Raw genomic sequence first — 144179 nt, 5'->3', positions numbered from 1 at the left:
ACTCAGGAATCACGGGCTCAAATCGCTCTGGGGTACATCAGACAAGTTCACCGGCAGGGGGCTTCGGTGGATTTAACTGGTGGGCCGGAAAACTAGTACGAGCCCCAGAGCTGCTTGTATTAGGGTGGGCCACAGGGTCCTTAGCATGGCAGTCCCCTTGCTCCGCCTGGCTGGCGTCTCCGCAGCCTTGGGGGCTCATCATCATCGCTAGATGATGAGTAAGACGCGGATGACAACAGGAAAGTGGGCAATAGAAAACGTAGGCTACAGCAGCATCTCCAAAAAAGTTACCTCTTTTTTCAGAACTCCATGGCACGGTGTACAAAAACATGTAAGGTTTCGGCTACATCTAGCCTTTGTCAAGCATACAATACAAGTGATAATGCCCACATATAAATAGTTAAAAACATGCACTCCCACAAAGTTATTTACCCAATCAAAAAACAGAATTAATGAAGGAAATCTAATCAAAGCCAATAATAGACGGATCGCACTGCAGTACCTATTTAACATAATGTATATACGCCTCTTTGACTCACCTGTATGAGCTTCCCATAATCGCGGCTGTGCAAACCTCAGCGTGCCTGTCGAATAACTGCGCATGTCCATACACGTAATTGTCCGTGACAGTGCGAGGGCAGCTCAACTCTCGCGGGCTTAGCTATGATCCCGCCACTCCTGGAGATCACAATTGGAATAAACCAGCGGCGTCATCAACCAATGGAAGGCGCTCACACCGACAACTTCATAGCCGACGTGCACGTCACGTGAGCGATAATCTTGATCACATGACCGCTGTTTATATACGCATTATTAATAGCCACGCTGTGATGCTGTCGCAAACTGTCACCGCCCGGGACATGCGCATCTTCACGAGAGGGACCACGAAGTATATTGGAGGTCCAGGTTTGGGAACACAAAGGCTCTTGGCCCCACGTAGAAATGGAACTTTTCCTTGTTTATCCTGTTGCAATTGTGGTAACATTCTAAAAGGGGATCACTTTTTTCATCCTTATAGTGGCAAGAAGTATAAGATTAATGGCTACTTCACATGTAGATCCCGAGATGTCATTTACGTCATACAATGTCCTTGTAGTCTCATATATGTTGGTGAGACTACGATGGAGATTCGTGAACGGATCAACAAACATAAAAGTACAATTCGCAAGGCTAACTTGGATAAACCAGTAGCCAAACATTTCGTGGAGGCTGGACACTCTGTCAATCAATTGCGCTTCAGGGTGATAGACAGTGTGGGTGCTTTACGTAGGGGTGGAGACAGAGACGCTGCTCTTAGGAAGAAATAACTCAAATGGATATATACCCTAAGGTCCCTGCAACCTTATGGACTCAATTTGGAGTTCAATGTTGCAGGAATCAGTTAGGCTCTCATCCGTTACAAGTATTGATATGTTTTTACATGGGATGTTTATATACACCCCCTGGCTAATCACTGTATTGATTGAGGTACATCTATGTAATGATTCGTATGCCCTATTATTGTGGGGCATTTTTTAATGTAGGATTAGTGTGCCAATCATCATTACATTTCATAACATTTTGATCGTCCCTCCTCATGATAGTGGGCGAGCACTTAATATACTTCGTGGTCCCTCTCGTAAAGATGCGCATGTCCCGGGCGGTGACAGTTTGCGACAGCATCACAGCGTGGCTATTAATAATGCGTATATAATCAGCGGTCATGTGATCGAGATTATCGCTCACGTGACGTGCACGTCGGCTATGATGTCGTCGGTGCGGGCGCCTTCCATTGGTTGATGATGCCGCTGGTTTATTCCAATTGTGATCTCCAGGAGAGGCGGGATCACAGCTAAGCCCGCGAGAGTTGATTTGCCATCGCACTGTCACGGACAATTACGTGTATGGACATGCACAGTTACTCGACAGGCACGCTGAGGTTTGCACAGCCGCGATTATGGGAAGCTCATACAGGTGAGTCAGAGGGGCGTATATACAGTACAGACCAAAAGTTTGGACACACCTTCTCATTCAAAGAGTTTTCTTTATTTTCATGACTATGAAGGCATCAAAACTATGAATTAACACATGTGGAGTTGTATACATAACAAACAAGTGTGAAACAAATATGTCATATTCTAGGTTCTTCAAAGTAGCCACCTTTTGCTTTGATTACTGCTTTGCACACTCTTGGCATTCTCTTGATGAGCTTCAAGAGGTAGTCCCCTGAAATGATCTTCCAACAGTCTTGATGGAGTTCCCCGAGATGCTTAGCACTTGTTGGCCCTTTTGCCTTCACTCTGCGGTCCAGCTCACCCCAAACCATCTCTATTGGGTTCAGGTCCAGTGACTGTGGAGGCCAGGTCATCTGGCGCAGCACCCCATCACTCTCCTTCATGGTCAAATAGCCCTTACTTTCAAACTTTTCCCAATTCTTCGGCTGACTGACTGACCTTCATTTCTTAACCCCTTAAGGACTCAGCCCTATTTCACCTTAAGGACTTGGCCATTTTTTGCAAATCTGACCAGTGTCACTTTAAGTGCTGATAACTTTAAAACGCTTTGAGGGCAGGACGTTCTGGTCCACAGACGTTCTGTTCCGCATCCTTTTTTGCAGATACACAATTTGCGGACTGCAAAAACGGCTACGGCCATGTGGATGAGCCCTCTGTGTGCGGTCAGCAATTTTCATCAGTGATTGTGCGCGAAAACCAGGAGTGGAGCCTACACAGAGATAAGGTATAAGGGAAAGATCTGCACCTGTTCTGTATTTTTGACCTGCATTTGGTTTTGGTTCAAAATCACTGATAGAAATCACTGATCAAACAATGACTGTGTGAAAACAGTAATACAATGAAAAATAACACCTCTATATCCACCATTCACCATTCTCTCCTTTTAAAATTACCTCTGCACAGGTCACATGCCTAAAAAACTCTCCCACAGACGTCAATGCACATCCCCTGTCTATTGTGTCTATGGACCATGTGGCTGCTGTAAAGCATATCTCTGAAAGCTGTTAACCACTCAAGCAAGATGGCCGCCCCCATAATCATGCCAGAAAATACAATTTGTAAAAATCTACAATCAGAAAATAAAAACAGTTTACTAAAAAGGATATGAGTCACTATCTGGTTTTATTTAGGAAAGAAAAAGGTATGTAAAACATTCCCTTTAAATGCTTTTTGCCTTCCATGAAGACAAGAATGCTTCCCTCGATACAGACATTCCATGCATACTTTATGTAGCTCATGGGAGCTTATCTGCCACTTTTTTCACCTTGGATTGGGTGCAAGTATTAAAGCGAGAGTGTAGTCTGCCAGCTGAAAAGTAAAAGTATGATATAAGCGAGAGAAGCAGCTGTGGAGGATGTACTGCAGTCACACGTCCCAACAGAAAGACGTCAAGGTCATTGACCTTTGTTGTGTGAAAAACAGATTTCGCAGACACACAAAGCTCTGTAGGACACTAAATATTATAGAAGCATACCTCCCAACTTTTTGGACAGTCAAGGCTCATGGAATTGTGAAGGTAACCTTAGATCATATGCGCAGGGTTACACCAGAGCAGGGGGTACTTGCAAATTGTTTGCTGTTTAATGCTTGTCATGTTATTTAGCCTTCTAACAGTCGCGTTAAAATTGGAAAAACTCTCCCAAAAATATAACTTTTTTAATTGTAGATTTTTTATATGTGTTCGCAGTAAATCCTGGGGGACACTATTGCATTTTTACCCCCTTAGTGACATAAATTCATTTTAGCCTTAAAGGGAACCTGTCACCTCAAAAACGCATATACCGTATAATATAATATGTTAATAATCATATGTTTGCTCCATAGATTCAAAAAATTATGTTTTTCACCCTTTGTGTTCCAGCAGTCATAACTTAAAAAAAAAAAAATTTGGCGGGATTAGTTGTAGGTTTTTTAGGAACCATTTTGGGGTATATCATGTATTAAATAACTTTTATTTTATTTTTAGGGGGAAAGATAAAAAAACAACAATTTTTACATTATTTCGTGGTATTTATTTACGGTGTTCACTCTGTGGTAAAAATAACATAATTTTATTATGTGGGTCCATACAGTGATGATATTTCCACTAGTGATTGTGAGCTAAAACCAGGAGTTGAGCCTACACAAAGGTAAAGTATAAGGGCTCGTTCACACGAACGTTTTTTGCGTTCCGTATACTGGCCGTTTTTTGAGTTCCGTATACGGTCCATATACGGAACCATTCATTTCAATGGTTCCGCAAAAAAATGGAATGTACTCCATATGCATTCCGTTTCCGTTCCGTTGAAAGATAGAACATGTCCAATTATTGCCCGCAAATCACGTTCCGTGGCTCCATTCAAGTCAATAGGTCCGCCAAAAAAACGGAACACATACAGAATGCACTCCGTATGTCTTCCGTATCCGTTCCGTTTTTGCGGAACCATCTATTGAAAATTTTATGCCCAGCCCAATTTTTTCTATGTAATTACTGTATACTGTATATGCCATACGGAAAAACAGGACCGGAAACACTACTGAAATAAAAAACTGAAAAAACGGATCCTTTAAAAACGGCCCGCAAAACACTGAAAAAGCCATACGGTTGTGTGAACGAGCCCTAAGGGAAAGATTTACACCTGTTCTGTATTTTTGACCTGCATTCGGTTTTGGTTTAAAATTACTGATAGAAATCACTGATCAAACACTAACTGCGTGAAAGCAGTAAGGCTAGGGCTACACGATGACATGTGGGCACAACTACACTGCAACATGTGTCGCACCAATGTCGCGCGACAATTTTTATAATGATAGTCTATGGTGTCGCACTGCGACATGCTGCGACTGTGATGCAACAGTCGCAGAAAAATCCATCTTGGATGGATTTTTTGCTCTTGTCGTTTCGCAGTCGCAGCATGTTGCATGTCGCAGTGTGACACCAGAGACTATCATTATAAAAATTGTCGCACAACATGGGTGCAAATGTCGCGTCACATGTAGCCCTAGCCTAATACAATGGAAAATAACACCTCTATATCCACCATTCACCATTCTCTCTGTTTAAAATGACCTCTGCACAGGTCACATGCCTAAAAAAACTCTCCCACAGACGTCAATGAACATCCCTTATGGACCATGTGGCTGCTGTAAAGCATATCTCTGAAAGCTTGTGGAATTTATATACGGTGTTCACTGTGTGGTAAATTATTATGTGGGTCCGTACAGTGATGATAATGCTGCATTTCTATATATTTTTATTATTTTGTCTTTCCTCCTGCAGCCTGTCAGCTCTGCAACTGCTCCCTCATTCTCCTCCAGACTGAAGGGGAGTGGGGGCGGCTGATTTAGCTGTTCATATCCCTGGTTTTGTAGCAGCTAGAGATATGGGCTTTGGATTGTTTGAAAGCTGGCATTCCAAGCTTTCAGATCAGAATAACCACAATATGTTCAGTACAGGGGAAAATATCACTGTTAGAAATCGGTCTGTAGTGAATAAAGCTAAAAGTAAATGTAAAAGCAGGTTTTACCCGCGATTATTACCGACTTGATTTCTAACAGTGATTTCTCCTCTGTTGTTTGGACTAATGCTGTCATTTTGGAATGTCAGCTTTCAAACAAGACCAGTTGAATGCTTCTAGCTGCTATCATTCAAGAGATATCAGCAGCTAAAGCAGCCCCCCTTCCACTTTCTGCCCGAGCTCAGCTGCGGCAGAACAATTAAAGGGATTCTGTCATCAGATTTAACCCCTCTAACCTAAACATATGCTCATGTCCAGAAGAATCCTAAGCTGGCCTTATTAAACCTCACTGTGGCTCTATTTGCCCAAAAAACAGGTTTTTATAATCTGTCAATCACTTACTTAAGGTGCCTAAGGGGAGGTCTGTTAATACAGGGTGCCCGGCTGTACCCCTCGCCATCCGGTGCCCAGCGCCGCCTTCCCTGTCTTTAGCGCCGCCTTCCCTGTCTTCAGCGCCGCCTTCTACAGCGTCTCTCTGCCAGATCCCGCGCCTGCGCACTAGGCTCCGGAGGATTGCGGAGGCGGCGCTGGACTGTAGAAGGCAGCGCTGAAGACAGGGAAGGTGCCGCTGGGCACCGGACGGCGAGGGGTGCGGCCGGGCACCCTGTATTAACAGACCTCCCCTTGGGCACCTTAAGTAAGTGATTGACAGGTTATAAAAAACAGTTTTTTGGGCAAATAGAGCCACAGTGAGGTTTAATAAGGCCAGCTTAGGATTCTTCTTATTAGTCTGGACATGAGCATATGTTTAGGTTAGAGGGTTAAATCTGATGACAGAATCCCTTTAAGTACTTTTCCTACTGCTCAAGCTAAGCTCCAGCAGAACAGTAAGAGTTTATGCACACGACCGTTGTTGTTTTGCGGTCCGTTTTTCATGGATCCGTTGTTCCGTATCTGAGAGGTTTTTTTCTCTGATTTAAGTCCTCTTCCGTTCTGTTATTCCACAAAACATATCTGTATGGTTTCCATATGCGATCCGTTTTTTGCGAATCGGAAACAGTAACTTATTAATCACCAAACACATGCGCAATATGGGCTGGGCATAGCATTTCTACAGTAAGGATCCGCAAAAAACAGATGAAATACGGATGACATACGCATGTGTTCCGTGTGCATTTTGTATTTTTTGCGGACCCGTTGACTTGAATGGGGCCTCAGACCGTGATTTGCGGACAATAATAGGACATGCACTCCTTTTTTGCGGAACTGAAATACGGAAACAGAATGCACACGGAGTACCTTCCGTTGTTTTTTGCGCACCCATTGAAGTAAATGGTTCCGCATACGGTCCGCAAAAAAAATGGAACGGAAGCGAAAAGAAAATACGTTCGCGTGCATGAGCCCTTAGGTGGTTAAAGGGGTTGTCTCACTTCATTAAATGGCATTTATCATGTAGAGAAAGTAAATGCAAGGCACTTACTAATGTATTGTGATTGTCCATATTGCCTCCTTTGCTGGCTGGATTCATTTTTCCATCACAATATTCAATGCTCCTATCCAGAGGTTACACCACCCTGCAGTGGTCGGGCTTGCACACTATTAGAAAAAAACACTGGCCTATTTGCACTGCCACAGTCCCAGCCACCCGAGAGGCTGGCACTTTTTTCCTATAGTCTGCAATCACGACAACTGCCGCTGGATTGCAGGGTTGTCGTAACCCTTGGAAATGAGCAGTGTATAAAGTAATTGAAATATGAATCCAGCCAGCAAAGGAGGCAATATGGCCAATCACAATACATTAGTAAGTGCCTTGTATTAACTTTATCTACATGATAAATGTCATTTACTGAAGGGAGACAACCCCTTTAATGTCATTTTAGGCTCTAATGTCTATGTATATTTTTTTTCATATATTTTTTTTTTACAATCATAAATTGCTTGATGAGGGAAAAGAGTTTTTTTTTACACCTGAAACTACAAGACCTTTGGGGACATTTAACATAATTTTTTTAATTGCAGATTTTTCCTATAACTGGGGCTGACATATTAGCCCAAGTAAGGCCGGGTTCACATCACTGTTTATTTTTCCGTTATTCTGATCTATCAGAACAGAAAAAAAAGAAAATTATTCCTGTATTTTAAGCATCCGTTATGCTAATTTATGCACATTTGGCATTGATTTTAGCCATTTACGTTTGAGATCTGTTATTTTAGATGGAAAAAAGTCTAAAATAGCGGATTTCGGACAGAAATGGCTAAAACTGATGCCAAATGTGCATAAATGAGCATAACGGATGCTTAAAATACAGGATTCATTTTCTTTATTTTTCTGTTATTCTGACGGATCAGAAGAATGGAAAAATAAGCGGTAATGTGAACCCGGCCTTACAGAGGTAATACAGCCTTCAGAGAGGTTGTACATCGTTAAACATTGCTGTACAACCTCACTGCAGAGCTGGTCTAGGTCCGCTAAGACCCAGCAGAGCAGCTTGTGAAGACGCACAGCCCTCGGAGTGTACATGACTGCTGAGACTGGATCAGGAGGTAGCATTGTGCTTAATAATGTCTATACGTTAGGGAAGGGGATGGTGAAAACCTGTCCCTGCCTTCTATATGGTGAGCCCTGCTGTGACTGCAGCCCCCCCCCCCCCCCCCCCCCCCGCTCCAGCAACTGCATGATCAGCATGTAGCTGCAATCTCTGCAATGATGTTTTAAGATGTAATTTCAGAGATACAGTATGTCCTGACCGCCCAGGCGTATATGTTGCTTTAACCTCTGGTTAAAACTTTGAGCGGCTGCAGCAGGACTTGAGTGCTCCAACTGGCCTGAAAATGTATGTATGAGACTCTGAGGTCTCCTGGGACTTATCATTTTTCTCTCGTTTCTGACTTTTAAAAAAAATGTATTTTTTTTCTCTTTCTTTATCTATCTCTCCAAAATTCACCCAAATTAAATCACCAAAAATTCAGATTCGGATCCACCATTTGTGTCAAATCCTATTGATTTAGAATCACTCTACTCATCTCTGTTCATGAGCATTGGGCTTCCCTCCGCGCTCCTGTAGATGATTAACAGATTTCTTCCTGTACTGTGTATAGAGGGCACTCAGGTCTCGTTTCAGCTGTTTAACACTGATTTTAAGGAAAGTACTGAAACAAAAGTAAGTTACCCTCGGCCTCAGCGGTAATCACTCATTTATCCCATTCTAAAGATCATTTCACCGCATACAAGCAATCCCTCCTCATATTCAAATCCTCACTCGCTGATGCAAAACAGGCCTACTTCTCATCTCTCATATCTTCCCTGGTTCACAGCCCTAAACTTTTTAACACTTTTAACTCCCTTCTCCGTCCCCCGGCGCCCCCACCCTCTCCTCTCATCTCAGCTGAGGACTTTGCCAAATACTTCAAACAAAAGATAGTCAACATCAGAGAAAGCTTCAGTACACAGTCCCCACGGACCCTCTACACAACTGCTCGGTCCTCTTCTCCCAAAACCTGCTTCTCCACCATTACAGAAGAAAAACTCTCCACTCTACTCTCCAGATCTTATCTGACCACCTGTGCACTTGACCCAATCCCATCCCACCTCATCCCGAACCTCACCACAGTGTTTATCCCAGCCCTAACTCATCTCTTCAACCTATCACTAACCTCTGGTGTCTTTCCCTCTGCTTTTAAACATGCTACCATTACACGCATCTTTAAAAAGCCTTCACTTGACCCATCTGCTTTGTCCAGTTATCACCCCATATCACTTCTTCCGTATGCCTCAAAGCTACTTGAACAACAGGTCTATTCAGAACTGTCCTCTCACCTCTCCTCCTGCTCCCTCTTTGACTGCCTACAATCTGGCTTCCGACCCCACCACTCGACTGAGACTCCCCGTACCAAAGTCACCAATGACCTACTAACAGCCAAAACCAAGAAACAATACTCTGTCCTCCTTCTCCTTGACCTGTCCTCTGCCTTCGACACTGTTGACCACTCCCTTCTGTTTCAAACTCTCTCTTCTATTGGCATCACTGACCTGGCCCTCTCCTGGATCACATCATACCTCACACAATGGACATTTTGTGTCTCCCACTCCATCACCACCTCTTCGTCTCATTCCCTCTCTGTTGGTGTCCCGCAAGGCTCTGTCCTAGGACCCCTGCTCTTCTCTATCTACACTTTTGGCCTGGGACAGCTCATAGAGTCCCATGGCTTTCAGTATCACTCTTATGCTGACGACACGCAAATCTACCTCTCTGGTCCAGACATCCCCACCTTACTATCAAGAATCCCACAATGTCTATCTTCTATATCATCCTTCTTCGCCTTTCGCTTTCTAAAAACTAACATGGATAAAACAGTATTCATCATCTTTCCCCATCTTGCTCAACCCGCCCAACAGACCTATCTATCACGATCAATGGCTGCACACTATCCCCGGTCAACCAAGTCCGCTGCCTTGGAGAGACCTTGGATTCTGCCCTTTCCTTCCGACCGCACATCCAAGCCCTTTCCACCACCTGCCGCCTCCAATTTAAAAACATCTCCAGCTTTCCTTAACTTTGAATCTGCGAAAATGCTTGTACATGCCCTCCTCATCTCCCGCCTAGACTACTGCAACACTCTCCTCTGTGGCCTTCCATCTAGCACTCTCGCACCCCTCCAATCTATCCTCAACTCTGCTGCCCGACTATTTCCCCTTTCACCCTATTACTCCTCTGCCTCTCCCCTCTGCCAATCCCTTCACTGGCTCCCCATCGCCCAGCGAATTCACTTCAAAGTACTAACAAATACATACAAGGCCGTCCATAACCTGTCCCCTCCCTACATCTCTGAGCTACTTTCCCGATACATCCCCACACGCACTCTCCGATCCTCACAAGACCTCCTTCTCTCCTCTCCTCTTATCACCTCTTCCCACAATCGCCTCCAAGATTTCTCCCGCGCATCCCCCATACTCTGGAACTCGCTACCCCAATATATCAGACTCTCACCTACAGTGGAATCCTTCAAAAGAAACCTGAAAACCCACCTCTTCAGACAAGCCTACAACCAGTGACCCTGCTGCCTCTATACCGCCATGACAACCTTCACCCGCACCTACTGTGTCCTTCTTCCATACTGTTGTAGAAAAATTAATAGTTGTAATCAGCTCGCATCAAAGTTTGTGTAAGGAAAAAGGTAAATCCCTCTTCCCTTAGCCGCAGTCAGACACAGACCCAGGTGTTACCACCATGATTGAAAATTCTGAGCAACTCCTCCTCCTCCCTGCTCAGCCTGTACCTTTTATTTACTCACAAAAGGTGTAAAAGGGGCTGGCCCAAGACAAGGATACAGGAAGTGATAACATACAGGAAGTGATGACATATCAAAGGACAGGGAGGGGCAATCAATGTGGTCGGACAGACAATGCACACACCCCATCCCTGTATAAGGAAGGATGAGTCATGTCCATTGTCTGACCAGCCAGGTGGCCGCCCACCCCCCATCACTGTCAGCATGGACCTCATTCAATACTGCTCAGAAGTGATCAGTATCTAATAAAGATCATTCTACTGGTTCTTATAGGTTTGAGATTATCTGCAAGACATTGCTACGGCTATTGTCAGTATATGGTACGAGTATACCGACAAGGCAGATATGCATGTCTTAAAAGCAGATATGTATCCAGAAAGGGATAGCGAAGCCGCAGCAGAGGTATAATATGTATCTCTCGTTATGCAGACTTCACTTCTCTAATGTGTATAGACATTAAAAGGGAAAAAGCCCAGTGCTTGCACTTAGTGCTCACAAACCAGCAAACGCCCCCCTACACACTGAGAACACGTCTCCAAGCCCATGAGAAGGTTTTCATACTGACGGTTTTACCACTGGTCCCGATTCAGCCAAACTACCCTCTGCTAGAGTGTTCTCTGGCTAAATCCGATACAGGGAGACAGATGACAATCTATAAAAACAAACACACATCCTAAAGTAAAATGTTCGCATAATAAAATTTCCACAAAAATACCATACAGATTGTAAGCCCTCACGGGCAGGGCCCTCTCTCCTTCAGTACCAGTTTGTAACTCGTCTTGTTTATGATTAGTGCAATTGTCTGTATTATGTATGTACACCTCTTCTCATATGTACAGCGCTATGGAATGAATGGTGCTTTAACCCCTTAGGGACGCATGACGTACCGGTACGGCATGTTTCCCGAGTCCTTAAGGACCCATGACGTACCGGTACGTCATGTGTTGTTCCGATCACTGCCGCCCGGCCGGCTGTGATCGGAACACGGTGCCTGCTCAAATCATTGAGCAGGCACCTCGGCTAAATGCGCGGGGGGGTCCCGTGACCCCCCCATGTCCGCGATCGCAACAAAGCGCAGGTCAATTCAGACCTGCGGTTTGTTGCGATTTCTGCAGTTTCTGATCAGGAACTTTAGTGTGGCAAAAATATATATTTATCACCCCCCTGCACCTCTGAATGATTTTAGCCCGGTGGGAGGTGCAGGGGGGTTGCGGGCGGTGCGGGCGGTGCGGGAGGCGGGCGGTGCGGCAGGCGGGATCGCGATCCCCCGCCCGCCTCCCATTGAATAATCGTTGGTGTACAGCGTGCGGACCGCTGTATGGAAAAGGTTAACAGCTCAGGGAGCTCCCTCCCTCTCCGATCGGGGGGCTGCTGTGCCTTTGCAGCCCCCCGATGGAGAGGGAGAGAGCTCCCAGACAGCCCCCCGACAGCCCCCCGACAGCCCTGTCCTCACCCTTCCCCGTCTGCGAAGTTGTCCTGCTGTCCATGGTGCTGAACAGATCTGTGCTGAAGGCATAGATCTGTTCAGTGTAAGTAAAATACAGTGCAGTACCCTATATAGAGTACTGTACTGTATTATACAGACATCAGACCCACTGGATCTTCAAGAACCAAGTGGGTCTGGGTAAAAAAAAAGTGAAAAAAAGTGAAAAAAAAAGTAAAAATAAAAAAACACATTTATCACTGATTAAAAATGAAAAAAATTAAATTCCCTACACATGTTTGGTATCGCCGCATCCGTAACGACCTGATCTATAAAACGGTCATGTTACTTTACCCGAACGGTGAACGCCATAAAAAAACTATGCTGAAATTGAAATTTTGCCCACCTTACTTCCCAAAAAAAGGTAATAAAAGTGATCAAAAAAGTCGCATGTACTCCAAAATTGTAACAATCAAACCGTCATCTCATTCCGCAAAAAATGAGACCCTACTTAAGATAATCGCACAAAAACTGAAAAATCTATGGCTCTTAGACTATGGAAACACTAAAACATCATTTTTTTTGTTTCAAAAATGAAATCATTGTGTAGAACTTACATAAATGAAAAAAATTTATACATATTAGGTATCACCGCGTCCGTATCGACCGACTCTATAAAAATATCACATGATCTAACCCCTCAGGTGACCACCGTAAAAAAATAAAAACGGTGTAAAAAAAGCCATTTTTTGTCATCGTACGTCACAAAAAGTGTAATAGCAAGCGATCAAAAAGTCATATGCACCCCAAAATAGTGCAAATCAAACCATCATCTCATCCCGCAAAAAATGAGACCCTACTTAAGATAATCGCCCAAAAACTGAAAAAACTATGGCTCTTAGACTATGGAGACACTAAAACTTTTTTTTTGTTTTAAAAATGAAATCATTGGATAAAACTTACATAAATTAAAAGAATTGTATACATATTAGGTATCGCCGTGTCCGTGACAACCTGCTCTATGAAATTACCATATGATCTAACCTGTCAGATGAATGTTGTAAATAACAAAAAAAATAACTGTGCCAAAAAAAGCTATTTCTTGTTACCTTGCCGCACAAAAAGTGTAATATAGAGCAACCAAAAATCATATGTACCCTAAACTAGTACCAACAAAACTGCCACCCTATCCCGTAGTTTCTAAAATGGGGTCACTTTTCTGGAGTTTCTACTCTAGGGGTGCATCAGGGGGGCTTCAAATGGGACATGGTGTCCAAAAAACCAGTCCAGCAAAACCTGCCTTCCAAAAACCGTATGGCATTCCTTTCCTTCTGCACCCTGCCGTGTGACCGTACAGCATTTTACGATCACATATGGGGTGTTTCTGTAAACTACAGAATCAGGGCCATAAATAATGAGTTTTGTTTGGCTGTTAACCCTTGCTTTGTAACTGGAAAAAAATATTAAAATGGAAAATCTGCCAAAAAAGTGAAATTTTGAAATTGTATCTCTATTTTCCATTAAATCTTGTGCAACGCCTAAAGGGTTAACAAAGTTTGTAAAATCAGTTTTGAATACCTTGAGGGGTGTAGTTTCTTAGATGGGGTCACTTTATGGAGTTTTTACTCTAGGGGTGCATTAGGGGGGCTTCAAATGGGACATGGTGTCAAAAAACCAGTCCAGCAAAATCTGGCTTCCAAAAGCCATACGGCGCACCTTTCCCTCTACGCCCTACTGTGTGCCCGTACAGTAGTTTACGGCCACATATGGGGTGTTTCTGTAAACGGCAGAGTCAGGGCAATAAAGATACAGTCTTGTTTGGCTGTTAACCCTTGCTTTGTTAGTGGAAAAAATGGGTTAAAATGGAAAATTAGGCAAAACAATGAAATTCTCAAATTTCATCCCCATTTGCCAATAACTCTTGTGCAACACCTAAAGGGTTAACGAAGTTTGTAAAATCAGTTTTGAATACCTTGAGGGGTGTAGTTTATAGAATGGGGTAATTTTGGGGCGGTTTCTATTATGTAAGCCTCGCAAAGTGACTTCAGACCTCTAGTGGTCCCTAAAAATTGGGTTTTTGTAAATTTCTGAAAAATTTCAAGATTTGCTTCTAAACTTCTAAGCCTTGCAAGATCCCCAAAAAATAAAATATCATTCCCAAAATGCTACAAACATGAAGTAGACATATGGGGAATGTAAAGTCATCACAATTTTTGGGGGTATTACTATGTATTACAGAAGTAGAGAAACTGAAACTTTGAAATTTGCAAATTTTTCAAAAGTTTTGGTAAATATGGTATTTTTTTATGCAAAAAAAATTAACTTTTTTGACCCAATTTTAGCAGTGTCACGAAGTACAATATGTGACGAAAAAACAATCTCAGAACGGCCTGGATAAGTCAAAGCGTTTTAAAGTTATCAGCACTTAAAGTGACACTGGTCAGATTTGCAAAAAATGGCCAAGTCCTTAAGGTGAAATAGGGCTGAGTCCTTGAGGGGTTGATAATAAATAATAAAAATAATTTCTGTTGCCCTATCTAAGTTTTCCAATTTAATCTAAATAAAGCTTAACCACTGTGAGGATGTATTAACATGTTGTGGTCATATCAGTTTGTTTTTTTTACCATGAGTCAAATGCAATGTGTAATTGCACCCTGGTAGGAAAGTTCTGTAATGTTCTAACATATAATGGGGGAAATGTATCAAAACTGGATTTACTACTAATAAACTACAATGGAATGGTGGAGGAGTTGCCTAAAAGTTTACTAACATTACTTCTTTCATATTCAAAGGAGACCCCATTGCACCATTTTGGATAATGCCCCTTTGTGTTTCAATTTCTTAGTATTTTCAATATATCTGTTTGCTGCCTGTGATTGGCAACACTCTTGATTGCTTTCAGTGGCTGATACATGGTTTAATTGAGTCCGCCAGACCTGGAGTCACTTTTGTGTTCTTCTAAGGCCTTGTTCACATTTCCATGTCACGTAAAGCGTACGTGTTTCATCCGTGAAGAAGTCCGAGAAGGATCCGTGGTTGGTCCATGTGTCAGTTTTTACCATCCATGTGTCATTCGTAATTCACTGACGTTGCTCAGCTGAAAATTAATTTCCAAAGAATCTAATATTAGTCATCAGTGAAAAACGGATGCAACACGGACACAGCGCGGATGTGCGTCAGTGATTTTCACGGACCCATAGAATTTAATGGGCGTGCTTGGTCCGCATCACAGGTCAAAGTAGTGCATGTCCCCATGATTTTTTTTACTGACCCACGGTCAGTAAAAAAATACTGAAATGTGAACATTTTTAAATCAATGGGTGCATGTGCTGTCCGCAGAAAATGCGAACAGCACAAGTCAGTGAAAAACGGAAATGTGAACAAGGCCTAAGATTCAGGAATGCCCAACCTGCGGCCCTCCATGCCTGGACAGCTAATAGGGCATGCTGGGAGTTGTAGTTTTGCAACAGCTGGAGGGTTGTAGGTTGAGCATCCTTTTTCTAAGTGAACTTGGATCATAAAACCCTATGGTGATTTCAAGTCAGTGGGATGTGCAGGTAATGTAGTTGTAATATGGAGTCGGACCTTAAAATGTAACCACATTGAGGCGATTCGAAACTGGTGGGATGTTGAGAACTGCCCGAAGTAGAAAAATGAATACCCAAATGTGCTTTTTTTTTTTTTTTTTTTTAAAGTAGCAAAAATGTTACTAAACAAGGATGAAAGGGATCTGAGATAAGGAGATTTATTTATTTAGCGTACAATAGTGGGAATGTGACTGTGTCTCCTGCACAGTGACCTCTGACATCTCAGTCTTGTGATGAGGTCTAATCCTGGGTTACTTCATGTCATGTGACTCTCGGCATCACAAGATACTCACTTGAAGTGATTCATTCCAGACAGGATTCACAGTAATCTAACTACAGGATAAAAAAAACTGTGCCCTAGGGGTTTCTGAATATGCCTGAAAAAATGTAACAGTTTATTTGCATTCAGAAAAATCCGATGGGGTCCCTACACTCACAAATGCACTGGCCTTTTTTGGGGCCAGAATAAAAATGCCAGAATAACCACACGAGTTTCTTTTTTGTGTTTTTTTTTTTACTTTTTTGGGATGTTTTTTTTCACCCAGATTTATGAATCCTATAGATGGCATAAAATTAAAGGGGTTTTCCAGGATTAGTTTTAACCCCTTTGGGACACAGCCTTATTTCCCCTTAAGGCCCCTTTCACACGGGCGAGTATTCTGCGCGGATGCGATGCGTGAGGTGAACGCATTGCACCCGCACTGAATACCGACCCATTCATTTCTATGGGGCTGTTCACATGAGCGGTGATTTTCACGCATCACTTGTGCGTTGTGTGAAAATCGCAGCATGCTCTATATTCTGCGTTTTTCACAAAACGCAGGCCCCATAGAAGTGAATGGGGTTGTGTGAAAATCGCAAGCATCCGCAAGCAAGTGCGGATGCGGTGCGATTTTCACGCATGGTTGCTAGGTGACTGTCTATTCACTGTATTATTTTCCCTTATAACATGGTTATAAGGGAAAATAATAGCATTCTGAATACAGAATGCAAAGTAAAATAGGGCTGGAGGGGTTAAAAAAAAATAAAAAAATTAACTCACCTTCTCCTTTTGTTCGCGTAGTTCCCGGTCTCTTCTTTACTTCTTTAATGATGAGCTATGGGCTAAAGGACCTTTGGTGACGTCAGATCACATGGTGATGGACCATGTGATTGGAGCATGTGATCTGACGTCACCAAAGGTCCTTTAGCCCATAGCTCATCATTAAAGAGGTAAAGAAGAGACCGGGAACTACGCGAAAAAGAGGAGAAGGTAAGTAAATTTTATTTTATTTTTTTAACCCCTCCAGCCCTATTTTACTTTGCATTCTGTATTCAGAATGCTATTATTTTACCTTATAACCATGTTATAAGGGAAAATAATAACATCTACACAACACCTAACCCAAGCCCGAACTTCTGTGAAGAAGTTCGGGTTTGGGTACCAAACATGCGCGATTTTTCTCACGCGAGTGAAAAACGCATTACAATGTTTTGCACTCGCGCGGAAAAATCAAGGGTGTTCCCGCAACGCACCCGCACATTTTCCCGCAACGCCCGTGTGAAAGAGGCCTAAGGACCAAGCCATTTTTTGCAAATCTGACCAGTGTCACTTTAAGTGGTGATAACTTTAAAATGCTTTGACTTATCCAGGCCATTCTGAGACAGTTTTTTCATCACATATTGTACTTCATGACACTAGTAAAATGAAGTCAAAAAAATAATTTTTATTTATAAAAAAATACCAAATTTACCAAAGAATTAAAAAAAATTGCAAATTTCCAAGTTTCAATTTCTCTACTTCTATAATACATAGTAATACCTCCAAAAATAGTTATTACTTTACATTCCCCATATGTCTACATTATGTTTGGATCATTTTGGGAATGATATTTTATTTTTTGGGGATGTTACAAGGCTTAGAAGTTTAGAAGCAAATCTTTAAATTTTTCAGAAATTTTCAAAAACCAAATTTTTAGGGACCAGTTCAGGTCTGAAGTCACTTTGCGAGGCTTACATAATAGAAACCACCCAAAAATGACCCGATTCTAGAAACTACACCCCTCAAGGTATTCAAAACTGATTTTTCAAACTTTGTTAACCCTTTAGGTGTTCCACAAGAATTAATGGAATATAGAGATCCAATTTCAAAATTTCACTTTTTTGGCAGATTTTCCATTTTAATAATTTTTTTCCAGTTACAAAGCAAGGGTTAACAGCCAAAGCAAACTCAATATTTATGGCCCTGATTCTGTAGTTTACAGAAACACCCCATATGTGGTCGTAAACCGCTGTACAGGCACACGGCAGGGCGCAGAAGGAAAGGAATGCCATACGGTTTTTGGAAGGCAGGTTTTGCTTGACACCATGTCCCTTTTGAAGCCCCCCTGATGCACCCCTAGAGTAGAAACTCCATAAGAGTGACCCCATCTAAGAAACTACACCCCTCAAGGTATTCAAAACAGATTTTACAAACGTTGTTAACCCTTTAGGTGTTCCACAAGAATTAATGGAAAATAGAGATACAATTGAAAATTTCACTTTTTTGGCAGATTTTCCATTTTAATAATTTTTTTCCAGTTACAAAGCAAGGGTTAACAGCAGGACCGTTGCAAGGATTTTTGCCGCCCTAGGCAAGATAAAAATTGCCGCCCCCCCCCCTATCAGATGATCTGCCCATATCATGACATCACATATGTTCCACCCCTTTCTCAGCATTTAAATGAAAAGAACTGCTATGTTTCCCTTAGGGTTAATCAAGCTTCTTGTAGCCGCTAGAGGTTCTTCTACGAGTCTCACTGTGAAAATTACAGTGGAAAGATGCGGAACATAGTTTTGAATGCGTGCGCATGCGCATTCGCAGCTGAGAGGAGGATCGGGGAGAAGAGTTCCCAGTGCCGGCGCTGGAGAAAGGTAAGTGGCTGAAGGGGTTTTAACCCCTTCAGCCCAGTGGGAGGGGGACACGAGAGTGCCCCACTCCTAACAACTATATAGTGCCAGGAAAATGAGTTTGTTTTCCTGGCACTATAGTGCTCCTTTAACACCAGTAATGCACGGTGTCTTTTCTCTGCAGGAATAGACACCAGTATAACTACATTAAACTGTAGTGGTTCTGGCACTATAGTGTCCTTTTAATGTGAGGTAAATTCGTTTCCAATGTAGTATTAATAACTAAACAATTAAATAATAAACATATTGCATTGTCTACTTACCACCAGGACAATAAGATGATCTGGTCTCTGGCTGTAGTCTGGCTCTTGGTCTGGCTCTGGGGACTCCCTTGTCACTCTCTTCTCCCCCCTCCCTCCCTTGTCACTGCTATTCCCCCCCTCCCTTGTCACTCTTATCCCCCCTCCCTTGCCACTCTCTTTCTCACCCCGCCCCTTGTCACTCTCTCCCCCTCCCTTGTCACTCTCATTCCCCCCTCCCTTGTCACTCTCATTCCCCCCCTCCCTTGTCACTCTCTCCCCCCTCCCTTGTCACTCTCTTCTCCCCCCCTCCCTTGTCACTCTCTTCTCCCCCTCCCTTGTCACTCTTATCCCCCCTCCCTTGTCACTTTTATCCCCGCTCCCTTGTCACTCTCTTTCTCACCCCGCCCCTTGTCACTCTCTCCCCCTCCCTTGTCACTCTCATTCCCCCCTCCCTTGTCACTCTCATTCCCCCCTCCCTTGTCACTCTCACCCCCCCTCCCTTGTCACTATCTTCCCCCCCTCCCTCCCTTGTCACTGCCCCCCTCCCTCCCTTGTCACTGCCCCCCTCCCTCCCTTGTCACTCTCTCCCCCCTCCCTTGTCACTCTCTTCTCCCCCCTCCCTTGTCACTCTCTTCTCCCCCCTCCCTCCCTTCTCACTCTTATCCCCCCCTCCCTTGTCACTCTCTTTCTCACCCCGCCCCTTGTCACTCTCTCCCCCTCCCTTGTCACTCTCATTCCCCCCTCCCTTGTCACTCTCATTCCCCCCCCTTGTCACTCTCATTCCCCCCCTCCCTTGTCACTCTCATTCCCCCCTCCCTTGTCACTCTCATCCCCCTCCCTTGTCACTGTTATTCCCCCCTCCCTTGTCACTCTCATTCCCCCCACTCCCTTGTCACTCTCATTCCCCCCACCTCTAGTGTAGCGTGGCCGAGCTCTGTTCGGTCCGCGGTACAGGAGCATTTGTTTCCTGTACCCGGCCGGACTGAAAGGAAGTGCACACTAAGTGAGCACTTCCTGTCAGTCCGGCCGGGTACAGGAAACAAAAGCTCCTGTACCACGGACCAAACAGAGCTCGGCCACGCTACATTAGAGGCACTTCCCTCCTGTCAGTCCCTCTCTTCAGGCTGCGCCCAGGCGGTGCACAATTATAGACGCGCCAGCCTGGGCAGTGCGGCAGCCTCCCGGTGCGGGGGAGGGCCCGCCACCGTACTTTAAAAAAAAACTTGCGGCAGGACCCACTTAACCAACGCTTTTTTTTTTAAACCCTGCTAAATTTTAAACCCTGCTAAATTGCGCCCTAGCCGGCTGCCTAGGTTGCCTTACAGGTGGCGCCGGCCCTGGTTAGCAGCCAAACCAAACTCAATATTTATGGCCCTGATTCTGTAGTTTACAGAAACACCCCATATGTGGTCGTAAACTGCTGTACAGGCACACGGCAGGGCGCAGAAGGAAAGGAATGCCATACAGTTTTTGTAAGGCAGGTTTTGCTGGACTGTTTTTTTTGACACCATGTCCCATTTGAAGCCCCCCTGATGCACCCCTAGAGTAGAAACTCCATAAAAGAAAGAAATAGCTGTTTTGGCACCGTTTTTATTTTTTGTTATTTACAACATTCATCTGACAGATTAGATCATGTGATATTTTTATAGACCAGGTTGTTACGGATGCGGCGATGCCTAATATGTATACTTTTTTTTTGCGGGAAGACATGACGGTTTTATTGGCACTATTTTGGGGTGCGTGTGACTTTTTGATCGCTTGCTATTACACTTTTTGTGATGTAAGGTGACAAAAAATAGCTTTTTTTACACCGTTTTTATTTTAATTTTTTTACGGTATTCACCTGAGGGGTTAGGTCATGTGATATTTTTATAGAGCAAGTTATTACGGACGCTGCCATACCTAATATGTATACTTTTTTATTTTATTTATGTAAGTTTTACACAATGATTTCATTTTTGAAGCAAAAAAAATCATGTTTTAGTATTTCCATAGTCTGAGAGCCATAATTTTTTCAGTTTTTCGGCGATTACCTTGGGTAGGGTATGCTTTTTGCGAGATGAGATGACGGTTTTATTGGCACTATTTTGGGGTGCGTGTGACATTTTGTTCGCTTGCTGTTGTACTTTTTGTGATGTAAGGTGACAACAAAATTGTTTATTTAGCACAGTTTTAATTTTTTATTTTTTACGGTGTTCATCTGAGGGGTTAGGTCCTGTGATAGGTTAATAGAGTCGGTCGATACGGACGCGGCGATACTAATATGTATACTTTTCCCCCCCCCCCTATTTTTTTACCAATTTTTTTTTTACTTTATTTGGGGAAAATGACGTTTTTGTTTATTTTTACTTGAAACTTTGGGGGGAAAACTTTATTTTTTAAACTTTTTTTTCACCTTATTTTTTGTCCCACTTTGGGACTTGAACTTTTGGGCGTCTAATCCCTTTACAATGCATTCCAATACTTCTGTATTGGAATGCATTGGCTGTATGAGTAATACAGTGAGTATTATTCATACAGCTTCCGGCCTGTGAGATCCAGGGGGCTGGATCTCACAGGCTGGTCACCGGAAGGCAGCGCGATGCCTTCCTTAGGCATCGCGCTGCCTTCCATGCCATCGGGTCCCCCCTACAGCCGCATGGGGACCGGATGGCACAGCCCGCCGCCGCTGCAACCGCAGGTAAAAGCCACAAACCGCAGGTCTGAATTGACCTGCGGTTTGCGGCGATCGCCGACACGGGGGGGTCACGGGACCCCCCCGTGCATTTAGCCAAGGTGCATTTTAGCCAAGGGCGGCGGTGATCGGAAATACACATGACGTACCGGTACGTCATGTGTCCTTAAGTACCAGGACAACATGCCGTACCAGTACGTCATGTGTCCTGAAGAGGTTAACTGATGACTAGGAATGAGCGAACTTGTGTTTTTAAGTTTGGCGTAAAGGTTTGGGTTATCTAAGAATTCCGGTATGGATTCCGCTACGATGGACCATAAGTTATGGTCCATGGTAGCGGAGTCCATAACGGAATTCTTAGATAACCCAAACCCGAACTTTGTACGCCGAAATTGAAAACACAAGTTCACTCATCCTTACTGATTACCTATCCTCTCAATAGGTCATCAGTATCTGATTGGTGCGTGTCTGACACCTGGGACCCTCGCCAATCAGCTGTTTGAGAAGGCACCTGCAGTCACAGTAGCGCTGCGACCTTTACCTGCGTACAGCGGTATTTGTCCATCCGAAACCCAGCATATATGCCGCAAAGCAGCCAGATGTCATTATAGTCAATGGAACTTCAGCGGTGAATGGTAGAACGTGGCAAGCTGCTGGAACAGCCTGCACGATCTGGCAACCCCAACTGTGAATGTACCCTCACTGTCTACCCTCACTTTCAAAAAGATTTTTACGCCAGAATTGTGGCACAATTTTGGTGCAAACCAGCACATTTTAGGCCACACTTCTTTCCAGTGAAGCTCCGCACCCTTCCCATTAGGCACCCTTTTTGAGCACGTTAGAAAAAAAGGGGAGAAATCATAGTGGCACGAAAGTGCGTCAATATTGCACATTTTTAAGCCTCTTGCCCACGACTGTATGCCCGCCGAGATATACGGTCCGTGAGCGGGCCAAATGTGCCACATAGTGGCATTGATCGTGCGCATGGGAGCGCACAGCATCATAGATTACAATGATGCTGTGCACGTCAGGCCACCCGCGGGGCTATTGTCCCACACTCATATGATCATATGAGTGCAGGACAATAGCCCCGCGGGCGGCCCGACGTGCACAGCATCATTGTAATCTATGATGCTGTGCGCTCCCATGCGCATGATCAATGCCGCTCCAGGACATATGGCTCACGGACCGTATATCTCGGAGGGCATACGGTCGTGGGCAAGAGGCCTTAGACAGATTTTAGATGCATTAGTAAGTCTGGGCCAGTGTGTTTTCCCATGGTGTTTTTCCCCTATAGAGAAGGTGATAAGAAATGTTGTGTTTTTGAAAAGAAGCCTGTCACGAGGGTGTCAAGAACCACGCCTGACTCCGTTATACCCGGGGTCAGGAAGTCGCAGCGGTTGGCTGCATGCTCTATTTAAGATAGGGCTGTTTCCTTATGGTAGCTTTCTGGGTTTGCTTTGCAAACCCTTTTGGCTCACTCAGGGATCCGTAGCTCCTTCTCCTCAGCTGTTTCTTGTCCAGCACTCCCAAACCTCCTTATATTCCTCTCTCACACTTCTCTGGTTGCAGATATAGAGCTTCCTGCCTGGACATCTATTCTGACCCTCTGGAGCTGTGTTGCTGCGTTCTCTGGTAGTTGGTCCAGAACACTACCCTCCGGATCCCTGTTGGACCTTTGTGGTCTATTGTGGTCGCCCACCTGGGTGTATGTGTTTGTCTCTTTTGTCTGTCCTCTCCCTGGTGTTTCCCTCTAAGTGACAGTGGTGCGGACTAGCGATCCCACCGGCCCGTTCACTATCTAGGGCTCATTTTAGGTAAGGCCAGGGTTTAGGCACGTGATCGCCGCACGGGTGAGGAACCCGTCTAGGGACGTCAGGACAGTCAGGTGCCAGCCGCAAGGTGAGTTAGGGGTCACCACCTTTCCCTCTCCCTTGGGCAGGGCTTTCCCTTTTTCCTCCCTGTGCGTGACGCCGGTCATTACATTATATCTGGCCCTTATTTTGTGTAGGTTAAAAAAAAATTTAAAAAAATTACCTACTTAGAATCCAGTATGGATCAAATTGCTGCTCTGTCCAAACAATTTCTTGGCCTGTCTTTGGAGGTGGCAGGATTGAAGGCGTCGGTCCTCCAGCAACAGCAGCAATTATAAGTGACCGCAAGCCCAGCGGTTGCTACTGGTAACCAGGTTGTTGCGGAACCCAAGGTCCCTCTCCCTGACAGATTTTCTGGGGGAAGGGACAAGTTTTTGACATTCCGTGAGGCCTGTAAATTATATTTTAAACTGCGCCCTTACTCCTCTGGTAATGAAGAACAGCGGGTGGGGGTTGTTATTTCCCTGCTGCAGGGGGACCCGCAGTCCTGGGCGTTCTCTTTACCTACTGATTCCCAGGCTCTTCGGTCAGTGGATGAGTTTTTCGGGGCCTTGGGTCTCATATATGACGACCCTGACCGAGTCACACTGGCTGAATCAAGATTACGGAGACTCTTACAAGGAGAGCGGCCGGTAGAGGAGTATTGCTCTGAATTCCGTAGGTGGGCTACGGATACCCAATGGAACGACCCGGCTCTCAGGAGTCAGTTCTGCTCTGGGTTATCCGAAAGGGTTAAGGATGCGCTTGCATTATATGAGACCCCCTTTTCCCCATGATGCGGTTATGTCCCTTTCTATCCGAATAGATAGACGCCTTAGGGACAGGTTGAAAAAACCGGAGCAATTGGTAACCCCTCCCAAGCAGCAGTTAGTCTGTACGGACTTAGACGAGCCTATGCAGCTAGGAGGAACTACTCGTCAGGTCCGTCCTCCTGAGGCTCGTCGTAGGCGTGGGGTTTGTTTTTTTTGTGGGGAGAGGGGTCATTTCATTAATGTCCGTCCTTCTTTACTCAGAAACAAAAGCCTGTCGGAAAACTACTAACCCCAGGCTGTGTGGAGGATGTCAGCCGGGGGGTATATGTTTCCTCCATACGTACATCGCAATTTGTGTTGCCAGCGGTTATTGTTTTTGGTGATAAGACGGAGACTATTTCTTTCTTTCTAGACAGTGGAGCAGGGGTAAATTTGATAGATGCCCATTTTGCCCGCACTATGGGTTTGTCTCTCTGTACGCTACAGAGACCTATTACCATATTCGCTATTGATTCTGCTCCTCTGTCTCAGAGAAACCTCACCCACATTGTTCATAATTTACACCTTCGGGTAGGGGACCACCATAACGAGATGCTTTCATGTTATGTTCTGGAGGGGTTTCCCACTCCGGTAGTGCTGGGTCTTCCCTGGTTGGTAGCGCACAATCCAGTGGGGGATTGGCAGGCAAGGGAGATATTGGAGTGGAGTGAGCAGTGCAGAGAAAATTGCTTAAATAGCAATTGCTTAGTCGCCTCCATAACTACCCTACCTACATTTATTTCGGATTTTGAGGATGTTTTTTCTGAAAAGGGTTGTCAGAAGTTACCACCTCATCGTCCTTATGATTGCCCGGTTAACCTTATTCCCGGCGCAAAATTATCCAAGACCAGGTTATATAATCTTTCGGGTCCAGAGAGACAAGCCATGAAAGATTATATCTCCGAGAGCTTGGCTAAGAGACACATCAGACCCTCTTCTTCACCCGTGGCTGCAGGGTTTTTCTTCGTTAAAAAGAAAGATGGGGGCCTGCGTCCTTGCCTAGATTTTCGCGAATTAAATCGGATAACCATCCGAGACCCATACCCTCTTCCTCTCATTCCTGACCTGTTTAACCAGATTGCGGGTGCTAGGTGGTTCTCCAAACTTGATCTTAGGGGGGCCTACAATCTGATTCGTATTAAGGAGGGGGATGAGTGGAAGACAGCTTTTAACACCCCTGAGGGGCATTATGAAAATCTAGTTATGCCTTTCGGTCTGACCAATGCTCCTGCCGTCTTTCAACATTTCGTTAATTACATTTTTAGTCATCTAATCGGCAGGTTTGTGGTAATATACCTAGATGATATTTTAATTTATTCGTCTGATCTGAAAACACATGAGGTGCATGTCAGACAAGTACTGCAGGTCCTACGGACGAATGAATTATATGCTAAAATTGAAAAATGTGTCTTCGCCGTTCAGGAGATACAATTCCTAGGTTATTTTTTATCTGCTTCAGGTTTCCGTATGGATCCTAGGAAGGTCCAGGCAATTTTAGATTGGGATCTTCCTGAGAACCTCAAAGCACTACAACGGTTCTTGGGCTTCGCGAATTTTTATAGGAAATTCATTAAAAATTATTCACTTATTGTAAAACCCCTTACTGACATGACTAGGAAGGGGACTGATTTTTCTAAATGGTCTGACGCCGCTAAAGTTGCTTTTTCCTCTCTAAAAGAGAGGTTTACCTCAGCACCTGTACTAGTCCAACCTGATGTCTCTCAGCCTTTTATTGTTGAAGTCGATGCGTCAGAGGTGGGAGTGGGGGCGGTGCTGTCTCAGGGTCCGTCTCCTGGCAAATGGTGTCCTTGTGCTTTCTTTTCTAAAAAAACTATCTGCAGCAGAAAAGAACTACGATATTGGCAATAGGGAACTATTAGCTATTAAACTTGCGTTTGAGGAGTGGCGTCACTTTTTAGAGGGGGCAGTCCACCCCGTGACTGTGATTACGGAACACAAAAATCTTCTGTACCTCGAATCAGCTAAGCGTCTCACCCCTAGACAGGCTAGGTGGTCGCTATTTTTTACCAAGGCTGATGCACTATCTCGTTGTTTCCCTGGAGGGGGTAATGTGAGTGATCCGGTGCCTATTCTTAAAAGAGCAGTGGTTGTTTCTGCGGTACACTCTGTTCTGCAGGGGAAGGTGTTAGAGGCCCAGGGAGACGCCCCGGTCTCTTGCCCCTCAGAGAAATTGTTTGTACCGTTGAACCTACGTTTCGAATTATTAAAGGAACATCATAATTCGGCACTTGCTGGGCACCCGGGTAGTAAAGCAACCTTGGAGCTATTGTCTCGTCGTTTTTGGTGGCCAAGGTTGCGTCAGGATGTATTGGATTTTGTGTCTTCTTGTTCTACCTGTGCGCGCGCAAAAGTTTCACATACACGTCCTGCAGGGTCTCTATTACCACTGTCATTCCCAATAGACCGTGGACACATTTGTCAATGGATTTTATCACTGACTTACCTTTGTCTGCGGGTAAAACAGTTATTTTGGTAGTAGTGGACAGGTTTAGCAAAATGGTACACTTCATTGCGTTACCCGCACTACCTAATGCTCAGGTATTCGTCAGTGAAATCGTGAAGCTTCACGGGGTCCCCTCCGATGTTTCGGATCGGGGTACCCAGTTTATTTCAAAATTTTGGAAAGCTTTTTGTTCCCGTTTGGGGGTACACTTGTCCTTTTCCTCAGCTTTCCACCCTCAGTCGAATGGACAGAAAACCTTGAGACATATCTAAGATGTTTTGTGTCTGAAAACCAAGAGTTGTGGTCATCATATTTACCGTTAGCTGAGTTTGCCATAAATAATCGTCGTCAGGAATCCACTGTCAAGTCACCATTTCTTGGTGCATATGGTTTTCATCCCCAATTCTGTACTTTCAAAGAGGGGGGGTGTTCTGGGGTTCCCGAAGAGGAACGGTTTTCGTCATCTCTTTCATCGGTATGGCAGAAGGTGCAAGCTAACTTGAAAAATATGGGAGGTAAATACAAATGCATGGCTGATAAGAGACGGTCGCCAGGTCCGGACCTAGGAGTGAATGACTATGTGTGGTTGTCTACTAGGAATATTAAATTGAAGGTTCCCTCTTGGAAACTGGGTCCTAGGTTTATTGGCCCTTACAAAATTGTAGCCATCATCAACCCTGTGGCTTTTCGCCTGGAGTTACCTCAGACTTTTAAAATTCATAATGTTTTTCATAAGTCGTTACTCAAAAAATATGTTCCACCTCTAGAACCGTCACCGCTGCCACCCCCTCCTGTTGTCGTGGATGGTAATCTAGAATTTCAGATATCCAAAATTGTTAATTCTCGTCGGGTCCGCCGCTCTCTTCAATATCTGGTGCATTGGAGAGGTTACGGTCCCGAGGAAAGAATGTGGGGTCCTGCGTCTGAGGTAAACGCCGACAGGCTAGTTCGGGTTTTTCATGCCTCTCATCCTGAGAGACCTGGTCCTGAGTGTCCGGAGGCCCCTCGTAGAGAGGGGGGTACTGTCACGAGGGTGTCAAGAACCACGCCTGACTCCGTTATACCCGGGGTCAGGAAGTCGCAGCGGTTGGCTGCACGCTCTATTTAAGATAGGGCTGTTTCCTTATGGTAGCTTTCTGGGTTTGCTTTGCAAACCCTTTTGGCTCACTCAGGGATCCGTAGCTCCTTCTCCTCAGCTGTTCCTTGTCCAGCACTCCCAAACCTCCTTATATTCCTCTTTCACACTTCTTTGGTTGCCAGATATAGAGCTTCCTGCCTGGACATCTATTCTGACCCTCTGGAGCTGTGTTGCTGCGTTCTCTGGTAGTTGGTCCAGAACGCTACCCTCCGGATCCCTGTTGGACCTTTGTGGTCTATTGTGGTCGCCCACCTGGGTGTATGTGTTTGTCTGTTTTGTCTGTCCTCTCCCTGGTGTTTCCCTCTTAGTGACAGTGGTGCGGACTAGCGATCCCACCGGCCCGTTCACTATCTAGGGCTCATTTTAGGGAAAGCCAGGGTTTAGGCACGTGATCGCCGCACCTTATCCTTGTACTTAAAGGGAATAGTTTAGTTATTGAAGTACAACAAAAGGGTCAAAATCCCATCATTTCCCAATACCAGGGGGGAAGTACCTACAGGAGGGCTAGCAATTTAGTCACCATCTAACAGGTGCGAGCGAACCTAATGGCAGGCTTTCTCTCCAATCCCACAACCACTCAAACCTTTTTGGCAGAGGCAGGGAGAGTGTTTTCCACTGAAAGTCTACCAGTGGACTGTCTTGATGTGGCTCAGGCCTTCAAAGAAATTAACAAAACGTATAGACGTTATATCCGAGGTATTTGGGAAATCGCTAGTCTGGAAACGTACATTCAACAGAAATTAGTGTACAGAGGAATGAGGATTAATATCACTCCTAATTCCCATCAGGAAGATAGCGAATTTTTAAAAGGGTGGGAAATACTCCTCACGGAAAACTCGCTGCGGATGCAAACGTATCTTTTAGAATACGAACAAAAATCACTGGCAAAAATAACAACACAATTACAAAAGGAGATTCAGGAAATCCAAACATTTAGAACCAAAGCTGAGTTTGTTGAGTACGAGCAAAAACTGCAAAAAAACGTAGAGAGCCTTCAGGGAGAAATAAAAGAGCGCAAACACAGGAAGTATAATCGGGATAAAAAAGATTTTGACACAGGGAACATATATCCCAGAAAACAAGGGGGACGATTTCCATTGAGACAAAGGGAAAACTGGAGGGAATACACGGATATATCTGAATCCGAAACCTCCGAAATAGAGGGCAGCTATAACCAAACTACAGCAAATACCAAGCGAAAATCTAAAAATAAATTACCCTATTCACAGAGGAGAAACCCTCAAAGGAATCCTACCCCCAATAGTAACCCTAGCTCGACCGTTAATACAGCATGGGCAACCAGTCAAGAACCAGTGCAGAACCTGCAAGCACAATACTCACAATTTCCGCAATATCCGCAATCTTCCTCCTTATCTACAGTAATAAATGCTGTCCCACCACCACAAAATACAACACAGGGGGTTTTTTTAGGGCTAGGGATGGGAGTGCAATTACGAGACAGAGAGAAATGGGGCTACAATCAAAAGATCTGATAATAGAAGTACCACAGGTAGAAGAAATAAATATAGACCCCAATCCTGCATGGAATATAACTAACGCAGGGGCAATGCAGATTATCAACAAAACCGAGATAGAACTAACACCCGAGCACATTAGTCTGATACAAAAAGGCCTCTCCTTCACCCCAGCACCGCATTTCAACTGTTTCCTTTGGGTTAAGGACATTAACCTGTTTGCCAGGAAACTGGCACTACATAAAGAATTTAGCTCCAGCGAGTATGAAATGGCAAGCATACAGAGGCGTGAGAGGGAGGCAGTTGATACCCTTGAGTCCTTGCTGAGGGAAGGAGAAGGCGAAGCAATAGCCCCCAGTCCACCATTTAGCACTCTTACTCCTAAGTCTAGATTTACCCCTCCGTTTGGGAAATATGCGAACATCCAAACATTTGTGGATGTGGTTACTAGGGATCTGCAAAAAATTAAGGCTTCAAAAAGAAATATGCATAGCAATTTAACTACGGAAGAGCAGAAAGCTATGAGAGATCTAATAAGTAATGACAACTTAGTCATTAAACCTTCAGACAAGGGAGGAAATATTGTGTTATTGGAAAGGAAATATTATGAAAAAATGATAATGGACCTCCTGAATGAGAACAGCACGTATAGGGAGCTAAAAACGGACCCCACGGAAAAATACGTTATAGAACTAAAAAAACTCCTAAAAAATGCCAAAGACCGCAATCTAATTACAAAAGAAGAATACAAAGTAATGTACAAACCACGACCTACCATAGCAACTTTTTACGCTATTTCCAAAGTTCACAAACAAAGGGAACCAATCCCAGGGAGACCCATCGTCTCAGGTAACCAGAGCTTATGTGAAAGCATTAGTGAGTATGTGGAACAAGTTATCTCTCCGTTTGTAAAGACACTACCTTCTTATCTTAGGGATACTAAAGATACTGTCGTCAGGTTGCAGGAGATCCAGGTAAATCCGTACACTTTCATAGCAAGCCTCGATGTTGAGGCACTTTACACTAGCATACAGCATCACTTGGGAATACAAGCAGTACAATATTATTTGAACACCAAAGGGACTCAATATTATGAACACAACGAATTTGTTATTTCACTATTAAAGTTTTTGTTGGAGCACAATTATTTTATGTTCAATGGGAAGTATTATTTACAGGTCACCGGCACCGCTATGGGCACGATCTGTGCGCCAAGCTTTGCTAATCTTTTTTTAGGGTGGTGGGAAGACCGGTCAGTCTTCACGGACACTATGGACACTTACACGCAGCACATTTTTTTTGGGGGCGTTATATAGACGATATTTTGATTTTTTGGGACAGCACTGTAGCACAATTTCATGAGTTTGTTTGTCATCTGAATGACAACCAGATTGGCATGAAATTTACAGCAGAAATACATAAGAGCACATTAAATTTCCTGGATCTCAAACTTTGTCTGCAACCTGACGGCAGTATCCAAACTGAAATATACCGGAAACCAACATCTACCAATAACCTGCTACACTGGCAAAGCTTCCACCCTGACGCCCTTAAAAAGGGAATCCCTGTGGGGCAGTACCTGAGAGCCAGGCGGAACTGCTCCACAGAGGAAGCATTTCAAAAGGAATGCAGTACGTTATACTCACGTTTCCATGATAGAGGGTACTCCAAGAAATGTCTGCATCTAGCGTACAACAAAGCCAGGAAGGTAGGAAGACTTGACCTGCTGGCAGGTAAGAAGACAAAAGGAGGAGAAAAAATCATACGGTGTATAGGAACATACGATACAGAACACAGTGTTATACAACAAATTCTGAGACGGCACTGGCACATCTTACAGGCCGATACAGACCTACAACAAGTTTTGCCAAAATATCCAGCTATAACATTCAGAAGAGGGCAAAACTTGAGGGAAAAACTAGTCCATAGCCACTATCAACCCCATGGAATGCCCAAAAAGACCAACTGGCTATCTCATAAAGGATCATATCCTTGTGGGGACTGTACTTTCTGTGGTCGGATGAAAGTCACAAAAACTTTCACAAACCCAGTGGATGGAAAAAATTATGAAATACGCAATTACATCAATTGCAAGACGAAAGGGGTTGTATATGTTATTAGATGCGAATGTCCCAAATTGTACGTCGGAAAGACCATTCAAGAGTTAAGAAGGCGGATTTCAAGACATCTGAGCAGCATCAATACAGGTGAAGACACCAGCCTAGCCAGACATATGAGGGAAAAGCATAAGGATCAAATTACAGATTTCAAATTTTGGGGACTAATGAAGGTAAAATCAGGTCCACGGAAAGGAGATATAGATAGAAGACTCCAGCAGGAGGAAACAAAATGGATTTACCTGCTTAACAGCTTGTCTCCAAGAGGCCTTAATGAAGGATTCACGTACTCGTCCTTCCTGTAGGATTGATCCCCAGCTAGGAAAAAAGAAAAATCGGAAACATTATAAGCAAAAATAATTAGAAGGAAACGATGTAAACTAAAATAGAGCAATCCACTCGACGGCAAGACCTGAGTAAAAGAAAGGGGGGGGAAAAAAAAGGGGGCAGACTAGGGCCAATATGGTAATGCAAGGTTGCATCTGTGGGAATAATGCCATCATATAAGGGTAAAAGAATTAACATCCTACAAAGGTGGTTTGGCACAAGATTATGGGGCAATAGGAACAATACCCTATAAAGGTCGTCTAGTACAATATTACGAATACCATAAAGACCATGGTAGCCTGTTGTGCAGGCACTATATGGTGAGCAGAAAACACAGAAAGGGGCCGGTTAAATAGGAAAAGAAAGGGACGAGCATCCTGGGACAAAAAATAAGGTAGAGGATCTGTATGGCTAAAGGGAACACACATGAGAAGGAAGGAATGTACGCAGAATGAATCTAAGGGGTGGCTAAAAGATAAGTAATATGTACATACATGAAAATAACACAGAGAATAAGCGGACACTAATTATAGGGCAATAGTATGTGCAGTGATGAGCACCCCTATACCCTCATAAGGGCCGATAAGAACCTGAACCCTCAGATGTGAACTAAAGCGTCTGAGATAAAACAATAAGGGAACGTACAGGCTGCATAATTGAGGATGTTGAGATACGCAGCGGATACCCATTTCGGTAGGGACAACTAGACATGGGGAGAAGAGGTCAGGACACATACCATGACGATTTGACCCGATGGTGCTAACGCTGAAGTCCACGGGCATGCGCTGTAATGAAGCATCATAAGCTGAATCGGAGCGGCCGGGAACTAAGTCGGCAGACATGCGCAGGAGACATCTGCCTGAAAAATTTCTAAGTGTGTGGGACATGCGCAGTGTAAACCCATGACGTGAGCGAATTAGGAGGACATGAATGGAAGGCTGCTTACGTCAGGGGGTGGAGCCCTGCAGCGCGTCCTATTACCGCCTCAACTCTGGATCCCTAATTACGTCAGGGGGTGGAGTCCTGCAGAGCATCCTATCACAGCCTAAGCCCTGGTCTCTAACTCACGCCCCACAGTAACACACACAGGAAACACGTAATAAACAAAGGTTTTATAAGCTATTCGTGAGCGGAAACGCTCACACTCTGCCCTTACCCCTGAAGACGCCGGTACACGGCGAAACATGTCGGGGGGCAGTGTGAGCCTCTAATTTTAACTCGGCATACCGCTGAAGCCTCCTACTACTGTGTTCAGTAGTCACACAGTGTCTATAAGTTGAAACTGGCAGCGCGCAGCCAGTTAGACACTAGTGTGGAATCACACAGTAGCATATAACCCTGGTCAGGCGACATCCTGACAGGGCACTCTAAACTGAGATTGAAAGGCCAGCGGACGCTGGAAGTTTTAACCATTTAGTTTATTTAGTCACTTATTTAAGTATTAGTAGCAGTATCTATTAAAAGTTATGTCTTAGTTATTGGTAGGTACAGGAACAATAGGTGTAACTTAGCCCTAACAGGCATTAAAAGTAATAAATTGTTGCTCAATACACCTTATCCTTGTACTTAAAGGGAATAGTTTAGTTATTGAAGGAACCCGTCTAGGGACGTCAGGGCAGTCAGGTGCCAGCCGCAAGGTGAGTTAGGGGTCACCACCTTTCCCTCTCCCTTGGGCAGGGCTTTCCCTTTTTCCTCCCTGTGCGTGACGCCGGTCATTACATAGCCAGAAAAAAAAGCCATCCAATGAACAAAAATGCCAGTAGTATTTACATATTTTACATATTTCACATAGACCTTCAGCTAACATCTGAAGCTGGCATTTTACCGTAAAAATGTGCCCCAAAAATGCTGGTGCAAAAATCACTGCTAAAAATGCAAAAGTGCAGAAAAACACCAGCAAATGTGAAACCACCTTTACTCTAAATTCATCAAAATGTGGTGTTTAAAAAAATAATAATAATGAAAACATTGTTTAGAAAAATGTCATTAGATATTACAATTTTCATACGGTTTACTACAATTAGCCGTGTAATCACTTCAGACATACCTATATATACACACACACACATAGCTCACTTCTCAGTCTGCACAAACCTATATTACAACCAGAGATGTTGCTACATTTCCTTCACTAGGAGGTTCAGTTTGCTGCCCTGATCCTGTATCGAAATACCCTAGCCAATGCAAAGCGGCTTATTTGCACACCCTTCCCTCGGGCATCTGGCCCGTACCAACGCCCCTGATAACAACAAACCACATTAATATTTACACCCTTTTCCAGAGACCTTGGCAAATATATGCTATTCTTATAACAATATCTATTTCTAGAATTGCGTCAGAAAGACTGGTTCTCTTCTCCGTGCCCGGATTTCTATGTCTATAATGCTATTTGTACAGGGTTCCCTTTCAGATCCCTCGGTGCTGGCGAGCAGCCTGCGTATTAGCACATCGCACATAACATTCAAAACAAACATATAAGGGCTTTGTTTCTCCATTGGCTGTTTGCTTTATGTCTTCCTCTAATCACCGTCTTATTTTACAATCCCATTCTTTAGTTGAATCAGCTGTTTGAGAAGGCAGCAGGGTGTGTCTTGTGAGTGGTGCAGCCGTCTTCGTGCTCACCAAGCACAGCGCCGTACATTGTACACTCACCTAAAGAATTATTAGGAACACCATACTAATACCCCCTTTTGCCTTCATAACTGCCTTAATTCTACGTGGCATTGATTCAACAAGGTGCTGATAGCATTCTTTAGAAATGTTGGCCCATATTGATAGGATAGCATCTTGCAGTTGATGGAGATTTGAGGGATGCACATCCAGGGCACGAAGCTCCCGTTCCACCACATCCCAAAGATGCTCTATTGGGTTGAGATCTGGTGACTGTGGAGGCCATTTTAGTACAGTGAACTCATTGTCATGTTCAAGAAACCAATTTGAAATGATTCGAGCTTTGTGACATGGTGCATTATCCTGCTGGAAGTAGCCATCAGAGGATGGATACATGTTCTCATTCTGTTTACGCCAAATTCGGACTCTACCATTTGAATGTCTCAACAGAAATCGAGACTCATCAGACCAGGCAACATTTTTCCAGTCTTCAACAGTCCAATTTTGGTGAGCTCGTGCAAATTGTAGCCTCTTTTTCCTATTTGTAGTGGAGATGAGTGGTACCCGGTGGGGTCTTCTGCTGTTGTAGCCCATCCGCCTCAAGGTTGTACGTGTTGTGGCTTCACAAATGCTTTGCTGCATACCTCGGTTGTACCGAGTGGTTATTTTAGTCAACGTTGCTCTTCTATCAGCTTAAATCAGTCGGCCCATTCTCCTCTGACCTCTAGCATCCACAAGGCATTTTTGCCCACAGGACTGCCGCATACTGGATGTTTTTCCCTTTTCACACCATCCTTTGTAAACTCTAGAAATGGTTGTGCGTGAAAATCCCAGTAACTGAGCAGATTGTGAAATACTCAGACCGGCCCGTCTGGCACCAACAACCATGCCATGCTCAAAATTGCTTAAATCACCTTTCTTTCCCATTCTGACATTCAGTTTGGAGTTCAGGAGATTGTCTTGACCAGGACCACACCCCTAAATGCATTGAAGCAACTGCCATGTGATTGGTTGACTAGATAATTGCATTAATGAGAAATAGAACAGGTGTTCCTAATAATTCTTTAGGTGAGTGTATATGGGCTGTGCATGGTAGCATTCAGTTCAATGGGGCTGAGCTGCTTCTTGGAAGTAGATTTGATTGTGGATTTCATAGACATCAATGAGAAAGCAGAACAACCTCAACGAAATACTCTTCTAATACTCTCATAAAAACTCCGCTAAAAGATCCACCAAATTTGCTGTGTGAACGTAGCCTTAGGCCTCATGCACACGGCCATTGTGGGTCCGTTCCGTTTATTGGGGACCGGGCCAATGCACGGGCAATGTCTGTGCGGCGGCCGTCACGGATCGAGACCCATTAAACTTGAATGGGTCCGTGATCCATCCGCACCGCAAAAAAATAGAACAGGTTCTATTTTTTTGCGGTGCGAAGGCATGGACAGAAACACCACAGAAGCACTCCGTCTGGCTTTTTACAAGTGGAAAAAAAAACCTCCAGAATAAGCAAATCCATTTTTTAGTGGTGATTTTGGGAGGTTTATGCAAATTGTGACTTACCGTACCACTAGCATTTTTAATGGTCTTTTTCCCCTATAGAGACGCTAATGTAAAAATAGATGAAAAAAACACCAAGAGCTCCAGTATGCAGCATTTCTGAAAAGACAGAAAGATTAAAAAAAAACACCACCTAATCACCAAAAACACCAGTAGTGAAAAAAACTAAACAAAAGATTTCCCATGGACCTTCAGCTAACATCTGGAGCTCACATTTTTACAGTGAAAGAATCCACCAAAATGCAGGTGCATAAAATGCTGCAAAAGTATGGACCCACCATAAGTGATCTACACCACCCTCAGTTTGAGATGGACTTTGCCATTATGATGTCAGAACCTAGGCCGACACATTCCTCTGTTGTGCCAGTCTGATCTTCTCTGCCACAAGTTGTGTGATGTGTGCCTCTTAAAACAGTTGATCAGTGGGGGTGCTAGGAATCAGACCCCCATCGATCAGATACTGATGACCTATCCTGAGGATGGGCTATTAATATTAAACTCCCACAATACCCCTTTAATTCCTTTAGCTGTGACTAATGGTGCTTGGATAGTGATATCTAGAACGGGAACCTGATTTCCCAGCATATTACACTATTTTACAGACTTAGGGACCATTCACACGATCACATGGCCGTCGCGCCTCTGTTGACTTGAATGGGTCCACGATCCACAAGCTACTGCAAAAGATAGGACATGTCCTATGATATCTTTAGCTGAGCGAAGGCACTGAGTGGAAGCCCATGGAAACAGTTAGAAGCCCTGCTGTGGGCTTCCGGGTCTGTGTCTCCGCTCCGCAAAAATAGGACATGTTCCATCTTTTGCCGTATTTTGCGGATCGCGGACCCATTCAAGTCAATGGGTCCGCACCACCGCACAGAGTTTACAGGGCCAGTCCCATGCATCGCGGACCACTATTTGAGGTCCATAGCACAGGAATGGTGACCATACGGTTGTGTGAATGAGCTCTTTTAATGCAACCACAGGAAGCTTGATGTAAGGCTGAGTTCACATCAGCGTTCAGCCTTTCCGTTCTCCTGCTCCGTTATAGGAGCAGGAGAACGGAAAGGACGGTTTAGGCACATAACTGAGCCGAACGGAGCCTACGGACTTCATAGACTATAATAAGGTCCATTAGGTTTCCGCTCAGAAGATGATTTTTGAGCGGAGACAAAAGTCTTGCGCGCACAACTTTTGTCTCCGCTCCAAAATCATCTTCTGAACGGAAACCTAATGGACCCCATTATAGTCTATGGGGTCCGTAGGCTCCGTTCGGCTCAGTTATGTGCCTAAACCGTCCTTTCCGTTCTCCTGCTAACCTATATATTCAGATTCTTTCCTCTGTTGATGTTGGTGTTATCATCAGTAGTAGGAAATTTCCGGTTAAAGGGCTTCTCCAGTTTTATGGAAAAAAATGATTCAAAATGTGTGCGACTGTCTAATATTTACTGTAGATTAAATCTTTTACTGTTTTCAAGATCTCTGCTTGCTGACAAACAACAATATCCAAATAGATGATATCAGTGTTTATAAATACAACATTTTATGACACAATTGTTATCTCTCATCATTTACTTATATTTTATTGAGCTAGTATCTGTCCCTACCCTAATGTTTTATACGACTCCTGTAAAACCAGTTATGGTGATGTTAATCAGCATAGTTTATAGAGTTTGTGTTGGCACCATGTGGTTTAATCTGTGGTTTTAGTTCAGTATAAATTATTGTTAATTTTATCTTACAAGGGAAGCGTGCTCCGACAAAGTACCTTCCCTGATCACATACGGTCCAGCATTAGTAAAGAAAAGTTTGAACTTTACCAAAGGTCTGGATCTCAATTACTGCTGCAAAATCCCTCTATTACTCCTACTAGCACCACACTTAATTTATTGCAAGTGAGCCAGGATCCAGGAGTCCAGCTGTACCCAGGTAGGAGACACCATTGACACAATTACTACTACCATACAGAGACATTAGACCACTCTGCCATTCCTAACCTGGTACGTGAGTTACAATACCTTAAAGGGCCCTGTGTTAGTACCCTGCGCATGCTGAAATTGGCGTCACGAACAAACAATAGACTATTATACACATATCCTGACCCACTGCATAATTTGGCGTCCATGTAACCGTACCACGGTCCATGCTCTATTGCACATGCACATCGACAGCCATTTTCAACCATTTGTGCATCCATTTTCTGCCGGTTTGTCCGTTTTTAATGGTCATTAGATGGGTGCACTCCCATCTAAGCGACTATTAAAAATGGTCCCATTGATTTCAATGGGGTCAGTGTGGCCGAGAAAATGTCCTATTTTTTGATGGCTGCTATTCACAGCCATGTAAATAGACCCATAGACTGCAACGGTTCTAAAAACGGCCGTGTGATGGCCATCAAAAATAATGGCTGTCACACGGCTGTTTTTTGTCATGTGCATGTAGCCTAAGCGTTTCTTCCCGACAATCACCTGCTCATCAATGAAGGAGACCGCTGCATTTACATGCAGTGATCTCCTCCACGGTATGGAGAGATCACTAATGCCATCGCTCGTCCCCATAGACCCTGAATCTGTGCCAATTCATTTCAATGGGTCTGTGTACATTAGCATTGTTTTTCATGCCACGCTGGCCCCATAGAAATGAATGGGGCTGCATGAAAAGCCCATTGCATCCGGATGCCCTGCGTTGCATTTTAAACGCAAGTAACTTGCAACAGTGAAGGGATTTATAAGACAGGACGTTCAGTTTCTCAGTGTGTGGCTCCAGGCAGTGCATGGGAGAGGAGAGTTTTATACAGTTTCTGCCCTTGCGGAGCTATTTGCACAATGAGGAAGGCACCAAAATCCATAGATGTGGAAAGGCTGATCGTTCTGGTGGGGGAGAGGCCATGTATTTGGGACAGCAGGTCGGGGGAGTACCACGACCGGTACGAAAAGGACGCTGCATGGCTAGAAATAGCCCAAGAGCTGTTTGGTCCAATATGGGAGAAAAGTCAAGTCCAAATGGCCAATCTATACATGTTTAATCCTAGCTGTCCTCCCTAGCATAGCACATGGCATACGCTGTCCTCCCTAGCATAGCACATGGCATACGCTGTCCTGCCTAGCATAGCGCATGTCATACGTTGTCCTCTTTAAGATTGTATTGTTTGGTAAATGTTTGCTTGTTGTATTTTTATTTAAAGTGGATGAAGTGAAGAATGGGTGGCAGAGCTGCAGGGACCAGTTCCTGAAGGAAATCCAGCAGCAAGGCCGCAGTGGGTCCGGGACTACCAAAAAAAAGGCCCTATCTGTTCGGGGACCAACTAATGTTCCTCCGTCCATTAATGAAGCTGTGTCCGTAGGTTCATTATAAACAATGACCACTACATGTTTATCAATACACACTGTATGTTGACTATGTGGGTAATGTAATTTGTATCAATGTGTAACTCAGAAATGTCATAGTTGACGATAGCAACCAATCCGATTCCTCCTTGTATTTGCATAAGTAGTTAAACAACATTACAAGTGGAATAGGATTATTTGCTAATGGCAACTATGCCACTTCTAATTTCCCTAATGTTGCTACATGACCATATATGTAATATGTTGGTTGGTTCCACAGGACCTGTCACCGCTCCTGACATGCCTGTTTTAATTGCTTCATACATTCCCCATGTAATAACAATTCAGAAAACAATTTAAAAATAGTAGGGCACACCACCATTTGATGTCAGACGGATAATTGGTACAAGAATTTTTATTTATAACATATAATATTTATGACATATACAATAAAAGTTGCTAAAACATATAATTTATTACTATAAAATTCATAAAAATATGAACATCAATGCTATGGTCAGCTAAGATATGAACAGATGATATATTCAACTGGACTGTAAACTTGCAATTATACTGAAGGGTTAATAACTCAGATACAATGTCCCAAAGTAAAAATTGCAACCTATCTTTGAGGGTTAGTAACTCCAATATAATGTCCCAAAAGAAAGTTCAATCCAAAGGTGGAAAATAATGAGAGTCACTTGTATTTGTATTTGTATAGACTACCACTTGATCGCGGTATTGCCGCAAATAAAGCGCAGGTTAAACTGTACTGAAGTAGTTTTACTCACTGTTATAGATAGTGCCGATTTCCATATCACTTGTGGCGTCCCACGTGTAGTGAAAGTTTTTTGGAGGCTGCGGTATTCAATTACGGCAAAAAAAGGTTTTTTGAAGAAAACTTTTGAACAGGCCACTGTCACATATTTAGGCCCAGGCACCCAGGCAGAGGAGAGAGGTCCCATAACAGAGATCCAGGCTTCATGTCAGCAGAGAATCAGGCTTAACGTCACCCACCACTGGAACAGGCCACTGTCACATATTTAGGCCCCGGCACCCAGACAGAGGAGAGATGTCCGGTAACAGAGAATCTGGCTTCATGTCAGCACAGAATCAGTCTTCATGTCATAGCAGAGAATCAGGCTTCACGTCACCCACCACTGAAACAGGCTACTGTCACATATTTAGGCCCAGGCACCCAGGCAGAGGAGAGAGGTCCCATAACAGAGATTCAGGCTTCATGTCAGCAGAGAATCAGTCTTCATGTCATAGCAGAGAATCAGGCTTCACGTCACCCACCACTGGAACAGGCCACTGTCACATATTTAGGCCCAGGCACCCAGGCAGAGGAGAGAGGTCCCATAACAGAGATTCAGGCTTCATGTCAGCAGAGAATCAGTCTTTATGTCATAGCAGAGAATCAGGCTTAACGTCACCCAACACTGGAACAGGCCACTGTCACATATTTAGGCCCCGGCACCCAGACAGAGGAGAGAGGTCCCGTAACAGAGAATCTGGCTTCATGTCAGCACAGAATCAGTCTTCATGTCATAGCAGAGAATCAGGCTTCACGTCACCCACCACTGGAATAGGCCACTGTCACATATTTAGGCCCAGGCACCCAGGCAGAGGAGAGAGGTCGCGTAACAGAGAATCTGGCTTCATGTCAGCACAGAATCAGTCTTCATGTCATAGCAGAGAATCAGGCTTCACGTCACCCACCACTGGAACAGGCCACTGTCACACATTTAGGCCCCGGCACCAGACAGAGGAGAGGTTCATTCAACTTTGGGTTGCCCCGCAATATAATGGTGTCACGGAACCATGAACCAGACGTACAACAAGAGATAAGTGAAAATAAGAAGGCTTTATTGAAAATAAAGCTGTAAAGCAAAAGTCCAAACGAATGGTGAAACCGAAGCAGAGTCTTTGAGAGGCCAGAGATCAGGAACCAGAAGGGTAGTCAGACGAAGCCAGGATCAGGAACCAGCAGGGTAGTCAGACTAAGCCAGGATCAGGAACCAGCAGGGTAGTCAGACGAAGCCAGGATCAGGAACCAGAAGCAGCAGCAGTCTTAGAAGCATGTGAACACAGGAGGACCAAGCAAGGAACTGAAGCCACAGACCTCCTATATATATGAGCTAGGCATCCAGCTCCTCCCAGTGGGAAGGAGGAGCCGCAGGGTGGAAGGCTACAAGAAACCCAGAAACCAAGATGGCCGCCAGCACATGTCAAACGAAGGAGAACAGCAAGAAGGTAAGACCATGACAGTACCTCCCCCTCAAGGGCCCCTCCTCCGCGGAGCAAAAAACGGTTTCTGAGGGAAGCGTGCGTGGAAGGCTCGGAGCAAGGCAGGAGCATGGACATCTGCGGAGGGAACCCAGGAACGCTCCTCTGGACCATAACCACGCCAATGGACCAAAAACTGCACCCGACCGCGGACCAGGCGTGAGTCCAGGATATTGCTCACCTCATACTCCTCATGATTGCCCACTCGGACCGGACGAGGCCGAGGAACCGAGGAAGTGAAACGATTACACACCAGTGGCTTCAACAGGGAGACATGAAACACGTTAGAGATCCGCATGCCAGGAGGAAGCGCAAGGGCATAGGCTACCGGGTTTACCCTGCGAAGCACTCGGAAGGGACCAACAAAGCGAGGCGCCAGCTTGGGAGTGGGCACTCGAAGGTTGAGGTTGCGGGTGGACAACCATACACGGTCTCCGACCTGGTAGGAAGGAGCAGGCGCTCGTCTGCGATCAGCCTGGAGTCTCTGGCGCTGCGCAGAGGCCTCAAGGGACTTCTGGATCTGTACCCAAGAAGCACGTAGGACGGAAAGGTGATCCTCCACAGCCGAAATATCCTGGGGAGAGAATACCTCCGGTAACACGGCAGGTTGGAACCCATAATTGGCCATGAAGGGAGACGTCCCAGAGGAAGAGTTCACCGCCGTGTTCCTGGCAAACTCAGCCCAAGGCAGAAGGTCAACCCAATTGTCTTGGTGATCGGAGACATAGCAACGAAGGAATTGCTCCAAGGCCTGATTGGATCGTTCTGCGGCCCCATTGGACTGAGGGTGGTAGGCCGAGGAGAAGGAGAGATGAATCCCCAACTGGGAGCAAAAGGCGCGCCAGAACCTGGACACAAACTGACTCCCCCGATCCGACACAATCTCCTTGGGCAAACCGTGCAACCGGAAGACCTCCCTGGCAAAAATCGTGGCCAACTCTTGTGCAGAGGGTAACTTCTTGAGAGGAACACAGTGGCACATTTTGGAAAACCGATCCACAATCATGAGAATGACCGTATGGCCTCGGGATGCAGGGAGGTCCACAATGAAATCCATCCCCAGGTGTGACCATGGGCGCTCCCCGGTGGCTATGGGTTGCAGAAGGCCCAACGGAAGGTGCCGAGGGGACTTACTCTGGGCACAAACGGAGCATGCCGCTACATATGCGGCGATGTCGGAACGTAGGGAAGGCCACCAGAACAGACGTGAAACAGCCCAGGACAGCTGATTCTTTCCAGGATGCCCCGCGGTCTTGGAGTTATGGTAGGTTCGCAACAACCGAGTGCGCAACTCCTCAGGCACAAAACATCTGCCGTTGGGTCTCCCAGGGGGAGCACCAGATTGAGCCGCCAAAATCTGCTCACCCAGGGGAGAGGTCAGGCTGGTGCGAATGGCGGCCAGGATCTGATTCGGAGGTATGACCGAAGTCGGAATCGACTCCTCCCTGGACAGCTCGGAGTACTGCCGTGATAGGGCATCCGCCCTGATGTTCTTGGAACCGGGTAGGTAGGAGACCACGTAATTAAAACGTGACAAGAACAGAGCCCATCTGGCCTGACGTGGTGTCAATCTCTTGGCCTCAGAAAGGTAGGTCAGATTCTTATGGTCCGTCAGGATGAGAACCGGAACCACCGAACCCTCGAGCAAGTGCCTCCATTCTTTAAGGGCCTGCACGATGGCCAATAACTCCCTGTCACCAATCTGATAGTTGCACTCCGCGGAAGACAGTTTCCGGGAGTAAAACCCACAAGGAAGCAGAGGACCCTCTGGTGTTCTACGCTGAGACAGAAGGGCGCCTACTCCCGTCTCAGACGCGTCCACCTCGAGGACAAAGGGCAACCCAGGGTTGGGATGCGACAGAATCGGAGCCGACACAAAAGCGGACTTTAGGGCCTCAAAAGCTCGGATGGCCTCGAGCGGCCAGACCTGGGAATTACTGCCCTTCCTGGTCAGATCCGTGAGAGGCTTGGCCAGCATGGAAAAGTCCCTGATGAACTTCCGATAATAATTGGCGAAGCCCAAAAAGCGCTGCAGGGAACGAAGACCACTGGGCTGGGGCCACTGTAAGACAGCCGAAACCTTCTCAGGATCCATGGAGAACCCCTCAGCGGAAATGATGTAACCTAAGAAGGTTACCTGGGATCGGTGAAATTCGCATTTCTCAAGCTTACCGAACAGCTTGTTCTCTCGTAACCGTTGCAACACTCGTCTGACATCCAGAATGTGGGCCTCCATGGATTCAGAATATACCAAGATGTCATCCAAATAGACCACCACACACTGCTGCAACAGGTCACGGAAAACATCGTTGATGAATTCCTGAAAGACTGTGGGCGCATTGCACAACCCAAAGGGCATAACCAAGGATTCATAATGACCGGTCCTGGTGTTAAACGCGGTCTTCCACTCATCGCCCGCCTTGATCCTTACCAGGTTATATGCCGCCCTCAGGTCGAGTTTGGTAAAGACCGTGGCCCCTTTAAGGCGATCGAACAGCTCGGAAATCAAGGGTATCGGGTAAGCGTTCTTGATCGTGATGCGATTGAGACCCCTGTAATCGATGCAAGGCCTCAACTCACCGCCCTTCTTTTTCACAAAGAAAAATCCAGCCCCTGCCGGGGACGAGGATTTGCGAATGTGTCCGCGTGAAAGCGCCTCCCTCACGTACTCCTCCATGGCCTCATTCTCCGCTACCGACAGTGGATAGACTTTGCCACGAGGAGGAACGGCACCAGGTTGTAACTCTATGGCACAATCGTATGGGCGGTGCGGAGGTAGGGCAACCGCGCGCACCTTATCGAATACATCCCGGTACTCCTCGTATTCAGGAGGCAACAGAGAGTCCGAGGAAGTACACAGCAACTTGACAGACCCATGGATGCAACTAGCCCCACACTGCGGTGACCACGAGAGGATCTCGGCCGATCTCCAATCGAAAGTCGGATTATGCTTCTGGAGCCAGGGGTACCCCAAGACCACCGAGTAGTGTGGAGACGAAATAACCTGGAGACAGACCGACTCTCTGTGAACGGCACCAATGGCTATCCCCACTGGAAGGGTCTCATGAGTCACGTGTGACGACAGAAGGGGTCTGCCGTCTATCGCCTCAAGAGCCAGTGGGGAACCTCGAGCCTGCAGAGGAATGGAATTGGCGGCAGTGAACACACTATCAATGAACAAACCACCAGCACCAGAGTCCACCAACGCCTGGGTCGTCACCGAGCCCCCGACGCAGGAGAGGACAACAGTGATCAGTGGTTTGTCAACACGGAAAACCGGGGACGAGGAGACTCCACCCAAGATCTGCCCCCGACAGGATCTCAGGTACGAGCGTTTCCCGGACGGTTCGGACATGCCAACCGAAAATGCCCACCGAGACCACAGTACATGCATCGACCCTCGCGTCTCCGGAGTACCCTCTCCCCCTCGGACAGGCGAGCAAACCCCAGCTGCATGGGTTCACCCCCAGACAAGTCATCCCCAGGAGGCGTGGGAGGAGAGGGAGGCACGGGTGGGACAGCAAACGTAGGCGCCAATCTGTTAGAAGTCCTCCGCAGGCTCTCCTTAAAGGAAGGTCTCTCCCTGAGTCTGGTGTCAATCAAAATCAGGAAAGAAATAAGAGACTCGAGCTCCACTGGTAGGTCCTTAGCTGCAACCTCATCCTTCAAGGCATCCGAGAGACCATGAGAGAAAGCAGCGACCAGAGCCTCATTATTCCAGCCCACCTCTGCTGCCAGGGTACGAAACTCAATGGCGTATTCAGCTACGGATCGTGAACCCTGTCTGATGGACATAAGGAGCTTCGCAGCAGAGGCAGCACGAGCCGGCACATCGAATACCTTCCGAAGAGAAGCAACATAACCGGAAAACTCGGCAACCACCGGATTGTTGTTCTCCCATAAAGGGCTGGCCCAGGCCAAGGCCTTGTCCGAGAGCAGCGAGATCAAGAAGCCCACCTTTGATCTCTCAGTAGGAAAGGCATGTGGCAGCAACTCAAAATAAATGCCCACCTGGTTAAGGAAACCTCGGCACTGAGTTGGCTCTCCCCCAAAGCGCTGTGGAAGAGGGGCAGAACCGGTCATACCCCGAAACACCGCAGGCGCAACAACAGGTGTCGGGGTAGACTCTGGCGCAACAACCGGAGCGGCAGTAGGAGCGACAACCGACCCATCGGCAACGGGAGCGAAATGAGCCGTGCGTTCAAGCAGGGTTTGCAACGCCACAGCGAACCGACCCAACAGGTGATCCTGCTGATCAAGTCTGGCAACCAGCATGGGTAGCGAGGATGGCCCTGTACTGTCAGAACTCATGGCTTGGTCCTAATGTCACGGAACCATGAACCAGACGTACAACAAGAGATAAGTGAAGATAAGAAGGCTTTATTGAAAATAAAGCTGTAAAGCAAAAGTCCAAACGAATGGTGAAACCGAAGCAGAGTCTTTGAGAGGCCAGAGATCAGGAACCAGAAGGGTAGTCAGACGAAGCCAGGATCAGGAACCAGCAGGGTAGTCAGACGAAGCCAGGATCAGGAACCAGCAGGGTAGTCAGACGAAGCCAGGATCAGGAACCAGAAGCAGCAGCAGTCTTAGAAGCATGTGAACACAGGAGGACCAAGCAAGGAACTGAAGCCACAGACCTCCTATATATATGAGCTAGGCATCCAGCTCCTCCCAGTGGGAAGGAGGAGCCGCAGGGTGGAAGGCTACAAGAAACCCAGAAACCAAGATGGCCGCCAGCACATGTCAAACGAAGGAGAACAGCAAGAAGGTAAGACCATGACAAATGGTAAAATGAAAATAAAAATAGGATTCAATGAGGAAGTGCCCTGGAGTAGAATAATATATTGTTAAGGGGAGGTAGTTAATGTCTAATCTGCACAAGGGATGGACAGGTCCTGTGGGATCCATGCCTGGTTCATTTTTATGAACGTCAGCTTGTCCACATTGGCTGTAGACAGGCGGCTGCGTTTGTCTGTAATGACGCCCCCTGCCGTGCTGAATACACGTTCAGACAAAACGCTGGCCGCCGGGCAGGCCAGCACCTCCAAGGCATAAAAGGCTAGCTCTGGCCACGTAGACAATTTGGAGACCCAGAAGTTGAATGGGGCCGAACCATCAGTCAGTACGTGGAGGGGTGTGCACAGGTACTGTTCCACCATGTTAGTGAAATGTTGCCTCCTGCTAACACGTTCCGTATCAGGTGGTAGTGCAGTTAGCTGTGGCGTGGTGACAAAACTTTTCCACATCTCTGCCATGCTAACCCTGCCCTCAGAGGAGCTGGCCGTGACACAGCTGCGTTGGCGACCTCTTGCTCCTCCTCTGCCTTCACCTTGGGCTTCCACTGGTTCCCCTGTGACATTTGGGAATGCTCTCAGTAGCGCGTCTACCAACGTGCGCTTGTACTCGCGCATCTTCCTATCACGCTCCATTGTAGGAAGTAAGGTGGGCACATTGTCTTTGTACCGGGGATCCAGCAGGGTGGCAACCCAGTAGTCCGCACACGTTAAAATGTGGGCAACTCTGCTGTCGTTGCGCAGGCACTGCAGCATGTAGTCGCTCATGTGTGCCAGGCTGCCCAGAGGTAAGGACAAGCTGTCCTCTGTGGGAGGCGTATCGTCATCGTCCTGTGTTTCCCCCCAGCCACGCACCAGTGATGGGCCCGAGCTGCTTTGGGTGCCACCCCGCTGTGAACATGCTTCATCCTCATCCTCCTCCTCATCCTCGTCCTCCTCGTCCTCCAGTAGTGGGCCCTGTCTGGCCACATTTGTACCTGGCCTCTGCTGTTGCAAAAAACCTCCCTCTGAGTCACTTCGAAGAGACTGGCCTGAAAGTGCTAAAAATGACCCCTCTTCCTCCTCTTCCTCCTGGGCCACCTCCTCTTCCATCATCGCCCTAAGTGTTTTCTCAAGGAGACATAGAAGTGGTATTGTAACGCTGATAACGGCGTAATCGCCACTGGCCATGTTGGTGGAGTACTCGAAACAGCGCAACAGGGCACACAGGTCTCGCATGGAGGCCCAGTCATTGGTGGTGAAGTGGGGCTGATCCGCAGTGCGACTGACCCGTGCGTGCTGCAGCTGAAACTCCACTATGGCCTGCTGCTGCTCGCACAGTCTGTCCAGCATGTGCAAGGTGGAGTTCCACCTGGTGGGCACGTCGCATATGAGGCGGTGAGCGGGAAGGCCGAAGTTACGCTGTAGGGCAGACAGGCGAGCAGCGGCAGGGTGTGAACGCCGGAAGCGCGAACAGATGGCCCGCACTTTATGCAGCAGCTCTGACATGTCGGGGTAGTTGCGAATGAACTTCTGCACCACCAAATTCAGCACATGCGCCAGGCAAGGGATGTGCGTCAAACCGGCTAGTCCCAGAGCTGCAACGAGATTTCGGGCTTGAGGCTCACCGGCAGCAACCACTCCTCGGTCTGTTGTTCTATACCCCGCTACAACTCCTGTGCGGTGTGGGGCCTGTCCCCCAAACATATGAGTTTCAGAACGGCCTGCTGACGTTTACCCCGGGCTGTGCTGAAGTTGGTGGTGAAGGTGTGTGGCTGACTGGATGAGCAGGTGGAAGAAGAGGAGGAGGAGGAAGCTGAGTAGGAGGAGGAGGAGACAGGAGGCAAAGAATGTTGCCCTGCGATCCTTGGCGGCGGAAGGACGTGCGCCAAACAGCTCTCCGCCTGGGGCCCAGCCACCACTACATTTACCCAGTGTGCAGTTAGGGAGATATAGCGTCCCTGGCCGTGCTTACTGGTCCACGTATCTGTGGTTAGGTGGACCTTGCCACAGATGGCGTTGCGCAGTGCACACTTGATTTTATCGGACACTTGGTTGTGCAGGGAAGGAACGGCTCTCTTGGAGAAGTAGTGCCGGCTGGGAACAACATACTGTGGGACAGCAAGCGACATGAGCTGTTTGAAGCTGTGTGTGTCCACCAGCCTAAATGACAGCATTTCATAGGCCAGTAGTTTAGAAATGCTGGCATTCAGGGCCAGGGATCGTGGGTGGCTAGTTGGGAATTTACGCTTTCTCTCAAATGTTTGTGAGATGGAGAGCTGAACGCTGCCGTGTGACATGGTTGAGATGCTTGGTGACGCAGGTGGTGGTGTTGGTGGTCCATCCCATGTTTGCTGGGCGGTAGGTGCCAACGTTCCTCCAGAGGCGGAGGAAGAGGCCGAGGCGGCGGCAGCAGCAGAAGAGGCCGAGGCGGCAGCAGCAGAAGAGGTAGCAGGGGGAGCCTGAGTGACTTCTTTGTTTTTAAGGTGTTTACTCCACTGCAGTTCATGCTTTGCATGCAGGTGCCTGGTCATGCAGGTTGTGCTAAGGTTCAGAACGTTAATGCCTCGCTTCAGGCTCTGATGGCACAGCGTGCAAACCACTCGGGTCTTGTCGTCAGCACATTGTTTAAAGAAGTGCCATGCCAGGGAACTCCTTGAAGCTGCCTTTGGAGTGCTCGGTCCCAGATGGCGGCGGTCAGTAGCAGGCGGAGTCTCTTGGCGGCGGGTGTTCTGATTTTGCCCACTGCTCCCTCTTTTGCTACGCTGTTGGCTCGGTCTCACCACTGCCTCTTCCTCTGAACTGTGAAAGTCAGTGGCACGACCTTCATTCCATGTGGGGTCTAGGACCTCATCGTGTCCTGCATCGTCTTCCACCCAGTCTTGATCCCTGACCTCCTGTTCAGTCTGCACACTGCAGAAAGACGCAGCAGTTGGCACCTGTGTTTCATCATCATCAGAGACGTGCTGAGGTGGTATTCCCATGTCCTCATCATCAGGAAACATAAGTGGTTGTGCGTTAGTGCATTCTATCTCTTCCACCCCTGGGGAAGGGCTAGGTGGATGCCCTTGGGAAACCCTGGCAGCAGAGTCTTCAAACAGCATAAGAGACTGCTGCATAACTTGAGGCTCAGACAGTTTCCCTGATATGCATGGGGGTGATGTGACAGACTGATGGGCTTGGTTTTCATGCGCCATCTGTGCGCTTTCTGCAGAAGACTGGGTGGGAGATAATGTGAACGTGCTGGATGCACTGTCGGCCACCCAATTGACTAATGCCTGTACCTGCTCAGGCCTTACCATCCTTAGAACGGCATTGGGCCCCACCAAATATCCCTGTAAATTCTGGCGGCTACTGGGACCTGAGGTAGTTGGTACACTAGGACGTGTGGCTGTGGCAGAACGGCCACGTCCTCTCCCAGCACCAGAGGGTCCACTAACACCACCACGACCATGTCCACGTCCGCGTCCCTTACTAGTTGTTTTCCTCATTGTTACCGTTCACCACAATAAGAAAAATATTTTTCGGGCCAATGTATTGAATTAAAATTCAGGCCTTTTTTTACAGACACCTAACACTGTCTGGCTATCTATTTAGGTACCGTATTACACTAATACAGGCACACAAGTAATGACAGATTTGGTTGAATATAAATGTGAGGCCTATTTTTTACGCGCTGTGTGACAGATATACCTTTAATCACAGAATTAGACTTGTATCTGCACAGTAGCGTGTGTGTTAAGTTTTTCAGAATGACACTATCAGCACCTTGAATCTAAGATATCCTTTTTGGGATAGATTTAAAGTAGGCCTGATATAGCAGAAACTACTTATTTATGAGAATGGCAAATTTGGGAATAGTTTTTCAACCCAGAACAAAAACCGTGCTTTTACGGTCACTACAAATAATTTGATTAGCTAAAACAGTACAGATTTGGTTGAATATAAATGTGAGGGCCTATTTTTTACACGCTGTGTGACAGATATACCTTTAATCACAGAATTAGACTTGTATCTGCATGGTAGCGTGTGTGTTAAGTTTTTCAGAATGACACTATCAGCACCTTGAATCTAAGATATCCTTTTTGGGATAGATGTAAAGTAGGCCTGATATAGCAGAAACTACTTATTTATGAGAATGGCAAATTTGGGAATAGTTTTTCAACCCAGAACAAAAACTGTGCTTTTACGTTCACTACAAATAATTTGACCAGCTAAAACAGTACAGATTTGGTTGAATATAAATGTGAGTCCTATTTTTTACGCGCTGTGTGACAGATATACCTTTAATCACAGAATTAGACTTGTATCTGCATGGTAACGTGTGTGTTAAGTTTTTCAGAATGACACTATCAGCACCTTGAATCTAAGATATCCTTTTTGGGATAGATTTAAAGTAGGCCTGATATAGCAGAAACTACTTATTTATGAGAATGGCAAATTTGGGAATAGTTTTTCAACCCAGAACAAAAACTGTGCTTTTACGTTCACTACAAATAATTTGACCAGCTAAAACAGTACAGATTTGGTTGAATATAAATGTGAGTCCTATTTTTTACGCGCTGTGTGACAGATATACCTTTAATCACAGAATTAGACTTGTATCTGCATGGTAACGTGTGTGTTAAGTTTTTCAGAATGACACTATCAGCACCTTGAATCTAAGATATCCTTTTTGGGATAGATTTAAAGTAGGCCTGATATAGCAGAAACTACTTATTTATGAGAATGGCAAATTTGGGAATAGTTTTTCAACCCAGAACAAAAACCGCGCTTTTACGGTCACTACAAATAATTTGACCAGCTAAAACAGTACAGATTTGGTTGAATATAAATGTGAGGCCTATTTTTTACGCGCTGTGTGACAGATATACCTTTAATCACAGAATTAGACCTGTATCTGCACGGTAGCGTGTGTGTTAAGTTTTTCAGAATGACATTATCAGCACCTTGAATCTAAGATATCCTTTTTGGGATAGATTTAAAGTAGGCCTGATATAGCAGAAACTACTTATTTATGAGAATGGCAAATTTGGGAATAGTTTTTCAACCCAGAACAAAAACTGTGCTTTTACGGTCACTAAATATAACTTGACCAGCTAAAACTGTACTGATTTGGAGGAATAGAAATGTCAGGCCTATTTTTTACGCGCTGTGTGACAGATATACCTTTAATCACAGAATTAGACTTGTATCTGCACGGTAGCGTGTGTGTTAAGTTTTTCAGAATGACACTATCAGCACCTTGAATCTAAGATATCCTTTTTGGGATAGATTTAAAGTAGGCCTGATATAGCAGAAACTACTTATTTATGAGAATGGCAAATTTGGGAATAGTTTTTCAACCCAGAACAAAAACCGTGCTTTTACGGTCACTACAAATAATTTGACCAGCTAAAACAGTACAGATTTGGTTGAATAGAAATGTCAGGCCTATTTTTTACGCGCTGTGTGACAGATATACCTTTAATCACAGAATTAGACTTGTATCTGCACGGTAGCGTGTGTGTTAAGTTTTTCAGAATGACACTATCAGCACCTTGAATCTAAGATATCCTTTTTGGGATAGATTTAAAGTAGGCCTGATATAGCAGAAACTACTAATTTTGAGAATGGCAAATTTGGGAATAGTTTTTCAACCCAGAACAAAAACTGTGCTTTTACGGTCACTAAATATAACTTGACCAGCTAAAACTGTACTGATTTGGAGGAATAGAAATGTCGGGCCTATTTTTTAGGTGCTGGGTGACAGGCTCAACTTGCCCCTGATGTAGTATATGGCCAAAAAATAACCACACTGTTGATGGTTAAATGCACTTGGGTGACACAGGCTCAGCCTGCACCTGATGTAGGATATAGCAAAAAATAACCACACTGTTGATGGTTAAATGCACGTGGGTGACACAGGCTCAGCCTGCACCTGATGTAGTATATGGCCAAAAAATAACCACACTGTTGATGGTTAAATGCACTTGGGTGACACAGGCTCAGCCTGCACCTGATGTAGTATATGGCCAAAAAATAACCACACTGTTGATGGTTAAATGCCCTTGGGTGACACAGGCTCAGCCTGCACCTGATGTAGGATATAGCAAAAAATAACCACACTATTGATGGTTAAATGCACTTGGTGGTAGCTTGTGCTGGCGCACCACAAGCCACAAAATGGGCGCCGATCACCCCAGAAAAAAGTGATATAAAAACGCTCTGGGCAGCCTAAAAAAAGTGAGCAATTCAATATCAACACTTCAATGATCCACAGCTGGAGATCGATCACTGAATTAAGTCTTTTGGAGGAGTTAATCTGCCTAATCTTGCCCTAACGTCGCAGCAGCAACCTCTCCCTATGCTTGAATCAGCAGAGTGACGTGCAGCGCTACGTGACCCAAGCTTATATAGAGGCTGGGTCACATGCTGCACTGGCCAATCACAGCCATGCCAATAGTAGGCAAGGCTGTGATGGCCTTTTGGGGCAAGTAGTATGACGCTTGTTGATTGGCTGCTTTGCAGCCTTTCAAAAAGCGCCAAGAAAGCGCCGAACACCGAACCCGGACTTTTGCGAAAATGTTCGGGTTCGGGTCCGTGTCACGGACACCCCAAAATTCGGTACGAACCCGAACTATACAGTTCGGGTTCGCTCATCCCTAGTTAACGGTCCTATTTAAACTAGTATTATGTTCAAACTGTTTTTTGTGGATGATAGTTGTTTTTTTTTTTTTTTTTTAAATATTGGTGTGGTCATATATTAATTTACATGTTATGATTGTTTACATTTTGTAGAACGGAGGACAACCTTGAGGAGGAAGCTGAAGAGAGTGCGCCACAACACTCCAGCACCTGTGATGAGGAGCCTACTGCGTCACAAGGTCCTCCAGAGAGTAATGAAGGGCCCAGCACCTCTGCCACCTTTCGGCCCCCAGCCTCAGGAGTGGGCACCCCCCCACACTTTGTCCTTACCCGAGTGCCGCCGCAGACCAATTCCTCCTGCTGAGGCTATGATAAATAGTCAGGTCCATGACTATTTGTATAGAGCCCGGTAGGAGGACCAGTTTGATCTGTATGCGCGAAGACCGGCACCTTATTCGCGGATTCTGCCTCCAGAACGAGTACTGAGAACCAAAGTGGCTCTTGGTATCGTTCTCGAGGCAGCCACTCCACCAAACGATCCCACAGACCTTTTTCAGGCCCTGGAGAATTGGTGCAGCCATGGGCACATGTCTGGCTCCTGGCCAACGCCAATTCCCCAGGTTTGCCATGAGCCGCCACAATTCCCTCCCACAAGGGAACATTGTGGGTCACAAAGTCACCCATATGCCCCACATTACGACACGTCATATGGCCAGCCTGGTCCCTCCATATCCCAAACTGCACCATCTCACCACTCTGGCCCCCCTTCTCAACCCTCTTACCCTGGGCCTCAGTTTCAGGGTCCAACTGGGTCACCTGGGCGTTTTTTTAATTTGTAAATTTTGCGTTAACATTATTGTTTATTTAATTTTTTTACTTAAAAAAAGTAATTATGAGGACTCTGTGCTGAAATAAACAGAGTTTTATTTTCACGCATTTCATTGTTTCTTGTTTTTATTATATACATTGAATTATTATATTTATGTAGCACAAACATATAGAACACATTAATAATTGTAAATGTGTCACGGCTGAGGATGGGGGAAATCCTCAGCCGTGCGTGTCGGATGATGTTAAGGCTGCTCAGCCAGGAGAACAGGATAGGGAGCAGGTCACCTCCTAACAGCGTCCCTACCCTGACCCTAACTCCTAACTGCATGGGCCGACCTTAAAGGTAGGAGGACCCATGCGCAGGAACCTCGGATCCCTAACTCACCCTCCGTCCGGTCCCTGCACTAGGAGTCAGGGTAAGACAACCTACTCCTCCTAGGCACGGAGGAGCAGGAGTCTCACTGGCCAAGCTGTTGGGAAAAAGGGGAACCAAAACAGACTAACGGAAATGGCAGGTGAACTAAGTAGTTCAACCAACCTGCCACAGCCTTGCTGACTGGATCCCTGAGAACACACAGAATCCAGAATCATTAGCTGCACAAACCAAATGAAGGAAGGACCCAACAGAACATCAGATGGACATCTCACACAACATGACATAAAACATAAAGTGACATTTTCTTTATGACCACAGGGGTGGCTCTCACAGGCAGATAATAACACAGGAGGCTGCTCCAGCAAGCATGGCTGAAACAACCCACTGAGCCATGCTAACAGCGAGACTATATAGGGCCAAGTAGCCACACCCACAGTCAGACACACCCAGTGCACACACACACTAGGAAGGAGGTTAACCCTTCCAACACCAGGGAAGGGAAAACACCACTTAAAGGGGACGTGCAGACAATAACATAAAACCAAGTGCACACATACACACATCACACAAAACCGCATGCACAACATAGCAAGCTGCAATGGCACAGCTCAGACTGCTACGCTGCCACATACATACTGTTGCCAGCGGCAACCACAGGTGAGGCAAATACCACAGCCCTCACCTGTGATTGACAACCAAAGTAAACCGCTGACAACCGCATGCGGTTCAGGAGTCACGGTCATAGCCATGGCCGTGACACTCCCACCCCTCAAAGCCCCCCCACCAAAAAATAGGAAACTGGTGAGAGACTCGCACAAGGGGATAGGAGAAGGGAACGTCCACTCTCAGGACATGGTTCCCAGGAAGTCGCTGTCAGCTGCATCCTCTCCCAGCACACAACACAGCCAGTCCGACGAGGTCTGCAGCCCGCACCAGCGACACGGGAATGGAACCACTGAGAGTGGACGAGGGGACTCTCCACACACGTCCCCACTCCAGTCGCTGCCAGCAGACACTCCTAACCAGCACGCAGCCGGACCACTTACGGAGTGCTGCCAGCAGACGACCAGAGATGGGAACATGGAGAGGTACGAGGGATCCCCAACACGGACACGGAAGGTAAGGTGGCGGGGAATAAGCCACCAACCGTGCCGTTAACGGAGAACCCCCAGGAACGCTCTCCCTCCGGAGAACGCGCATGTAGGCCACAAGGGGATGGCACTGCATGCTGCACCCTCTTTCGAAGGTATGCAACGCACACCTAACAAACACCATGGTGCAATATAAAATTAGGGAGACGCCAAACGAGGCAACGGTGAAGAGATGGCGGGGAACGCCACTCACTGCGCCGTCAGCGGCGAAACCCCCATAACGCTCTCCCTCCGAAGAGCGCGCATGTACCCCTTCCGCAGACGGCGGTACATGCTACACCCTCTTTCGAGGGAAGGATACTCCCACCCCTCAAAGCCCCTCCCAACAACAAAAGGGGAAGGTTGGTGAGGCACAAAAAACAATGGGAGGGGGGGAGGGGAAAGACAAACAAAGGGGACACCAACACGGACAACGGTGAGCAAGGAATGGCGGGGAATGCCACTCACCGCGCCGTAAACGGTGAAAGCCCCATAACGCTCTCCCTCCGGAGAACGCGCATGCACCCCATCCGCAGATAGCGGTGCATGCTTTACCCTCTTTCGAGGGAACGCCACGCGAGAAGCCTCTGTGGTCATACTGTCACGGCTGAAGATGGGGGAAATCCTCAGCCGTGCGTGCCGGATGATGTTAAGGCTGCTCAGCCAGGAGAACAGGATAGGGAGCAGGTCACCTCCTAACAGCGTCCCTACCCTGACCCTAACTCCTAACTGCATGGGCCGACCTTAAAGGTAGGAGGACCCATGCGCAGGAACCTCGGATCCCTAACTCACCCTCCGTCCGGTCCCTGCGCTAGGAGTCAGGGTAAGACGACCTACTCCTCCTAGGCACGAAGGAGCAGGAGTCTCACTGGCCAAGCTGTTGGGAAAAAGGGGAACCAAAACAGACTAACGGAAATGGCAGGTGAACTAAGTAGTTCAACCAACCTGCCACAGCCTTGCTGACTGGATCCCTGAGAACACACAGAATCCAGAACCATTAGCTGCACAAACCAAATGAAGGAAGGACCCAACAGAACATCAGATGGACATCTCACACAACATGACATAAAACATAAAGTGACATTTTCTTTATGACCAGGGGTGGCTCTCACAGGCAGATAATAACACAGGAGGCTGCTCCAGCAAGCATGGCTGAAACAACCCACTGAGCCATGCTAACAGCGAGGCTATATAGGGCCAAGTAGCCACACCCACAGTCAGACACACCCAGTGCACACACACACTAGGAAGGAGGTTAACCCTTCCAACACCAGGGAAGGGAAAACACCACTTAAAGGGGACGTGCACACAATAACATAAAACCAAGTGCACACATACACACATCACACAAAACCGCATGCACAACATAGCAAGCTGCAATGGCACAGCTCAGACTGCTACGCTGCCACATACATACTGTTGCCAGCGGCAACCACAGGTGAGGCAAATACCACAGCCCTCACCTGTGATTGACAACCAAAGTAAACCGCTGACAACCGCATGCGGTTCAGGAGTCACGGTCATAGCCATGGCCGTGACAAAATGTTTATTATACATTTATGTAACCTACATACACGTAACTATATAAACATGATTTGTAAATTATTTACACACATAAATATTTATTTAGTTATAAACAATTTAAACCAATTGAAAAAATGTATTCTACATTTTGCTATTTATTTTTACTCTGGTTTTTATTGTTTTCACAAAATGACAAAAACATCAAGACAATCTCTTGAAAATATATAAATCTATAGGATCACGCAGGATCCCAACAACTTAAGTTTCTGCAGTTGAGACCACTGGAAGAATTGCTGGGAACTTCGAACAGTAATAAACTCTTCTTTCTAAGTCAACCTGGTCTGTCATAGTATTGGAGCATTTACACATAAACTAACATAAAAGGGGGGGGGAGGGGGGGAGGCAGTGAAGGGAAGGAAGGTGGGGGTGGCATACAAAGGGGGGCACCCTGCAAGAACGGTCTAAGTCCCAATTGAATCATCTCAATTGTTAAAGCACCAACCATCATTTAGAGCTAGAGAAGGTTCAGTGCGCTATGTGACGGCATCTACCTCATCCTCAAGTGCCACCGAGAATTCAAAGTAGCTAAGGTATTCAGAAAGAGGACGCCACCTACGTTCAAATCTCTCACCCTGTTCATGCGAAAGAGCGATCAGTTCTTCCATTCTCAATAAATGCCTAAGTTCCTTAGCCCATTCACAAAGAGAGGGTACTCTGACAGATTTCCAGTGTCTCAGGATCGTCATGCGAGCTGCTGTGAGGAAGAATCTTAGCGCGTTTTTCTTCACTTGCGCCAGAGAACTGGGCACCAGCGAAAGAAGGGTAATTTTGGGAATATTCGCAACTTCCTTCCCAGAGAACTTCCTATAGACCCCAAGCACCTTGTCCCAGAAGTTCTTGATCATTGGGCAGGCCCACCAAATATGTAACAAAGTACCTTCTTCTGTCTTGCATCTCCAACATAAATTGGAGGTGGAAGGAAACATTTTATGAAGGGTCGATGGACAGTAGTACCATCTAGAAAGTATCTTGAAGTTTTTTTCCTGGGCTGAAGTTGCTATGGACAATCCATGAGAGAACGCACACATTTTGCTAACCTCCTCGGGCAAGAAGGACAATCGGAGATCCGTTTCCCATTTTTGGAAATAAGGTGCTAAATCATTATTGCATTGTTTCAGTAAGATTTTGTAAAGCTGTGAAAGCAGTTTGTAGTGTGTGTCGGGTTTGATAAAGAGGGAGTCAAAATCCGACATTGCCGGATATGAGGAGAGTACAAATAATCCTTCCACAAATGCTTTCAACTAAGCATATTTGAGCCAACTACTCCCTTGCTTCACATCCGAGGGCACCAAGGCATCAAACAGAGTTAATTTAGAGTCCGTCATGACATCCCTAACTCTCGGACACGCGGATTGGGGCCATTTCAGAAATCTCTTCACTTGACACCCCGGGGAAAAAGCAGGATTGCCCATAAGAGGAGTCATTGGACCTGGTCTATGAGATAATTGAGAGTTTAGGAGCCATCTATCCCATTGAGTGAGGGTATGACGCACTAAAAAGGGCCATTCCTCCATCTGGGGTCTATCTGCAACCCTCATCCAACGCACTGTTTTTAAGTCCAAGGGAGAGAGATCAAACTCCCATTGAACCCAGAGCTTCGCACCCGGCCCTTCAGACCAGTTCAGGATCTGCATGAGTAATGCTGATGCATGATAAAGTTTCAGGTCCGGGATGCCCATGCCACCTCTGTTTTTAGCTTTAGTCAATGTCCGATTGCTCAATCTAGACTTGCTAGAACCCCATACGAAACGTGTCATAGCTTTGGTCAGGTTGATGAAAAATTTCCTGGGTACGCAAATGGGAATGGTTTGGAAAAGGTAATGGAATCTTGGTAGTATATCCATTTTAATCACATTTATTCTACCAAACCATGATAGGGTTCTAAGAGAATACCTCCCCAAATCTGCCACTGTTCTATTTTGAAGAGGCAGATAATTAAGTGGATAGAGGAGATGAAGTTGTGCCAGGATTTGTAGACCCAAGTATGTAATGCTCTTGGTCTGCCATTTGAAAGAGAAGTTGGACTGTATAAGTAAGGCCTCGTGTTCGGGTAACGTGATGTTCAGCATTTCACTTTTAGTGAGATTAATCTTAAAGTTACTAAGACGCCCGAATAGTTGAAATTATTTTAATACAGATGGGAGGGGAACATGAGGATTCGAAGTGTACAAAAGTAAATCATCCACATATAACTCTAATTTGTGCTGATGTCCTTTCAAATCTATCCCTAAAATATCTTGGTTATTTCTCAGAGCATTGGCCAAATGCTCCATAACCAGAACATAAAGTAATGGCGAAAGAGGGCAACCCTGTCGGGTGCCGTTTTGGATCTCAAAGGCCGGAGCAAGAATGCTGTTGGTTCTGTCCCTAGCTGAGGGATGTGAGTAAAGGGCGCAGATCCGATTAACCAGGATGGGGCCTAAACCAATTTAGCGCAGGGAAGCTGTGATGAAACCCCAATGTACCCTATCGAAAGCTTTTTCCGCGTCAACCGATAAGAGACATAAGGGGGAGTTCACGGCGTCTCGCTGTTGCTATCAGATTGATGGTCCTAATGGTATTATCTCTAGCCTCCCTCCCCGGTATAAAACCCACCTGGTCTCTATGAATGATCTCCGGGATCACTGTGTTAAGGCGTGTAGCTATTAATTTGGAGTACAGTTTGATGTCACAGTTTGAGGTCGGGATCAATACAATATGAGCTTCTAAAGCCTGTTTAGGGAAGAGGCATGTGGGAGAGATACTATTAAAAACTTTCCTCAAAAAAGGTACAAGGAGGTCTTTAAATAACTTAAAAAAGGGTACTGTGAAGCCATCCGGCCCAGGACTTTTCCCCTCCTTTAACTTAGATAAGACCTCCCTAATTTCAGTGTCTGAGAACTCATCGTCTAATTTAGTAGCTGTTGCTTGAGAAATCGTAGGGAGAGGTGTGTCTTGTACATATTGATTAATTTGGTTTTCGAGCTCAGTCGCCGGCATATCTGCTAATGTTATAAAGTGATTCGAAGTAAGTTTTGAAAGTCTCAGCAATCTGATAGGGATAATGGATCAGGGAGCCTGACATATCTTTAATGTTGGGGATGTAACACGTTTGTAACCGGGGATGAAGTAGTCTCGCTAAGGCCCTACCTGATTTGCCAGAATGTTCGAATAGGTAGCTACAAAATCTTTCCCCATTCCTGTGTGATGATTCAGTCAATAACCCCTGGAGCTGTTCCCTGAGCGAAGTAAGTTCAATGAGGGTTTGAGACTCTAAGGACCGTTTGTGAGACTGTTCTAAAGTAGCCACTTGTGACCATAAATGAGAGATTTTGGCCGCTTTTTCCTTTTTAAGCCTGGACCCATGTTTGATCAAAATACCCCTTATAACACACTTTAGAGCTTCCCATTGAGGGTTGTGGTGTCAGAAGTATGGATTTCTAGGAATTCTCTTATGCTAGCTTCAATGTCTGCCTTAGGGTCTATTCACACATCCGTGTGTGTTTTGCAGATCCGCGGATCCGCAAAACACGGACAGCGGCAATGTGCGTTCCGCATTTTGCGGACCGCACATTGCCGGCACTAAGAGAATATGCCTATTCTTGTCCGCTATTGCGGACAAGAATAGGACATGTTCTATTTTTTTCAGGATCGGAATTGCGGACCCGGAAGTGCGGGTCCGCAATTCTGGATCGGGGCTACACGTCGTGCGGCCCCATAGAAATGTATGGGTCCGCAATTCCGTTACGCAAAATGCGGAATGGAATTGCGGATGTGTGAATGGAGCCTTACAAACACTATCTCTAAGAAATGCCTCATTTAGTCTCCAGGTCCATTCCTTAGCTATTAAACCCGGGAGTTCAAAAGAAAGTAACACCGGAGAATGGTCCGACCATGTCCAGAGTCCAATACGCGCCGATGGTTGGAATGTCAACACAAATTGCGATATGAGAAACATGTCAATTCTGCTGTATGAAAAATGTGAGTGGGAGAAGAAGGTATAATCCCAATCATTAGGGTGTAAAATGCGCCACACATCTACCAAGCGTCTTAAGTAGTGATGAGCGAGCATGCTCGGCCGAGTACCGGTTCGGCTCGAGCGCCATGCTCGAGTCTCCTCCCCGCACGTTTGGCACCTTCTAAGCAGCCACTAAACATGCTGGTAAGTATTGCCATCGCTGTAATGCCATTAGCCATGTTTTCTACTGGCATTACAGTGATTGGCTGGCCGGAACACGTCATCGGGTGCTATATAGCACCCGGTCAAGCGGGTTCGGCTCATTGCGAGTCAGGGAGAGCTGCTGTTAGGAAGGGACAGACAGTGTAGGGAGATTGGGATCGCAAATTACTTTCTTTCTCAAGACGTTTCAAAGACCCAAAAGGACTACTGTGTGTGTTGGCAGCATTTTAAAGTACTTTTTTTTTTGTTTTAATTTACAAAAAAAATTGCTTCATTGGCTATCTTAATAGAAGGTGTCTGCAGTGACTTCAGACATCTGTGCAATACCTTCTGTGTATCAGGGGCATAGATAGGAAGAATATCAGTGAAAACAGCACCCAATATATACAAATTTCACAGAATCTGCACACAGTTTTGTTGTCTGCAGTAGAAACCGTTTATCGCAGCGCATTGCATTTCTCTACCATCTGAGTGTTCAATCCCATATATTGTGAAAAAGTGAAAATCAATATATATATACAAATTTCACTGAATCTGCACACAGTTTTGTTGTCTGCGGTAGAAACCGTTTATCACAGCGCATTGCATTTCTATACCGTCTGAGTGCTTCTGGCCCATATATTTGGAGAAATTGAAAATCAGTATATGTACACATTTCACTAAATCAGCACCCAGTTTTCTTGTCTGCGGTTTAAAAACGTTAATCACAGTGCATTGCATTTCTGTACCGTCTGTGCGCTTCAGGCCCATATATTGGGAATAATATAGTCATAAATATAAACAACATCATAAAACAGTGTCTGTTCTGCATATTACAATAATCTGTGGTTAAAATACTGTCCAAAATCTGTGCTTTTCTGTGTCATATACTGCCCTGTATCTGAAAACTGTCTTTTGTGGACAGTAAAAAAATCAGCATCACAACCAGTAAAAAATCCATAAATATGAAGAAGGCCAGCACTAAGGGACCGGGAAGTGGGCGTTATGCTGATTGTTTAGGCAGAGGTCGTGGCACTGGGTGCAATGAAACTGTGCCTGCTGCCAGTGCACCAAAAAAATATATAATAAAACCGTACCCAGCTTCATGTCCAACTTAGCTAGGCGGCGCACGACAACGCTGTCCAAGTCAGACCAGTGCGAACAGTTGGTCGGTTGGCTTGCTGACGATAATGCTTCCAGTCGGCTAAGCACTACCCTCTCTTCCATCAAGTCCAGTCTCTGTAGCCAAGAGTCTGGTCAGCCAACTCCTCGCTCAGATCATCCTTCCTCCCACCATGGAGAGGCCTACCAAACGAGTGATCCCACACTCGGATATTCCCAGGAGCTCTTTTCAGCTCCACTATTAGATTTGGCCCTCGTGGCCAGCATGCTTGAAGAGGGACCTGAGATATTGTGCCCTGATTTCCAACCTTTTTAGCCTTCACAGTCTCAAGAAGATGACGGTGGTGAACGTCAATCATCAGTTCACGAGGTGGATGACGATGAGACACAGTTGTCAATCACTGACGTTGTGGTTAGGTCAAGACAGGAGGATGATCAGAGTGAGGAAGTGGAAGAGGAGGTGTTGGACGTTGAGGTCATTGACCCAACATGGGAAGGTGAAAAGCCGAGCGAGGACAGCAGTACCGAGGGGGAGGTATCCGCAGCACCGCAACAGGCTGGAAGAGGCAGTGGGGTTGCAAAAGGGAGAAGTCGGCCCACACCAAACAGGCCCGCAACCGTTACACCGATCACCCCTATGCGTAATTCAACCTTAGCAAGGGGTAGGTGTTCTGCAGTATGGCGCTTTTTTGAGGAAAGTGCAGAGGACAAAAGAGTGGTAGTTTGCAACCTGTGCGGTACCAAAATGAGCCGAGGCATGAACACTAGCAACCTCACCACCACCAGCATGATCCGCCACATGGCATCCAAGCACCCTACTAAGTGGGCCGAATGCCTGGGTCCACAATCTGGGTCTGCGGGTCACTCTACTGTCTCCTCTTCCCCTGTGTTACGTGCTGTCCAATCCCCTGACCAAGACGCAGGCCCGGATGCCTCTCGCCCTGCACCTGTACCTTTGAATGAACCAGCAGCAACAACATCCACTTCCCTGTCCCAGTGCAGCGTCCAAATGTCCATACCACAGTCATTTGAGTTGCCATATACAGTAGGCTTGTGGACACTGAGGCCTTCCGCAGCCTGATGTCGGCCGCGGTCTCTCGGTACGCAGTCCCCAGCCACCACTATTTTTCACGGTGAGCCGTGCCCGCCTTACACCAGCATGTGTCCCAGAACATCACACGTGCCTTGACCAACGCAGTTACTGGAAAGGTCCACTTAACCATGGACGCATGGACAAGTGCTGGTGGCCAGGGACGCTACATTTCCGCACACTAGGTGAATGTGGTGGAGGCCGGGAGTGAGTTGTACCCTGGGATGGCACAGGTGCTACCCACGCCCAGGATTGCGGGCCCTACATCCATCAGGGTCTCCGCAAGCAGCTATGTTACTTGCTCTAACCCCCACTTCTCCTCCTTTTCTGCCTCATCCTCCTCCACTTCCACCTTCCAGCAGCCATCAGTCGCTAGCTGGAAGCAGTGTAGCACTGCTGTCGGTAAGCGTCAACAGGCCGTGCTGAAGCTGATCTGCTTAGGGGACAAACAGCACACCGCCGCAGAGCTTTGGCAGGGTATAAGGGACCAGACCGAGCTGTGGTTCTCTCCACTCAACCTACAACCAGGCATGGTTGTGTCTGACAATGGCCGTAACTTGGTGGCGGCTTTGGAGCTCGGCAACCTGACACATATCCATCCCATGCCTAGTCCACGTCTTAAACTTAGTGGTTTAGCGGTTAATCAAAACATGGGGAGCTACTAGTGAAGGCGCGCCGCATGTGTGCCAATTTCCGCAAAGGTACTTGTTGAGAGATTGCTCCAGAATTTTCCATCTGGCAACGCTGACGGCAGAGTCCGTACTTCCTTAGGCAACCGGGGAAGGGAGACAATGGGAACACACAGCAGTTCCAACAAAGGCAGGGCAACACTCTCCAAGGCATGGGACACTTTCATGACACCCCGCCAGCAACCTCACCCTGAAGCACAGCCTAGTGGTACAAGGAGGGAAACGTTTTTGGAAAATGGTGAAGGAATACATAGCAGACCATGTCAGCATCTTAAATGATCCGTAAGTGCCTTACAATTACTGGGTGTCCAAGCTGGACACGTGGCACGAACTTGCACTCTACGCCTTGGAGGTGTTGGCCTGCCCTGCCGCCAGCGTTTTGTTTGAGAGTGTATTTAGTGCTGCTGGTGGCATCATAACAGATAAGCGTATCCGCTTGTCCACTGGCAATGCTGACAGGTTGACTCAGATAAAATTGAAAAAGGCCTGGGTTGCCCCTGACTTCTCCACTTCACCAAAGGAACGCTGAGCTAATTAGGAGCAAACACGCAATTTTAATGTATGCTTTACAATGTACTTAATCCACATAATTCAGATGCACCCTTTTCACCTCCAAAAAATGGTATATGTTTGAATCTTGTTTACTCATCCTCCTCCTCCTGTTCCATACAGTATATATGCCCTCAGTACAATGTTTCATACGGTCTGCTCAGCTCTGGGCCATCACTACAATGTTTCATACGGTCTTCTCAGGTGTAGGCCCTCACTACAATGTTTCATACGGTCTGCTCAGCTGTAGGCCCTCACCTCCAATGTTTCATACGGTCTGCTCAGCTGTAGGCCCTCACTCCAATGTTTCATACGGTCTGCTCAGCTGTAGGCCCTCACTACAAAGTTTTATGGGGTTTGCTTACCTTCAGGCCCTCACCTCCAATGTTTCATACGGTCTGCTCAGCTGTAGGCCCTCACTCCAATGTTTCATACTATCTGCTCAGCTGTAGGCCCTCACTCCAATCTTTCATACGGTATGCTCAGCTGTAGGCCCTCACCTCCAATGTTTCATACGGTCTGCTCAGCTGTAGGCCCTCACTACAATGTTTTATGGGGTTCGCTCACCTGTAGGCCCTCACGACAAAGTTTCATATGGTCTGCTCAGCTGTAGGCCTTCACTACAATGTTTCATACAGTCTGCTCAGCTGTAGGCCCTCACTGCAATGTTTCATACTGTCTTCTCAGCAGTAGGCCCTCACTCCAATGTTTCATACGGTATGCTCAGCTGTAGGCCCTCACCTCCAATGTTTCATACGGTCTGCTCAGCTGTAGGCCCTCACTACAATGTTTTATGGGGTTCGCTCACCTGTAGGCCCTCACCTCCAATGTTTCATGCGGTCTGCTCAGCTGTAGGCCCTCAATACAATGTTTCATACGGTCTGCTCAGCTGTAGGCCCTTAATACAATGTTTTATGGGGTTCGCTCACCTGTAGGCCCTCACCTCCAATGTTTCATACGGTCTGCTCAACTGTAGACCCTCACTTCATTGTTTCATACGGTCTGCTCAGCTGTAGGCCCTCACTACAATGTTTCATACAGTCTGCTCAGCTGTAGGCCCTCACTACAATGTTTCATACGGTCTGCTCAGCTGTAGGGCCTCACTACAATGTTTCATACAGTCTGCTCAGCTGTAGGCCCTCACTACAATGTTTCATACGGTCTGCTCAGCTGTAGGCCCTCACTACAATGTTTTATGGGGTTTGCTTACCTTCAGGCCCTCACCTCCTATGTTTCATACGGTCTGCTCAGCTGTAGGCCCTCACTACAATGTTTTATGGGGCTGGCTCACCTGTAGGCCCTCACTGCAATGTTTTATACAGTCTGCTCAGCTGTAGGCCCTCACTACAATGTTTCATACGGTCTGCTCAGCTGTAGGCCCTCACTACAATGTTTTATAGGGTTCGCTCACCTGTAGGCCCTCACCTCCAATGTTTCATATGGTCTGCTCAACTGTAGACCCTCACTCCAATGTTTCATACGGTCTGCTCAGCTGTAGGCCCTCACTACAATGTTTCATACAGTCTGCTCAGCTGTAGGCCCTCACTACAATGTTTCATACGGTCTGCTCAGCTGTAGGCCCTCACTACAATGTTTCATACAGTCTGCTCAGCTGTAGGCCCTCACTACAAAGTTTCATACAGTCTGCTCAGCTGTAGGCCCTCACTACAATGTTTTATGGGGTTTGCTTACCTTCAGGCCCTCACCTCCAATGTTTCATACGGTCTGCTCAGCTGTAGGCCCTCACCTCCAATGTTTTATGGGGTTCGCTCACCTTTAGGCCCTCACCTCCAATGTTTTATACAGTCTGCTTAGCTGTAGGCCCTCACTATAATGTTTCATACGGTCTTCTCACCTGTAGGCCCTCACTACAATGTTTTATGGGGCTGGCTCACCTGTAGGCCATCACTACAATGTTTCATACAGTCTGCTCAGCTGTAGGCCCTCACTACAATGTTTCATACAGTCTGCTCAGATGTAGGCCCTCACTACAAAGTTTCATACGGTCTGCTCAGCTGTAGGCCCTCACTACAAAGTTTTATGGGGTTTGCTTACCTTCAGGCCCTCACCTCCAATGTTTCATACGGTCTGCTCAACAGTAGGCCCTCACTCCAATGTTTCATACGGTATGCTCAGCTGTAGGCCCTCACCTCCAATGTTTCATACGGTCTGCTCAGCTGTAGGCCCTCACTACAATGTTTTATGGGGTTCGCTCACCTGTAGGCCCTCACCTCCAATGTTTCATGCGGTCTGCTCAGCTGTAGGCCCTCACTACAATGTTTCATACGGTCTGCTCAGCTGTAGGCCCTCTATACAATGTTTTATGGGGTTCGCTCACCTGTAGGCCCTCACCTCCAATGTTTCATACGGTCTTCTCACCTGTAGGCCCTCACTACAATGTTTTATGGGGCTGGCTCACCTGTAGGCCCTCACTACAATGTTTCATACGGTCTGCTCAGCTGTAGGCCCTCACTACAATGTTTCATACAGTCTGCTCAGATGTAGGCCCTCACTACAAAGTTTCATACGGTCTGCTCAGCTGTAGGCCCTCACTACAAAGTTTTATGGGGTTTGCTTACCTTAAGGCCCTCACCTCCAATGTTTCATACGGTCTGCTCAGCTGTAGGCCCTCACCTCCAATGTTTTATGGGGTTCGCTCACCTTTAGGCCCTCACCTCCAATGTTTTATACGGTCTGCTCAGTTGTAGGCCCTCACTACAATGTTTCATATGGTCTGCTCAGCTGTAGGCCCTCACTGCAATGTTTCATACGGTCTGCTCACCTGTAAGCCCTCACTACAATGTTTTATGGGGCTCGCTCACCTGTAGGCCCCTTACTCCAATGTTTCATACGGTCTGCTCAGCTGTAGGCCCTCACTACAATGTTTCATACGGTCTGCTCAGCTGTAGGCCCTCACTACAATGTTTTATGGAGTTTGCTTACCTTCAGGCCCTCACCTCCAATGTTTCATACGGTCTGCTCAGCTGTAGGCCCTCACCTCCAATGTTTTATGGGGTTCGCTCACCTTTAGGCCCTCACCTCCAATGTTTTATACAGTTGTCACGAGGGTATCAAGAGCCACGTCTGACTCCGTTATACCCGGGGTCAGGAAGTCGCAGCGGGTGGCTGCGCGCTCTATATCGAAAGATCACGTTGTTTCTTTGTGATTGTTTTCTGTGTTTGCCTTGCTATCCTTTTTGTCCCTCTCAGGGATCCGTAGCTTCTCCTCCTCAGCTGTTTCTTGTCTGCCACTCCCTACCTCCTTATATTCTCCCCTCACACTTCTCTAGTTGCCAGTTATAGATCTTCCTGCCTGGACATCTATACTGACCCACTGGAGTGGTTATCCTGGTTGTCGTTCCTGAGAGCTACCCTCCGGATCCCTGTTGGGCTTATTGTTGTCTCCTGTCGTCACCCACCTGGGAATATATGTTGAGTCCGTGTTGTCTGTCCTCCCCTTGGTGTTTTCCCTTAGAGTTAGTGGTGCGGACTAGTGTTCCCATCACCCTGTTCACTACCTAGGGCTAAGCTCAGGGAAAGCCAGGGCTTTAGGCACGTGATCGGCGTACGGGTGAGGAACCCGCCTAGGGACGTCAGGGCAGCCAGGTGCCAGCCGCCAGGTGAGTCAGGGGTCACCATCTTCCCTCTCACTTGGGCAGGGCCTTCCTCGTTCCCTCCCTCTGTGTCACGTATGTGATAGCCACGCCGACCGTGATAACAGTCTGCTCAGCTGTAGGCCCTCACTACAATGTTTCATATGGTCTGCTCAGCTGTAGGCCCTCACTGCAATGTTTCATACGGTCTGCTCACCTGTAGGCCCTCACTACAATGTTTTATGGGGCTCGCTCACCTGTAGGCCCTCATTACAATGTTTCATACGGTCTGCTCAGCTGTAGGCCCTCACTACAATGTTTCATACAGTCTGCTCAGCTGTAGGCCCTCACTACAAAGTTTTATGGGGTTTGCTTACCTTCAGGCCCTCACCTCCAATGTTTCATACGGTCTGCTCAGCTGTAGGCCGTCACCTCCAATGTTTTATGGGGTTCGCTCACCTTCAGGCCCTCACCTCCAATGTTTCATACGGTCTGCTCAGCTGTAGGCCCTCACCTCCAATGTTTTATGGGGTTCACTCACCTTTAGGCCCTCACCTCCAATGTTTTATACAGTCTGCTCAGCTGTAGGCCCTCACTACAATGTTTCATATGGTCTGCTCAGCTGTAGGCCCTCACTACAATGTTTCATGCGGTCTGCTCAGCTGTAGGCCCTCACTACAATGTTTCATACGGTCTGCTCAGCTGTAGGCCCTCAATACAATGTTTTATGGGGTTCGCTCACCTGTAGGCCCTCACTTCCAATGTTTCATACGGTCTGCTCAACTGTAGGCCCTCACTCCAATGTTTAATACGGTCTGCTCAGCTGTAGGCCCTCACTACAATGTTTTATACAGTCTGCTCAGCTGTAGGCCCTCACTACAATGTTTCATACGGTCTGCTCAGCTGTAGGGCCTCACTACAATGTTTCATACAGTCTGCTCAGCTGTAGGCCCTCACTACAATGTTTCATACGGTCTGCTCAGCTGTAGGCCCTCACTACAATGTTTTATGGGGTTTGCTTACCTTCAGGCCCTCACCTCCTATGTTTCATACGGTCTGCTCAGCTGTAGGCCCTCACCTCCAATGTTTTATACAGTCTGCTCAGCTGTAGGCCCTCACTACAATGTTTCATATGGTCTGCTCAGCTGTAGGCCCTCACTACAATGTTTCATACGGTCTGCTCAACTTTAGGCCCTCACTCCAATGTTTCATACGGTATGCTCAGCTGTAGGCCCTCACCTCCAATGTTTCATACAGTCTGCTCAGCTGTAGGCCCTCACTACAATGTTTTATGGGGTTCGCTCACCTGTAGGCCCTCACCTCCAATGTTTCATACGGTCTGCTCAGCTGTAGGCCCTCACTCCAATGTTTCATACGGTCTTCTCAGCTGTAGGCCCTCACCTCCAATGTTTCATACGCTCTGCTCAGCTGTAGGCCCTCACCTCCATTGTTTCATACGGTCTGCTCAGATGTAGGCACTCACTACAATGTTTTATGGGGTTCGCTCACCTGTAGGCTCTCACCTCCAATGTTTCATACGGTATATTCAGCTGTAGGCCCTCACTTCCAATGTTTTATACGGTCTGCTCAGCTGTAGGCCCTCACTCCAATGTTTCATACGGTCTACTCAGCTGTAGGCCCTCACTACAATGTTTCATACGGTCTGCTCAGCTGTAGGCCCTCACTCCAATGTTTCATACGGTATGCTTAGCTGTAGGCCCTCACCTCCAATGTTTCTTACAGTCTGCTCAGCTGTAGGCCCTCACTCCAATGTTTCATACGGTCTGCTCAGCTGTAGGCCCTCACTACAATGTTTCATACAGTCTGAGATATAGGGAAAAAAGAAGAGGGGATTAGTCACAGACTCCTTGGTGTCTAGAGAGTCTGGGATATCCAGGCAGGGCGCCAAAGGGAACGGACCGTTTAGGTGGTGATATGATGTATCTAGGGTCCAAAATATATTTCGGGTGAATACTTATTTTTTTTATATTTTTTTTAAATATTATTATTTTTTTTATTATATATATTTATTAATAAATTTATTGTTGGATGTTGAAGGCTGCCACAGGTGTAATGTCCAGATAGAATTAATCTAAAGTGGACATAGTACAGGAAAGAAAAACCAAAATAAAGGAAAAAAGAAACCTTTATACGGCGCCAAATCCCTCAGAGGTAGTCAGCTGCTTATTTTAGAATGGTCAAACAGGGGGTAGTTGAGTGCTAAAACAAGCGGTCGTCTCATTCACTATTGAAGAATCCCAGATGCTTGTGCAACCCAGCAGGGTTATTTTTAGGATTAATAGTGATGCTAGTATATTGAAATGGTATATTAAAGAAGGTATATTAACCCTTTCATGACCAAAGGTCATTGATGCCCCAGTGTCCAGGTCAAAATTTACAAATCTGACATGCGTCACTTTAAGTGGTGATAGCTTTGGAACACTTTTACTTATCCACGCCATTCTGAGATTGTTTTCTCGTGACACATTGTACTTCATGACAGTCATAAATTTGAGTCAATATATGTCACCTTTATTTATGAAAAAATCCCAAATTTACCAAAAATAAATAAAAATTAGCAATTTTCTAAATTTCAATTTCTCTGCTTCTAAAACAGAAAGTGATACCTCATAAAATATTTATTACATAACATTCCTCATATGTCTACTTTATGTTGGCATCATTTTGGAAATGTTATTTTATTTTTTTAGGACGTTACAAGGCTTAGAAGTTTAGAAGCAATTCTTAAAATTTTTAAGAAAATTTCCAAAACCCACTTTTTAAGGACTAGTTCAGGTCTGAAGTCACTTTGTGGGGCCTATATAGTAGATACCCCCATAAATGACCCCATTGTAGAAACTAGACCCCTCAAGTTACTTAAAACCAATTTTACAAGCGTTATTAACCCTTTAGGTGTTCCACAAGAATTAAAGGAAAATGGAGAGGAAATTTCTAAATTTCACTTTTTTAGCAGATTTTCTATTTTATTAAATTTTTTTCTTTGACACATTAAGGGTTAACAGCCAAACAAAACTCAATATTTATTACTCTGATTCTGCGGTTTACAGAAACACCCCACATGTGGTCGTAAACTCATGTAAGGGCGCACGGCAGGGCGCAGAAGGAAAGGAACACCGTATGGTTTTTGGAAGGCAGATTTTGCTGGATTGGTTTTCTGAACGCCATATGTTTTTTATTTTTCTACCGATCGTCTTGTGCAGGGGCTCATTTTTTGCAGAAAGAGTTGAGGTTTTTATTGGTACCATTTTTGGGTACATAGGATTTTTTGATCATTCATTATTACACTTTATGGGACAAGGTGGCCAAAAACTTGGCTGTTTTGGAACGTTTTTTTTTGGTCATGTGACAGTTTTATAGAGCAGATCGTCACGGACGTGGCAATACCCAATATGTATACTTTTTCTTATTTATTTAAGTTTTACACAATAATAGCATTTCTGAAACCAAAAAAATTATGTTTTAGTGTCTCCATAGTCTGAGAGCCATAGCTTTTTTATTTTTTGGGCGATTGTCTTAAATATGGGCTTTTTTTGCGGGATGAGGTAACGGTTTGATTGGTACTATTTTGGGGTATATACGCCTTTTTTGATCGCTTGGTGTTGCACTTTTTGTGATCTAAGGTGACAAAAATGGCTTATTTTTTTACACCGTTTTTATTTTTTATGGTGTTTATTGGACGGGGTAGATGATGTGATATATTTATAGAGATGGTCGCTACGGACGCGGTGACACCTAATATGTGTGGTTTTTGTTAGTTTTTTGGGGGTTTTTTATAGGAAAAGGAAATTTTTTTTTTACATTTTTATTTATTTATTTTTACTTTTATTATTTTCAATTTTTTTTTTATCAGTTCCCTCTTGGATCTTGAAGATCCAGTGGGGCTGATGGTTGTACTATACTTTGCAATGCTTTTGCATTGCAAAGTATACACTGCGTGCAGAATTATTAGGCAAATGAGTATTTTGACCACATCATCCTCTTTATGCATGTTGTCCTACTCCAAGCTGTATAGGCTCGAAAGCCTACTACCAATTAAGCATATTAGGTGATGTGCATCTCTGTAATGAGAAGGGGTGTGGTCTAATGACATCAACACCCTATATTAGGTGTGCATAATTATTAGGCAACTTCCTTTCCTTTGGCAAAATGGGTCAAAAGAAGGACTTGACAGGCTCAGAAAAGTCAAAAATAGTGAGATATCTTGCAGAGGGATGCAGCACTCTTAAAATTGCAAAGCTTCTGAAGCGTGATCATCGAACAATCAAGCGTTTCATTCAAAATGGTCAACAGGGTCGCAAGAAGCGTGTGGAAAAACCAAGGCGCAAAATAACTGCCCATGAACTGAGAAAAGTCAAGCGTGCAGCTGCCAAGATGCCACTTGCCACCAGTTTGGCCATATTTCAGAGCTGCAACATCACTGGAGTGCCCAAAAGCACAAGGTGTGCAATACTCAGAGACATGGCCAAGGTAAGAAAGGCTGAAAGACGACCACCACTGAACAAGACACACAAGCTGAAACGTCAAGACTGGGCCAAGAAATATCTCAAGACTGATTTTTCTAAGGTTTTATGGACTGATGAAATGAGAGTGAGTCTTGATGGGCCAGATGGATGGGCCTGTGGCTGGATTGGTAAAGGGCAGAGAGCTCTAGTCCGACTCAGACGCCAGCAAGGTGGAGGTGGAGTACTGGTTTGGGCTGGTATCATCAAAGATGAGCTTGTGGGGCCTTTTCGGGTTGAGGATGGAGTCAAGCTCAACTCCCAGTCCTACTGCCAGTTTCTGGAAGACACCTTCTTCAAGCAGTGGTACAGGAAGAAGTCTGCATCCTTCAAGAAAAACATGATTTTCATGCAGGACAATGCTCCATCACACGCGTCCAAGTACTCCACAGCGTGGCTGGCAAGAAAGGGTATAAAAGAAGAAAATCTAATGACATGGCCTCCTTGTTCACCTGATCTGAACCCCATTGAGAACCTGTGGTCCATCATCAAATGTGAGATTTACAAGGAGGGAAAACAGTACACCTCTCTGAACAGTGTCCGGGAGGTTGTGGTTGCTGCTGCACGCAATGTTGATGGTGAACAGATCAAAACACTGACAGAATCCATGGATGGCAGGCTTTTGAGTGTCCTTGCAAAGAAAGGTGGCTATATTGGTCACTGATTTGTTTTGGTTTTGTTTTTGAATGTCAGAAATGTATATTTGTGAATGTTGAGATGTTATATTGGTTTCACTGGTAAAAAGAAATAATTGAAATGGGTATATATTTGTTTTTTGTTAAGTTGCCTAATAATTATGCACAGTAATAGTCACCTGCACACACAGATATCCCCCTAAAATAGCTAAAACTAAAAACAAACTAAAAACTACTTCCAAAAATATTCAGCTTTGATATTAATGAGTTTTTTGGGTTCATTGAGAACATGGTTGTTGTTCAATAATAAAATTAATCCTCAAAAATACAACTTGCCTAATAATTCTGCACTCCCTGTAATACAATCAGATGCCTGTAGGTGGCAGCACCGGACGCCTATGCCATGGCAACCGGACGCCTTTGCAAAGCGTCCGGTTGCCATGGCAACCATCGGGCGCTGCGATCGCAGCAGCCCTGATGGTTGAGAGAGGGAGACCCTCCCTCTATTAACCCCATGGATGCCGCTACTGGCATCTATGGGGTTACAGCAGTGTCAGCATAGAGCTGACACACGCTGCTGATAGCGGCGGCTCAGGAATGGAGCCGCCGCCATCACACACAGAAGGGGGACCGCATCGGGGGCAGCGCTGGAAACGGGGAAGGGGGGACAGCATTTTACTTATTACAGATCGGGGCAGGAGGGGGCGGACCGCATCGGGGGCAGGATAAGAAGAAGGACAAGAAGGGGGCACAGATCGGGGCAGGAGGGGGCGGACCGCATCGGGGGCAGAGTAAGAAGGACAAGAACAAGAAGGGGGCACAGATCGGGGGCTTCAGGACACATTACCGATTTCAGGCTCTGATCTGCAGAGCGCAGATCAGAGCCTGAAACCGGCATTTTAACACTGCCTCGATCCGATTGGTTAGTCTGCACAGACTAACCAATCGGATCGATTGCCGGCAAGGGGCCACTCTGATTGGCCCCTTGTTGGCATTACTAGACTGTATGCTGTCCGTGACAGCACCAGGGCAGGGGCAGAAGCTTTAATCCAAGCGCTTTGCAGCGCTTGGATAAAAGAGCTGGCTTGACGTCTATACACGTGGTAGCTGCACGGGGTATGTGCAGCTATCACGTATATATACAGATTGCGGTCGTGAAGAGGTTAAAAATGGTATATTAAAAATGCCCCCGTGGGAACAAAATAAATTTTTTAATCAAGGTATTCTCTTTGAAAAATATTTTTTTTAAAATGCAATTTTCTAATGGAAATTCTTTATGGTGTTTATTGGACGGGGTTGATGATGTGATATATTTATAGAGATGGTCGCTACGGACGCGGTGACACCTAATATGTGTGTTTTTTGTTAGTTTTTTTTGTTTTTTTTTATAGGAAAAGGAAATTTATTTTTTACATTTTTATTTATTTATTTTAACTTTTATTATTTTCAATTTTTTTTTTTATCAGTTCCCTCTTGGATCTTGAAGATCCAGTGGGGCTGATGGTTGTACTATACTTTGCAATGCTTTTGCATTGCAAAGTATAATACAATCAGATGCCTGTAGGTGGCAGCACCGGACGCCTATGCCATGGCAACCGGACGCCTTTGCAAAGCGTCCGGTTGCCATGGCAACCATCGGGCGCTGCGATCGCAGCAGCCCTGATGGTTGAGAGAGGGAGACCCTCCCTCTATTAACCCCATGGATGCCGCTACTGGCATCTATGGGGTTACAGCAGTGTCAGCATAGAGCTGACACACGCTGCTGATGGCGGCGGCTCAAGAATGGAGCCGCCGCCATCACACACAGAAGGGGGACCGCATCGGGGGCAGGGGGCAGCGCTGGAAACGGGGGAGGGGGGGACAGCATTTTACTTATTACAGATCGGTCTTCTAAGCTGTAGGCCCTCACCTCCAATGTTTCATACGCTCTGCTCAGCTGTAGGCCCTCACCTCCAATGTTTCATACGGTCTGCTCAGCTGTAGGCCCTCACTACAATGTTTTATGGGGTTCGCTCACCTGTAGGCCCTCACCTCCAATGTTTCATACGGTATGCTCAGCTGTAGGCCCTCACTTCCAATGTTTTATACGGTCTGCTCAGCTGTAGGCCCTCACTCCAATGTTTCATACGGTCTGCTCAGCTGTAGGCCCTCAACTCCAATGTTTCATACGGTCTGCTCAGCTGTAGGCCCTCACTACAATGTTTCATACGGTATGCTCAGCTGTAGGCCCTCACCTCCAAAGTTTCTTACAGTCTGCTCAGCTGTAGGCCCTCACTCCAATGTTTCATACGGTCTGCTCAGCTGTAGGCCCTCATTACAATGTTTCATTCAGTCTGCTCAGCTGTAGGCCCTCACTACAATGTTTCGTACGGTCTGCTCAGCTGTAGGCCCTCACTACAATGTTTTATGGGGTTTGCTTACCTTCAGGCCCTCACCTCCAATGTTTCATACGGTCTGCTCAGCTGTAGGCCCTCACCTCCAATGTTTTAAGGGGTTCGCTCACCTTTAGGCCCTCACCTCCAATATTTCATACAGTCTGCTCAGCTGTAGGCCCTCACTACAATGTTTCATATCGTCTGCTCACCTGTAGGCCCTCACTACAATGTTTTATGGGGTTCGCTCACATGTAGGCCCTCACTACAATGTTTCATACGGTCTGCTCAGCTGTAGGCCCTCACTACAATATTTCATACGGTCTGCTCAACTGTAGGCCCTCACTCCAATGTTTCATATGGTATGCTCAGCTGTAGGCCCTCACCTCCAATGTTTTGTACGGTCTGCTTAGCTGTAGGCCCTCACTACAATGTTTTATGGGGTTCGCTCACCTGTAGGCCCTCACCTCCAATGTTTCATACAGTCTGCTCAGCTGTAGGCCCTCACTACAATGTTTCATACAGCTTCTCAGCTGTAGGCCCTCACTACAATGTTTCATACGGTCTGCTCAGCTGTAGGCCCTCACCTCCAATGTTTCATACGGTCTGCTCAGCTGTAGGCCCTCACTACAATGTTTCATACGGTCTGCTCAGCTGTAGGCCCTCACTACAATGTTTCATACGGTCTTCTCAGCTGTAGGCTCTCACTACAATGTTTTATGGGGTTCGCTCACCTGTAGGCCCTCACCTCCAATGTTTCATACAGTCTGCTTAGCTGTAGGCCCTCAATGCAATGTTTCATATGGTCTGCTCAGCTGTAGGCCCTCACTACAATGTTTTATGGGGTTCGCTCACCTGTATGACCTCACCTCCAATGTTTCATATGGTCTGCTCAGCTGTGACCCTCACGACAATGTTTCATACGGTCTGCTCAGCTGTAGGCCCTTAAGACAATGTTTCAAACGGTCTGCTCAGCTGTAGGCCCTCACTACAATGTTTCATACGGTCTGCTCAGCTGTAGGCCCTCACTACAATGTTTTATGGGGTTTGCTTACCTTCAGGCCCATCCTCCAAAGTTTCATACTGTCTGCTCAACTGTAGGCCCTCACCTCCTATGTTTTATGGGGTTCGCTCACCTCCAATGTTTTATACGGTCTGCTCAGCTGTAGGCCCTCACCTCCAATGTTTCATACGGTCTGCTCAGCTGTAGGCCCTCACTACAATGTTTCATACGGTCTGCTCAGCTGTAGGCCCTCACTACAATGTTTCATACTGTCTTCTCAGCTGTAGGCTCTCACTACAATGTTTTATGGGGTTCGCTCACCTGTAGGCCCTCACCTCCAATGTTTCATACAGTCTGCTTAGCTGTAGGCCCTCAATGCAATGTTTCATATGGTCTGCTCAGCTGTAGGCCCTCACTACAATGTTTTATGGGGTTCGCTCACCTGTATGACCTCACCTCCAATGTTTCATATGGTCTGCTCAGCTGTGACCCTCACGACAATGTTTCATACGGTCTGCTCAGCTGTAGGCCCTTACGACAATGTTTCAAACGGTCTGCTCAGCTGTAGGCCCTCACTACAATGTTTCATACGGTCTGCTCAGCTGTAGGCCCTCACTACAATGTTTTATGGGGTTTGCTTACCTTCAGTCCCATCCTCCAAAGTTTCATACTGTCTGCTCAACTGTAGGCCCTCACCTCCTATGTTTTATGGGATTCGCTCACCTCCAATGTTTCATACGGCATGCTCAGCTGTAGGCCCTCACCTCCAATGTTTCATACGGTCTTCTCAGCTGTAGGCTTTCACTACAATGTTTTATGGGGTTCGCTCACCTGTAGGCCCTCAACTCCAATGCTTCATACGGTCTGCTCAGCTTTAGGCCCTCACTCCAATGTTTCATACGGTCTGCTCAGCTGTAGGCCCTCACCTCCAATGTTTCATATGGTCTGCTCAGCTGTAGGCCCTCACGACAATGTTTTATGGGGTTCGCTCACCTGTAGGCCCTCACCTCCAATGTTTTATGGGGTTCGCTCACCTTTAGGCCCTCACCTCCAATATTTCATACGGTCTGCTCAGCTGTAGGCCCTTGCTACAGTGTTTCATACGGTCTGCTCACCTGTAGGCCCTCACTACAATGTTTTATGGGGTTTGCTCACCTTTAGGCCCTCACCTCCAATATTTAATACGGTCTGCTCAGCTGTAGGCCCTTACTACAGTGTTTCATACGGTCTGCTCACCTGTAGGCCCTCACTACAATGTTTTATGGGGTTCGCTCACATGTAGGCTCTCACTACAATGTTTCATACGGTCTGCTCAGCTGTAGGCCCTCACTACAATATTTCATACGGTCTTCTCAACTGTAGGCACTCACTCCAATGTTTCATATGGTATGCTCAGCTGTAGGCCCTCACCTCCAATGTTTTATACGGTCTGCTTAGCTGTAGGCCCTCACTACAATGTTTTATGGGGTTCGCTCACCTGTAGGCCCTCACCTCCAATGTTTCATACGGTCTGCTCAGCTGTAGGCCCTCACTACAATGTTTCATACGGTCTGCTCAGCTGTAGGCCCTCACTACAATGTTTTATGGGGTTTGCTTACCTTCAGGCCCATCCTCCAATGTTTCATACTGTCTGCTCAACTGTAGGCCCTCACCTCCTATGTTTTATGGGGTTCGCTCATTTCCAATGTTTTATACGGTCTGCACAGCTGTAGGCCCTCACCTCCAATGTTTCATACGGTCTGCTCAGCTGTAGGCCCTCACTACAATGTTTTATGGGGTTCGCTCACCTGTAGGCGCTCACCTCCAATGTTTCATACGGTCTACTCAGCTGTAGGCCCTCACTACAATGTTTCATACGGTCTGCTCAGCTGTAGGCCCTCACTCCAATGTTTCATACGGTATGCTCAGCTGTAGGCCCTCACCTCCAATGTTTCTTACAGTCTGCTCAGCTGTAGGCCCTCACTCCAATGTTTCATACGGTCTGCTCAGCTGTAGGCCCTCACTCCAATGTTTCATATGGTATGCTCAGCTGTAGGCCCTCACCTCCAATGTTTTGTACGGTCTGCTTAGCTGTAGGCCCTCACTACAATGTTTTATGGGGTTCGCTCACCTGTAGGCCCTCACCTCCAATGTTTCATACAGTCTGCTCAGCTGTAGGCCCTCACTACAATGTTTCATACGGCTTCTCAGCTGTAGGCCCTCACTACAATGTTTCATACGGTCTGCTCAGCTGTAGGCCCTCACCTCCAATGTTTCATACGGTCTGCTCAGCTGTTGGCCCTCACTACAATGTTTCATACGGTCTGCTTAGCTGTAGGCCCTCACTACAATGTTTCATACGGTCTTCTCAGCTGTAGGCTCTCACTACAATGTTTTATGGGGTTCGCTCACCTGTAGGCCCTCACCTCCAATGTTTCATACAGTCTGCTTAGCTGTAGGCCCTCAATGCAATGTTTCATATGGTCTGCTCAGCTGTAGGCCCTCACTATAATGTTTTATGGGGTTCGCTCACCTGTATTACCACACCTCCAATGTTTCATATGATCTGCTCAGCTGTGACCCTCACGACAATGTTTCATACGGTCTGCTCAGCTGTAGGCCCTTACGACAATGTTTCAAACGGTCTGCTCAGCTGTAGGCCCTCACTACAATGTATCATACGGTCTGCTCAGCTGTAGGCCCTCACTACAATGTTTTATGGGGTTTGCTTACCTTCAGGCCCATCCTCCAAAGTTTCATACTGTCTGCTCAACTGTAGGCCCTCACCTCCTATGTTTTATGGGGTTCGCTCACCTCCAATGTTTTATACGGTCTGCTCAGCTGTAGGCCCTCACCTCCAATGTTTCATACGGTCTGCTCAGCTGTAGGCCCTCACTACAATGTTTCATACGGTCTGCTCAGCTGTAGGCCCTCACTACAATGTTTCATACGGTCTTCTCAGCTGTAGGCTCTCACTACAATGTTTTATGGGGTTCGCTCACCTGTAGGCCCTCACCTCCAATGTTTCATACAGTCTGCTTAGCTGTAGGCCCTCAATGCAATGTTTCATACGGTCTGCTCAGCTGTAGGCCCTCACTACAATGTTTTATGGGGTTCGCTCACCTGTATGACCTCACCTCCAATGTTTCATATGGTCTGCTCAGCTGTGACCCTCACGACAATGTTTCATACGGTCTGCTCAGCTGTAGGCCCTTACGACAATGTTTCAAACGGTCTGCTCAGCTGTAGGCCCTCACTACAATGTTTCATACGGTCTGCTCAGCTGTAGGCCCTCACTACAATGTTTTATGGGGTTTGCTTACCTTCAGGCCCATCCTCCAAAGTTTCATACTGTCTGCTCAACTGTAGGCCCTCACCTCCTATGTTTTATGGGGTTCGCTCACCTCCAATGTTTTATACGGTCTGCTCAGCTGTAGGCCCTCACCTCCAATGTTTCATACGGTCTGCTCAGCTGTAGGCCCTCACTACAATGTTTCATACGGTCTGCTCAGCTGTAGGCCCTCACTACAATGTTTCATACGGTCTTCTCAGCTGTAGGCTCTCACTACAATGTTTTATGGGGTTCGCTCACCTGTAGGCCCTCACCTCCAATGTTTCATACAGTCTGCTTAGCTGTAGGCCCTCAATGCAATGTTTCATATGGTCTGCTCAGCTGTAGGCCCTCACTACAATGTTTTATGGGGTTCGCTCACCTGTATGACCTCACCTCCAATGTTTCATATGGTCTGCTCAGCTGTGACCCTCACGACAATGTTTCATACGGTCTGCTCAGCTGTAGGCCCTTACGACAATGTTTCAAACGGTCTGCTCAGCTGTAGGCCCTCACTACAATGTTTCATACGGTCTGCTCAGCTGTAGGCCCTCACTACAATGTTTTATGGGGTTTGCTTACCTTCAGTCCCATCCTCCAAAGTTTCATACTGTCTGCTCAACTGTAGGCCCTCACCTCCTATGTTTTATGGGGTTCGCTCACCTCCAATGTTTCATACGGTATGCTCAGCTGTAGGCCCTCACCTCCAATGTTTCATACGGTCTTCTCAGCTGTAGGCTTTCACTACAATGTTTTATGGGGTTCGCTCACCTGTAGGCCCTCAACTCCAATGTTTCATACGGTCTGCTCAGCTTTAGGCCCTCACTCCAATGTTTCATACGGTCTGCTCAGCTGTAGGCCCTCACCTCCAATGTTTCATATGGTCTGCTCAGCTGTAGGCCCTCACGACAATGTTTTATGGGGTTCGCTCACCTGTAGGCCCTCACCTCCAATGTTTTATGGGGTTCGCTCACCTTTAGGCCCTCACCTCCAATATTTCATATGGTCTGCTCAGCTGTAGGCCCTTGCTACAGTGTTTCATACGGTCTGCTCACCTGTAGGCCCTCACTACAATGTTTTATGGGGTTTGCTCACCTTTAGGCCCTCACCTCCAATATTTAATACGGTCTGCTAAGCTGTAGGCCCTTACTACAGTGTTTCATACGGTCTGCTCACCTGTAGGCCCTCACTACAATGTTTTATGGGGTTCGCTCACATGTAGGCCCTCACTACAATGTTTCATGCGGTCTGCTCAGCTGTAGGCCCTCACTACAATATTTCATACGGTCTTCTCAACTGTAGGCACTCACTCCAATGTTTCATATGGTATGCTCAGCTGTAGGCCCTCACCTCCAATGTTTTATACGGTCTGCTTAGCTGTAGGCCCTCACTACAATGTTTTATGGGGTTCGCTCACCTGTAGGCCCTCACCTCCAATGTTTCATACGGTCTGCTCAGCTGTAGGCCCTCACTACAATGTTTCATACGGCTTCTCAGCTGTAGGCCCTCACTACAATGTTTCATACGGTCTGCTCAGCTGTAGGCCCTCACCTCCAATGTTTCATACGGTCTGCTCAGCTGTAGGCCCTCACTACAATGTTTCATACGGTCTGCTCAGATGTAGGCCCTCACTACAATGTTTATGGGGTTCGCTCACCTGTAGGCCCTCACCTCCAATGTTTCATACGGTCTGCTCAGCTGTAGGCCCTCACTCCAATGTTTCATACGGCTTCTCAGCTGTAGGCCCTCACTACAATGTTTCATACGGTCTGCTCAGCTGTAGGCCCTCACCTCCAATGTTTCATATGGTCTTCTCAGCTGTAGGCTCTCACTACAATGTTTTATGGGGTTCGCTCAGCTGTAGGCCCTCACCTCCAATGTTTCATACGGTCTGCTCAGCTGTAGGCCCTCACTGCAATGTTTCATATGGTCTGCTCAGCTGTAGGTTCTCACTACAATGTTTTATGGGGTTCGCTCACCTGTATGACCTCACCTCCAATGTTTCATATGGTCTGCTCAGCTGTAGGCCCTCACGACAATGTTTCAAACGGTCTGCTCAGCTGTAGGCCCTCACTACAATGTTTCATACGGTCTGCTCAGCTGTAGGCCCTCACTACAATGTTTTATGGGGTTTGCTTACCTTCAGGCCCATCCTCCAATGTTTTATACTGTCTGCTCAACTGTAGGCCCTCACCTCCTATGTTTAATGGGGTTCGCTCATTTCCAATGTTTTATACGGTCTGCACAGCTGTAGGCCCTCACCTCCAATGTTTCATACGGTCTGCTCAGCTGTAGGCCCTCACTACAATGTTTTATGGGGTTCGCTCACTTGTAGGCCCTCACCTCCAATGTTTCATATGGTCTACTCAGCTGTAGGCCCTCACTACAATGTTTCATACGGTCTGCTCAGCTGTAGGCCCTCACTCCAATGTTTCATACGGTATGCTCAGCTGTAGGCCCTCACCTCCAATGTTTCTTACAGTCTGCTCAGCTGTAGGCCCTCACTCCAATGTTTCATACGGTCTGCTCAGCTGTAGGCCCTCACTCCAATGTTTCATATGGTATGCTCAGCTGTAGGCCCTCACCTCCAATGTTTTGTACGGTCTGCTTAGCTGTAGGCCCTCACTACAATGTTTTATGGGGTTCGCTCACCTGTAGGCCCTCACCTCCAATGTTTCATACAGTCTGCTCAGCTGTAGGCCCTCACTACAATGTTTCATACGGCTTCTCAGCTGTAGGCCCTCACTACAATGTTTCATACGGTCTGCTCAGCTGTAGGCCCTCACCTCCAATGTTTCATACGGTCTGCTCAGCTGTAGGCCCTCACTACAATGTTTCATACGGTCTGCTCAGCTGTAGGCCCTCACTACAATGTTTCATACGGTCTTCTCAGCTGTAGGCTCTCACTACAATGTTTTATGGGGTTCGCTCACCTGTAGGCCCTCACCTCCAATGTTTCATACAGTCTGCTTAGCTGTAGGCCCTCAATGCAATGTTTCATATGGTCTGCTCAGCTGTAGGCCCTCACTACAATGTTTTATTGGGTTCGCTCACCTGTATGACCACACCTCCAATGTTTCATATGGTCTGCTCAGCTGTGACCCTCACGACAATGTTTCATACGGTCTGCTCAGCTGTAGGCCCTTACGACAATGTTTCAAACGGTCTGCTCGGCTGTAGGCCCTCACTACAATGTTTCATACGGTCTGCTCAGCTGTAGGCCCTCACTACAATGTTTTATGGGGTTTGCTTACCTTCAGGCCCATCATCCAAAGTTTCATACTGTCTGCTCAACTGTAGGCCCTCACCTCCTATGTTTTATGGGGTTCACTCACCTCCAATGTTTTATACGGTCTGCTCAGCTGTAGGCCCTCACCTCCAATGTTTCATACGGTCTGCTCAGCTGTAGGCCCTCACTACAATGTTTCATACGGTCTGCTCAGCTGTAGGCCCTCACTACAATGTTTCATACGGTCTTCTCAGCTGTAGGCTCTCACTACAATGTTTTATGGGGTTCGCTCACCTGTAGGCCCTCACCTCCAATGTTTCATACAGTCTGCTTAGCTGTAGGCCCTCAATGCAATGTTTCATATGGTCTGCTCAGCTGTAGGCCCTCACTACAATGTTTTATGGGGTTCGCTCACCTGTATGACCTCACCTCCAATGTTTCATATGGTCTGCTCAGCTGTGACCCTCACAACAATGTTTCATACGGTCTGCTCAGCTGTAGGCCCTTACGACAATGTTTCAAACGGTCTGCTCAGCTGTAGGCCCTCACTACAATGTTTCATACGGTCTGCTCAGCTGTAGGCCCTCACTACAATGTTTTATGGGGTTCGCTCACCTGTATGACCTCACCTCCAATGTTTCATATGGTCTGCTCAGCTGTAGGCCCTCATGACAATGTTTCAAATGGTCTGCTCAGCTGTAAGCCCTCACTACAATGTTTCATACGGTCTGCTCAGCTGTAGGCCCTCACTACAATGTTTTATGGGGTTTGCTTACCTTCAGGCCCATCCTCCAATGTTTCATACTGTCTGCTCAACTGTAGGCCCTCACCTCCTATGTTTTATGGGGTTCGCTCATTTCCAATGTTTTATACGGTCTGCACAGCTGTAGGCCCTCACCTCCAATGTTTCATACGGTCTGCTCAGCTGTAGGCCCTCACTACAATGTTTTATGGGATTCGCTCACCTGTAGGCCCTCACCTCCAATGTTTCATACGGTCTACTCAGCTGTAGGCCCTCACTACAATGTTTCATACGGTCTGCTCAGCTGTAGGCCCTCACTCCAATGTTTCATACGGTATGCTCAGCTGTAGGCCCTCACCTCCAATGTTTCTTACAGTCTGCTCAGCTGTAGGCCCTCACTCCAATGTTTCATACGGTCTGCTCAGCTGTAGGCCCTCACTCCAATGTTTCATATGGTATGCTCAGCTGTAGGCCCTCACCTCCAATGTTTTGTACGGTCTGCTTAGCTGTAGGCCCTCACTACAATGTTTTATGGGGTTCGCTCACCTGTAGGCCCTCACCTCCAATGTTTCATACAGTCTGCTCAGCTGTAGGCCCTCACTACAATGTTTCATACGGCTTCTCAGCTGTAGGCCCTCACTACAATGTTTCATACGGTCTGCTCAGCTGTAGGCCCTCACCTGCAATGTTTCATACGGTCTGCTCAGCTGTAGGCCCTCACTACAATATTTCATACGGTCTGCTCAGCTGTAGGCCCTCACTACAATGTTTCATACGGTCTTCTCAGCTGTAGGCTCTCACTACAATGTTTTATGGGGTCCGCTCACCTGTAGGCCCTCACCTCCAATGTTTCATACAGTCTGCTTAGCTGTAGGCCCTCAATGCAATGTTTCATATGGTCTGCTCAGCTGTAGGCCCTCACTACAATGTTTTATGGGGTTCGCTCACCTGTATGACCACACCTCCAATGTTTCATATGGTCTGCTCAGCTGTAGGCCCTCACGACAATGTTTCAAACGGTCTGTTCAGCTGTAGGCCCTCACTACAATGTTTCATACGGTCTGCTCAGCTGTAGGCCCTCACTACAATGTTTTATGGGGTTTGCTTACCTTCAGGCCCATCCTCCAAAGTTTCATACTGTCTGCTCAACTGTAGGCCCTCACCTCCTATGTTTTATGGGGTTCGCTCACCTCCAATGTTTTATACGGTCTGCTCAGCTGTAGGCTATCACCTGTAATGTTTCATACGGTCTACTCAGCTGTAGGCCCTCACTACAATGTTTCATACGGTCTGCTCAGCTGTAGGCCCTCACTACAATGTTTCATACGGTCTTCTCAGCTGTAGGCTCTCACTACAATGTTTTATGGGGTTCGCTCACCTGTAGGCCCTCACCTCCAATGTTTCATACAGTCTGCTTGGCTGTAGGCCCTCAATGCAATGTTTCATATGGTCTGCTCAGCTGTAGGCCCTCACTACAATGTTTTATGGGGTTCGCTCACCTGTATGACCTCACCTCCAATGTTTCATATGGTCTGCTCAGCTGTGACCCTCACGACAATGTTTCATACGGTCTGCTCAGCTGTAGGCCCTTACGACAATGTTTCAAACGGTCTGCTCAGCTGTAGGCCCTCACTACAATGTTTCATACGGTCTGCTCAGCTGTAGGCCCTCACTACAATGTTTTATGGGGTTCGCTCACCTGTATGACCTCACCTCCAATGTTTCATATGGTCTGCTCAGCTGTAGGCCCTCACGACAATGTTTCAAACGGTCTGCTCAGCTGTAGGCCCTCACTACAATGTTTCATACGGTCTGCTCAGCTGTAGGCCCTCACTACAATGTTTTATGGGGTTTGCTTACCTTCAGGCCCATCCTCCAATGTTTCATACTGTCTGCTCAACTGTAGGCCCTCACCTCCTATGTTTTATGGGGTTCGCTCATTTCCAATGTTTTATACGGTCTGCACAGCTGTAGGCCCTCACCTCCAATGTTTCATATGGTCTGCTCAGCTGTAGGCCCTCACTACAATGTTTTATGGGATTCGCTCACCTGTAGGCCCTCACCTCCAATGTTTCATACGGTCTACTCAGCTGTAGGCACTCACTACAATGTTTCATACGGTCTGCTCAGCTGTAGGCCCTCACTCCAATGATTTATACGGTATGCTCAGCTGTAGGCCCTCACCTCCAATGTTTCTTACAGTCTGCTCAGCTGTAGGCCCTCACTCCAATGTTTCATACGGTCTGCTCAGCTGTAGGCCCTCACTCCAATGTTTCATATGGTATGCTCAGCTGTAGGCCCTCACCTCCAATGTTTTGTACGGTCTGCTTAGCTGTAGGCCCTCACTACAATGTTTTATGGGGTTCGCTCACCTGTAGGCCCTCACCTCCAATGTTTCATACAGTCTGCTCAGCTGTAGGCCCTCACTACAATGTTTCATACGGCTTCTCAGCTGTAGGCCCTCACTACAATGTTTCATACGGTCTGCTCAGCTGTAGGCCCTCACCTCCAATGTTTCATACGGTCTGCTCAGCTGTAGGCCCTCACTACAATGTTTCATACGGTCTGCTCAGCTGTAGGCCCTCACTACAATGTTTCATACGGTCTTCTCAGCTGTAGGCTCTCACTACAATGTTTTATGGGGTTCGCTCACCTGTAGGCCCTCACCTCCAATGTTTCATACAGTCTGCTTAGCTGTAGGCCCTCAATGCAATGTTTCATATGGTCTGCTCAGCTGTAGGCCCTCACTACAATGTTTTATGGGGTTCGCTCACCTATATGACCACACCTCCAATGTTTCATATGGTCTGCTCAGCTGTGACCCTCACGACAATGTTTCAAACGGTCTGCTCAGCTGTAGGCCCTTACGACAATGTTTCAAACGGTCTGTTCAGCTGTAGGCCCTCACTACAATGTTTCATACGGTCTGCTCAGCTGTAGGCCCTCACTACAATGTTTTATGGGGTTTGCTTACCTTCAGGCCCATCCTCCAAAGTTTCATACTGTCTGCTCAACTGTAGGCCCTCACCTCCTATGTTTTATGGGGTTCGCTCACCTCCAATGTTTTATATGGTCTGCTCAGCTGTAGGCCCTCACCTCCAATGTTTCATACGGTCTGCTCAGCTGTAGGCCCTCACTACAATGTTTCATACGGTCTGCTCAGCTGTAGGCCCTCACTACAATGTTTCATACGGTCTTCTCAGCTGTAGGCTCTCACTACAATGTTTTATGGAGTTCGCTCACCTGTAGGCCCTCACCTCCAATGTTTCATACAGTCTGCTTAGCTGTAGGCCCTCAATGCAATGTTTCATATGGTCTGCTCAGCTGTAGGCCCTCACTACAATGTTTTATGGGGTTCGCTCACCTGTATGACCTCACCTCCAATGTTTCATATGGTCTGCTCAGCTGTGACCCTCACGACAATGTTTCATACGGTCTGCTCAGCTGTAGGCCCTTACGACAATGTTTCAAACGGTCTGCTCAGCTGTAGGCCCTCACTACAATGTTTCATACGGTCTGCTCAGCTGTAGGCCCTCACTACAATGTTTTATGGGGTTTGCTTACCTTCAGTCCCATCCTCCAAAGTTTCATACTGTCTGCTCAACTGTAGGCCCTCACCTCCTATGTTTTATGGGGTTCGCTCACCTCCAATGTTTTATACGGTCTGCTCAGCTGTAGGCCCTCACCTCCAATGTTTCATACGGTCTGCTCAGCTGTAGGCCCTCACTCCAATGTTTCATACGGTATGCTCAGCTGTAGGCCCTCACCTCCAATGTTTCATACGGTCTTCTCAGCTGTAGGCTTTCACTACAATGTTTTATGGGGTTCGCTCACCTGTAGGCCCTCAACTCCAAAGTTTCATACGGTCTGCTCAGCTTTAGGCCCTCACTCCAATGTTTCATACGGTCTGCTCAGCTGTAGGCCCTCACCTCCAATGTTTCATGTGGTCTGCTCAGCTGTAGGCCCTCACGACAATGTTTTATGGGGTTCGCTCACCTGTAGGCCCTCACCTCCAATGTTTTATGGGGTTCCCTCACCTTTAGGCCCTCACCTCCAATATTTCATACGGTCTGCTCAACTGTAGGCCCTTGCTACAGTGTTTCATACGGTCTGCTCACCTGTAGGCCCTCACTACAATGTTTTATGGGGTTTGCTCACCTTTAGGCCCTCACCTCCAATATTTAATACGGTCTGCTCAGCTGTAGGCCCTTACTACAGTGTTTCATACGGTCTGCTCACCTGTAGGCCCTCACTACAATGTTTTATGGGGTTCGCTCACATGTAGGCCCTCACTACAATGTTTCATACGGTCTGCTCAGCTGTAGGCCCTCACTACAATATTTCATACGGTCTTCTATACTGTAGGCACTCACTCCAATGTTTCATATGGTATGCTCAGCTGTAGGCCCTCACCTCCAATGTTTTATACGGTCTGCTTAGCTGTAGGCCCTCACTACAATGTTTTATGGGGTTCGCTCACCTGTAGGCCCTCACCTCCAATGTTTCATACGGTCTGCTCAGCTGTAGGCCCTCACTACAATGTTTCATACGGCTTCTCAGCTGTAGGCCCTCACTACAATGTTTCATACGGTCTGCTCAGCTGTAGGCCCTCACCTCCAATGTTTCATACGGTCTGCTCAGCTGTAGGCCCTCACTACAATGTTTCATACGGTCTGCTCAGATGTAGGCCCTCACTACAATGTTTATGGGGTTCGCTCACCTGTAGGCCCTCACCTCCAATGTTTCATACGGTCTGCTCAGCTGTAGGCCCTCACTCCAATGTTTCATACGGCTTCTCAGCTGTAGGCCCTCACTACAATGTTTCATACGGTCTGCTTAGCTGTAGGCCCTCACCTCCAATGTTTCATATGGTCTTCTCAGCTGTAGGCACTCACTACAATGTTTTATGGGGTTCGCTCACCTGTAGGCCCTCACCTCCAATGTTTCATACGGTCTGCTCAGCTGTAGGCCCTCACTGCAATGTTTCATATGGTCTGCTCAGCTGTAGGTTCTCACTACAATGTTTTATGGGGTTCGCTCACCTGTATGACTTCACCTCCAATGTTTCATATGGTCTGCTCAGCTGTAGGCCCTCACGACAATGTTTCAAACGGTCTGCTCAGCTGTAGGCCCTCACTACAATGTTTCATACGGTCTGCTCAGCTGTAGGCCCTCACTACAATGTTTTATGGGGTTTGCTTACCTTCAGGCCCATCCTCCAATGTTTCATACTGTCTGCTCAACTGTAGGCCCTCACCTCCTATGTTTTATGGGGTTCGCTCATTTCCAATGTTTTATACGGTCTGCTTAGCTGTAGGCCCTCACCTCCAATGTTTCATACGGTCTGCTCAGCTGTAGGCCCTTACCTCCAATGTTTCATACGGTCTGCTCAGCTATAGGCCCTCACTCCAATGTTTCATACGGTATGCTCAGCTGTAGGCCCTCACCTCCAATGTTTCATACGGTCTTCTCAGCTGTAGGCTTTCACTACGATGTTTTAAGGGGTTCGCTCACCTGTAGGCCCTCAACTCCAATGTTTCATACGGTCTTCTCAGCTGTAGGCCCTCACTGCAATGTTTCATATGGTCTGCTCAGTTGTAGGCCCTCACTACAATGTTTTATGGGGTTCGCTCACCTGTAGTCAGTCCCTCACCTCCAATGTTTCATACGGTCTGCTCAGCTGTAGGCCCTCACTGCAATGTTTCATATGGTCTGCTCAGCTGTAGGCCCTCACTACAATGTTTTATGGGGTTCGCTCACCTGTATGACCTCACCTCCAATGTTTCATATGGTCTGCTCAGCTGTAGGCCCTCACGACAATGTTTCATACGGTCTGCTCAGCTGTAGGCCCTCACTCCAATGTTTCATACGGCTTCTCAGCTGTAGGCCCTCACTACAATGTTTCATACGGTCTGCTCAGCTGTAGGCCCTCACCTCCAATGTTTCATATGGTCTTCTCAGCTGTAGGCTCTCACTACAATGTTTTATGGGGTTCGCTCACCTGTAGGCCCTCACCTCCAATGTTTCATACGGTCTGCTCAGCTGTAGGCCCTCACTGCAATGTTTCATATGGTCTGCTCAGCTGTAGGTTCTCACTACAATGTTTTATGGGGTTCGCTCACCTGTATGACCTCACCTCCAATGTTTCATATGGTCTGCTCAGCTGTAGGCCCTCACGACAATGTTTCAAACGGTCTGCTCAGCTGTAGGCCCTCACTACAATGTTTCATACGGTCTGCTCAGCTGTAGGCCCTCACTACAATGTTTTATGGGGTTTGCTTACCTTCAGGCCCATCCTCCAATGTTTCATACTGTCTGCTCAACTGTAGGCCCTCACCTCCTATGTTTTATGGGGTTCGCTCATTTCCAATGTTTTATACGGTCTGCACAGCTGTAGGCCCTCACCTCCAATGTTTCATACGGTCTGCTCAGCTGTAGGCCCTCACTACAATGTTTTATGGGGTTCGCTCACCTGTAGGCCCTCACCTCCAATGTTTCATACGGTCTACTCAGCTGTAGGCCCTCACTACAATGTTTCATACGGTCTGCTCAGCTGTAGGCCCTCACTACAATGTTTTATGGGGTTCGCTCACCTGTAGTCCCTCACCTCCAATGTTTCATACGGTCTGCTCAGCTGTAGGCCCTCACTGCAATGTTTCATATGGTCTGCTCAGCTGTAGGCCCTCACTACAATTGTAGTGTACGGGGACTGTAATGCCCGTCACTACAAAAGTGTCACTTGGTGTGCTGTCGTCCCCCCCCTTATTTATGGGGATGTTGGTATATGTCATCTTTATAAATTGTCATGTAATGTAATGCTATGTATTTCCCTGTTACTATTATACTTGCATGTACAGGCCTGCTAGGGGTGTCATTCCAGCTTCTAGTCACTAGAGGGAGCTAGAGAGCCCTAGTTTATATAAGGCCCAGTCAGGGAAGTAAAAGGCAGTCTAGTCTAAGTGTCTGTCTAAAGCTGCAGCCTGTAGTCTGAAGCTGGAGCTTAGACTATGTCAGAGACAAGTCCAGGCCTGAAGCCTGCGGACCAGGAGAGGGTATTGCAGTCCCTGTAACCGGGTTCCGAATCCAAGGAGAAGGTTCCCCTCCTGAATATATATATATGCAGAAGCAGGAAGACCACCGTTCAGAAGCTTCTAGAGTCTGAGGAAAGAGGGAGAGAGACAGAGGCAAAGCGCAGGAAAGCAAGAGGTACTCAAGATAACAGAGGAGGTACTTTATAAAGCTAAAACCAAGGATATACGCCAGAGTTAAGGTATTGGGCCTTGGAGAAGATTTGCTATGTTCCAGGATCAGTCAGAGATAGAGTGCAAGCTCCTGTACTGCAAGTCCTGTGTGTTTAACACTCTGTAGTCACCTTGCTCAATCTGTATTGCCTGCATCAACCGTATTGAAAAATCGACTGTATGCAAAGGAACTGCGCTTCCGTTAATGTCTCTATGAAAACTACTAAAGTTGGAGTTCTGTTTTAACATCACGGTGTTCCTCATTTATTCCTGCTATCAGCAAACGGCGTGCCACCGTTTAATTGGCACTGGCGTCACGAACATTTTCCTACCATCACCTGCCTATGCAGAGAGTCAGCCGTCTCAGGTTAGTGTCATTGCACTACTACACCCAGAAACTCTATTACACACAACTTGAGTACGCTGCACCTCTCTTTTGGCGTCACGAACAGGATACGCACGCTTTCTAGTGCAAGAAGCGTGAACTTTGTGCCTTATACAGTTGCCCTGTGACCAAAGTGACAAATTGCCTGTTTATTTAAAGTGGACTTTGTGAACTGAAAATCATACCCAAAGTGTTCCTAAAACCTCTAAAAAGCGCTGTGCAGTGTTGCGCTACCAAGAGGAAGAAAATCGCCACATTGGAGTGTGGTTTTGTGGACTTTTCATCATCCTGCTTGCTGTCAGTGAATAGACAGCGTTTCTTGCTAAAGATGGCCGCTGAGCTTGCTGAATTTACTGCTGCGTCATCTTCGTCCCGAAAAGGCGGGAAAAATTGGCGCCTTTCTGAGGAAATAGCGGGAAGGAGTTCAAGGTCAGGCGCCACTGCTTATCTGGACATTTGCATGTCTGCCAGCATGGACACCGCCTTCCATATACTGGAATACCTGGGGGGCGGCCTTCCAGTGCAAGGGGAGGAGCTGGCTGATTTAATTGACGCGACCTTATCGCTCTCCAGAGAAGGATCGAGCATGTTGGAAAGTGAACAGAGCGCTGCTGCAACGTCCGCACCTGAGATTGCAAAGATGTCTGATATTGGTGTAGAGCCAGAGGAGGCTCCACCGGCCTACTCTCCGGGACCGGAGAAACCCGCCTGCCGCCCAAGGGAGAAAGAACCAGAGCCCTGCTATGGCTCGTGGAGAGACTTTTTTCAGCCCTCTTTCAAATGGTCCTCACTAATGGCGGAGATCCGGGAGACCGCTATAAAGCGGAATACCAAGACCAAGATCTACTACGAAGAGTTGACTAAGACTATCCATGAAAGACACACCAACACCCAACCCCGCCTGGAAAGGAGCAAGGGAGTGGTGGTGTCCTTTGACAAAACCCGTGGCTACGGGTTCATCCAAGACTATCTGACTGGCAGAGACCTATATGTGAATAGAAGGTCTGTCAAGAGAGACTACCTCCCTTCCTATCAACACAGCCTCCGCGAGGGAGAGGAAGTGGAGTTCACCCCTGCCGAGAGCCTGAGAGGCCCTTATGCAACTGCCGTGACCCGTCCCAAGCGAGCACCTGAGGACTGGGAGGCAGAAGAAGAAGACTACTCTGGCTGCGAGCGAGAACCGGAACGCTCTCCAGAGCCGGCCCATCACGCCTTCCAGGAGCGGAGCTCCTTCATTGGGCCTAACGTCTTCTGGCAGCCAACCGTGTTGGAGAAATGGGTGAGCCCCTATCCTTCCCCCGAGCTGCCTTGTCGGGAGAAGACCATACAAGATATGGAAAACTTGCAAGGACTTCATGCTACCTTGGAGAACATCCGGAAGGGTCGGAGACCCGATGCATCACCAGAACCTGCAGAGGCCGAGTCCGCGCCATCGGTGACTGTACCTGCGCCGGCGGCGCCAGCAGATGACCGCGACTCTGACACGGAGAGCATCGGTGAGCAGATTGTCCGGCTGGAGGAGAAGTTGCGGGAGCTGCGCAAGATCACGACCGCCAGGATCCAGACGCCGCCGAAGAAGGACGAGGTAAGGGTGCCTGTCACCACCCGTAGACTACCTTCTGCTGCCACCGCTCCGCCAGTGCCCCAAAGAAGACCCCCTGTTGCTGTGAATTGCTGCACAGAGCCCACCGGACCGCTTGCGGCGGCGGTAACCGCTCCAATCCATCCCACCATTATCATGCCGGGACCGGTACGGTCCACCCAAGGGTTTACCCCTAGGCCCATGGGGCGAATACCTATTAGGGGCCCCTTTACTCTGCAGCTGCCCCCTAACACCGTTATGTGGGCCCATCCTCCTGTAGAGGACTACTACAGGCCGTACTTGCCAGCAGAGCCAAGTGGTTATGATATGCCACTGTGAATCAGCCTGCTAGGCCTTTGCTTTATTTCACCGAAGAAGTATGGTGTTAACCCTTTCAGGACAGGAGTCCTACGTTTTCCTGGTCCTTTGTTGCGGCTGCCAGTTCATCCACGGCTCAGTGGTAGGTGTTGGCCACTGAAGTAATAAAGCCAACAAAGCCACGTTTGTTTCCAGGATCTCCTGCCTGCTTTTGCTATCCCACGCCAAGTTGTGCCTGTTCCTGAGTTGCACCTTTTACCCTTCACCCCCTTTTCAGGTTGATCAGGGGTATTACAGCACTCGTCTTTGCTGTCATTTTATTGTGCAACTTCATACTAAGGAACCGTGCCCGGAGACAGACTCAAAAGAACCTGAGCCTCTGAGATTTTTGCTCTTTTAAAAGGAAATGTGCCCAGAGATGGACTCCACCGCATGAGAGCCTCTGTGATTTAATAGGAAAATAACCTGGGTACGGACTCATGTTTGTTCTTTGAGCCTCCAAGAACTTTTATACTGTTTTATCTATTTTGCTGTTCTATTATGGACTTATTCATTGTCATGGACTATCCTGGTTATAATGTTACGCTGTGCCAGGTCAGCGCCCCAGTTCCATTCACTATCCTGAGAGAAGAGAACGACGCCCCTTGTCATCACCCTTCACCTTTGCCAATTGGACCTGATATGAATGTAAATGCAGATGAATTACATAAATGTATGCCTGCATGTCTCTTTTTTCTGTTTCAGGTAGAGATTCCAGTTGGGCGAGCCCTGATGGAGTACGAGGGCGTACTCAGCTTAAAGCAGTGGGGTATGTAGTGTACGGGGACTGTAATGCCCGTCACTACAAAAGTGTCACTTGGTGTGCTGTCGTCCCCCCCCTTATTTATGGGGATGTTGGTATATGTCATCTTTATAAATTGTCATGTAATGTAATGCTATGTATTTCCCTGTTACTATTATACTTGCATGTACAGGCCTGCTAGGGGTGTCATTCCAGCTTCTAGTCACTAGAGGGAGCTAGAGAGCCCTAGTTTATATAAGGCCCAGTCAGGGAAGTAAAAGGCAGTCTAGTCTAAGTGTCTGTCTAAAGCTGCAGCCTGTAGTCTGAAGCTGGAGCTTAGACTATGTCAGAGACAAGTCCAGGCCTGAAGCCTGCGGACCAGGAGAGGGTATTGCAGTCCCTGTAACCGGGTTCCGAATCCAAGGAGAAGGTTCCCCTCCTGAATATATATATATGCAGAAGCAGGAAGACCACCGTTCAGAAGCTTCTAGAGTCTGAGGAAAGAGGGAGAGAGACAGAGGCAAAGCGCAGGAAAGCAAGAGGTACTCAAGATAACAGAGGAGGTACTTTATAAAGCTAAAACCAAGGATATACGCCAGAGTTAAGGTATTGGGCCTTGGAGAAGATTTGCTATGTTCCAGGATCAGTCAGAGATAGAGTGCAAGCTCCTGTACTGCAAGTCCTGTGTGTTTAACACTCTGTAGTCACCTTGCTTAATCTGTATTGCCTGCATCAACCGTATTGAAAAATCGACTGTATGCAAAGGAACTGCGCTTCCGTTAATGTCTCTATGAAAACTACTAAAGTTGGAGTTCTGTTTTAACATCACGGTGTTCCTCATTTATTCCTGCTATCAGCAAACGGCGTGCCACCGTTTAATTGGCACTGGCGTCACGAACATTTTCCTACCATCACCTGCCTATGCAGAGAGTCAGCCGTCTCAGGTTAGTGTCATTGCACTACTACACCCAGAAACTCTATTACACACAACTTGAGTACGCTGCACCTCGTTTTATGGGGTTCGCTCACCTGTATGACCTCACCTCCAATGTTTCATATGGTCTGCTCAGCTGTAGGCCCTCACGACAATGTTTCATACGGTCTGCTCAGCTGTAGGCCCTCACGACAATGTTTCAAACGGTCTGCTCAGCTGTAGGCCCTCACTACAATGTTTCATACGGTCTGCTCAGTTGTAGGCCCTCACTACAATGTTTTATGGGGTTTTCTTACCTTCAGGCCCTCACCTCCAATATTTCATACTGTCTGCTCAACTGTAGGCCCTCACCTCCTATGTTTTATGAAGTTCGCTCACCTCCAATGTTTCATACGGTCTGCTCAGCTGTAGGCCTTCACTGCAATGTTTCATATGGTCTGCTCAGCTGTAGGCTCTCAGCTCCAATGTTTCATACGGTCTGCTCACCTGTAGGCCCTCACTACAATGTTTTATGGAGTTCGCTCACCTGTAGGCCCTCACTCCAATGTTTCATACGGTCTGCTCAGCTGTAGGCCCTCACTACAATGTTTCATACGGTCTGCTCAGCTGTAGGCCCTCACTACAATGTTTTATGGGGTTTGCTCACCTGTAGGCCTTCACCTCCAATGTTTCATACGGTCTGCTCAGCTGTAGGCCCTCACTCCAATGTTTCATACGTTCTGCTCAGCTGTAGGCCCTCACCTCCAATGTTTCATACGGTCTGCTCAGCTGTAGGCCCTCACGACAATGTTTTATGGGGTTCGCTCACCTGTAGGCCCTCACTCCAATGTTTTATACGGTCTGCTCAGCTGTAGGCCCTCACTACAATGTTTCATACGGTCTTCTCAGCTGTAGGCCCTTACTACAATGTTTTATGAGGTTCGCTCACCTGTAGGCCCTCACCTCCAATGTTTCATACGGTCTGCTCAGCTGTAGGCCCTCACTCCAATGTTTCATACGGTATGCTCAGCTGTAGGCCCTCACCTCCAATGTTTCATACGGTCTTCTCAGCTGTAGGCTTTCACTACAATGTTTTATGGGGTTCGCTCACCTGTAGGCCCTCAACTCCAATGTTTCATACGGTCTGCTCAGCTGTAGGCCCTCACTACAATGTTTCATACGGTCTGCTCAGCTGTAGGCCCTCACTACAATGTTTTATGGGGTTTTCTTACCTTCAGGCCCTCACCTCCAATATTTCATACTGTCTGCTCAACTGTAGGCCCTCACCTCCTATGTTTTATGGGGTTCGCTCACCTCCAATGTTTCATACGGTCTGCTCAGCTGTAGGCCTTCACTGCAATGTTTCATATGGTCTGCTCAGCTGTAGGCTCTCACCTCCAATGTTTCATACGGTCTGCTTACCTGTAGGCCCTCACTACAATGTTTTATGGAGTTCGCTCACCTGTAGGCCCATTCTCCAATGTTTCATACGGTCTGCTCAGCTGTAGGCCCTCACTACAATGTTTCATACGGTCTGCTCAGCTGTAGGCCCTCACTACAATGTTTTATGGGGTTTGCTCACCTGTAGGCCCTCACCTCCAATGTTTCATACGGTCTGCTCAGATGTAGGCCCTCACTCCAATGTTTCATACGTTCTGCTCAGCTGTAGTCCCTCACCTCCAATGTTTCATACGGTCTGCTCAGCTGTAGGCCCTCACGACAATGTTTTATGGGGTTCGCTCACCTGTAGGCCCTCACTCCAATGTTTTATACGGTCTGCTCAGCTGTAGGCCCTCACTACAATGTTTCATACGGTCTTCTCAGCTGTAGGCCCTTACTACAATGTTTTATGGGGTTCGCTCACCTGTAGGCCCTCACCTCCAATATTTCATAGAAACATAGAATGTGTCGGCAGATAAGAACCATTTGGCCCATCTAGTCTGCCCAATATACTGAATACTATGGATAGCCCCTGGCCCTATCTTATATGAAGGATGGCCTTATGCCTATTCCATGCATGCCTAAACTATTTCACTGTATTTGCAGCTGCCACTTCTGCAGGAAGGCTATTCCATACATCCACTACTCTCTCAGTAAAGTAATACTTCCTGATATTACTTTTAAACCTTTGCCACTCTAATTTAAAACTATGTCCTCTTGTAGCAGTTTTTCTTCTTTTAAATATTCCCTCCTCTTTTACCTTGTTGATTTCCTTTATGTATTTAAAAGTTTCTATCATATCCCCTCTGTCTCGTCTTTCTTCCAAGCTATACATGTTAAGGTCCTTTAATCTTTCCTGGTAAGTTTTATCCTGCAATCCATGTACCAGTTTAGTAGCTCTTCTCTGAACTTTCTCCAAAGTATCAATATCCTTCTGGAGATATGGTCTCCAGTACTGAGCACAATACTCCAAATTAGGTCTCACTAGTGCTCTGTAGAGCGGCATGAGCACCTCCCTCTTTCTACTAGTAATTCCTCTCCCTATACACCCAAGCATTCTGCTAGCATTTCCTGCTGCTCTATGACATTGTCTGCCTACCTTTAAGTCTTCTGAAATAATGATCCCTAAATCCCTTTCCTCAGATACTGAGGTTAGGACTGTATCACTGATTTTATATTCTGCTCTTGGGTTTTTACGCACCAGGTGCATTATCTTGCACTTATCAACATTAAATTTTAGTTGCCAGATTTTTGACTATTCCTCTAGTTTTCCTAAATCCTTTTTCATTTGGTGTATCCCTCCAGGAACATTAACCCTGTCACAAATCTTTGTGTCATCAGCAAAAAGACACACCTTACTATCGAGGCCTTCTGCAATTTCGCTGATAGCTGATAAAGATATTAAACAATATGGGTCCCAGAACAGATCCCTGAGGTACCCCACTGGTAACAAGACCTTGGTCTGAATATACTCCATTGACTACAACCCTCTGTTGTCTGTCCCTCAGCCACTGCCTAAACCATTCAACAATATGGGAGTCCAAGCCCAAAGACTGCAATTTATTGATAAGCCTTCTATGTGGGACAGTATCAAAAGCCTTACTAAAGTCTAGATAAGCGATGTCTACTGCACCTTCTCCATCTATTATTTTAGTCACCCAATCAAAAAAATCAATAAGATTAGTTTGACATGATCTCCCTGAAGTAAACCCATGCTGTTTTTCATCTTTCAATCCATGGGATTTTAGATGTTTCACAATCCTCTCCTTAAGTATGGTTTCCATTAATTTCCCCACTATTGATGTCAGGCTTACTGGCCTATAGTTGCCCGATTCCTCCCTACTACCTTTCTTGTGAATGGGCACAACATTTGCTAATTTCCAATCTTCTGTGATGACTCCTGTTGCCAGTGATTGGTTAAATAAATCTGTTAATGGTTTTGCTAGTTCACCGCTGTGCTCTTTTAATAGCTTTGGGTGTATCCCATCAGGCCCCTGTGACTAATTTGTATTAATTTTAGACAGCTGACTTAGAACCACTTCCTCTGTAAAGACATGCATCAAAAGATTTATTAGTCTTCTTTCCTAACTGAGGTCCTTTTCCTTCATTTTCCTTTGTAAAAACTAAACAGAAGTATTCATTGAGGCAGTCAGCTAGTGTCATGGTCTTACCTTCCTGCTGTTCTCCTTCGTTTGACATGTGCTGGCAGCCATCTTGGTTTCTGGGTTTCTTGTAGCCTTCCACCCTGCGGCTCCTCCTTCCCACTGGGAGGAGCTGGATGCCTAGCTCATATATATAGGAGGTCTGTGGCTTCAGTTCCTTGCTTGGTCCTCTTGTGTTCACATGCTTCTAAGACTGCTGCTGCTTCTGGTTCCTGATCCTGGCTTCGTCTGACTACCCTGCTGGTTCCTGATCCTGGCTTCGTCTGACTACCCTGCTAGTTCCTGATCCTGGCTTCGTCTGACTACCCTTCTGGTTCCTGACCTCTGGCTTCGCAAAGACTCTGCTCGGTTTCACCATCCGTTTGGACTTTTGCTTTACAGCTTTATTTTCAATAAAGCCTTCTTATTTTCACTTATCTCTTGTTGTACGTCTGGTTCATGGTTCCGTGACATTAGGACCAAGCCATGAATTCTGACGGTACAGGGCCATCCTCGCTACCCACGCTGGTTGCCAGACTTGATCAGCAGGATCACCTGTTGGGTCGGTTCGCTGTGGCGTTGCAAACCCTGCTTGAACGCACGGCTCATTTCGCTCCCGTTGCCGATGGGTCGGTTGTCGCTCCTGGGCTCGCTCCTACTGCCGCTCCGGTTGTTGCGCCAGAGTCTACCCCGACACCTGTTGTTGCGCCTGCGGTGTTTCGGGGTATGACCGGTTCTGCCCCTCTTCCACAGCGCTTTGGGGGAGAGCCAACTCAGTGCCGAGGTTTCCTTAACCAGGTGGGCATTTATTTCGAGTTGCTGCCACATGCCTTTCCTACTGAGAGATCAAAGGTGGGCTTCTTGATCTCGCTGCTCTCGGACAAGGCCTTGGCCTGGGCCAGCCCTTTATGGGAGAACAACAATCCGGTGGTTGCCGAGTTTTCCGGTTTTGTTGCTTCTCTTCGGAAGGTATTCGATGTGCCGGCTCGTGCTGCCTCTGCTGCGAAGCTCCTTATGTCCATCAGACAGGGTTCACGATCCGTAGCTGAATACGCCATTGAGTTTCGTACCCTGGCAGCAGAGGTGGGCTGGAATAATGAGGCTCTGGTCGCTGCTTTCTCTCATGGTCTCTCGGATGCCTTGAAGGATGAGGTTGCAGCTAAGGACCTACCAGTTGAGCTCGAGTCTCTTATTTCTTTCCTGATTTTGATTGACACCAGACTCAGGGAGAGACCTTCCTTTAAGGAGAACCTGCGGAGGTCTTCTAACAGATTGGTGCCTACGTTTGCTGTCCCACCCGTGCCTCCCTCTCCTCCCACGCCTCCTGGGGATGACTTGTCTGGGGGTGAACCCATGCAGCTGGGGTTTGCTCGCCTGTCCGAGGGGGAGAGGGCACTCCGGAGACGCGAGGGCCGATGCATGTACTGTGGTCTCGGTGGGCATTTTCGGTTGGCATGTCCGAACCGTCCGGGAAAACGCTCGTACCTGAGATCCTGTCGGGGGCAGATCTTGGGTGGAGTCTCCTCGTCCCCGGTTTCCCGTGTTGACAAACCACTGATCACTGTTGTCCTCTCCTGGGTCGGGGGCTCGGTGACGACCCAGGCGTTGGTGGACTCTGGTGCTGGTGGTTTGTTCATTGATAGTGTGTTCGCTGCCGCCAATTCCATTCCTCTGCAGGCTCGAGGTTCCCCACTGGCTCTTGAGGCGATAGACGGCAGACCCCTTCTGCCGCCACACGTGACTCATGAGACCCTTCCAGTGGGGATAGCCATTGGTGCCGTTCACAGAGAGTCGGTCTGCCTCCAGGTTATTTCGTCTCCACACTACTCGGTGGTCTTGGGGTACCCCTGGCTCCAGAAGCATAATCCGACTTTCGATTGGAGATCGGTCGAGATCCTCTCGTGGTCACCGCAGTGTGGGGCTAGTTGCATCCATGGGTCTGTCAAGTTGCTGTGTACTTCCTCGGACTCTCTGTTGCCTCCTGAATACGAGGAGTACCGGGATGTATTCGATAAGGTGCGCGCGGTTGCCCTACCTCCGCACCGCCCATACGATTGTGCCATAGAGTTACAATCTGGTGCCGTTCCTCCTCGTGGCAAAGTCTATCCACTGTCGGTAGCGGAGAATGAGGCCATGGAGGAGTACGTGAGGGAGGCGCTTTCACGCGGACACATTCGCAAATCTTCGTCCCCGGCAGGGGCTGGATTTTTCTTTGTGAAAAAGAAGGGCGGTGAGTTGAGGCCTTGCATCGATTACAGGGGTCTCAATTGCATCACGATCAAGAACGCTTACCCGATACCCTTGATTTCCGAGCTGTTCGATCGCCTTAAAGGGGCCACGGTCTTTACCAAACTCGACCTGAGGGCGGCATATAACCTGGTAAGGATCAAGGCGGGCGATGAGTGGAAGACCGCGTTTAACACCAGGACCGGTCATTATGAATCCTTGGTTATGCCCTTTGGGTTGTGCAATGCGCCCGCAGTCTTTCAGGAATTCATCAACGATGTTTTCCGTGACCTGTTGCAGCAGTGTGTGGTGGTCTATTTGGATGACATCTTGGTATATTCTGAATCCATGGAGGCCCACATTCTGGATGTCAGACGAGTGTTGCAACGGTTACGAGAGAACAAGCTGTTCGGTAAGCTTGAGAAATGCGAATTTCACCGATCCCAGGTAACCTTCTTAGGTTACATCATTTCCGCTGAGGGGTTCTCCATGGATCCTGAGAAGTTTTCGGCTGTCTTACAGTGGCCCCAGCCCAGTGGTCTTCGTTCCCTGCAGCGCTTTTTGGGCTTCGCCAATTATTATCGGAAGTTCATCAGGGACTTTTCCATGCTGGCCAAGCCTCTCACGGATCTGACCAGGAAGGGCAGTAATTCCCAGGTCTGGCCGCTCGAGGCCATCCGAGCTTTTGAGGCCCTAAAGTCCGCTTTTGTGTCGGCTCCGATTCTGTCGCATCCCAACCCTGGGTTGCCCTTTGTCCTCGAGGTGGACGCGTCTGAGACGGGAGTAGGCGCCCTTCTGTCTCAGCGTAGAACACCAGAGGGTCCTCTGCTTCCCTGTGGGTTTTACTCCCGGAAACTGTCTTCCGCGGAGTGCAACTATCAGATTGGTGACAGGGAGTTATTGGCCATCGTGCAGGCCCTTAAAGAATGGAGGCACTTGCTCGAGGGTTCGGTGGTTCCGGTTCTCATCCTGACGGACCACAAGAATCTGACCTACCTTTCTGAGGCCAAGAGATTGACACCACGTCAGGCCAGATGGGCTCTGTTCTTGTCACGTTTTAATTACGTGGTCTCCTACCTACCCGGTTCCAAGAACATCAGGGCGGATGCCTTATCACGGCAGTACTCCGAGCTGTCCAGGGAGGAGTCGATTCCGACTTCGGTCATACCTCCGAATCAGATCCTGGCCGCCATTCGCACCAGCCTGACCTCTCCCCTGGGTGAGCAGATTTTGGCGGCTCAATCTGGTGCTCCCTCTGGGAGACCCAACGGCAGATGTTTTGTGCCTGAGGAGTTGCGCACTCGGTTGTTTGCGAACCTACCATAACTCCAAGACCGCGGGGCATCCTGGAAAGAATCAGCTGTCCTGGGCTGTTTCACGTCTGTTCTGGTGGCCTTCCCTACGTTCCGACATCGCCGCATATGTAGCGGCATGCTCCGTTTGTGCCCAGAGTAAGTCCCCTCGGCACCTTCCGTTGGGCCTTCTGCAACCCATAGCCACCGGGGAGCGCCCATGGTCACACCTGGGGATGGATTTCATTGTGGACCTCCCTGCATCCCGAGGCCATACGGTCATTTTCATGATTGTGGATCGGTTTTCCAAAATGTGCCACTGTGTTCCTCTCAAGAAGTTACCCTCTGCACAAGAGTTGGCCACGATTTTTGCCAGGGAGGTCTTCCGGTTGCACGGTTTGCCCAAGGAGATTGTGTCGGATCGGGGGAGTCAGTTTGTGTCCAGGTTCTGGCGCGCCTTTTGCTCCCAGTTGGGGATTCATCTCTCCTTCTCCTCGGCCTACCACCCTCAGTCCAATGGGGCCGCAGAACGATCCAATCAGGCCTTGGAGCAATTCCTTCGTTGCTATGTCTCCGATCACCAAGACAATTGGGTTGACCTCCTGCCTTGGGCTGAGTTTGCCAGGAACACGGCGGTGAACTCTTCCTCTGGGACGTCTCCCTTCATGGCCAATTATGGGTTCCAACCTGCCGTGTTACCGGAGGTATTCTCTCCCCAGGATATTCCGGCTGTGGAGGATCACCTTTCCGTCCTACGTGCTTCTTGGGTACAGATCCAGAAGTCCCTTGAGGTCTCTGCGCAGCGCCAGAGACTCCAGGCTGATCGCAGACGAGCGCCTGCTCCTTCCTACCAGGTCGGAGACCGTGTATGGTTGTCCACCCGCAACCTCAACCTTCGAGTGCCCACTCCCAAGCTGGCGCCTCGCTTTGTTGGTCCCTTCCGAGTGCTTCGCAGGGTAAACCCGGTAGCCTATGCCCTTGCGCTTCCTCCTGGCATGCGGATCTCCAACGTGTTTCATGTCTCCCTGTTGAAGCCACTGGTGTGTAATCGTTTCACTTCCTCGGTTCCTCGGCCTCGTCCGGTCCAAGTGGGCAATCGTGAGGAATATGAGGTGAGCAATATCCTGGACTCACGCCTGGTCCGCGGTCGGTTGCAGTTTTTGGTCCATTGGCGTGGTTATGGTCCAGAGGAGCGTTCCTGGGTTCCCTCCGCAGATGTCCATGCTCCTGCCTTGCTCCGAGCCTTCCACGCACGCTTCCCTCAGAAACCGTTTTGTGCTCCGCGGAGGAGGGGCCCTTGAGGGGGAGGTACTGTCATGGTCTTACCTTCCTGCTGTTCTCCTTCGTTTGACATGTGCTGGCGGCCATCTTGGTTTCTGGGTTTCTTGTAGCCTTCCACCCTGCGGCTCCTCCTTCCCACTGGGAGGAGCTGGATGCCTAGCTCATATATATAGGAGGTCTGTGGCTTCAGTTCCTTGCTTGGTCCTCTTGTGTTCACATGCTTCTAAGACTGCTGCTGCTTCTGGTTCCTGATCCTGGCTTCGTCTGACTACCCTGCTGGTTCCTGATCCTGGCTTCGTCTGACTACCCTGCTAGTTCCTGATCCTGGCTTCGTCTGACTACCCTTCTGGTTCCTGACCTCTGGCTTCGCAAAGACTCTGCTCGGTTTCACCATCCGTTTGGACTTTTGCTTTACAGCTTTATTTTCAATAAAGCCTTCTTATTTTCACTTATCTCTTGTTGTATGTCTGGTTCATGGTTCCGTGACAGCTAGTTCTTTATCTTCTTCCATATATCTTCCTTCTTTTGTTTTTAATTTGGTAATTCCTTGTTTTAGTTTCCTTTTTTCATTTATGTATCTGAAGAATGCCTTATCGCCTTTTTCCCCTGACTGAGCTAATTTCTCTTCTGCCTGTGCTTTTGAAGCTCCTATAACTTGTTTGGCCTCTCTCTGCCTAATCTTATAAATTTGCATGACATCCTCGTTTTTATTTTATTTTTATAGTTCCTAAATGCTATCTTTTTGTTTTTAATGATTTTGGCCACTTCTGCTGAGTACTACAGTGGTCTCTTCCTTTTTTTGCTTTTACTGACAAGCCTAATGCAATTTTCTGTTGCCTTCAATAGTGCCACTTTTAAGTAGTCCCATTTCTCCTGGACTCCAATGAAACTGTTCCAATCTGATAGGGACTCGTATACCACTAATCTAATTTTAGAAAAATCAGTTTTTCTAAAATCGAAAACTTTTGTTTTTGTGTAGTGTGACTCAGTCACTGTACTTATAGTAAACCACACTGACTGGTGATCACTAGATCCCAAGCTTTCCCCTACAGTAATATCATATACCAAATTCCCATTTGTGAATACTAAATCTAAAATGGCCTCCTTCCGGGTTGGCTCCTCAACTACTTGCTGTAGAGATAATCCCAGTAGGGAATTTAGAATATCTGTACTCCTGGCAGAACTAGCTATTTTGGTTTTCCAGTTTACATCAGGAAGATTGAAGTCTCCCATAATGATAACTTCCCCCTTCAATGTCATTTTAGCTATTTCCTCAACTAGTAGATCATCTAATTCTTTGACTTGGCTAGGTGGTCTATATATCACACCTACACGAGTTACCTTATGATTATCAAGCTGCAAGGTAACTCAAACTGACTCTAAATTGTTCTCGCTAACTTGTATCAAATTCGATTTTATGCTATCTTTCACATACAGGGCCACCCCTCCCCCTTCTTGCCTTCTCTGTCTTTCCTGTATAGAGAGAACCCTGGTATTGTTATATCCCAGTCATTACTCCCCTTGAACCACGTCTCAGTAACAGCCACTACATCTATATTCTCAGATGCCATTATAGCCTCAAGTTCAGTGATCTTATTTCCTTAACTGCGAGCATTTGTAGACAAGAATCTGAGCTTTTCATTTCTTAACCTTTGTGCTACTGGCATCTTCTGGCATTGTTCCGGGGGGCAGTTGGACTGCTGGATTATTACTCTTTCATATGGTCTGCTCAGCTGTAGGCCCTCACTCCAATGTTTCATACGGTCTGCTCAGCTGTAGGCCCTCACTACAATGTTTCATACGGTCTTCTCAGCTGTAGGCCCTCACTACAATGTTTCATACGGTCTGCTCAGCTGTAGGCCTTCACTACAATGTTTTATGGGGTTTGCTTACCTTCATGCCCTTACCTCCAATGTTTCATACGGTCTTCTCAGCTATAGGCCCTCACCTCCAATGTTTTATGGGGTTTGCTCACCTTTAGGCCCTCACTCCAGTGTTTCATACGGTCTGCTCAGATGTAGGCCCTCACTACAATGTTTCATACGGTCTGCTCAGCTGTAGGCCCTCACTACAAAGTTTTATGGGGTTTGCTCACCTGTAGGCCCTCACCTCCAATGTTTCATATGGTCTGCTCAGCTGTAGTCCCTCACTACAATGTTTTATGGGGTTCGCTCACCTGTAGGCCCTCACTTCCAGTGTTTCATACGATCTGCTCAGCTGTAGGCCCTCACTACAATGTTTTATGGGGTTCGCTCACCTGTAGGCCCTCACCTCCAATGTTTCATACTGTCTGCTCAGCTGTAGGCCCTCACCTACAATTTTTTGGGGGGTCAGCTGACATAGTATATTATTTTCTATGTTTCAGACTTGGAAGGAAACATAATTTGGTTTCCTTAAGTGGTGAATCTTTCACGCATGTGTTTTTTTTACAGGATTCTGGTTTTTATATACTGGCACAAGGGTAAAAATTTCAATTATTATTATTTTTTAATATGTCAGGCTTGACTCCATTTTTTCCTCTCTCCTTTGCAGATGCCTTTTCAGGAGATATTAGACCCTTTCACATTTGGGCCCTGGAGGAATTACAATTGTATTCCTTTTTTTCATTGTATGTGCCACTTTCCCTAGATCTTTTTTTGGGGTAGACAATAGAATTCCAAGATAGTCAGATAGCAGCTTGTAATTGTGGTACAGTTCCATAATGCAATGAGGCAAGAAATGCTGACCACCATTTTCCTGCTATGTGATGTTCTCTGGAACCCAAAGGAACATTAAAGGGACACTGACAGGCCCTATAAACATATTTAGTTATTCCTATGCCGTCATAGATCTATTAAAGTGTATTCCAATGATATAAGAGTACCCCCTGTCCGCATTGTAAACCATGTAAAAACAACTTTATATTGATCTGTCAATCACATTTCTTTATGCCCAAGGGGCGTTTTTTCACATTTCTTTATGCCCAAGGGGCGTTTTTTCTGCTACCTTCGTGCCCAGCCACGCCTCAAATGTCGATTCCTAGCGCCGCCCATCTCATTATTATTCACTGCGCTGGGCGGCTCCTACATTCCCCGATCCTGTCAGTTGCCGCGCATGCCCGATAGATACTTATGGGCATCGGCCTCAATCGGACCATCTGCGCATGCGCCGGCACCCTCCCAAGCCTGTAATTGAAACCAGCGCCCGAGAGAAGAGCGCTGGATTCAATTACAGGCTTGGGAGGGTGCCGGCGCATGCGCAGATGGTCCGATTGAGGCCGATGACAATAAGTATCTATCGGGCATGCGCGGCAACTGACAGGATCAGGGAATGTAAGAGCCGCCCAGCGCAGTGAATAATAATGAGCTGGGGGCGGCGCTAGGAATCGACAGTTGAGGCGCGGCTGGCCACGAAGGTAGGAGAAAAAACGCCCCTTGGGCATAAAGAAATGTGAAAAAACGCCCCTTGGGCATAAAGAAATGTGATTGACAGATCAATATAAAGTTGTTTTTACATGGTTTACCATGCGGACAGGGGGTACTCTTATATCATTGGAATACACTTTAATAGATCTATGACTGCATAGGAATAACTAAATATGTTTATAGGGCCTGTCAGTGTCCCTTTAAAATTAGAAATTGATCATTCTTTCTTGGTAGCCTGTGCTGACCGCCATTCCCTGCGCTAACTCTGCTTTGTGACGTTCTCTGGAACCCAAAGAAACATAAAAATTAGAAATTGGTCATTCTTTCTTGCTAGCCTGTGCTGACCGGGTCAATTAACTTCTTAGGTTTTTAGATCAGCAGGCCCTTGCTCCTAATGTTTTTGAGGGTCACTAGCAGGCCATCAATGATAATTTTTAAAGGGTGTGTATGATGCCCTCCTTTATGTGTAATAAAGGGTGTATTGCAGTGCCAGTTCCTTGTAATTTTTATCAGCCCTTTCACTTAGTGCATAGGTTTTATGAGTGTAGGAGTCCCACTACCTGAACAATTGTAGTACCATGTGAATAAGGCGCTCCTTTATGTGATATACAGGCTGTATCTCTTCTTCCTTGTAATTTTTTGCAGCACTTACACTGTATATACAATTGAATCTACAAGAAAGAATGTTTCCTAACAATTTTTCCTCTAAAAAGGATTTTTTTTTGTGGGGGTGGGGTTTTGGGCGTCAGTCTGTAAAAGTGGCGTACAACTCGGACAACATGGTTCCCAGCAGCAACATTGGTGTCCAAGATGCTTCCAGACATGGTCCCTGAAGAGAAATGTGACTCCATCTTGTTTCTTCTAAATATGTAAAGAATTGTTATAACATCTCACCCACGCACTGTTTCAAGTTCCCTGCTGTGAGTTAGGTTCGCTTATCTGTCCCAGGACAGATTCTGGGAATCTCCCAGAACTAGTACAAACGTTCTTGCCTTATTCAGGGTCATTCGGCACAACTGCGTACATTCTTATATGTGACTGATTAAAACCTATTCTTTTTGCTTACTGCACGTACACATACCATATAAGGATGTTCCGGTAGTATGTGTATGAGCACCAATGTTTATCTTTTATGATTGGTTTAACGCTGTTTTTATGCAAACTTTTCTACTGCCTATATAAGGCTAAGCGATAGCATAATAAAGTTAGAGTATTTCTCAGTGATACCTGTGTGTGTGTCATGTTATTGCTAGCTGAGAAATATCTCTCCTGACGTCAGTGACATCAAACCAAGGTGGTCGTAGAGGTCCAGAAAGGTCCAAATCCTTTCAGTCCCCCTGCTGTTCCTGATTGATTTCAGAGGTGTTTCCATCACTTTCAGACCTTTTCCTATGAACCAGGCACCCTCCCCTCATCCAAGCAGGGGGTCCCTGGTCGCCTCCCCTTGACTTCCATTATACTCGGGTGCTTGGCCGAGCGCATGAATATCGCAATGTGTTCGGACAGAACACACAAACACTTTGGTGCTCGCTCATCACTAGTCTTAAAGGGAACCCGTCACCTGAATTTTGTGTATAAAGCCGAGGACATGGGTTGCTAGATGGCCGCTAGCACATCCGCAATACCCAGTCCACTCAGCTATGTGTGCTTTTATTGTGTAAAAAAAACGATTTGATACATATGCAAATTAACCTGAGTTGAGTCCTGTATGTGAGACGAGTCAGGGACAGGACTCATCTCAGGTTCATTTGCATATGTATCAAATCGGTTTTATTACATAATAAAAGCACACAGAGCTATGGGGACTGGGTATTGCGGATCTGCTAGGGGCCATCTAGCAAACCATGTCCTCAACTCTTTACACAAACTCCCGGTGACAGGTTCCTTTTAAAGGGTTTCTACCACCACATTTTGACCTAATTAGCTGTCTGACACTAGCGATCTGCTAGTGTCTGCTGTACCTAACCATGCTATTGTAATACTTTTCTCTGCAGCGGTTACCCTATGCAAATGAGCCTCTAGGTGCTATGGGGGCGTCTTTTCAGCACCTAGAGGCTCCGTCTACTCACCATGTCTGCCGCCCAGCTCGTCCCTCCAGCCCGCCCATCTCCTCTAGATTGACAGCCTCCATCGTGCCCGAATTCTCGCGCCTGCGCCGTGTGCGTCTGTATTCGGGGCAGGCGCAGTGACTGTCAGACCGCTCCCTGCGCCGGCATCTCCACTGCGCCTGCACATCTGCGCCGGCGCAGGGAGCGGTCCGACAGTCACTGCGCCTGCGCCGAATACAGACGCACATGGCGCAGGCGCGAGAATTCGGCCGCGATGGATGCGATGGAGGCTGTCAATCTAGAGGAGACGGGCGGGCTGGAGGGACGAGCTGGGCGGCAGACATGGTGAGGAGACGGAGCCTCTAGCTGCCGAAAAAGTTCGTTTTTTAGGGTAACCGCTGCAGAGAAAGGTATTACAATAGCATGGTTAGGTAGAGCAGACACTAGCAGATCGCTATTGTCAGACAGCTAATTAGGTCAAAATGTGGTGGTAGAAACCCTTTAAGGTAATAGACTGTTTTACTCTCAGGAGTGTAGATTTTGGAACCGTCGTTTTACCCGCGGAGGAGTCCAGCAAGGGTTCCAGAACCATGTTAAAATCACGCTACAAGAAAACAACTCCCTCTGCAAACTCATCTAGTCGAGATAGAATAACCCGAAGTGTCTTGTTTTGTCAAGATTCCCGATAATGTACGTTCTCTCATGGATCCTCAACTTCAAGAACAGGAATCTTCCGCGAGGGTCCGTCAAGAGATCTACAAAGGAATAACGGAGAGATTTATGCAATGCAATGGAAACCCCTTTTGATTTTGCTTCTGGATTGGTGCTATGGGCCCAGTAATTGAAATGCCTGGATGAAATCCCAGGGACATGGCCTGTTTTAAAATGCGTTTATTAGAGTCAATATAGGCAGTATAAAAAAAGGGAGGGGGGTATAAAGAAGGGGGATAAATTGGTAAGAAAAATAAAAAATTGATTGATAAATGTTGGTAATTCACAGTGGTGTTAAGACGTATTGGTAAGTTCAAAATAGCTGGTATGCTAATAGTATATCAATAATGCTATCCACTAGCAAGAAGAAATATATAATAATGTCAGTGTGCAAGCAAAGAAAAGAAAAAATGCAACCCTGGGTTGGGTAACTGTCTCTTCATGCAAAAGGTGATATCTTTAGATAAGGGCTCTTTCACACCTGCGTTCTTTTCTTCCGGCATAGAGTTCCGTCGTCGGGGCTCTATGCCGGAAGAATCCTGATCTGTTTTATCCTAATGCATTCTGAATGGAGAGAAATCCATTCAGGATGCATCAGGATGTCTTCAGTTCCGGAACGGAACGTTTTTTGGCCGGAGAAAATACCGCAGCATGCTGCGCTTTTTGCTCCGGCCAAAAAACCTGAAGACTTGCCACAAGGCCGGATCCGGAATTAATGCCCATTGAAAGGCATTGATCCGGATCCGGCCTTAAGCTAAACGTCGTTTCGGCGCATTGCCGGACCCGACATTTAACTTTTTCAGGGTGGTTACCATGGCTGCCGGGACGCTAAAGTCCTGGCAGCCATGGTAACGTGTAGCGGGGAGCGGGGGAGCAGCATACTTACCGTCCGTGTCGCTCCCCGGGCGCTCCAGAGTGATGTCAGGGCGCCCCAAGCGCATGGATCACGTGATCACATGGATCACGTCATCCATGCGCATGGGGCGCTCTGACGTCATTCTGGACCGCCCCGGGAGCCGCACGGACTGTAAGTATACCGCTCCCCCGCTCCCCACTACTACTATGGCAACCTGGACTTTAATAGCGTCCTGGGTGCCATAGTAACACTGAAAGCATTTTGAAGACGGCTCCGTCTTCAAATGCTTTCAGTACACTTGCGTTTTTCCGGATCCAGCGGGCACCTCCGGCAACGGAAGTGCGCGCCGGATCCCAACAACGCAAGTGTGAAAGAGGCCTAAAAAATAGAAAATAGTCTCTCACTACACATTGGTTGAATGGTGGCAGATGGTTTGTGCCATAAATGTTCTGGATCGTAATAAGTAAATTCACTTGTAGCAAGAGTTGGTGATAAGACAGCGACAAGTAAAAGCGGTGGTTAATGCCGTGAATGTTCTGGCTTGCAATGAATAAATTTACTTGTGCCAAGAGTTGCTTGCAATTTTTCCACTAGATAATGGAGAGTAGTTGTGCCGTGGATGTTCTGATACACAAATAAGTGCGCTTATATATGAGGTCTCTGGGGCAGGGCCAGACTGGCCATAGGGCAGACCGCCTCAGGGCCTGGGCACATCCTAATCACACCCCTGTGCTCGCCTCCTGCACTTCCGCCTGCCAGCCCCGCACTAGTGTCCGACCGGCGACCGCACAGCTTCAATCATGACACAAAGACACATACTGTAGACAGTGTATCCAGTCCACCCCCACTGCTCCTGTGCTCCGCCTCCGTGACTCCATCTCCCGACGGCCGGCGTAACGTCACTCACTCCGACGTCACACGCCTGCTCCGCCTTCATTAATAAAGTGGGAGGAGCATGCGCGTGCGGCGTGACGTAGTGAGTGACGTCACGTTACGCTGCCGCCGGCCGCCTATTTTGATTGTTTGAAGAGCGGGAGCCAGCCTGCCTGCCCCAGTGCCCAACTGCCCATGCCCAGTGAATGGATGGTGATGACATGTGATGTCTTTTGTGCACTGTCTGTGAAAAAGAAAAACTGATGTGAATTGTGAAGACTATCTGGAGTCCTGACTGTCCCAGTAAGTTAGTGATAGATTATTAGATAGTAACTAGTACATATTCTTTGCACAAGTTTATTTACAAGCTTAATAGCTCACTTACATAAGGAACGGTGGGGTCCATCTTACAATAGGGACACTGTCAGGGACACTGTTATGGGGGGGAGAGATATCTGTGGATGTGGATGATGACACATCAATAGCACAAGATGCTTGAGCTGCCATATATGTGTGTCATCCACAGATCCCCCCGGCCACCCATAACAGTGTCATCCACAGATGCCCCCCGCATCTGTGTCAGATTCCACACAGATGCCCCCATAACAGTGCCATCCACAGATATCACCTTAACAGTCTATTAAGGGGATATCTGTGGATGACACTGTTATGGGGGGGGGGGTGTCTGTGGATGATACTGTTATGGGGGGGGGGGATCTGTGGATGATGCACTGTTAATAACAGTGCATCATCCACAGATGCCCCCATAACCGTGTGTCATCCACTGATGCCCATAACAGTGGAGTGTCCTCCACAGATGCCCATAACAGTGCGTCATCCACAGATGCCCCCATAACACAGGGGGCTGATGAAAGGCACTGGGGGGGCTGATGAAAGGCACTGGGGGGCTGATGAGAGGCACAGGGGGGCTGATGGAGAGGCACGGGGGGCTGCTATGAGGCTACTGGGGGCTGCTATGAGGCATGGGGCTATTATCTGAGGTCTGATTGGGGGTCATTCATATTGGGGTCTGATCTGAGGTCTTATTGGGTCTTATTAACTGTCATGCCCTGCTCTGACTATGTGCGGAGGTCGGCCAGATTAGCAGCACGTGTTTAGTTTTTTGTTTTGTTTTGGAGTCGTGCCAGATCCGCCTCCCTTCAGGTGCACTGGGTGGGGTCATTGGTTTAAATTACACTCACTCCCAGTGTTCCGTGCGGGTTATAGAAATCAGTCTGGCCTTGGAAGCAAGGAAGGAAGGATTCTGTCACCCTTAGCCACCTCATCCCCATAATTATATCTTTAAAATTGACAATTTACAGGTCCGCACAATATGAACTTTCACATCTGTTCTCCATATATGTGAAGCCTCCGCCGGGGGAACCAGACCAGAGGCAGCACACCGTAGTGGGTCCAGTGAACACAGGCATCACCGTAAAGTGACTCTGTGTCACAGTCCCCACATCGGGAGGACCAAACATAAACACTGTCAGTGTTAAATAGTCATCATACACACATGTGCCATGCCTGCAGTCACCGTCCATCCATGTTCTGTCAGGGAAACTCACAGTCGCAGAACGCATATGATGCCAAGTCCCACCCCGCCCATATCGCCGGGCAGCAAGCATATATTCATAAAGGATAATTAATTCAAAACAGTAGTACTCCTCTCAATAATCATTAGTTGCCAATCAGGTCCTGCTGTCTTCCAGTTTCCAAGAAGACAATCCATTGCAAGATATATTTTCATGTTCATCTCTAGAAAAAATATATTTTTTTAAAATACAGAATATTAATTGTTGGTTTTTAATACAAAAATTGCACTTGTATAAAACCTTACGAGGAAAACAAGCAGAATTCACCAGAACCCCCAGGGACAACACAACAAAAGGATAACATCACCAGGCTGGGACAACCAACACAAATAGACAAGGATGTGGGGGAAGGATAGACAAAAACAAAGACAAAACAAAACAGAGACGTCAAACAACCCTAAAGTCAACATTGAGCCCTACTGGTTTAAGAGTTTCGTCCTGTCCCCGTGGAGCTTTATGGAGATAATTATTGAGGGAGGGGTCTCCCATCGGAGCAATCATAGTGCTGGTAGACAGCTTGGCAGAGGAATAGGAATACTACCTCCATACCTGCAATGCTGAGAACCTGATTAACATCTTCTAACAAACTTTGTCTAGATGATCTGAGGTAGTGTGTGGGGCAGAGGTCACCTGCCGAGGCGCGATCGCAGTGCTGGTAGACAGCCGGACTGGGATTGCACGTCAACAGGGGACATCCACCCCAAATCGGGATTGTGTTTATAGGAAGAGGAATAGTTCAAAATCAGAATTTAAACCGTCTGGTGGTAATGTCTCAAAATCGTATATACGTCTGGATTCTTGTCTTGACATATTGGACACGTGATCTCCTCCTCTCCAATTGATTTCCACTTTTTCAAAAGCTATATAAATTAGCTAACTTGGGTCTTTGTTATGGTATGTTTTGAAGTGTTTTGATAGGGAGTGTTTTTCGTATCCATTTTTTATATTGTTGATATGTTCGGATATCCTCTTGGTTCTCCCTATGTATTGTTTGTTACAGGGGCATTGGATCATAAATTTATTCATTGCGAGCCAGAAAATTCACGGCATTAACCACCGCTTTTACTTGTCGCTGTCTTATCACCAACTCTTGCTACAAGTGAATTTACTTATTACAAGCCAGAACATTTATGGCTCAAACCATCTGCCACCATTCAACCAATGTGTAGTGAGAGACTATTTTCAATTTTTTATCTAAAGATATCACCTTTTGCATGAAGAGACAGTTACCCGACTACAGCGATCATTTAGCAGCGCGGGGAGGCGATTATACCCCCGAGGGAAGTGTGGCTGACATCACTTACTTACCTCTGGACGGCGATGGAACGATATTTACTCCGGAGTGGTCAGAAACTTACAGGTGCGCAGCAGGCAGCTTCACAGGACGCGGCAAAGATGGCGGATAGCCAGCCGCCGCTGTTTCAAGATGAGAGCTCCCAGAATCTTCAGGGAGTTGTGACTCCCCTGGGTTGCCCTGACTCACTGGATTACAAAAAGCTGGCCATAGAAGTGGCGCTGCGCATTATGCCGGACATCCAGAAGACACTGGAGACGACTATAATGGCCTCCTTTAACTCCCTGAGAGAGGAGGTGAATCAGACCAGTCTGCAAGTGGGGAACTTGGAAAAAGAGCTGCGCTCTCTCCAGCAACAAGTTGGGGACTCTGATTCTGTCATTCAATCGCAGCAGCATGCCCTGGAATACTTGCGCTCCAAGGTGGATGACCTGGAGAACAGGTCCCGCCACAATAATCTGAGGGTGGTGGGTCTGCTCGAATCTATTAAGCAACCTAAGCTTCTGGACTTATGTGAAAGGGAACTACCCGAGGCCCTCGGCCTAAATTATTTCTGCAGGGTGGAACGCGCCCACAGGATAGGCCCGGAAAAAAGCCCGGCCAGGGACTCTGTAGCAGCGTCTGACCGCGGCGTGGATGGATGACTGCATTAAGTCATCTTTAAGTTGCTGGACTTTAACGATAAGGTGGCCCTGTAACGATAAGGTGGCCCTGCTTCGCAGCTTTCGCAAGAGACAGCATTAAATCACTATCAGAGGCCACAGAATTTAGCTTTTTGAGGACTTCTCGGCAGATGTCGCGAAAAAACGCAAGGCTTGTAGCCCTATTTGCACCAAGCTTTACCATAAGGACATTCGCTTTCAGCTCCTTTTTCTGGCGGTGCTGAGGATCCACCGCCCACAAGGAGGTACTGTCACTTTTAGATCCCCCTCTGAGGCGGAGGAGGTCTTTGGCGGGATCTTGGATTCGGAGCTGCGTGACGTCGCCCTATCTCCTCAGCGGTCTACACCGAAGCTGTCAGCGGAACCAACGACCCACCGGGGGAATGACCGTTCACAGAGCGGTTCGGGAAGGCACTCCAGAAGGGGACGCTAAAATGCATTAGTCTCAAGCGGGACTTCATCTCAGGAACTACCATGCTTGCCCATGAGGTACGGGGGCGGCACCCCGACCTGAGCAGTTCTTGTCTTTCTGGCCCGTGCACGGGACGTATCCGGGTGCTTTTGGCCAGGAGTTTATTTAATTTACGGGGTCTTGATAGTTGAGCCTCACTGGTTGTTATTGCTTAGGCAGGGTATACGGGAGTTCTGACATGGCGGAAAAAAGAGAAGTCAACACCCAGATTTAGGAAAGGCTAACACCATTTAGCCTAGGTGCCTGACGGGTATCACCCGCTATATCTACAGGCAGTGTTATACATTGTTTTTCATTGTTTAGTGTGTTCTTTCCCCTTTTCCTCCCTTCCTTTTCCCCTACCCACCCGCTGCTCTCTCTGTCCGGGGATCCGTGATTATCAGAACTGAAATGCGAATCATCTCCTGGAATGACAAGGGGTTACGCTCACCACAGAAGCGCTGCAAAATTTTGCGTCATTTAAAACATCTCCAGCCTGACATGGGTCTCCTACAGGAGACCCATTTAGAAGACAAGGATTTCTTTCGATTGAAGAAATTTTGGGTGGGCTCTGTTTACGGATCCTCGGCCAGGGAACGCAGGGCAGGAGGGCTTATACTGCTCCATAAGAATTTATCAGGGACAGTGTTATCAGAATCCCATGATAGCGAGGGCAGATGGCATAGGTTGCTGCTTGAATTTGAGGGGACATCATATAGTATCCACAATGTATATGCCCCGAATGACACAAATGCGCCTTTTTACACTCTTCTTGAGAACAGACTGCATGTGGACGGAACGCATAATAGAATTGTAGGTGGTGACTTTAACTCAGTTGCATCTGTTCTGGAAGATCGGAAAAGAGCTGAAGGGGTTGTAGGTACACAGAGGCTTTCTGACAAGGTCCTACCGCCTCTCTTAGCCTCTACGTGCTTATACGATACCTGGCGCTCTCTACACCCTGATGATAGGGAATACACGCACTTTTCTCATGTGCACAATGCTTGGTCTCGTATAGACTATCTCTTTGTATCCTCACATATGTCTTCTAAGGTAGTCTCCTCTGAAATCCATGACTTACTTATTTCTGATCACTCACCTTTTTTCCATTTGCCTGCAGAATACATACCCTAGAGGGACAGATTTCCTGTGGCGTTTTCCTTCGTTCCTGGCCAAGGATGACAACTTCAAGGATACAATACGAGGTTGGTGGTGGGAGTTCCAGGGGGACAATCCTCGAGGTGCATCAGATGTTTCGATTCATTGGGAGACTGCTCAAGCAGTCCTGAGGGGTCGGATACTTAGCTATATGAGCAACTTGCGTAAAGTGGTGGCTAAACAATATCAGGAAGCTAGCACGGCCCTTCGACAAGCACACACTAGGTTTCTTCAGGTGGCCTCGGGTCAGCACAAGGATGCCTGGAGGGCAGCTAGAAGTAATTTTGAATTGTGGGCGGATAGACGGGAAGCCATGTATCAATCAGAATATCAGTCGGATCTTTTCCGATTTGGGAATAAGTCGGGCAAAATGCTAGCAAATTTAGCTAAGGGAAGGACGGCTCCCACGGTTATTACGTCATTGAAAAGGTGAGGACGGAGCGATTCACACGAACCCTAAGCTGATAAATGAACTGTTAGGAAAGTATTAGGAGCGGCTTTATAGGGACACCCCAGGGGAACAGGAGGAGGGTGAACGTTTTTTATCAGCAATCAAACTACCGTCCCTGACGGAGGAGCAGCGGGGGATCCTGAATGCCGAAATATCGGCTGAGGAAGTCCTACATATTATACGTTCTCTACATAACGGGAAAGTGCCAGGCCCTGACGGGTTTTCTGGGGAATTCTATAAGATGCTACAAGATAACCTCGCCCCCACCGTAGTTGAATACTTTAATCACCTCCTGCATACGGGCGGTTTCCCTGCCCACCTCAATGTGGCCTACATTAAATTGATACTGAAGCCCAATAAGGACCCGCAGGATCCGGGTTCATATCGCCCGATCTCGCTCATCAAACAGGATCTTAAGATTTTGACCAAAATCCTGGCTGATAGACTGAGCCTCCTAATGCCCGCCCTGATAGGCCCCTCGCAAGTGGGTTTCATAAAGGGGAGGTCAGGGGTAGCAAACATCAGAAAGGTGCTGGCAACCTTGGATTGGGTCCGACGCCGCCCCCAGCCGGACACAGTCCCTATCTTGTTGGCTTTGGACGCGGAAAAAGCTTTTGATTCGCTACGGTGGGACTGGCTGGGGGTGGTGTTGGACAAATTAGAGATATACGGGGATATCCGTACCTTTTTACAGGGACTTTATACCAGCACCGCGGCACGCATTCACACGGGAGGGTTTCTATCCCCCATTTTTCCCCTTTCAGAGAGGAACCAGGCAGGGGTGCCCGCTCTCCCCCCTCCTTTTTGACTTGGCCATTGAACCTCTGGCTAGATTTTTAGAGGACTCTGAGCTATACTCGGGAATCACTATAGGTAGGAAAGAGGTCAAACTGGCTTTATATGCCGATGACCTATTGCTCTTTATGGCTACTCCCCAGCGACATCTAGGCCCCTTAATGGATCTCCTCCGTCGTTTTGGGTCTTTTTCAGGATATAAAATTAATTCTTCCAAAAGTGAGGTCCTGGAGCTGCACACCACGAATCCCCCTCACCTCTGGATTGCCTCGGGTTTTTCCCTAGCGACTGTTAAGCGACATATCACCTACTTGGGGGTGAAGATTGCTAAGCTCCCTGGGTCACTGTACCAGCTAAACTACCCACCCCTCATAGCGAAAATAATATCAGAATTACAGAGGTGGCATTCGCTTCCCTTGTCTCTCCTCAGCAGATGTCAGCTCATCAAAATGATGAGCTTCTCTAAATTACTTTACCCCCTCCAAACGCTCCTGATTCTACTGAAACATGCTGATGTTACTGCTTTGAATAGGGCATTTACCACCTTCTTGTGGTCTGATCGGGGACCTCGTATCTCTCTCTCAAAGCTCATGTTATGGAAACCAGAGGGAGGGGTGAAATTCCCGAACATACAGGGATAAAATTTATCTTGCCTTCTGAGACATATCTCGGATTGGATACACAATACCGACCACTTTTCAAATAGAGAGCTGGAACAAAACCTAGTGACCCCGTGGAATTTAGTGGCATGCCTCCATTCCAATCTGGCCTCGCTTCCCAAGGATATCAAAACCTCACTCTTATTAAGGGATACGGTGGCAGCTTGGAAGGCGATTAGGAAAACAGTTGGCCTGCCTCATTCGATCTCTAAGTGGATGCCACTGTGGGAACATCCTGAGTTCCCCCAGGGGAATTGCACAGGACTCTCTGAGCTGTGGGTGTCTAGAGGGTTGGTCAGGGCGGAACATCTGATGCACCGAGAGGAGAAACGATGGCTGACCCCTAAGGAACTGAAGGAAAGATACGCCCTGCCTGATTCCCATTTCCTGCTAATTATGCAGACTCTGGGTTTCTGTACACACAGGTTACGAGAGTTGTCAAAGGAGGCGATTAAGAACTCCTTTGACGATATTCTCAGTTTCTCTCCTTAAACGGTATCTCTCTCGAGGTTATATAGGGAACTCTCAGGCAACTTCACGAAGGCCAAGGTATCCACTCTGTTTAAGAAGTTGGAACGCATTACCATGGATGATGAGATCAGGGAAAAAATCCTGGAGGGCTGGGGCAAGGTCCGCCAGTGTGTGATACGCGAAACGTGGCGTGAAACATATTTTAAAATGATGCACCATGCAATTTTTGGTTTTCATTTTCCAGCCTCTCCTCAATTCCCGGATCGCATCACCCATTGTCCTAATTGCAGAGTCTCGGCAACTGACTTCTGGCATGGTATATGGACGTGTACCAAGGTTGCCAACTTCTGGGTCACCGTGGTCGCTTATATCAAAAAACACTGGCTTCTAGATTTGCCTATGGAGCCCCAGGCTCTGATTTTTCACTACATACGTTTTGATGGGGGGCAGTCTGGCTGTCCAATTAAGATCCCGATCATCTTACATTCTATACTACTGATAGCCAAAAGAGTTCTGCTGCAACGCTGGCTCATAGATACCATGCCAGACATTTCTGTTGTGATCTCTGAGTTGAAGGTGCTGATGGGTTTTGAAAGAATAGAGGCAGTAAGACACAAGGAGTGCTCGGCTTCAAAAATGTTCAGCAAATGGCGAACCTTCATCATTGTACACTTTAGCCCCGAGGATATTATGGAGTGGGTCACACCGTTCCAGTATACCTCCTGGTACCTTAAATCATCTTTATGTGACACCTTGGGTCCCCTGGCAGTGTAGCCCTGCCCTTTCTTTTCCCCACGACCCCCTCTCCCTCCCCTTTTCCCCTCCCCGGTTCTTGATCACTGTTTTATTTATTAAAAAAATGCAGTCAGATACGCATGTGTAAGGCTCATGATCCTTTAAATGTCGTACCGACTACATTGTTCTCGTAGTGGGAACATGGGGGATACATTGTTGTATGTACATGACCCTTGTTCTTGTCATTTTGCTGATCTGCTTTCAATAAACAGAATAAATAAAAAAAATTGAAAAAGAGACAGTTACCCAACCAGGGTTGCATTTTTTCTTTTCTTTGCTTGCACACAGACATTATCATATATTTATTCTTGCTAGTGGATAGCATTATTGATATACGATTAGCATACCAGCTATTTTGAACATACCAATACGTCTTAACACCACTGTGAATTACCAACATTTATCAATCTATTTTTTATTTTTCTTACCAATTTATCCCCCTTTTTTATACTGCCTATATTGACACTAATAAACGCGTTTTTACATATTTGTGTCGTGCCAGGTGGCGAGGGCCTGATTAATACTATTTAAATATCCATTTTCTATTTATATGAACGGGTGAGTCATACCAGTCAGAGCACCAACCTGTAAAGATAGGGGAGGTGAGCCGCCAAATACTACTTACCCTTACTGTTTTTAAATTTGTCTGTTGCAAAAGAAGAATCTGTACCCTCTCTCTGTGCATATCATACAGAACCTTAGAGCGTTTCTCTGGAACATTAAATCATCTGACATTCAATGAGTCAAGTTTGACACTAGGTGGCGCCATCACTCCAACACTCAATAGTCCTGAAATTACAGAAAGGGACTGAAACCTAGCGAAAAAGAAACGTTAAAGGGCTTCTGTCACACCACTAAACATTTTTTTTTTTGTGTACTTATAATCCCTATACTGCGATTTATCCATACATAATGTGATTAATCATTTTGGTTCAGTAGATTCTGCTAAAAACGTACTTTTATAATATGTAAATTACCTGTCTACCAGCAAGTAGGGCGGCTACTTGCTGGTAGCAGCCGCATCCTCCTATCATAATGACGCCCCCTCCGCATGTTGATTGACAGGGCCAGCAAACGGGGTCTTTATGATAGGAGGATGCGGCTGCAACCAGCAAGTAGCCGCCCTACTTGCTGGTAGACAGGTAATTTACATATTATAAAAGTACGTTTTTAGCAGAATCTACTGAACCAAAATGATTAATCACATTATGTATGGATAAATCGCAGTATAGGGATTATAAGTACACAAAAAAAAAAAATGTTTAGTGGGGGTGACAGAACCCTCCACCTCAGCCCCCAGAGCTTAAACACCCTGAAAGACCAGGCCACTTTTTACACTTCTGACCTACACTACTTTACTACCGTTTATTGCTCGGTCATGCAACTTACAACCCAAATGAATTTTACCTCCTTTTCTTCTCACTAATAGAGCTTTCATTTGGTGGTATTTCATTGCTGCTGACATTTTTACTTTTTTTGTTACTAATCGAAATTTAACGATTTTTTTGCAAAAAAAATGACATTTTTCAGTTGTAAAATTTTGCAAAAAAAACGACATCTATATATAAATTTTGCTCAAAATTTATTGTTCTACATGTCTTTGATAAAAAAAAAATGTTTGGGTAAAAAAAAAAATGGTTTGGGTAAAAGTTATAGCATTTACAAACTATGGTACAAAAATGTGAATTTCCGCTTTTTGAAGCAGCTCTGACTTTCTGAGCACCTGTCATGTTTCCTGAGGTTCTACAATGCCCAGACAGTACAAACACCCCACAAATGACCCCATTTCGGAGAGTAGACACCCTAAGGTATTCACTGATGGGCATAGTGAGTTCATAGAAGTTTTGATTTTTTGTCACAAGTTAGCGGAAAATGATGATTTTTTTTTTCTTCTTTTTTTTTCTTACAAAGTCTCATATTCCACTAACTTGTGACAAAAAATAAAAAGTCCTATGAACTCACTATGCCCATCAGCGAATACCTTTGGGTGTCTTCTTTCCAAAATGGGGTCACTTGTGGGGTAGTTATACTGCCCTGGCATTCTAGGGGCCCAAATGTGTGGTAAGGAGTTTGAAATCAAATTCTGTAACAAATGGCCGGTGAAATCCGAAAGGTGCTCTTTGGAATGTGGGCCCCTTTGCCCACCTAGGCTGCAAAAAAGTGTCACACATGTGGTATCTCCGTACTCGGGAGAAGTTGGGGAATGTGTTTTGGGGTGTCATTTTACATATACCCATGCTGGGTGAGAGAAATATCTTGGTCAAATGCCAACTTTGTATAAAAAAAAATGGGAAAAGTTGTCTTTTGCCAAGATATTTCTCTCACCCAGCATGGGTATATGTAAAATGACACCCCAAAACACATTCCCCAACTTCTCCCGAGTACGGAGATACCACATGTGTGACACGCATTTTCCAGGGGCCCTAATGTGTGGTAAATAGGTAAATGACCTGTGAAATCCTAAAGGTGCTCTTGGGAATGTGGGCCCCTTTGCCCACCTAGGCTGCAAAAAAGTGTCACACATGTGGTATCGCCGTATTCAGGAGAATTTGGGCAATGTGTTTTGGGGTGTCTTTTTACATATACTCATGCTGGGTGAGAGAAATATCTCGGCAAAAGACAACGTTTCCCATTTTTTTATACAAAGTTGGCATTTGACCAAGATATTTATCTCACCCAGCATGGGTATATGTAAAATGACACCCCAAAACACATTGCCCAACTTCTCCTGAGTACGGCGATAGCAGATGTGTGACACTTTTTTGCAGCCTAGATGCGCAAAGGGGCCCACATTCCTTTTATGAGGGCATTTTTAGACATTTGGATCCCAGACTTCTTCTTACGCTTTAGGGCCCCTAGAATGCCAGGGCAGTATAAATACCCCACATGTGACCCCATTTTGGAAAGAAGACACCCCAAGGTATTCAATGAGGGGCATGGCGAGTTCATAGAATTTTTTTTTTTTTGGCACAAGTTAGCGGAAATTGATTTTATTTATTTTTTTCTCACAAAGTCTCCCTTTCCGCTAACTTGGGACAAAAATTTAAATCTTTCATTGACTCAATATGCCCCTCACGGAATACCTGGGGGTGTCTTCTTTCCGAAATGGGGTCACATGTGGGGTATTTATACTGCCCTGGCATTCTAGGGGCCCTAAAGCGTGAGAAGAAGTCTGGAATATAAATCTCAAAAAAAATTTACGCATTTGGATTCCGTGAGGGGTATGGTGAGTTCATGTGAGATTTTATTTTTTGACACAAGTTAGTGGAATATGAGACTTTGTAAGAAAAAATATAATTTCCGCTAACTTGGGCCAAAAAAATGTCTGAATGGAGCCTTACAGGGGGGTGATCAATGACAGGGGGGTGATCAATGACAGGGGGGTGATCAGGGAGTCTATATGGGGTGATCACCCCCCTGTCATTGATCACCCCCCTGTCATTGATCACCCCCCTATAAGGCTCCATTCAGATGTCCGTATGTGTTTTGCGGATCCGATCCATGTATCCGTGGATCCGTAAAAATCATACGGACATCTGAATGCAGCCTTACAGGGGGGTGATCAATGACAGGGGGGTGATCAATGACAGGGGGGTGATCAGGGAGTCTATATGGGGTGATCACCCCCCTGTAAGGCTCCATTCAGACGCCTGTATGTGTTTTGCGGATCCGATCCATCTATCAGTGGATCCGTAAAAATCATGCGGACGTCTGAATGGAGCTTTACAGGGGGGGTGATCAATGACAGGAGGGTAATCAGGGAGTCTATATGGGGTGATCACCACAGTCATTGATCACGCCCCTGTAAGGCTCCATTCAGACGTCCGTATGCGTTTTGCGGATCCGATCCATCTATCAGTGGATCCGTAAAAATCATGCGGACGTCTGAATGGAGCTTTACAGGGGGGTGATCAATGACAGGGGGGTAATCAATGACAGGGGGGTGATCAGGGAGTCTATATGGGGTGATCACCACAGTCATTGATCACGCCCCTGTAAGGCTCCATTCAGACGTCCGTATGCGTTTTGCGGATCCGATCCATCTATCAGTGGATCCGTAAAAATCATGCGGACGTCTGAATGGAGCTTTACAGGGGGGTGATCAATGACAGGGGGGTAATCAATGACAGGGGGGTGATCAGGGAGTCTATATGGGGTGATCACCACAGTCATTGATCACGCCCCTTTAAGGCTCCATTCAGACGTCCGTATGCGTTTTGCGGATCCGATCCATCTATCAGTGGATCCGTAAAAATCATGCGGACGTCTGAATGCAGCCTTACAGGGGGGTGATCAACGACAGGGGGGGGGTGATCAATGACAGGGGGGTGATCAGGGAGTCTATATGGGGTGATCACCACAGTCATTGATCACGCCCCTGTAAGGCTCCATTCAGACGTCCGTATGCGTTTTGCGGATCCGATCCATCTATCAGTGGATCCGTAAAAATCATGCGGACGTCTGAATGGAGCTTTACAGGGGGGTGATCAATGACAGGGGGGTGATCAGGGAGTCTATATGGGGTGATCACCACAGTCATTGATCACGCCCCTGTAAGGCTCCATTCAGACGTCCGTATGCGTTTTGCGGATCCGATCCATCTATCAGTGGATCCGTAAAAATCATGCGGACGTCTGAATGGAGCTTTACAGGGGGGTGATCAATGACAGGGGGGTAATCAATGACAGGGGGGTGATCAGGGAGTCTATATGGGGTGATCAGGGGTGATCAAGGGTGAATAAGGGGTTAATAAGTGACAGGGGGGTGGTGTAGTGTGGTGCTTGGTGCAACATATTACTGAGCTACCTGTGTCCTCTGGTGGTCGATCCAAACAATGGGGACCACCAGAGGACCAGGTAGCAGGTATATTAGACGCTGTTATCAAAACAGCGTCTAATATACCTGTTAGGGGTTAAAAAAAATCACATCTCCAGCCTGCCAGCGAACGATCGCCGCTGGCAGGCTGGAGATCCACTCTCTTACCTTCCGTTCCTGTGAACGCGCGCGCCTGTGTGCGCGCGTTTACAGGAAATCTCGCGTCTCGCGAGAGGACGCGCCGGCGCGTCCACTCGGAATGAATCAACCACCTCCAGGACGCGTCGCTGCGTTCGGCGGTGGTTAAGTAAGCCCTAAACTGCTGGAACTAGTCAGTGTATTCCAGGATACTATAGACTCAGAAAGTCAGGAGGCAAGGCTTTGGGAAATATAATGAGAACAGACCTAGCTAAAGTATACAGACCGAAGTATACTGAAGATAGACAATAAAAGTCTCAGCACAGGTTTGAAAGTCTGAAGGGAAGGGAAGGGGGGAGGGAAAGAACACTAGGGCAAAGGGGTATGGGAATGTAGAAAAGGCAGGGAAAGAACAAGGTAGGACAATATGGCCCTAAGGAAGCAAAAATGCACTTCTACAAGTTAAACAAAGGCTGTTTATGAGTAAGGATCAATGTGTCCCAACAGGGCGGGGCAGGGCGCCCCGCAGGGCCAAGAATCCAAGCAGCATCTCTTCAATTTGTGAGCAATGGGACCACCCAGACCTGAAATACCCATCAAGATGGTGGACCCTTGAAAAACACTCTGAGCATAGATAAGATAAAACAAACAAACATCGTAAATATTGTAATCAACAGGAAAGGAAACAACCTCAATTCCCCCACTTGGGGGTGAGGCTAAACTGTGGGGTGGAATCACAACAAGGGTAAACCACAACTATGAGAAGTTCCATGCATACGACCTAAGATGAGCGTATCTTCTCAAGACATGTAGGAGCAGATGACTGGGTGTTCATCTCAGGTGGGTGGAGTTTCCTCGTAGCGCCTCCAGGAACCATCTCTGTTTCTTCTGAGTGGAGGCCGGGCAGGAATAGGGGGAATGCTGTGCCAATCCGGCAGTTGCAAAGGAGGAAGTTCCAGAGCCTTTAGGAAAGAATCCAGGTCTTCTGGCTCTCGTAGCTCAAGGCGGCGGCCATCTTTGCGCACTATTAGTTGGAACGGGAACCCCCAGGAGTAAGGGATGTTGTTAGCTCTCAGGAGATCCAGTAAAGGTTTAAGAGCTCTCCTCTGAGCAAGCGTAGCGCGTGAGAGATCTTGTAAGATTATCAGAGAGGCGCCATCAAAGTCAATGGAGGTGAGATTACGGGCTTTCCGCATGATCTCGTCCTATACAGAATAGTAATGAAGACGGCAGATAACGTCTCTCGGTTTAGAGGGGTCAGGATTAATAGGAGCCAAGGTTGTGTGAGCCCTGTCTATATATAGGCGATCAGAGACATGCCTTTCCAGAATGGTGCTGAATACCCCTTGCAAAGTAGGGATCAGGTCTTCTGTTTTAGTGGACTCTGAGAACCGAAACAGGAGGAACAACATTAGGATAAGAGGTTTGCCAATGTCATCATGTAGGCAATATAATTGACAAATATGGCGGTCTTAATGGCACCTTGCATCATCAAATCTTCTACTTTACTCGCTGTGTGGTCCTGAAAAGAAGCAACTTCTTCAACTCTTTCCTCTACGGCCTGTATGGTCGCCTTTACTGTAGATATTTCTTGTTTGTAAGAGCTCTTCAATCTTTGGATGAATTTTTCCATCTCTTGTCTTGTGGGCAAAAGTTTAATATGCTCTTTCCTATCCCATTGCTCATTCATGGGGTCCCTTTTTGTAGGACTTAGCCGGTCTGGAGACGAGGTAGCACCAGAGTGAGACAGCACTTCCTGGAATGTTAAGGTTGAAGTCTTAGTACTCTGGCGTTGAGACCTGGAACCCATCTGGGCCATCTTGGCAGGCTGGGAGTCGGCGGTGAGGGTATCTTGCTGTACAGATATCTGTGCTGGAACTGATGTGTCACCTTTCACAGAGAATGAGGCAGCACGCATTTGGGATATAAGTACGTATGGTGACGCCTCAGCGTTGAAGGTTAGGGTATCCATTTGCCGGTCACTGGCGGTAAAGTACCGGCACAGGCTTCCCTGTGTAGATGGTGTCCCAGCTGCAGGGATGTTGGCAATGGAGTTTTTCCTTGTTCTCACCATATGAACCCCGCTGTGTCAGACTGCTTTGCAGCTTCCGGTCCCTGCACTGCTGCGTTTAGGCTGCCATGGTAAGAGGTATAGGGGGTGACTCAAATGCCAAGTAAACTGAGTCTTGGCTACCACTGTTCAGCGCTGTCCAACCCCGTCTCGGCTTAAGGTTAACCGGGCCCGGCGGCGGAGTCACGTGATGCGCTGGTATCTGAGGTCTCAGCAGAGAGTAAGGCCTCACGGTGCATGGGAGTTTATCGGGCAAGTCCTTGCAGCGTCAGTGACCAGAGTCACTTATTTGCTATTGATGCGGCAGTATTCCAAATCTCCTCCGACTATTACCAGGTAGGTGGTCGGCTCCGAGGCAGCACAGGCCTTTCTGTGGATCACGGATGCCTCCGGCGTAATAGGCCTGACCTGAAACTGCCGCTCCGGACAACCTAAGAACACTGGAGTTGGACTGGAGTGCCCCTTGCAGAGCCCCAAGGTAATGTAGGGCAGTTTGGTAGATCTGCAGCCGCAGTAACCGGGCAGATGCCGCTGGATAAGGTAGATCCTTAGCAGAGCTATGCTCTCTAGCGTTCTCCCATTTTGCCATTTAGAATACATATTGTGGGGATTCGCTCTGGTAGACAGGGTGTGCGGACGCAGTACAGAAGCAAATTACCAGTTCTTAAATCAAACTTCCGTGTTTATTCACACATAAAGCAAAAACAAAACGTCACTTTGCAGTCTTGGTGTTAGTTCACACACAATGGAAACTCCACATAGCAAAAATCACCTTGTTGGCAGTTCTGCATCTAGCAGTCCATAGCAGGATTATAGGGAGCCCGTTTCCCTTAGAGATGGGTCTCAGCCCTCCAGCATGGCACAAGCCTCAGATCCCAGCACACACACCTCCTGAGCTTCACTGTCAGACTGAGGTAATCCTCCTCACCCGGCAGTGCTGACTAGTTTTTAGGCCTGGCAAAACTCAGCCTGGAACATCGGGAGTAGTCACCCACCCTGCACTTTGACTACTCCTAGTAAGGCCGTCCTGGATCAGCTATACAGCCATACTAAGTATTAGTATGGTGTCAAACAGCAACTGCTGCCGATACATAAAAACCGTCTCTTACTCCAGCGAGGCCAGGAACCTCGGTGACATGTACCTATCATCCACGATGATTCCGTGTACCTTCTTACATACCTCCCCCCTTTGTTCAACCCTGAGGGGGTGAACACATGCCATACAGTATACATGGGACAGGGCATCCGCATTTCCCTGCAATCGGCCTGCCCTGTGTTCTACGGAGAACTTAAAGTTTTCTAAGGACAGGAACCACCTGGTGACTCTGGCATTTCTCTCTTTGGCCTGGCTCATCCACTTGAGAGGGGAGTGGTCAGTCACCAGGCGGAATTTTCTTCCCAACAACTAATAGCGGAGAGACTCGAGTGCCCACTTGATAGCCAGGCACTCTCTCTCCACTATACTGTACCTGGTCTCGACTGGGGTGAGCTTGAGGCTTAGGAAGACAACGATGCTCCTCTCCATTGACTTCCTGAGACAGTACAGCACTGAGGCCTACTTCGGAGGAGTCTGTCTGCACTATGAATTCCCGCTTGAACCCACACAGGGCCCACTTCAAAGCAGAGAAAGCCTCTTCCGCCCGGTCATTCCAGTGAACCATCACTGAGTTGCGTCCATTTAATAACCCTGTCAATGGCACAACTACAGTAGCAAAGTGGGAAATAAATCTCATGTAATAGCCTATCATTCCTAGGAATGACTTTACTTGTTTAGTGGTGACAGGTCGGGGCCAATTTCTTATCACCTCTATTTTGTTTACTTGGGGTTTGATCACTCCGCACCCAATGACATACCACAGGTATTTAGTCTCTTCTAACCCTATCGCACATTTTTTTGGGTTAGCGGTTAGTCCCGCCTTCCGTAGGGAGCCCATTACAGCCTGCATTTTGGGTAGGTGACTTTCCCAATCGGTACTGTGGATGACAATATCGCCCAGGTAAGCCGAAGCATACCGACGATGTGGACACAGCACAATGTCCATAAGCCGTTGAAAAGTGGCGGAGGCACCATGCAGACCAAAGGGTAGCACCTTGTACTGATGCAGCCCTTCAGGTGTGATGAAGGCAGTTTTCTCTTTGGCAGCCTCCATCAAGGGCACCTGCCAGTACCCTTTGTTGAGGTCCAAAACAGAAAAATACCGGGCTTGTCCTAACCTCTCGATAAGCTCATCCACCCAGGGCATGGGATACGCGTCGAATTTGGAAATCTCGTTTAGTTTACGAAAATCGTTACAGAACCGGAGTGTCCCGTCCGGCTTGGGTATTAGCACTATAGGACTAGCCCACTCACTTTTAGACTTCTCAATGACGTCTAGCCTCAGCATCATCTGCACTTCCTCTAAGATGGCTTGTCGCCGAGCCTCGGGTACCCAGTATGGTTTTAGCCGGACTTTCGCCTGAGGCTCAGTGACAATGTCATGGCGAATTGTGGAAGTGCGTCCAGGGAGATCCGAAAACACATCCGTGTTCCGGCTAATAAACTCCCTGGCCTCCTGAGCCTGCTTAGAGGAGAGGCTGTCAGCAATTCTTACTGTGGCAGATGCTTCCCTTGCTTCAGACAGAGGGGCCGAAACCGCTTCTCCTAGGAATCCTGGCCGCGGGCTGTCTTCAGTACAGGTTTCCCTATCTTTCCACGGTTTGAGTAGATTCACATGGTACACCTGCTCCGGCTTTCGCCTTCCTGGCTCCAATTTTTTCAAGTACCTCGTAGGGCCCCTGCCACCTGGCCAGGAACTTACTGTCCATGGTCGGCACCAGACCTGCAGTAAGCCGGATTGGGGTTATGCACTCTGACGCCAAAATATGCAATGGCTGGGTCAGGTGTAAGTGATAGTTAATAGTTTTGTTTGTGACGCCAATTGCAGCGTGCGCAGGGTACTGTCGCAGGGCCCTTGAAGGATGTTGCAACTCACGTTAGTGTCAACGGTGTCTCCTACCTGTCAACGGTGTCTCCTACCTGGGTACGGCTGGACTCCTGGATCCTGGCTCACTTGCAATAAAATGAGTGTGTTGCTAGTAGGAGTAATTGAGGGATTTGCAGCAATAATTGAGATCCAGACTTGGAATAAAGTTCAAACTTGTCTTTACTTGATGCAGCTTTCATCCAAGAGAGATACAGGAATAGTCTGAAGTCCCAGCAGGTATTGGCAATGTGTGGCAGGAATCTATCTTCTGCTTCTATCATGTGCCTGGAGCTCTTTGCAGGATAAGTCGTCTGCTTGTGGCTCTGTAATGTGGCAGGAACTAATATCTTCTGCGCTTACTATCTTCTGCTGTATGGGGACTGACTAGCTGAGAAGGAATTTGGCTTCTCCTGGTCTCTGGACGGTACTCACAGTTGGCTTCACAGTGTATGCTTCTTCCTGGAATACTGGAGGTGGCTGCTTGCTTTCAACCAGCTGAGGCTGAAAGGCTCAGACTGGGAATGATGATCTTTTGTCTCAGCCGAGACAAGATACTGGCTTGGATCCCTAGAACTGGGAGCTCCTACACGCACAGCCTTCCCCTAGCCAGGGTGGCTGGCACACACTAAACTTAACTTCCTTCCCCACCCCATGAGGCATAATGTGGGGCATAGTCCACGCTGCTCACAAGAGGGGGAGCTGAACTGGAATGTACTATTCCAGTTCAGAAATACTAAACTGTCTCTAAGTCCCTGTTAAACACATTGCTGCCACCTGCTGGTGAACATGGAAAATGACAACAATATACATGTAACAGGGCTTATAATGCACATTTGTGAGAATATTAGATAAAATCACATTAGATGACAGTATAAATACACTTAACAAGTTGTAGCGGGGTAAAAGAGTTTTGTAACATAACTCTGGGATGTTACAGACCCAAAACCCGATCACCCAGGTTAAAGATCTGGACCCGAGCCTGACGATTATAGATCCGACTCTGGGCTGAGCGGCCTCCATATGCTCTCTTACAAGAGGCAAAACGGTCTTTATCCGCTGTCCCATTTTGGTAACATACTCAAGGACACTTCTATGCAGAGTGGGTTGCTGTTCCCATGCCTCTTTGGCTACATCCAACAAACCGCGAGGATGTCTGCCATATAGCACTTCAAAGGGCGAGAACCCAGTAGAGGCCTGGGGCACCTCTCGCACAGCGAACATGAGATAGGGCAGAATAAGGTCCCAGTCCTTCCTATCTTTAGACATCACCCTTTTTAACATGGTTTTTAATGTTTTATCACCTTTCAACCAGACCGTCCTTTGCGGATGGTAAATGGACGTCCGTAACTGTTTTATATGCAGCAACTTACAGAGCTTCCTCATGACCTTAGACATAAAAGGGGTCCCCTGGTCAGTCAGAACCTCTTTAGGTAGCCCCACTCGGGAGATCATTTCCATTAGCTACTTAGCTATAAGTTTAGCCGATGTATGTCGCAGTGGCACCACCTCCGGATACCGAGTGACGTAATCTAGAATGACCAGGATGTGTTGGTGTCCTCTAGCGGATTTCGGTACTGGGCCTACGAGGTCCATCTCGACTCGCTCAAACGGTACCTCGATGATCGGGAGAGGTTCCAAGGGACTGCGGAAATGGTGCTGGGGGCTAGTTGCTTGGCAGGTCGGGCAAGACTTACAGAATTCGTCCACCTCTCTAAACACACTGGGCCAGTAAAACCGTTGTAGTATCCGGTCCTGTGTTTTCTGCATTACCAGATCCCCCCTGTGGGTATTTGCTCTGGTAGACAGGCTAGCGGACGCAGTACAGAGGCAACCACAAAGACTTTAAAGGGATTCTGTCATGACATTTTAGGCCTATAACCTAAACATATCGCCAGGTCCGTCCAAATAGCATGAATCCGAAACTGTACTTATTAAATGTGCCTGTGGCTCTATTAGCACATAAAACAGATTTGTATAACCTGTCATTCACCTACCTAAGGTGTCCAAGGGGACGTCGCTTCATACTGGGTGCCCGGCTGCAGCCATCCCCGTCTGGTGCCCAGCGCCGCCTTCCCAGTTGAAATCGCCGCCTTCCTAAACCCAGATCCCGCGCATGCGCACTAGGCATAACCTGAGGGACCGGACGATTGCGGAGGCGGGGCTGAGGTGAGGAAGGCGGCGATTTCAACTGGGAAGGCTGCGCTGGGCACCAGACGGAGATGGCTGCAGCCGGGCACCTAGCATGAAGCGACGTCCCCTTGGGCACCTTAGGTAGGTGAATGACAGGTTATAAAAACCTGTTTTATGTGTTTTATGTGCTAATAGAGCCACAGGCACATTTAATAAGTACAGTTTCGGATTCATGTTATGGACGGACCTGGCCATATGTTTAGGTTATAGGCCTAAAATGTCATGACAGAATCCCTTTAACTTAAACAGTTCAGTATTTTATTCACACATAGGGAAAAACAAAAAGTAGCGGTTTGCTGTCTTGGTGTTTGTTCACACCATAAAAAGTCCACAGAACAAAAGCCTTCACCTGGTCAGCAGTTATTCCACCCGCAATCCACAGCAGGCTTTAGGGCCTGTTTTCTAGCAGGCGTCTCTCAGCCCTTTAGCCTGGCACAAGTAATCAGTTCCAAAACACACAGACTGACAGCGCTCCACTGTCAGATGGAGGATAGTCCACACCCAGCTGAGACTGCTGGCTGGGTTTTATATAGGCAAATAAAGACCCGGCCTGAAGCGTGGGGAGGAGCCACCCACCCATCACTTTGGCTACTCCCAGTAAGAGCCGGCCCGGATCGGCTTTACAGCCACACTAATAACAAAGTGTCAACCAGCACTAGCTGCCGCTGACACTTAAAACTATCGGCTCTTACCTCACCGAGGCCAGGAATCTCGGTGACACATACCTTCTATCAATGACGGCCCCTTGCGCCTTCCTACACCCCTGAGAACATGTTGGTGGGCTAACTCTAACATGAGTTTGCGATAAGCCTGGGGCACCACTAACTGTTCAAAATGTTCACCTCGCAGTTGGTTTACCTGATACAACATATCCTGATGAACCACAAAACGGGGAAACACAGACTCTGCCCCTGGTTGTTGTGGTTCACCATCTATTAATACATTTCCCCAAGCTCGAGATAGGGTTGGGTCTCGGTGTTGTGCAGTACCAAAGTTATCCCCAGAGACATTAAGGTCGGCCAGCTGAGGCCCCAGCGGCAAGTCCTCTACATCTCCCACCATTACATTCAGTGGGGTTGTCCCCCCTCATTCCACTGAAGTGGCGGTCACCCCTACCGCTGGCCCTTTGGCCTCGGGTTTCCAGGGTTCTGGCCTCCCCATGGAGCCAGGCCACTCTAATGGGGTTACCCCTGTCTCATAGGTATCAGTCACTCTCGTAGCAGGCCACAGAGCTGGGAAGCCCGGGAAGTCTCTCCCTATTATCAGTTCGTGGTGTAAATTTGTGGAAACTTCCACTTCATGAGTGCACCTGTCGGCCCCGGGGGTGTCGGAAAGTCTCCATGGATGCACACAACTTCAACTTTTCAGCCAGTCTACTCTGGACCGTACCAGGGGAGCCCTTACTAGGGAATGTCTCCCACTTCCACCCGGCACAAGTGGTTTAGAGTTTCTGGGGTACCTGCTGCACACAGCTTGGTGGCGATTTAGTTCGCAATTGTAGCACTATACAAGTTATTCATTCATTCATATAACGACTGATGGTAGCCATAGTTAGTATCCATGGGTTCCTCCTGATGTGGACAGTTAGTTCTTACATGGCCAGGCTCCTGACACCGCTAGCAGACTATCGGAGCCAGGTTTGTAGGGGGTACATCCCGGGTGGGTTTTGTTGGTACAAGTCACCGGGTCTGGGATGGAGATTTACGGGTTTGACTGCCCCCTCCCAAAAGAACCACCAGTAAGATTCTTAGTAGCCTCGTAGCGCTCCACCATTTCCAGGGCATTGCCAGGAGACACCTGGCCGATCCAGTGCTGGACAGGGGGTGGCAGAGCCCTCCAGAACATATCAGCCAATAGTCTATCCTCATAGCCGTGGGATTCAGCACATCAGGCTGTAGCCACTTTTGCAAGAGGTGGAATAAGTCATAATACTGGGGTCTCGCAGGCTCCGCCGGCTTGAATCCCCACTGATGTACCCGCTGGGCCCGGACCAACACATTCACCCCTAGTCTTGCCAAAATCTCACCCTTTACTTTTTGGTAATCAGCCGCTTTATCGTCTGGCAAGTTGAAATACACTCGCTGGGAATCGGATGCCAGGAACGGAGCGACGACCTCAGGCCACTGGTCTCGGGGTAGCTTTTCCCTGATGGCCACTTTCTCGTACATCGCCAGGCAGATTTCGATGTCGTCTGCGGGGGTCATCTTAGGAATCGTGGCACGGACTGCTTTCCGGGCATTGTGGACGTCCGGGGTTACTCCTGCTGTCTGCAAAGCCATCAGCATCTGGTTGGTCTCCTGCTACTGCTTATTAGCCTCGCGTTGGTGCAGGTTTGTCTCTCGCTGCTGCAGATAAGCGCCCATGAGGGCCTTCACAACAGTCTCCATTTTGTCGTGGGGCACTGGTTGTAATACTGGTTTAATGTTCGACATACAACCGTGCCTGGAAAAATGCAGAACCCAAAAATATCGGCGTTCACGCTTCAGCCTCACTGCTCTTGCCCACATCCTCCACCAATTGTGGGGATTTGCTCTGGTAGACAGGGTGTGCGGACGCAGTACAGAGGCAAATTACCAGTTCTTAAATCAAACTTCCGTGTTTATTCACACATAAAGCAAAAACAAAACGTCACTTTGCAGTCTTGGTGTTTGTTCACACACAATGGAAACTCCACATAGCAAAAATCACCTTGTTGGCAGTTCTGCCTCCAGCAGTCCATAGCAGGCTTTTAGGGGGCCCGTTTCCCTTAGAGACAGGTCTCAGCCCTCCAGCATGGCACAAGCCTCAGATCCCAGCACACACACCTCCTGAGCTCCACTGTCAGACTGAGGTAATCCTCATCACCTGGCAGTTCTGGCTGGTTTTTAGGCCTGGCAAAACCCGGCCTGGAACATGGCGAGTAGTCACCCACCCAGCACTTTGACTACTCCCAGTAAGAGCCATCCCGGATCAGCTATTACAGCCATACTAAGTATTAAGGTGTCAAACAGCAACTGCTGCTGACACATAAAAACCGTCTCTTACTCCACCGAGGCCAGGAACATTGGTGACACGTACCTATCATCCATGATGATTCCTTGTACCTTCTGACAAAGGGCAGAGGGTTTTTTTCAGTAGCAGCCTGGAAAAACGCTTTAGAAGTGACATTACTTCTTAGAAGAAGATATAATTGTGGATTTCATAGAAGCCAAAGGGAAAACAGAAAAACCTAAACCAAAAACCTCTAAATTCACCTTTCTTAGCTACTTATCTGCTACTGATTTTTCTGCCATGGAGTTTTGCCTCGTGAACATACCCTGAATAGCTGTTAGCCAGGGAAACTGTGGTGAGATGCCCCCAAGTTATTGGTGTGGCTCAGCTAGAGAAGCAGTTATGACAGGTATAGTCATACAGTACCGGTAATTCAATTATTGCAATGCTTAAAAATTATAAAATAAACAGACTATCATTTTTAAATTTTTATTTTTGCCATGGACTCCAAACACTGGTTACCACGATGTTGGTGAGAAAAAAAAAAAAAAAAATTCTAATAGGTCTTAGGATACTTTCACACTAGCATTATTCTTTTCCGGCATTGAGTTCCTTCCTAGGGGCTCAATACCGGAAAAGAACTGATCAGGTTTATCCTAATGCATTCTGAATGGAGAGCAATCCGTTCAGGATGCATCAGGATGTCTTCAGTTCAGTCTTTTTGACTTTGCAGGACGGAGATAATACCGCAGCATGCTACGGTTTTATCTCCGTCCAAAATTCTGGGACACTTGCCGGAATGCCAGATCCGGCATTTTTTCCCATTGAAATGCATTCATGCCGGATCCGGCCCCGGCAAAACGGATCCGGCTTTGCGGTCTGCGCATTCTCAGACCACACAAAAATGTGAAAAATAAATAAATGCCGGATCCTTTTTTCCGGATGACACCGGAGAGACGGATATGGCATTTCAATGCATTTGTCATACAGATCAGGATTCTGATCCGTCTGATAAATGCCATCAGCTTGCATACGTTTTGACGGATCCGGCAGGCATTTCCGGCGACGGAACTGCCTGCCGGAATGCTGTGCTGCAAGTGTGAAAGTACCCTTAAAATGTTCTGCTGTTTTCTTTCTGCAGTCTGCATGTTTTCCCATCCTTTGCAAGCTGCTCTGCCCCATTCAGTGATTATTTTGTCTGACGGCTCGATCTATAGCCCCTCGTAAATGCTCATTTAAGCTGAATTCTGATCAAATTGGGGAGCAAAAGAGCAGTGAGAGAGCCTACTAAGCAGAGCAGCTTGCAATGTATGTGAAAACATGTAGGCTGCCGAGTGAAAACAGTAGAAGCATTTTCATAAAGTTTTTTTTTTAAAAGCCCTGATTTAAATTACAGCAGTCTCATGAATATGGTGGCTTAATACTGTATTCAGACCACATTTGTGCCCTACACATACTAATGTCTAATGTTACCACAGACATCCATTGTTTTTAGTCTACAAAAAAAAAAATGTGGATACTAGTACAGTGGTCCCTCAAGTTACAATATTAATTGGTTCCAGGACAACCATTGTATGTTGAAACCATTATAAGTTGAGTAATCGGTTCCAAAGTCCCAAAATATCATCCAAGATAAGAGAAAATGAAGATTTAAGAAAAATAAGCAGATAACTAACACAGATAAAACAAGTCCTTGCATATAACAGTCAGGAATAGCTGCTAACTAGCAACTAATACAGATATTTTACAGCTTGGGGGAGGATACTCCTGGGTGAGAGAAGTCAGAGGCTTTGTAAACTTTGAATACTGTGGCACAAATCTTCAGAAGTATCAACAGAATCCCATAAAAGACTTGAGCTCCCCCAACTTGGTAGGCTTGGGCCATTGGACTAGAAACATAGAATGTGTCGGCAGATAAGAACCATTTGGCCCATCTAGTCTGCCCAATATATCTGAATCCTATGAATAGTCCCTGGCCCTATCTTATATGAAGGATAGCCTTATGCCTATCCCATGCATGCTTAAACCCCTTCACTGTATTTGCAGCTACCACTTCTGCAGGAAGGCTATTCCATGCATCCACTACTCTCTCAGTAAAGTAATACTTCCTTATATTACTTTTAAACCTTTGCCCCTCTAATTTAAAACAGTGTCCTCTTGTGGTAGTTTTTCTTCTTATAAATATGCTCTCCTCCTTTACCGAGTTGATTTCCCTTTATGTATTTAAAAGTTTCTATCATATCCCCTCTGTCTCTTTTTTCTTCCAAGCTATACATATTAAGGTCCTTTAACCTTTCCTGGTAAGTTTTATCCTGCAATCCATGTACCAGTTTAGTAGCTCTTCTCTGAACTCTCTCTAGAGTATCTATATCCTTCTGGAGATATGGCCTCCAGTACTGCGCACAATACTCCAAGTGAGGTCTCACCAGTGTTCTGTACAGCGGCATAAGCACTTCACTCTTTCTACTGCTTATACCTCTTCCTATACATCCAAGCATTCTGCTGGCATTTCGTGCTGCTCTATTGCATTGTCTTCCCACCTTTAAGTCTTCTGAAATAATTACTCCTAAATCCCTTTCCTCAGATACCGAGGTCAGGACTGTGTCAAATATTCTATATTCTGCCCTTGGGTTTTTACGCCCCAGGTGCATTATCTTGCACTTATCCACATTAAATTTCAGTTGCCAGAGTTCTGACCATTCTTCTAGACAGCTTACACTTTGTCTGGGTCTGCAGAGATTCCTTCCCTGCTGACAATGTGTCCCACATATTTCACAGCCTTCTGGCAGAACAAGGCAAAACTTGAGCCCATCTTTTTTTAGTCAATCCAGCACATTGAACAGTCTCTGGTTGTGCTCTTCTAGGGTTTACCCAAACACGATCAAGACATCTAAGTAGACAAGCACTTCCCAGAAGTTCATGTCTCCCATCAGCTTATCAATGCACCTTTGGAATGTGGCAGGAGCACCATTAACTTCTTGGGGTATCCTCCGGTACTAGTAGAACCCAACGGGGCAAATGAAATCGGTCTTATCTTGATCCTTTTTACTCACAGGTATCTGGTAGTAGCCGCTCTGGAGATCCAACACAATAAACCACCAGCTGCCCTGTAAGCAATCCAAAGCTTTATCAATCATGAGCACTGTATATTGGTCAGGGACCGTACCTTTGTTCGGTAATCCACATACAGTCGGACAGCTCCTTCCAAGCGATTACTATGGGAGCAACATACGAGCTGTTTAACTTGATGATAACTCCAGTGTTCAACAGGCCTCTTAGGTGCTGCCTGACATCTTCAATGCCTGTGGGAGCTAGCCTTCGGGACCTCTCTCGGAAAGGCTTCTCATCATTCATCCAGGTACGATGCTCTACTTTTTGCAGCAGGCCCAAATTCAAATCTCCCAATGAGAAAGCAGCACCACATTCCATCATGTCTGCTACAAGTGACTTTTTTTAATCCTCTGTCAGGTCACTACCTTCAAACCAGGGATCGAAATATTCAGGGAGGAGCTCCCTTCTCTTCACCTTTTCCTTTCTCACATAAGCAGCTAGGCAGGCTGGGTGAATGGTGAGTCTGCAAATAATTATTTCCCCACAACTTCTCGGCCCCACTGTGTTAGTGTGCTGAAGATGTTCGCATTCGTCCCCACTATTACAGGCACAGATCTCAGGTCAGTTTCGGCCTCTGGGCGCTTTCAAATGGCTGTATGCTATCCGCAAAAATCAGTTTTTTTGCGGACATTTCAGCATGTCTGCAAATTTTTTTTTTTATAGTATTCCGTATTTTTGCTGATCCATAGACTTCAATAGGGCCATGTCCTGATTTTCACTGACAAGTATGGGACATGTTTCATTTGTTTTGCAGGGCCGTGGAATAGAAGAAAAGGGTCCCATAGAAGAGAATGGGTCAGCATCTAAGCATATGGCCATCTGAATGAGCCCTAAGGCTATGATAGGTATCTCCTTCTCCATTCCCACAACTGTCTTTGGGAACTGTAGCATAACAGACAAATATCCTTGGTATGGGTAGCTATGTTCACTTAGTCCCCAAACCACAAGTCCAGATAACAGCTGTATGGGTACATCCAATAGATGTTTATTGCACCATTTCTCAAAGATGATAGCGACTTGAGATCCGCTATCCAACAACACGTTGCAGGGTTGATCATTGATTCCGGCTAGCACCTGTGGGGCTGGTCCCACCAGGCCTTCAGAAAGCTGTTCCAACCAAGCAACAGTAGCAGGGGGGAGGTAGTGGAGTATGCTTCAAGGCCGATGGAGGGCTATTACAGGACTCTACTGGCCCCCTTTCCCGTTAGCCTATCCTTCGGACGGGGAGTAGATGCCAACTCCTTGGAACTCCACTTCGGGCACTACCGAGCAGCATGGCTGAGATCCTGACACACAAAGCATCCTTCTGTCTTCCTGTCTCTACTCCTCTGAGGATTATCAGGTGTAAGGTACTGACTCCACACCTATTCCTTGGTTGTCTATATGGCAAGATCCTTGGATTCAGCTCCCAGTTGAGGACCAAGGATTGGAGCAGCAGACAGTACTGGAGACTGAGGAGGTGACCAGGTTCTTGACTCATTCCCTTACACAGACCCATAGCCCCTTCCTCAATAATCACAAAAGATGATAATTTACATAGTGGAAGGTTTTTTGTTGTTGTTGAGGACAAGCTCCAAACTGCAAAAAAAAAAAATCGGAATGTTCTATAGTGGGTTTTGCCATAGATGTTCCCCTTTAAATTGCTGCTGACCATAGCACTTCCCTGCTCAAGCACCTGTGAGCATGTAGATGGCCTTTGATAAGCCAGGTCAGGATGAACAGACCAGCCAGCTTGCCATCAATAGAAATGCCTGTGAAGAGAGTGGCAGGCTGGACTGTGCTAAGACAGTTACTATGTGCAGATAGTTGTGGCTGACAGTGTGCCACACTCTGAGGATTGTGGGTGGAATTTATCACTTGCGGTGGTTTTGGGCTCAGTTTTAAGTCTGCCTTTGCTTTGTAAGGTTGAGCCAAATGTATGAAACAGCGCTCAGTAATAATATATTTGGCGCAAGTGCAATCTGGTGTGCGGCTATGTCTGTAAAGTACACCAGGGGGTTGCCTGGAATGGAGATGCAACTTTTTAAAAAGTTGAACATCATAAATGTGACAAAGGTGTTCTAATCTGAAATCTTGACCTACTTGTCGCTCTACTTCTAAAAGTGGTGAAGATCACCACATGTAGCAAAAAATGCACCAAATGTTGCATGCAGGCATCAGTTGCAACTTGATAAATGTCCCCTTATTAGAGTATATGTGCAAGAATCCAACCAAGGACAACATCTGCATGGAGTTTGTATGTTCTCACTGTGTTTGTGTGCGGGTACTCCGGTTTCCTCCCACACTCCAAAGACCTACTAATAGGGAACTTAGATTGTAAGCTCCATTGGGGAGAGTTGGATGCTAATGTCTGTAATGCGCTGCGGAATATAGCAGCGCAGTATAAGTGAATCAAATAAATAAATATGTACAGTTACTGTTCAGAACCTGTGCTGTAGTGGAGCAAATCAGGTGGTCCCATGAAGCAATCATAAAACCATCGCCATCTTGTGTTCTATGGAAATGGAGGATTTTACCTTGCGTAAGAGGCATTCAACTTCACAACGTGGCTCTACAGTAGACAATCAGTTACACAGTTAGTGTGACTGAAAAAAAGACATAGGTTAACCAAGGAATAGGTGGGGATGTTAATTAAGGAAAGGGGAGTGAGAACCAGACTTCTACAAATTTACATAATCATTAATGTTATTTAGTTCTAGGAAATCACCTAACTTTTTTTTTTAAACTGTCCACTGTTCCTGCTGTGACCACGTCCCGAAGTAGACTATTTCATAGATTCACAGTTCTTACAGTAAAGAATCCTTGACGCCTCTGTATGGCCAATTTATATATTTGTATACAGTAGGTCAGGGCTGGGACAAGGTCCACCACCAACAGAGGCTGAGCTGCCCAAGTGCGCCCCCCCCCCCCTTGCCTGCGCCCAGTGCCGTTGCAAGGTTTTTTACCAACACAAGCGAACCTACATTTTGGCGCCCCCTCCCCCCCCTCCCCCTTCAGCTCACCTGGGGGAAGGGGGGGGGGGTGCGCCAAAATGTAGGTTCGTCCCATAAGACGCACCTAGGTTTTAAAGGAGGATAATAGGAAACAATATTTTTCATTCCATTTTTCAGGTCAGACCCGCAATGTTAATTAGACCTCAGCTCACAGGCACAGCCCCAATGCCTCAGATCAGACCCCCATGTCAGCCATCAGCCCTCCATGTCATATTTCTCCCCGTCCATGGCACAGACAGACTACAGACATTGTCTCCGGCCCATCATGTAACCCCATCCTCACCCATGTCACATTTCTCCCCCTCCATTTGATTGCTCTAACACCTAAAGAAATGTATATATTTTTTTAAAACCTGATGTTTCTCCAGATGATCTTATGCTAAAAGTAGTGGTAATAGAGTCTCAAAGGTCTATAGAAGCAGGTACACTATTTTTACAAACCTTTGAGACTCTATTAACACTACTATCAACATCAGGTCATTTAGAGAAACAGCATGTTTTTTTAATTATGTTTTTCCTTTAGGTGTTAAAACATAACTTTCATTTGATTGCTGTAACACCTAAAGGAAAAATCTTTTTAAAAACCTGCTGTGTCTCTAGATGACCTTATGTTGACAGTAGTGTTAATAGAGCCTCAAAGGTCTGTAAAAATAGGGTAACTGCTTCTATAGACCTTTCAGGCTCTATTACCACTGCTATCAACATAAGGTCATCTTGAGAAACAGCAGGTTTTTAATTTGATTTCCTTTAGGTGTTCAAGCAATCAAATAAGTTATGTTTTAACACCTAAAGAAAAAAGATAATTTAAAAAACTTGCTCTTTCTCTAGGTGACCTTATGTTTATAGCAGTGGTAATAGAGTCTCAAGGGTCTATATAAGCAGTTACCCTATTTTTACAGACCTTTGAGACTCTATTAACACTACTATCAGCATAAGGTCATCTACAGAAACAGCAGGCTTTAAAAAAAAATCCCTTTAGGTGTTAGGGTAAATTGCAATCAAATGAACGTTATGTGTTAAGATTAGGGTCAGAAGCAGACAAGCAGGGTTTCTTTAGCCTCTTGGCTATTAGTTTTTACATTCATAAAGCTCCACATTGAGCTTCCAGCAGCAGACAGATGCCAGGGCACTTCTGTGGTCACCTCACCTGGGCACATGGTCTTTGCTCAGCAGAGTCGTGCCATACATGCTGGGTAGATGCTAGAATGGATTTGTTAGAAGGAGGTCTGTGACGTCACTGGTCACATGCTCCTTCATGGTCACATGATCCACTGTGAGAACGCCTGCCTCCTGCTGTGTTCAGCTCCAGAGAGAAGGGGGTGTGAAAGGATGGACCAATGGCAGGGCAGCTAGCTGATACTGGCCAATCAGCAGCCTCCTGCTCCTATCTACAAGCAGCTTAGAGTGAACACTGGCTGGGGAGGGGAGGGGAGGGCGCCCGGCAGCAAGTAAGTGATTAAAAAAAAAAAAAAAAAAGAGGTTTGTTTTTCCGCCCACCCCAGGCTGCGCCCTGAGGCTGGAGCCTCCCCAGCCTCTGTGTCGGCCCGGCCCTGCAGTAGGTTAATCATGTCCCCACTTAGAAGTTTCTTCTCAAGACTAAATAAATGTATTTATTTCAATCTGTCTTCATAACTAAGGCTAGTTTCACACTATCGGCAGGGGACTCCGGCAGGCTGTTCCGGAGAGTGAACAGCCTGTCGGATCCGTCCTGCCGCTAGTTCGCATGTGCCCCCGGACTGCCGCTCCGTCCCCATTGACTATAATGGGGGCGGGGCGGAGTTACGGCGGCAGCACGCGGTGAGAGGCAGCCGGAATCAAAGTACTGCATGTCGTACTTTTAGTCCGGCTGCTTCTCAGCGTGCGCTGCCGCCGGAACTCCGCTCCAGTCCCCATTATAGTCAATGAGGATGGAGCGGCAGTCTGGGGGCACACGTGAACTAGAGGCAGGACGGATCAGACAGGCTGTTCACCAGGCTAAACAGCCTGACGGAGTCCCCTGCCGGTAGTGTGAAAGAACCCTAAGACCCTCCATGCCCCTTATCAGTTTAGTTGCTCTCCTTTGTACATTTCCAGTTCCAAGGCATCCTGTCCATGGACTGGTGCCCAGAACTGAACTACATATTCCAGATGAGGCCGCACCAACGCTTTGTAAAGTGGTAATATTACATCCTTGCCCCGCGAGTCCATGCCTCGTTTAATGCATGACAGTATTCTGGTAGCCATAGAAGCAGTTGATTGACATTGTATGCTGTTATTTAGGGCTGACTCACATGACCATGATTGGCCTGGGAAATACAGTCCATGCGTCGGGCGCATCTCCCGGGCTGACCGTGGCTCCCTTAACCCGAACTGACTATCATAGTTTTTTATGACGCAGCCAGTTTATATCTGATTGAGCGCTATTGCTGCATACTCACATCATCATTGATAAAAAAAATGGCTGCACAACATTTCACATACAAACAATAGAGCTGAGAAATGGGGATCATTCTTAATTAAAGTGGTATGATACCTACTATAAATGGAAAAATAGAAGCTCTTTGCACACATTTTTGATCAAATGTGTGTCGGGCCCATCTACCAGGCGTCAAGGTGGCTTCCGCAGATGGGTACCTAACACTAATATACCGCCTCTCTTGGACTTACCCAAGCCTACAATTTTCAGGGCAGTGTAGGAACCAGCTACATTTATACTCTGCTCTGAAGCCCCATGCAATTGGGCGTTGCCCAGTCTAAAAGAGGCGCTACCCTACAAACAATAGAGCTGAGAAATGGGGATCATTCTTAATTAAAGTGGTATTATAACTACTAGAAATGGAAAAATAGAAGCTCTTTGCGCACCACTTTAATTAAGAATGATCCCCATTTCTCAGCTCTATTGTTTGTATGTGAAATGTTGTGCAGCCATTTTTCTATCAACCATGTTTGCTTGATGGATATGCAGCTGTGACTATGAATATGAATGTGCTAGTCTAAATTTTCTTGTAGTACTCACATCATCATGCCAGTACATTACAATAGACCCGAAATCAGATACGAATTGACTGTACCATAAATTACTATGATACAGTCTGTTTGGGTTAGAAGAGCCGCAGTTGGCCCGGGAGATGTGGCTGACACACGGACTGAGTTTCCCAGGCTGATCACAGTCTGTGAATCAGCCTGCAGTCTATGATCTACAAGTAGACCCAAATCCTTCTCTACAAGGGACTCTGCCAGTATCACCCCCCTAGGACATATGATGTGTGCAGATT

This window comes from Bufo bufo, chromosome 3 (assembly GCF_905171765.1).
Source record: "Bufo bufo chromosome 3, aBufBuf1.1, whole genome shotgun sequence".
Lineage (NCBI taxonomy): Eukaryota > Metazoa > Chordata > Amphibia > Anura > Bufonidae > Bufo > Bufo bufo.
Note: the sequence above shows the minus strand (reverse complement) of the source record.